The following is a 144179-nucleotide window of genomic DNA, read 5'->3' on the forward strand; positions in this document are numbered from 1 at the left end:
AGAAACTGGTACAGCTGATTGACATTAACTGCTGGGTGGGTGGGGGGCTGTGAGCTTTAAGTCACTCACACATGTTCATTGGGATTCAGAGGAACAGGCCGGTCAGTCCATGGGGTTGACTTGCAGCTGCTGCAGGAAGTCATGACGACCCTGGCCCTGTGCAGTCTGGCGATGTCGTCCTGAAGAACGGCGCCTGGTCAAATGACCTGACAGTATCAGAGGCCGTAAAATGTTATCTCTGTACTCCACGCCGTCAGACTGCCTTGCACGAGGTAGAAGGGTTCTGAAGCCCGCCCCCATCCCACTCCACTCCATGATTGATCCACCACCATAGCGATCAGGCTCCACCACAGTGGGGTTGTGGTAACGCTCTTCTTATCGTCGCCAGACGCGAATTTGGCCATCGTGGGCAGACCTAGCGAGATTCATCAGTGAAGAGGACTGCTGCCCACTGTTGCCTTTGCCATGCCAGATGGGGTCGTGCCTATGCAAGTCGAGCAGCGCGTTGTGCAGGTGTCAAGACAGGGCGGACACCTTCACCGAAGATTGCTCTCCCTAAGCCAGTTGCGAACCGTCTCTGGCAGTTACATTGGCGGCTGCTTGCAGCTGTCCCTGAGTTTGTTGGCAGTGGCTGCTCTGTCTTAGAGCAGACAAAACAATTAGTAACCTGTCCTGCTCTGGTAGTTGACCGCAAGCGTCCGGAGTGTCTTCGTTCTGCAACGCTTCCTGTTGCATTGTAGCGGTCTCGTAGAGTTTGAACGACAGAGTGAGCAACTCCCAATCGGCGGCCAATTTTTTGCACGTACTGCGTGTTTTCTACTGTTCAATTGTGCCTTGCTAGATGAATATGTTTCAATTGCACATATTTTTTTGCAGGTTCAATGACTTTTTTTGTTTGACCAGCGCTGAGCACGCACAAGACCAAACTGGATTGTCATCAAACTCACGTTGACTGTTCACCCACACAACAAATTCATTTAAAAATAAGTTTGAAGGAATTACTGTTGGTACAATAACGATTAACAAAAATGCAGAAAATATGAAGGTGGCCTTTCCATTGTTTTGAGCAGTATATTAACACAGCTATTATAATGACATTTAGAATGTGTGTGTGTGTGAGAGAGAGAGAGAGTGATTGTGAGAATGTGCATTACCAGAGAAAAGGGGTTCTTACGTAGTTTTCAAAGTATAAAAATGTTTTCCAAACCTGGACAAGGTAAAGACAACAACGTAGAGGCTTATTTCTTACGTGGTACAGAATCAACTCATCATCAGCTGGGGTTTCACCTAGACGTGAAGGAGCATAAACATGAAGGACAATGCGTAGACCAAATGGATTAAAATAACTTCGCTGATGCTGTGCTTGTATAACAGCTTGGTTGGTTTTGGGTGACTAAGCAAAGCAAACTTACAAATTAAGACATGGGGGAGAAAGATTTTGATTTTGCAAGGCATGCTTTGAGCTAGGTGACAGCAAGGTTTGTGTAGCAGCATACAAGATACCTGTTGCAGCATCGAGCATTGATTCCAAAATAAGTTGGCAGAGAGAGAGAGCCTGAAAATTAGCGCTGTTGCAAGATGCACTTTAGCAATTATCCACAAAGCTGTCGCAAAATAACTATTTGTATTGCAGAAGAGATAGAAATGTGCAGATGGATCTTTGACCTTTAAATTTCATCGTGATGTGATGGATAAATGATCCTAAATATATAAATCAAGAAATAATACTTCAATTACATGTTTTTCACGACCAGCTCCACCTCTCTTGATCAAAACACACACAAAGAGGGGAAACATAATTTTTCTAGCATTAAGAGGAGTCTATCCGTATAAAAAAAGTAAGCATGCAAGGGTGACGAGTATTGCAAGATTGATTTTTGAGCATACTATATATGTGTAGTACAGGGGTGGGCAATTAATTTTCCCAAGGGGCCGCATGAGAAATTGGGATGGTTTTAGAGGGCCGGACTAATATAGTTAACTCAGTTTTACCCAATACTGTATATATAGTATATATACTGGCGGGCGGGCCGGTCAGAGACAGGAGGCGGGCCGCGAGCAGCCCCTTGCCCAGGTCTGGTCTAGTAGATGGCGTATTTTGAAGTGTCTGTTCTCGTTAGAATTAGCAACGTTTTGACGGCTGATTATTTTGCGAATTATTCATTCTTTTGTATCTTGTGAAGTCCTGAACCCACAACTACAGAAAAATAACCCGATCTGGGCAGCCTCGGAAATCGTTATTTGTTGAAATAACGCGCATTTGTCAGGTGTGTTGGTCGAAACATTCGTGGTGTGACACACTGTTAAAGATGGTAAAGACAGACACAAAAAACCGAGCTGGTCTCTGTTGGGGATGAAGCAGGCTGTCATCCTTCCAATTGCTTTTTGTTGACTGCATTGCTACAGCTGCCTATCTTTATCAGAGTTTTGCGATGCACTTTCCAACAACGTGGACACGTGGATACCTTACCCCCATCAATCTTTTTGAAGTTGTTTGATGTTATTTAACTAGGTTTTTGCGAACCATTTATTTAACAATGCAAAGAGATTATTGATAATGAATTGATTAGATTACCTATAAGTATTATAAAATTGCTTTGAAAGGAGCGAATGAAGCGATTTATGTTTTATTATTTTGTCTTTAATTGGGGTGATTGTTCTATTCGAACAGCCACAGGTATTTGTGTGGGACACAGAGAGCTACTACACAAACGGTATATACCAAATTTTCAGAAAATTTTTAATCATTTAATCTCTAAGAAATATACAAAGTATAAAATTACAAAATAAGCAGTTGGTTACAAAATGGTATCAACATTTCAATTTAAACTGACAAAGTACCTTAGTACCCTAACGTACACTACAAGAAGTTCGCTTTGACATTCATTAACATTGTTTTATTATTTAATCTGATTTGCACTTGCAGATGAAAAGTGGACACATTGCTCGAGCACAATTGTTTTGACACCAATCGTCGTAACCATCTAGAGTGGCATATCTCCCAATCGCATGACATACAGTGTTCAGTTTTCGCTCCCATCTGTCAACACTCAACTTTTTCTGAGTAGGTTCAGAGTGAGGTTTCTTCATATCTAACAACACCACAGGATCAGGTTTTTTATTTTGCAATAAGTGTTTATATGTTTGTCTCGTCTGAGAACCTGATTGTGATTTTCTTAAGGATTCTTTGTCTCCCGAAAAGGAAAGCTCTGCTCGTGGAGTATTTTTTTGGCTCCTTTGAGGGTAAACGCTCTTCATCCATTGAGTACTTCGCTGATCAACAAATGGTTCTGATGAGAGTTCATTATATGATTCCTCAACTGGGCGACACAAGCAGATATCATGCGGACAGAAGTTGGCATTACAGTTTGTTGTACACCACTCATCCATACCAGACCCATGGTGAAACACTGCGCGACATTGAAGGTTTCCCATGAACGACATGGACAACCGTGGTCTCAACACTAAGTCGTATATACGAACATAATCACGCCACCATCTAGTGGCATCTGGGTAAATCCAGTTTTGATTCTCCAGTAGTTCATCGTCTGCTGATGTTTCATCTTCAGACTTGACTGTGAGACACGTTGGTGTCATTTTCAATGGTCGCGTACTTTGCGAAGGATTTTTATTCTCGTACCTGAAAAATATTATCATCCTTGAGCAGACGATAAAGATCATTCTAATAGTTTTTATTCATGCCCACAATATAACATAGCAATGTGATGTCGACATTGTTAAATTACAGGGCTTCTGCTTACTCAAAAAATTGCGTACAGTACGCATTAAAAGTTCGGAGGACCCCTCCAATTTTCGTCAATGGGGTCCCCTTCAAATTTGGGCAAAGAACAGGGACCCCTTAAAAATCTGAAGAAGGGGTCCCTGGGACCCCAAAGAATTTAGCCTTAGCAGAAGCCCTGAATTAAATGTAAGTAGTTAAGCAAATTTAGTTTATCTTGTAAAATGCACAAGCGCTGAGACTGATACAATTTTTTGGCAGCATTTGATGAACCTTCAGTGAAAATGTGCATTGTTCGATTCTTGTTAACCGTTGTCTTATGCGCTTACCACAGGTAGCAGACATGTCTAAATTACTATTTTCAAAGGTAATGTGTCATGATAAATTTACAAAGTACAGAAAACACTTTTATATTAGTTTGCTTTCAGAAGGACGGTTTCTGTTATAATCAATTTTATAAAAATTCTGTATACTAGCAAGAAGATAACATGTTTTATTCTTCTCTCGTAAAAGCGTACTACATGTATGTCTCGGCCAGCTTCGCCAAATAACTAATAGTAAAACATGGCTAAACTATGTACTAGCGGACATCAAAAAGCGCGCTGAGTTTTTGTTCAGTCAACAGAACTGCTAGAGCAGGGATGGAGAATCTTTTTTTTTTTTTTCCTCCAAGGGCTGTTTTGATATTTATAACATCACCATACAAAATTATCTACTTAAAAATGATCCTGCTCTATTTGGTCAAGCTGTAGTTTCGCAGCGACTTTGTGTTTAAAATGTTTTTCTCTCTGTGTCTTTCTTACGCACGCACACAAATCCAACCGACTGCAATGGACCATGACATAAATTTTAGGTAAGAAAATAATCAACATACCTTGTTTTCACAGAACTATCATCACTATAGTCTGATATCGCCTTTACATCCTGGCGGTCGCGTGATTCTGCATGTTTGCGCAGATGCCGCCAAAGCTGTGGTCGGACTCTTTCGTTATCGAGGTCGCTGATGTGGTCTTCATGATTCACCTCTTCACCGATAACCCTTTCACTTTCCTTATATTGTTGCTTGGCATCGACGATTTTCTTAAGCCAAGTTGGTGTTGAAGTGGTAGATTCATCTGTAAGTCTAAAATGTTGGTCAGTTTCTTGTCTACCATAGGTTGATACCGTGTGTCCCGTGCTCGTGGTCAGGTAGGTACCCGGAGTAGAAACAAACGACTCTCGCGGGGGTTTGAAGGGCCGAAGGACAGGCGACGCTGCTCGCCAGCTGTATATTTCCCCAGATGGCCGAGGTTGTAAGTCTGATTGTTCTACCTTCGAACCCTTCTTGAAATGGGCACTGAATGATATTTTGTCTTTTATTCTCTGAGTCATTTTAACCGGAGATGTTGGTGTAGGCTCAAATGCGGTATATTCAGAACGGGTTTTTGCCGTTGGTTGTGTGGTCATTTCCTTTAAATAATCTTTAGATTCATTTGGAAGAATCCTGATGTCGGCACAATTGTAGAATTCTTCTTGTGGCCCGCAACCCAGACAAAAAACACCAGAATTGTTGTCTTTGTCCCAAGTATTTCCTGTGACAGACATTTGACATTTTGAGAAATCACGTAAAACGAGATTTCCTATTCTAGAAAGACAGTATACCACTTACTATTTCATGGTGTTCATTATTTATAACTACGAAGAAAAACAATCACTTAATTAAACATTTGCTTTGAGATATGCCTTCCAGAGAATCTGGTGGTTGGTATACTCCTGTGTGGGTCAAAAGGCTGTGGATTCGAGGCTTACCACGGCCTTTCGCGGGAAAACTCCTCCCCGTTCACCCAAATCTGTCCAGCAAAAGCGGGTACATGTACCTGATTTAGCAGGGAAGGTAAAGGGCGGCAGAGGAGGCTAGGCTCCGTACACCTGCTTTCTGTAAATACTGTAAACTACTGGCGTTCTGTACGGCCAGCAACCTCTGGGACTTGATACTTTGACCACAACATACGATTTTATGCGTCAACTACATAAGTTAGGAATTTATTTTTTTTATCACAGTTCTAATTTTATCTTACAGCATGCGGTGGGCCTCAAAGAGAGGTGGACAAGTTATTTAAAGACATTAGAGCTCCAGGAAGTTATTGTACAAACGCAGGTGCGGTGTCGAAAAAGAAACCAGATTTATTTTATTGAAATTGTAAGATACTGAATATTTCTCTTAAACTCTTTTGTGGGTGAAGCCGAAAATCTCCTCGGCACCCAAATATAAACTTTGGGTAGGGAATTTTTAAATATCCATATAAAGACGCAATAGCTTAACTAGTAAAAACATAATAAATAGGTAAAATACTCCATTTAAAATCCAGTTACACAAGGAAATATTTTGCTAAAAACTCCCCTTGAAAGTCAGTATTTTTTTACCTGTTCTGTATTTCCACTGCACTACACACTGGTCGCAGTGCAGATCTGGTGGGAGTTGAACGCTGTAGTTAAAGAAAGCATTATACTTCCCTTTAGGTACCGGGTACTGAATACTGTCACCATCTGTGCGCTTTAACACGTGTTTATCCAGACATTCCTGCGTAACTGGTTGCTTAGGATCTTCGACTGGACAAATGCGTATTTCAAACCATCCCTGTAATAAACAAATGATGCAGTAGGTTGATTAATAACCCTCCACGTCTGGAAATTCTTCCTACAGGGTAGCGTCAGAATTTTTTTTTTACCTTTGCCGAGCGGTAGGTGGCGCAGCGATTAAAGCACCTGTCGCCACAACAGTGTGAATCAGCGGTTGAGGGTTCGGATCCCAGCTCCGAAACAACACGTTCACGGGGCTGAAAGTGGGTGGGGTTTTTTGTTGTTGTTGTTTTTTTTTTTTTCGTTATGTCAGTTTGCTCTATCCTGTGTGTGTGTGGTGGACCAGGCTTACCTACTTTACGGGATCTTGATACTTAGTGATCTGAGCTAACCTACTTAACATGTTTTTCAATCCCATTGAATAGAGAGGGAGCGAGTTTGGGTAGGATCCAGTTGATCAGAGGGGAGTGCCTATTGGGGTAAGGAGTTGTGTGCCGTTGGTGAACAGACTTTAATTAACAGGATAATAGGCTTTTGTTTGTTTGTTTGTTTGTTTTGCATGGGTTAAAATGTGTCGGAGTAACATCATAATATCTGCATAACTTCGGGCACTGGTAAGCAATTTTTGTAATGACTGTCGACTGTTATTCTATGTCGAAGCTGTACCCATGATACTAATGTTTCAGAATTTTATTTCTGAAGGGAATAATTGAAATCAGTGTTTAGCCCGAAGTCGAAGGCCGCGCCTGAACATTTCCTAAGCTGCTCCCTTCACTGGGCCGTTAAGAAAACAAAAACAACAAAATCAGCCAGTTCAGTACTCTTCGATATGACAACTGTGTGTTGAAAATGTAATCACAAAATGACTACAAAAATGATGAAGAATAGAGAAATGTTAGATATTTTCCTAGAAACCTTAACTAAATATTGAACTAAAGTCAGTAGTGAAGCTAGTGAAATCTCCTCAATCCGTTCTAAAAGTACAGCAAGTAAGTATAAGTTGCTGACAAAACTGTCATTGTAACACAAAGACTATTGCAATATCACACTCACACTTCCAGGCATCTGACTCATCATCTACTCAGCGCTACTCAACTACTCAGCTCTACTCTGCCCGCTCTCAGTGTTTGTGGTCCTTTCTCTGTCATCTCTACTACAGTTTGATCGACGATCAGCATATGTACTGATTTTTAAAAGATTATTTAAAAAGTTTGTAATTCTGTGTGTACTAATCTAGATTTTTGTTATTTATGAAACTGAAGAGGAATCACTAAACTTTATGAGTACAGCTGGTTATTCACGCACCAATGTACATAGAGACATACATACCTGATGGTTTGCTGTTAGATGAACTGTTATAGACATATTTTCACCTTGGCGGTATGTTCGTGCAATAATTCCATTAGCATATCTCCCACCAGCTTCATGTTCTCGGACTCCGTGAAAGGCATCACCACAGACGCCACACTTTCCACCATTTCTTATCCATTGTACCTGAAAATGGCAATTATAAATTCTTTATTTCCTATCCAGACTGGTAAGATTTTGCCAGATGTATGAATAGTTTAACTCATAAGCTTCATCCGTACTCTCTCATCTACGTTTCTAGTTTTCGATCTCAGTTGTCAACTCTTTCAGTCCAGAATTGTAGCTTGCAACTTTTCACAGGCCCAGGCGATTGTAAAAACCTCCTTTTCAATTTGGGCAAAATGTTGCTCCGTTGCTGAAAGCGATCTGGAGATGTAGAAGACAGGCTTCACAGTGCTGTTGCATGAGAACTGCTCCCAACCTAAATAATGACTCGTCGGTCTTTCATCAGGACTTTACTGGGAGAGGATGTTGTGGACACTTAGTGATGCCTTTGAACGCCTTGAGCTGTCTCGTCAGTGCCCTAGCTCCTCATACAAGGGACTGATTATGACATTGCATATCATTAGTGGTAACATTGGTGCAAGCAATCCCTAATTCTAGATTCAAACAAATAAAGAAAAAATGGATAACATTTTAAGACGATGAAAATCAAAACAAAAACCTAAACTTTGCCATAGATGAATTAATATGACTGTTAACCGAGCATAACCATATAATTTGAAATATCTTTGAAACAAACTAAACCATAGAAAACATGGGATTCATTCGCAACCAGAACTGAAACCAAACATAAAGTAGCTGACTTAATGAAGTAAAACTCTAAACCTATTAAAAGAACTAATCAAAAACTGTAAAACAGACCCTACAAATAACAGGTGTAAAAAGACAAAACAATATTAAAGAAAACTAAAACAAGATGAAGATCCTTAAACAGTAGAAACTAATATAGTACCTAACACTAAATAGAAGTCTAGAATAGGGCAACAAGGGATTTGGCAAGCACTACAGTACACCACCACTGGGGACTTGGCAGACCTCCTAGACACTAAGAGCAAGTGACAACAAAAGGAAAGGAGGGCACCAGTAACAGTCAACAACACCTGCAGCGTCACGGAGCAGCAACCTTCCACCCACACCTCCCCAAACCTCTCCCGTCCTTGCCCCGCCCCCCTCAACTCCCCATATTCCCTCAGCTCCCCCTTCCCGACAGTTCGAAAATGCCTTTAGGTGGAAGCACTTTTCCCTCCTATAACAACCACCACCACAAACAACAACTTGGATATATGATCCCCCATTCCAGTCAAACGTCTTTAGTCACTGACGGTTGCTGGTTTGGGAAAATTCGGTATTTCACTGACTTTGGCAGGTTCTATCTTGATACCCTGTCTGGAGACTCCATGGCCAAGAAACTTCACAGACGCTTTGAAATACTCACATCACATCAGTCCCGTCTCTCTGAAAGAAGCTCGTCTGGGTGTGCTGTCGAGTTCACTCTGAGACTTGCCAGGCACAAGAGTGCTATATATGTCACACTACTCCAGGAATATCCAATAGTAACTGCTTGTGACATTCTCTGGGAGACTTCAGTATCAGTCTCCTTATTCTCCATCAACCACTCGCACGGTTGCTGAGCAGCAGCAGACAGCAAATAGTCCAATTTTGCAGAACTTGCTAGGCATTGGTCTCTGTTATGTAGATCTCTCCCACAACGGGTGCTTTTAAAAAGATGGACAATACAGTTGACCTCACCATGGCCGTACTTGTCCTGACATCTCAGATCCTGGACTAGCTGTGGTAGGCTTCTTCTTGATAACTTGGCGATCTTTCTAAGAATTGTCACACAAGTTTCAATCGTTTCATCATCTTGTTGTCTGCTGTGAAACTTAAATGATTTAGAAACTCCATGAGTGGAACCTATAAAATAATTCCGATTCTTCCACCTTCTACAGTTATGCTCAACATGAACACGAACATCTGTAATTGGTGCAGCTATTTTTACAATAACATATGGTTTGTGATTGTTGTTGTTCCACGACTGCTAGGAGTCAAACACCAATATGCTGAAATCACTTGACTACAAATCGTCAATAACAAACTGTATAACATTCTGTATTTCCTTGTGCGATCCACTAAGCGTTGCCAACGTTGTCAAGGAAAATTGATGACGCAGTCTGAGTCTGCTTGATGACAATGAGCTAAGTAACGGATGTTGTCTCAGTACCAATAAATATTTAGCAACATTAGCTGGAAATAAGAACAAATTTATGCAAGACGATGGGTTGTAGGGCGAGTACTACTATTCAAACTCTGCGGACTCATGTCTGATGCCATGTGTAATGTGCCTTGGTGATGTCGTGTTTATCGGTGTGAGCGTATACAAAGACACAAGCACCCAAAGTCCCACCAAGCTGAATACTCTGTTGGTAAACCAAAGTTTACTATTCAAAACAAATGTGAATGTTGTGCGATAACTCCACACTATTATTTATACTATCACTACGGTTGCTTTGTGTAATATATATATATAGAGAGGACGTATATATACTACTTTATAAATGCTTTATGTTTGAGGATTGGTGCCCGCCTTAGCATTTAGCAAATACTGAGCAAACTATTCATACTCAGTATATGCTTTATTTACGATTACAGTAAATAAATGAAGAAGTTTAAAAAAACCCACAAAACCAAATTTGACAAAAATATAAGTCTATGTATAAATGTCACGACGTGAATACGATACTCTTGTCAGCCAGTGACACGGACAAAGGATGGATGGGACAGGTTCAGTTGGCGAAAGGGACGCTGCCTTGCCCTGAACAAAGCCAATGTTTGGTTTGTAAATAGAACTCGACAAATATTTACATTCCGAGAAGTTTCCTAATTCTGAGAGTCTGCAGCAAAGAAAGTTGTAAGGTCGTACAACTTTACCATAAACTCGGGTTCTTCGTGTTTCTCTGTAGCTGGTAAATATCCAAGTCTCTGATAGCTAGCAATAGCTTTTCTTGTATATTGAACTATCTAAGTTCAATAGTTTGTGTTAATTAACCTGTACTCTGCCTCCAAATTCTTTAAAACAATTTTATAGTTTACTCTGTCGTGTTTTGGTGCGTGCTTTACTCTATGAGAGTCTCCAAGAAGCAACTGTAGCCCCATGGTCTGTGCGCTCGATTGTGGAGCAGAAAGTCGCTTGTTCGAGGTTTACTCGACAGCACTCCCTCTTTACCTACTAGATATCTTGCAGAAATTGGTATCTAATGTATCAGGGAAGGTAAAAGCATTGGAATAAGAGAACTGAGGTCTGCCCTCCCACATGTCCTGCCCTAAATATTGCCAACCACCTGCGTTCAGTGCTAGAGCCATTAGGCTACAAAGCTGTTTTAAAACACATTAAATCCCAGGAACAAAAACTGCATAAATAAAACTTTTTAATTATTAATAAATTAGTTAAATTGTGTAGAAAGCTGTATATCCGCCAAAGCTGATATTAATTCCATGAACTATGTGCTGATGCTTACAAAGATCAGTGACGAGTTTTCTATAACCATTGTCGATCCATCAAGATATAGGAAGACCCTGACAAGGTACCATGTGTTGAACCCGTCACACTCCACCCACTACCCGGCTTCTGGTTCTCAGCTGCTGTTATATAGGCAGACTACAAAATGTTCTCTACTACTGTCATACAGGAAGGCTATAAAATGTTCTCACCAGACGTTCTCGTCAGACAGTCGATTCTTCATAAAAGACAGATAAGACAGTAAAGGCCTTTCTCTGCGTGTGTACCTACCATGCGACCACCGCAGTACAGTTCGTTGTCGTTGTAGTTGACTGGGTTGTTAAAGCCGAGTCGCCACATGCTGTTTCGCGCGGGTGGATCCATCAGGCGCCCATGGCCGTCTACGCAGGAAGAAATTCCCATTAGCGCCAGGAGCACCGCCACTGCGTGCATGGTACCTACATGCAAATAAAAGGGTCGAAATAAAAAATTCCACATGAGTGAAGGTAAAAATATTATCAAAGTTAGTATTAAGTGATCATGGAGGGTTTAGTGGTATATTTAAGCCCCTACTTTTGCAAACATGTACTCAGTATATTATACAGGGTGGGCCACTTAAAAGTAGCACGGTGTAATATTAAAAATGCAATACGCGCGGGCGAGGCACACTACTTTTAAGTGGACCAGCCTGTATAACAAACGTTTTATTATCTGGTAAATGTAAGCACAAAGTTTATTCAAAATTAATTTCAGTCCGCTAAACGATAGCACAAACGAAAACATTCTTAAAAAGCGGTAACCAGGATAGTCAACATCGAGATCAGCTGGGGGACATATGAGTTGAGAAAGAATAGCTGAAACGACGAAAGGATTCAATGCTTTGTTTTATAATGGTGACTATATCCATTGTAGTCAAATTAAAATGGATGCATTCACAAAATTATGTGTCTCAGAAAAAAAAAGAGTTGTGATACTAGATGAGTTATACGGGAGTTCAGTTTGAGCTCTAATTATTCAGTTTACCTCACTCCCACCTACACATTTTCACAAGCTTGCTTTAAAAATCCAAAGAAAATTGATGTGACATTTACACATTTAAAAAATTATTTTGACGATTACAACGCGAAAATATGTTATCTCTGACCCATTTGCAGCGCTGTAGTTCAGCACATACATGCATGTACATATCATTATTATCACTACCTTGAATCATAGACATATACATGTGCACAAGCTTTATAATTTTCCTTTGAAGAGAGATAATTATAAATGAAGACATACAGATTCGTTCATTAAACCGTATAGTTTTTTTTTTAATCTCCCCAGAATTCATCATGATATAGACAGCTAACTACAAACTACCATATCGATGTATGAAAATTAACCGTATCTAACAGTACAGGCAGGACGTTGAGAAAATGATAAGTAAGAAGATTGATAAGAGAGGAATGCAGTAAAAAATCTTAATAAATTCATTGATGTGGAAGATGAGGACATTAGGAAAATCCATTGAATAAACGTTTAACAGTTTCTAGACAGAGGAATAAGACCAGCCTAGCGAGTTGTATAACTAGTTTTAGTCAGGCAGAGAGCTGCTGAATGAATGTTTCATATCCATAGATGGCAAAGCGTCACTAACTACTAAGTTCCCATGTTTTACCCACTTAATGATTGGGTATAACGTTTGTTAAAATTTAGAGATAGTCAGACCTACTACATAAATTGTGCTCAGACCAGCTAGTTACAAAAATATATCAGCATGTGTATTTTTTGGTATACTTAAGTTTGAATCACAAACATAAACGTGGAATAATTTAAAAGCAAATAATGTCTTAAGAAAAGGGAACCAGCAAAGCCCCTACCGCACCTGGCTGAAAATTTCCAACTTTGAGGTTTCTGCACAAAAAGTTCACAAACTGTTTCTAGGTCACAGCCACTGGGCGGCTGCTATTGATGCACGAGTTCACTCTTAGGCTAAATCTCCTCCCCCTTTATAAACCAGGGTTTGCTGTGTATGGGAGCCTATCGAAACAAAAGTTGTCATTTAGCTCGCAAAAACGAATGTAATCCAGAGATCATACATCAAGTAGGACCGAATATCTCTGGTCAGACTGCTAAAAATACAGAGGCAATATCTTTCTCATCTAAGCACAGCCATTTATTTCTGTAACCAGATAATTTAAACTAAATTGTTCATAAGACTTAAGGATTTTCAATAAAATATTTGGCAAACGTTCTAAACAATATCCTCGAGTTGCACGTGCTTTAACAAATCAAATGACCTACTATCTAAATTGACATAGTCATCGTGATACTACAAACTTACCTCTCAGCTCCTACAAAAAGAATATTTACAATTTATATGACTAGCAGATACCCAGCAAGTAGTGTCAAAGACTATCGTAATGATCTGTGAACTGTTCGACGTCAGACTGGTGTCAGTGGGATAACCATGCCATCAATGACAGTCACAACAGTTTATAGAAACCAATCTTGGGTCAGTGGAGAGAAAACGACATCGACCGCAGGATTCATAGATCAGATATAGACGATATCGACGATGCATTTAGACATACATAGAGGATAAATTCAGGTCGTAACTACCGTCACGAAAATAGTTTAAGATGTGAACATTTCTCGCAGAAATGGCATTAACTGCTTTGTCCTCCGTAAATAGATGTTTGTTTATTGAAGATCTTGTTCTACGCTAGATATTCTGTATGACCCGGCTTTGTAATACTATTTTGTGTAAATTCTTGTCTCAGTCGTAAGGAATTATGCGGTATAAACTAAATCGGTTTTAAAAACAAAAACATTTTTGTTGAACGACCTGCCAAGCTTCGAGGCACACACACACAAACTGTCGGAATGGTTTCAACACATCAAAAGAAAGATGGTGAGGGTAAGAAGGGAGAGAGAGGGAAAGGAAGCAAAAGTGTGTGCGTTTGTGTGAGTGTGTGTGTGTGGAGAGAGAGAGGAGAAGTATGTCGGAATGGCTTGTCGACCGTCAGCTCAGACTTTGCTCTGCATTGCTGCCATGTCTAGAGAGTTAGCCAGTCCTGCCTCCGACAACTGACGATCACCAAAGCAGCCGTTGTCTTCCGCACTTCAAACTGGGGTGGTTCCTTAAAGCCAACATCCCCACCACGCCTACAGCACGCACTACAAGCAGTGTCTTACAAGAAACATGGTGTCCTCTCACCAGTGTTGACGTCAGGAAGTGCTGTTGTCAACTGCCTGGCATTTGTAATGCGCCGGCTTGTCTCTGTGTCGGCAACCCAGTGGCCATCATAAAGCCCGCATTGTCCTTCAGTCCATTGTTGTAATACGTCCCAAATCGCAGGGCGGAGAGCAATGCATGTAGTTTTATGAGGAGGGATAGTTAACGCGATGTAGTTGTCTCCTAGTCAGCTTACATCACACCCAGTGTTGCCGGCAAGCTGGTATGTTTGTCGGTATCGACTGTTAAGCCAGTGACATGAAGTACGTCGATGCGCTCATGACGATAACATTACGTGAAAACAACGTGACAGCCAAGAAATATCTTCACCAAATGTAATGTATGCGAGGTCTTAAATTACTCTCAATATTTCTGCAGCCCATCATGGGCCCTTGTATGAAATGTAGCTGCTGGTGGCTGATTTTTATAGACAGACTTTGAAGGCGGTCGACTCCGTGGCAAATAGAAGAAAAGCTGGGTGACGGACATGAAGGAGTGGACAGACTTCACTGGGGGCCTTCTCAGACGGGCGGAAGACCGGCCCTGCTGGCATGAGTTCACCTCTCCTGCGCTTCATCAGATCCCCCCTACGACTGGTACATAAACATAAACGCCGGTCTCGGGATGCAATGAATTAGGAAATAACCGCTGTATTGCTTTAAGCACTAATTCACTTCGTTTCATCAGTCGAATCGACCACTGGGACATATCGATCTCAATTTTTATATGATCCTAAATAAAAGCCACGGTTCATTGTAGATTTAGAGCAAATTTGAAAGTAGATGATAGAATTAATGGCCATTTCTGAAAAATACTAATATAAATAGTAACATTAATTATATTGTACATGCTTTCATCCTTGCAGTCATACACATAAAAAAGTATTCAGAAATATGTAACAGCTATTGTTTATTGTCACAGTCTGGGCCACCTAAAGCCTCTAAATCAGTGGTTCTTAACCTTGTTTGAGGTACCTAACCCACAAGTTTCATATGCACAGTCACCGAACCCTTCTTTAGTGTCATTACGAATTGCGGGTGTGGTTTGACCTCCGTAGTGGAGACTCCGCCGAACCCCTGAGACCAACTCACCGAACCCCTAGGGTTCGATTGAACCCCGGTTAAGAACCACTGCTCTAAATGCATTTCCTGAACTTGGAAATGTGTGATCAGTCAGTATATAAAAAAGAGTAAAGCATGTCATACACCTCTTGTGTTGTGTTCAAGTCTCCATGCTCCTGTTTAAACTTGAGATAAGCAGTTTCTAACACAAATGGGTTAAGGAAATAAAAAGCCATGTGCACTTTCTTTCCCTTTTTCTTAAAAAAAATTTAAATAGTGATTCAAATTTTAACCAAAATGCCTGTCATAAAATGTGATTCAATTTAATGTGTTTTTATTTTATAGTCATCTCTCCCCACCCATCCATTCACAAAAACGATCCTGCATGTTAAACCAAGTGTATGTAGAAAGCTTTTGAAACTGTTACTTGAGAGGTTTATAGTTAAAAAAAACAACTCATGGTTTTGTTTCCAATGATGAAACAATGACAAAACATATATAACTACAAAATTCACACGCATGAATAAACACACGCATGAATTCGGCGCTGAGATGTGAGAAGCGTCTGAAATACCTATGTCTAGCGAGCAAAGGAGCTTTGGAGCGATCTACACAGTGGGTCCCTGCCACGTTCCCAGTGGCTAGAGAACCGGTACCAGATATATCCGAAAGACTGCTCGCTGCTAACCAATGCAAGGCCCATGAGATAATCATGATACCAATAACATGCTTCTTATATATTGTATTTTATTGTCTTCTGTATTTGAAGTGTAAGTGCTTCTATATACAATATTTTTTTTAATGATCAGTCAGATGGTTTGACCCACAGAGGTGAAGAGCACACGTGGTGCTAGTGACCTAGTCTAATCACTTTCATAGTTGTTGCTGTATGGATTGTCTTGCACATTTTTGAAATTGTGATAGTAGCCATAAGGCAGAAATTGCTATGAAATTAATTAAAAAAAAACACACACAGTGATGGTCATCAGAGCTAGGGACTCTTTATGGACTTAGTGATTGGTTATTCCAGAGTTAGCAGATCTGGCTACAGTAGCTATCTCTTTTTAGCTGTCAATTTGTAAGGAAGGGAGGAAACTTCAGCAGATGAATATTGGTAGTAAAACTCTTTCAGCCATGTCATATGATACAGGCAAAAAGCTGAGTGCATATTCAACTGTTTGCAGGAAAACGTATCTGAGACAGGCCAGCATGTGACCAAGATGTGCAAGTTGAGTGAAAACTCTACATCATCACATTTGGTAAACCCTTAAACATCCACGAAGGTAGGTGGCTGTTAAGATAATGCAAATGACAGATATGTTTATACCCATCTGTATCATGCAGGTTCCAAGCAAGCTGAAAGCAAGCTGTTCAACATTCTTCATTCTTCTCTCTGCCTTTTTGTACATGTGTGAGCATGCACACAGTGGCCTGTGGTTTTTTAAAGTACTTTTTTCATTCCCTTTTTAGGTAAAAGCAAATAACTGCAGGCAACAAATGCTGCTCAATGAGGCAATCAGGACATTGCACCACCAGTCTTCTATAAGCTGCATGGCCTCTCTTTGTGTGCATGTGTAATGCACAATTATTAGTACACGACATGAAACATAAAGTAAAATAGGGGTAAAAGGCCAACGAGTTAGTTGTCTGGGCAAGCATTAAACTTGCTTTTAAAGCAAGTGATCTATGATGTCTCGCTGTACACCATAATGAATGATATTCCCAGATAGACTAGTCTATATATGAACAATGCTACATTGTCCTTTGGAAAGCTTATGCATGTGAAAGAATTTACACCACCTACTGGTCCCGAATAAGCTGAAGAGGTTGACAAGATGCTGTAAGATAGGCATGAGTCTTCAAACTCTCTTTGTATTTCAGTACAATTTTGGAACATTTTCTCAAGTTCAATAAAATCATGTGCTTTGATGCCAATCTACACTTAATGAAATCTTACTGATTTAAACTTAAGTTCTTCATTGAAAAGTTCTCAAAAGAATGTTGGTAAATTTTAATGACACCAGTAGCAAATCCAGAAATTGCATTTAAAATTTAAAAGACTAAAGCACAAATTGCTTTTTTTGGACACCTCAGTGCAAAAATTACATTCATACGCATATGATACAGATTTGAAAACTAAAACTAGAAAGATTCTCAATTTTTCAATTTCCCTTAGAGCTCCCTAGTCATGGACAGAATTTGTATGCTTTAGACTACAATTGTTTTAACTGGAAAAAAGTGGCATTCAAACTTGTTGGGATTTTCAATCCACTACATTTCTGGGGCATGTATTAGGCTGAAACACATTTCACCAACTTACAAAGCAAGTAAACACTTCAGATGCCAAAAAAGCACATAATTTATAAGTGTCAGCAAATGATGAGACTAGAAACTTGTTAGGTCACAAGTCCTGAATATTCCTGAGTTTCCATCCCTGACAGAAAGGAGTCCAAATAAAGTTTGTCAAGTAGAAGTCATGATGCTTTTGAACAAGTACCATTCTCAATACAGCCTGTGATTAACTGATTTCACTTCGGTTGTTATGAAAATGACACTGTCAGAAAAAGGCATAGATATCTGTTATTAGTAAGGCTGCCAGTAGTGCCCTGCCAAAACAGTATCTGTAACAGCATGGCTGACATTATTTTCTTGGTTAGCTCTTGTATCTTGTCAACTAATTTCTCACTGAATGTTAAATCAGCTTGCAAGGCTAGATTCTTTAAAGCACTTCAAATTATTAGTACTTTGCTTAACTCTGCTTTAATCTTCTTCAAGAACAGACTAGTCTCTTTAGTTCATTAACTAATGCCCATGTAACAATATAGATATACCATTCAACTATGATATCAATCTCTAAAACTGCTTACATGTATTTAGGAGTCAATGTCAAATGCTAATTTGTAAGTCATATGGAGGACAATAAGATGTCATTTAAGTGTTTATAAACCAATTTTGAAATCTTTATGCAACATATATTTCAGGCTCAACCTTGTGAGATTCTACTTGTAGCACTTATCATCAGTCTTTGTGACTCTAATCATCAATCTTTTTTAGATGGAAGAAGAGACTTCAGTATCAGTCATGAAAAGAAAATGTGCAGCATAATGAACAGCATGGGACTTCAGTCATACACTGTTATCAACCAATGGGCATAAACTATTATTAGAAAAATTGCACTCTGGCTAAATGCTGTATTGAAAATTGACATATCACAGTATAGGTGAAAGTGGACTGCCAAAGAGGACTAGCTGATTACACAAATCATGGGTTGTGCAATGAACTAGAAGCAAAGACTGCCATAATAGACACACTGTCTGAAAGTCTCTCAGACATGTGTACCATTTTCCTGTCTAAAAGCTTTCATCTATCACTTCTTTTCTAATGTGCACAAATCACTTAATTTTTTTTAAACAAACATCATCTACATAACTGCAATGTAACACTATGAATGAGTAACTGAGGTAGAATGAAATTCTGAGAGAACTATTTTTAGTGTTTTGTTTCAAAAATAGATGAATGTGGTAATGCTTATTGCAAGGGTGTAGAGGAGGATGATCAAGATGTGTCTATTAGTATTTTGCCAATTTTAGATAGTAGAAGGTGCTATCAAAGAGAAATAATGGAGACAAGTGCAGCCACGCTAGTCACCATGTAAAGAGACAAGCTATATCACAATATAGATGGCACATAGGAGCCTCCAACATATCACAATACAAATGGCATGCAAGAGCCCCATTTTTTGCACAAGTATATTAACTACACATGACTCTAGCTAGCAGTGTGTGAATTCACAGACTGACTAAAGTGACCTATTCAGCTGACATAAAACAATGCCTGGCACATATCTGTATGTCTGCAAGTGCATTTGTTTGTGTGTGTGTCAGGTTGTGGTGGTGGTTGGGGGGATATACATGCAGTGAAATGAGTAATCGGAATTATTTCAATATGTTGATGCAGTGATTAAAATTACAAACCTGATATAGAAAAATAGTCTAATAATTAATACAAATAAAAACTAGTTATACATATCACTCTTGTGCCTGCGAAAAAAAGGATGAGTGTGAATGGTGAGGATTTAAAAGCCCAGCATGCATGATATCAAGCAATGCCTGTTTATGATCCAGTATGTTCAGCCATCTACATGGACAACAGTGGTAACATGCACACATCTGTAAGCAGTTGATCACATCTCCTGCTGTAGTCACCAACACCAGATGTTTGATATGTTAGGACTTGATGGAAAAAGATTAGTTTCATTTGCATGTGGTAGGTCCACTGTTAATGGTTTGCAACCTTTTACTTTCTGTAATAAGTCGTGGTACCATGGCGAATGGGATTGGGAAATTGTCTAGTTAGACCAAGGCAAGTCTTGAAATGGCTGCCTTCTGCTTCATAGCCAAACGCCACTTATCACCACTGTCTCCCCTTAGTATAAACAGGAGACATCAACATTTTCTGACACATATGATGCTTTCTCCACTCATGGCAACTAATAATCATAAATTAGCACTTTAAATATATCTTACTGTACAACATACATATGCATGGCTGTTTACATGCTGCTATCTAAAGGAATGCTGACATCATGCTCATGTGCTTCTGATGAGCATATATATATATCCTTTTCTTGAAAGGTTGACATTAAAATGTCATTCAGTTGAATCATGACAAAATTTATGGCACAATTTACTTTGAGAATTAAAAAAATTATGGAAGTGGAGTGATATTCACTATATTTATCATGTATGACAATATTCCAGAGCACTAGGGTGTCTATAGACCACTCAGGAAAGTCTGTTCACTCTCTGCTATTTTTCTGACATGATTGAAACCAGAAAAATCAATCAATATGATTGACTTGATGGCTCTACTTTCCTGCCAGTCTGTAGTCAAAATGATGTTGTATAATCATAAGAGAAAGAATGAAACTGATGTTTCTGCCAACTGTGTAGCATGGAAAATTTACTAACAATTATGACTGCAATACAATGTACATTACTATCAGTAAATTTCTAGTAATAAATGGTATAATCTGGTGACAGAGTATGCAAAATTAAAATGTGTATCAGCATCAGGTCTATAAGCTGTAGCTTGTAAGAAATTTACAGTAAAACCTGCCATGTGCAGCCCCTCTGACCAGCAGACACCTCACGTTGGGACACTTTTTGTACTTATGAATCCGTTTTCAACTCAAAACAACTTTTGATCAACAGACATCTGATGAACTCTGATTTGGATAGAGATTCCAGGGACAAAATTCCTCATTTTATGCCATGAGTAGCACTTTTTGCTTAGTTTCACAGCAATGTTGTCCATTTTCAAATAGTGCAATGCCACTGGTTTATGTTGGTGGGTGTAGACTGGAGGTACATGTATTTGTCAGTTCTTGAACAGTTTGTTGTGTCTGTTTGCAGTGACTTCCTGTTAAGAAAGTAGAAAGCGTGGTCATTTTATTTTAAAAAAGCAAAGTATTGAGACTCTTTTATTCAAATGAGAAAACTTTATATCTCAGAATTGTGTCAGAGTTATTAAGCACTTAGATCAGGCAAAGTCCAGATGAAGCAATGTATTAAAGCTACAGATTAACATACTTTGTTGCATTAAGCATTCTGTGGTTGAGGCCAGCTTTGATACCAGCTCTATTCAACTGAATGAATGTGAATGGCATCCACTTCATTGTCTGAATGGCTGTGAATGATGCAAACAAGAAGTGTGATACAAAAGGGAGATGCTCACTGGGAGAGATGGGTTTGTTGGAAGAGAGAGGTTAGTTGAGAAGTGAGCTAGAACTGTTCAGAACAAAGAGAGCAAATTGGAAGTTGAGTTCTATCAGTATTAACTATCAGATAAACTTCAGAGGCAGATTTGTTTTGAGTTTTCCCTGGTTGGCAGTGGTTGCAGGCAGCTAGCAAGACAGTTGACAGAAGTAAAATAGTAACAGTAATAAATAAAAAATTCCCTTTGAACATATTTTTAATTTTAGCATTTGTTATATTTTTGTAAAGATGTGCTGGGGCATATTTTGCACTGTAATAAAGCTGCTTTTATACCATCTTATTTTGAGAAAGCCTATGCTATTTCTGGCTTTGAAAATGTGGAAACCTCTGAGAGAGAATCTGTCATGTAGGGACAGTTTTTCACTGAGCAAAGAGTGTCCCCACATTGCAGGTTTTACAGTACATGAATTAATATGTATGACCTATTATTAATTATAGCTTGGTCTCACCTTCTCCCCTGCTCTTGCTGTTAACTGGTTATGTTTATAGATATATACACACACTCTTGAAATTGTGTAAAAAACAGCTTTAAAACAAGAAGTTGTAGAGATTCCTGTCTGATAACAACTTACACCTGGTTTGTTGCCTTTATACTTTCATTTTATCGCTTTTTCTGGCACCCAACAGCTGTTAATCTTTAAAGAAAAAAAATCATATTAATTCATTTTTTGTATCTTGTGACACTTTAGCACCCCTCTCTAAAATATACTTCAGCACAGGCCACAAATAAAGATCAGCAAGATGTTATGGTAAGGAAGCATTAACTCGCACTGTTCAGGTGTTGAGACAGAAAAGAGTTCATCAAAATCCATGAATGTGTAAAACTCCAACTTGGCAGAGTCATCATTATTTGAAATGTGGCAGTAATTATTATACTGTTTAAAAACAATTTAATTTAAAATTTGGCAAAAAAACTGTTTTGCAATTTAATACTTTAAATGGAACACATTTCTTTATTGTTCTGTGGCCGTAAGACTTTGATTACAATATACTGTAAGCTGTGTGCAGACAAATCACTATGATATCCATGTGACAACGACAGCTTACATTCTATAAAGCAATCACTGTTTATCCATGCACTGTCAGTGCCAACACAATTCCTTTTCACTACTAGACAAAAAAAGAAAGTTCTTAACCTTTGGCACCAAACAGGTGTGAAGACCAAGCTAGCATACAGTGGAATTATCATCAACATAACTTCCTGTTTCACTTTCAGGAATGTAGTGCTAAGACAAGCCATTAAAAGGCATTCTTAGGATTCATATTTAAAATTTTTTCACAAGAACTGCTAAATTATTAGTTATGAATTCTAAGGAACTATGCAAATGTTGATAAACTAAATAATAAAATGCTATGGGGGGAACAAACAGTATGGATTTCTCCTGTTTTTCTTGTCCTTGAAAACTCAAAGGGCTCGGTGATACAAATCCTGCTAGAGATGCTGATGAAAACTCTAAAGCTAGTGTGAAGCATTATGCTTCAGATATGACTGTCAACAGCTAAGTTGTCCTTACAATTATCATGCCCACATCACTGAACCTAGAGAGGGGCGACTGACATTGAATACGTTGCAGCTGCTGCACAAATTAGAATAACATTATCACAGAGCTGGGAGACAGGCTGCAGACTTCTGGAAACATGGTGCAGTGCAGATTCTCTTGGTTATTGGCAGCCAAGCTATAAATGAGTCTGCAAAAAATAAATATATAAAATATAAATTTTTAAAAATCAAACAAAAATTATCGTAACAATTGTGACTTATGTTTCTACAGGATTTTGTGTTTTGTTATTTTTTTTTATTATGTGAACCTCTATATATACATATATGGACAAACAGAGTTATTAATCCACGGTTTTGTAGGCATGGAGGAAACAAGATGTTCATTTCTTAATTTACAGTTTGTCATTAACTCCTTAGCCTGGTGGTTAGTGTGCCTGTGGAGCAGAAAGCATGATTAGATTTCCTAGACCCCTGAGCAGCTGTTCAGTAGAAGTGGGTAGCTAACACATCAGGGGATATAGGTGGTGGAAGGAGAAATTTGTACTCTGCCTTCTGCATATCTCAATATCCTGAATTTTTCTTTTTACTTAAGGATAGGCTTTACTTTCATCATAAGCAAAAAGGTCTTACCCCAAAAGAGAAAGTACCAAATAAGGGTCCTGGATAATGCTGATATATCAAAGCAGACCACTCCCAATCAATACCTAAATTCTGATGGTACACGGCATGTACCAGAGTAAGATCAAATGATACCTACCACTTCTTCTTTTTCTGAACCTTGTTCCAAATTTTCTGTGTGTATGTTTGAGGTCATGTCCAAGTTCCCATCGCTCAGTGACGCAGTATCCATCACATGATATCGACTAGGGGACATTCGATGAGGGCTTAATGATGGTGAAAGACCACAATCGGAACTGGGATTAACATCTGCACAAAAAAATTTGTCATTCAAGCTAAGAGGATCACACTTTTTTAAAAAACACATATCAACAAGGCCAAAGTCAGATATGAAATGCAGAATACACCTATTTTTTTATTTAAAGGTTTACCCCACTACAAAAGCAGCTCACATTGCTGGCATGGGTCACTTTCCATGGGTACCATCAATATCCACATTAAGTTTAAGCAACTTTCATCTTCGACAACATAAACCTCAATAAATATATTTTATTTCCTACCGCCTCTTGTTAAATATCTAAAGACATCAAACAGAAGATATTTTCAAAAATGTCTGCACAAACATTGAAACTCAACCACTTTTTTAATTCCAAAAGCAATCAGTCATATTTGTTCTCTCTAGGACCTATAAATATTGAAATCTTTACTGATCTAAAAGGCAGCTGTTCCTGGGCTTTTGAATGATGCTGAAATATGTAGCCATAGTCTCATAGTCAGAATTCTTTTGTCATAAACAATCAACAAAATGGTAATGATATTGTGGTATACCATGATAATGAATGATTGTATGGCATAACATTATGGAGTTACACCTAATTCAATTACACCCCTATTTGGACCACCACTTTGCTGTGATCAGGGGGTTTGAATATCTCGATGACCCTTAAAACTATACTGAGAGGAGTACTGGTACCTGGTCAAGTCACCCATGTTGGACAGATCAAGGGGATGAGTGGTCCTCCAGGTTACAAGGCGTTGGACAATGGACTAACAATTCATTCAAAAAGATACAGTTACAGAAACAAACTAGAGACAGCCCATCAAACAGTGACAGTGGAGAGGCAGGTAAATGGAGTTATGATGGTTGGTGACCAAAGTCACAAGAATCCAAGAAATGCATCTATCCAGGGATTTCGTGACTTCATGACCACAAATAATTAATGAGGTTAAAGTGAAGGCCATCGCCTACAATTAACAAGCCAGGTTTTGGTCATCTACCTTGCTTGTAATTTCATTTATAGCATTTTGAAAACATTCTAGTTCTTTACAATGAATATAGTTTCTCAGGAACATTCGGATGACAGGCTTGTTCAAATAAGTGATGAAGGATCTGCAATTCTTGTTTCTGAAGTGGGATAATGATATGAATCAGTAGCCGAATGATATTCACAATTACTATGTCCTTTTGAAGGGTGTCGACAGCCAACAAATGAAAAATTAAAAGAGTTTAAAAAGTTTTAAATATATTGTTGGTGGGAAGAGTTTATATATATTGTCCGATGGATGATTTGGATTTTTTATCATTTGAAGTAACATTTCAACAGCTCAAAACATCACGCTTGAGTGTTAGTCACTAAAAATGGTACTGTGGAAACAGCAGGCTGCATGTGCATTGCAGGAAAAGACAAGGCTTGCAGCCAAGCTACTGTAATATTAAGGAAGCCAAGTAATTTTTAAAATTCTGATTAGCAGGCATTACGACAGTGCATGTTGCACAAATGTATAAACACATCAAATCAGTGGAAAAAACACAAACACATTCATAAAAATAGAACATAAAATATGTAATATCATGAAAGTAGAAGATTATATCTATTTCAAGAAACCTATAAAAATTCTTCATGTATCCCTTTAGTAGAATATGTCTGCAAAATGTCTTGCATAAAAATTTCCTACACTGATAGGTGAAATGAAATGGTAGGATAAAAAGGAATCTGAAATTTAGGCACCTGGCTTGTGTTTCCTTTAAAGGACATTTGCCCTCAGCAGCACATGGTAAAGACTGTGACGATGAGATAGTGTTGAATGAGTACGTTCTCAGAAAGCAGCAATGCTTGACAAAGGAGAAATGTTTGCTTGTTCAACTATAAGCAACTTGTTTCACACTAAAAACTATATAATTTCTATGTACGTCATTGCTGACTTATCTACACCAATGTTTGAAGCTTCTTGAAGCATGCCTAAGGTGCTTCAGAATCTATTGTGAATTTCTTAACCTAAGACCTTATGTTGTGTCAAACCTTGAGCATGTGACAATATTACAAAGTGCATGGCAAATGTGGCATGATTCCCGGAAGATTAACCTAACAGCCAGTGCTGCCAAAAAGGTGATACCAAAACCTGTTGCAATCACATAAATAATGAGTTCATGTCATTTTATGTATTTTATCTTGCTTTTTATGTTTAGATACTGTTAAAAATGGATACTGAATAAACAACAGATTAATGGAAAAAAGGCATAATCTTCAAACTGCCAAATAAAAGTGACATAGGTGACATAGTGACAACAACTGATGAGGTATAACCCTATTACCACAAACAAGCAAAATCTTCAGTAGAATAACACTATGGCACGAGAGGGCAGCCAAGATGCTTGTTTGGTATGCCTATCTGAATCTTCTCTCTAAAGACAGCTTGCATGACTTTGTAAGTTTTTAATTTGTGAAATAATTTCTTATTAGTGTTATATAATAGCTATTAGAAGTAGGTAGGTACCAGCTTCTCAGAGCGTTCAGTAGATTTATCAATTAGACTATATGTGAGACAAAAATAGAAATATATACTTCCTTCTTTTAGATTTGTAAAAAAATTCTTTTGAAACTGCCTTTTTCTCTGGCAAAAAGATAAGGTTTTTTAAAAAAGTAAAAAGTTAGAACAGAGGTTTCAACAAGTACCAGATATGAATAGTTTATTATAACAACTCGCATCAACATGCACACTCACAGACATGTATAACAGGAGTAAATCAATGTTTGATTAGATGGTAGCGATTTATTTTGTGAAAATAGATACATTTCATGTAACACACATCAAAGTTAAATGAGAAAAGAAACAAACACATTTAAAGCAATCTTAAGCATCAATATAATGTTATAGGAGTGAGATATAAAAACCATTTTAATGGTTAAGGTACAGTGTATTATCAAATTAACATGCACAGAATATGGTACACAAACATATACCTCTTGTACCTCTTCTCAGTCCAATAGATTGGTAAGCAATGGCCATAATCATATATATTCTTTTCTCAGATTAAATCAAGTGAAAGATATAACTTTTTTTCAGACCTACTTTATACTAAAAGTAAGATTTCCAAATGCTGCTGCTGAAAAGCTTCCATGGTTTTAAAACATTCCCACAGATGTTCATCAAATCATAATGAGTGCTTCTTAATAATAATAAATGCAAAATTTGTAAAGCCCATATTCACAATCCTAAGGAGTATGCTCTTAGCGCCTAAGCACAAGAACAAAATATGGACAGCATACAAGGGACAGGAAAACAAACAAATAACATATGAACTCTAAAAGAATAAACAACAGTACTAATGAAGAATAAAATCAAATACAGAAAACACAAAGAGTACCCAAATAACAAGAACAAGTACTGAGAGTAATATGATATTGCAAAAGGAGGACAAGCAGGGAAGGGTGTGAAAAAGGACTAGCATGGTGGAAAAGGGTGTTAGGAGTAATGTTTACGGAAAAGGTGTATTTTCAGTGCACGTTTAAAGGATTCAGTAGTGGGTAGGTGGTGGATATGGAAAGGGGGAGAGTTCCATTGTTTCGCTGCACAATAACAAAAATCCTGTGGCCATATGTTGTTGTTTTGGTGACAGGAAGAATAAGATGATGATCATCAGATAAGGAGTTGTCTAGCTGGGATGTAAGGGAAGAGAAGTTAAGAGAAATAATCAGGGCAGGTGCCCGCAAAGAAATTAAAACACACCATAGACAGTTTGGACCGGATGCAAGAACGGATGGGAAGCCAGTGTAGAAAATGAAGGAGACTGGTGTGGTGTGGTCCTGTTTCCCTGCTCTAAACACCAGACATGCAGCAGACTTCTGTACTTTCTGGAGTTTGTGAAGAAGGTATTCAGGGCAGCCAGCAAGCAAGGAGTTGCACTAATCAAGCCTGGATAGAACATACGCACGTGTAGAGGGAATGTGAGGGATGGCGCTGATCTTGCATAGCTCATAACAGGCAGACTGACAGACAGCTGTAACTTGTTTATCAAGAGTCATGTCTGCAGTGACAATGAATCCCAGATTCCTACTGCAGTCTACAATACTAACAATTGAGCAAAATGCCAAGGTCACCATATATTCTTTATCATCCTGAGTATCCATCCCATAGTGATGGAACTGTCTCACCTCTTTCTGGATGTCTTTGAGTATAAAATATAAAACCTTGTCAGGCACTGGAGGTTTCTCATGGGTATGCTGTCAGAAAGACATTACATTAAGGTAGACGTGTGAGCATATCTGATACATATAAATATTAACTGTCCTTTTTCACAAAACACTATATTTATTTGGCATTTGATTTCATTAGGTGGGAAGGCATGCTTAAGTCTTTTTTTTTACTGCACTAGCAACAGTGTTACCTCTTAACAACACTATTTAAAGTCAACCATGGTATTAGTGGATGATGATTTTATGGAAGGGACGAAAGAGTGGTAACAGCTGTTAGTTGCTGGAATCTTACCCTATCAGCTGCAAGGGCCAACCCAGCACCTAAAGTTTTATCACAGTGATGAAGTCAGCTTTGTAAACAAGTGCTGCATTCTAAGAGAGAAAGTAGCACATCTGAGACATCATCTGAACTGAAACAATTGTGCACAAAAGACCCGCTGTGAGATTAAGATGAAGCTCAGAGACAAGAAGAATCTAAGGAGGAGGAGACAGAAGAGAAAGAGTATCTACCTTGTGAATATCCACTCTGGTGGCCTGAAAACAGGGTGGAACAAGGAAGGATAAAGTTTTTTTTAATCAGTGGCTTACAGGGAAAACCCTATACTAAGATGAAAGGTGAAACAGTCCACATGATTTCCAGGGTAAGCTTTTAAGCAGTAGACAAAACACAGCACTAGTTTTAGATGGTGAAAAGAGAGCAAAGGATCAGCAGCAGTTCTATGTGAATTCAGATTGCACACTGAAAGTAAAAGTTATATAAACTTTAAGAGTGTTAGAAATGTAATGTGTAAGTTTGTGATTCAAAAAGGCCAAGAAAATGGAACATGTCATAAGGCTAGTGTATAGTGAGCCTGAAGGAGACCACAGAATAAAGATCAGAGAGCAAGGAGGTCTGAAGGTAAAATGGACAGGGAAGTTGTCAGGTAAGCATGTACTGACATCAATGACAAAGATGATGATAGAAAAAGTTAAAATTGTATAACGTCAGAGAATGAATGCAAATAACCAGGAAAGGAGGCAGAGTGATGGTGGATACTGAACTATAATAAGGGCAATAAAAAGTATACAAATCATTATTGAGAAAAAGGAGAATGATTAACAAAAGCTGAGTACAGGAAGAACTTAAATGTGGAGAAATTTGACCTTAAATGAATATGGTTGAAAATACCAGAGGGGCTAAACTAAGAACATTAAGAGAAGCTATTACCAATTTTAAAATTGTGAAGGTATAGAATGCAGACAAGTAAATGCCTTAAGCATCTCCAGCTTGCAAAATTTAAAAAAGCATTATTTGCATTATTCTGTATTTAAAAACAATGCTTACAATGTAATATACTCACAGGTGGTTTTCTTGTTTGGGAGTTTCAAGAGCCTTTGATAGCATATTCAATGTAAGAATATTTCCAGGAATAAGCCTTGTTCGTGAAGTGAGCCCTATTATATAAACATTTCTTTTATTGCAAAACAGCCAACACACACCTTAACATCGGACAGCATTATCCACATGTTTTTTACAAGTACTGCTATAAGGTATCATTTCCAATAAATTCACACTTTTTTCCTGAGTCAATGACCTGCATTAACAGGAACAAATTGCTCCTAAGTCTAAAATAGTAAGTGATAGACAGCTAGTAAAATTCCTCCATTCGATTATATGAATAGGAATTATAATGAAAGTAGATGATTGTAACTTACCATCAATAAAATTGCCGCAAAAACTTCAGGAACGGATATGGGTATTCTGGGTCAAAAAATAGTTTGTATCTTGCTTCCGTTCATTGTTTATACCTTTCTTCAAAACTTTAGTGAAGAAAGTCCACGATTAACACCACCAGAGAAACTACAGAGCAATCTGCATCTTCTCTCACCATGTTAAATTACTCATTCTTTTATGTTCAGTAGTTGCCTGCTTCCGAGGATAACCAAGATATTGACAGTCATGACTGAGGCAAAACATGAACAATCTTAAGGAGAACAAAACGAAAGGTCATCACAATAGCCACTAACTCAAACATTTGCTTTCGACGCGTATCTCTCACTTTCTCTTGTAATACACTCCTCCATTTGTCAAGAGCCTAGCAATTATCATCAACTCATTGCTGTTGATCAAGAATCACATAGTAAATGCATCTTTTAAAATTTATGTAGGATTGGCTACACCAGATCCCTCTATTAGTCATCATCACTAACTCTTGCATTGTCTAGGCTTGATTACTGCAACTCTCTATTTGTTAGCCTCCTTTGTTAGAGAAATTTCAACTAGCTCAGAACAATACCACCTGAACTGTATTTCATCATGGCAAACTACTTCTCTGTAATCTGCATGTTGCTAGATCATCCTCAAATTAAAGTCTGTTAATGTATTTGTCAATTTTTTTCTTCGTTAGAAGATATACTACGAGAAACATAGCAAGAAAAATATGAAGTCAACTATATTAATAATAAATATAATGAAAAATTTCCTTCCCTTTAATAATAATTTATCAGTTATTATTAGTTAAGATAATTTTTATACTTTTTTAATCCCAGTTCTTGCTTTAGAAATTAGATCACTTGCCCCTGTTCAGAGAAATTTGCTTAAAGAAAAGATTTTTTTTTTATAGTTACAGAAATAAATTCTCATAATTTAAAATTTTAAATATGAAGTCTGTTGGTCTTTGTTATAGTCATTTAGACATGTGTTTCTGAAAATCACACACAACTGTTGATTTCCATACACATATATCAACTTTTGTTTGGCAGCAACACCAGTTTGGATAACTTGTGATGTAATGTTTCAGGTCCTCATTGAATTAAGGTAAAAAAACAGGTCAATCTCAAATTACTGAAGCATGAATTCCTGTAGATGGCTCAGCATCTAGGTATTTTCTATACTTCAGAAACATGCATTAAAGTCTCTCTCATACAGGCACACATGGATGCACACACACACACACAATTCCCCCTTCTCCATACACTCATGCACAGAGTTAAGCAGAGCAGCATACTACAGGATTTTGCAGGAATTGCTGAAACAAAACTTACATCTCATAGTCCTCATATAAGATATGCTACAAGTAAAAATTAAATGGAATAGCATGTCAAGTACCAAGCACATCACTTGAACAACTGGGACTTGATGCTGTGAAGCTGGGAGTGCCCTCCGTATGATCTGTGTGAGTTGGTGTTGATTCTGACAGACTCAGTGGTGGTGAGCTACGATGACTGCTACCTGTGTACCGCAGGCTTGGGCCTACCATCTCCTCAGACGGGTATTTAGATGAAGACATCATCTCAGATCTGAGATAAAATAAGCTAAACCTGTTAGTATAAAAATTGTGTAGCTACATTCTCTCCCCTCCCCCACCTCTAACACACACACACTCGCTTTAAGACACCGAAAAGACTGAAATTCACTACAACAACAACATCCTTTGCAGGCATGCACACGCACAATCTCAGTTCAAGGTGAAATGTATCTATTAAAGTGTAAAAATGATATTTTATGGAAATAAATACATCCACTGAATGAATACCAAATAAAAGGAAGGGATTCCCTACAGCCAAAGTAAAGTTTACAAGATGTGAATGACAGATTATCTAGTAGAGTGAGTCTCTGAGTAATCTTTTAGAGGAACAGTCAACTGATTCGACACAAGACTTCACTCTATGAATCAATCTTACTAGTTTACCAGTGAAAAAATAACTGATACTCTGCCATCACCTCACTGAATCAGTGTTCACTCACTTGCGTAAATGGTAGCTAAAAGTGTTTTTCTTGAGCAAAAGCTTCAGCTTCCCAAGTAGTAAGTAGCTCTCATACCAAAATATGAAAGTAAAAACTACCTTTCAAAAACAAGAGATTCTTGTGATATTTTTCACAAAACAAACTCTTGTAATAATGTCAGTGGCAATACTTTATTAATCCCTTAGAAAATTACACACCACCAAATGCTCCAGTCTCAAAGAGATACAACATAATCATATACAAAAGTAGCATGCCCATAGTACTTCCACATACGGTAGGTATTAATATTGTCAAGACAAACACGTTAGGGATATTAACTTGGCTTGAACAAGCCAAATGCCACGAACATACAGAATATTGCACAATGCCATTAACAACTTTAAAAGTTCACACCCCAGCGATGGTAGGGGCAGTGAAAGTAAGTGGTTCATCCGAGGCATGGCATGTGAATCTGGTATGTGCAGGGAAAAATTTTCTAACCACAGATTTGAGCAGACCTCAAGCCAGTGACCTACTCCATAGTTGTACATACTAATCACCAGTCTTTTCACAATAACACTTATAGACTAAAAATAGGTACAAATAAAACCAATACAATTCCAATAATACCTATAAAACTCCTCTTGTTGATGGTCTTAGTCACTAAGGTATCAAACTGCTGCAGGGATAAAGAAAGTCCTACATATAAGTAAAATAAATGTTACTTCATGAAATTTGCTGAAATGTTTGAAAGGCGGTCCTCTGGATTTAGCATAATACTCTGAACTTTTCAGATAGCCTTTGTCAACAATTGCTTCAACATGTCCAGGCTCTATTTGTCAGTTCAGTAATGCTGGCTTAATTAACATTATGAGCTTTTACATTCATCTCTCATTATAGGGATGTACATTTTAGCACAATGCAAACAAGCCTCATGGGGTGGTTGGTGGTTTAGTGGTTAAAGCACCTGTCACCTGAACAGTGAGAATCGGGTATTGGGGTTTGGTAGCTCAACTCCCACATACCTCTCTGGGAAAGTGATACCTGTTTAAAGAGCTGACTATAGGTGATTTGCTCTGGGCACTCCAGTTTCCTTCACTATATGTGTGAGAGAAAGACAGAGAAACTGAGTAGTTATGAATTGAATGATGGTGAATGAATTTTCAGACGCATCTGATACCTACTGATAAGCATGTGCTTGTGTGAGTTCATGTCTGTAGGTGACTTTGTTGGTGGGGCAAGGTGCCCTATAGAAAAAAAATTAGTAAATATGCACATCTTATTGGGTGGGAACTAGCTTGTAGCACATATATTACTTTGCATCCATAAACAAAATTTCTTGGTAGGACATATACCTGCATTAGTTTACCTTTTGTTTTCCCCATCATTAAAAGTATTTGAACGATGTTGTGACAGACCTGTGTGTATGTGTGAGAGAGTGTGCATACAAGTATTTTAACAGCCATTTAGATTACATCACCAACACACTAATATTCAGGCTACAACTGTTATGTTTCTGGAAACTTTCTTTATGTTGAGACTGGGGTGGGTGGGTTAATCTATAATTTACCCCATTAAAAGGTATGTACATCATTTTACCTAAAGATGTTAAAGTCTTCAAGGAACCATGACACACATTTACTTCTAAGTGATCTTTGATGATCATATATGTAAAAAGTGCTAGATAATCTCATCTGTCTTGGTAATAAGGTTTAAAAAAAAACCCTGATAAGACACCACAGATATGTGTAAAATAAATTGTTTGATTTTGGAGGGTCTTGTTCTCTGGATTATTCAAGTCCAAAAAGCAGGCAATTACTGGCTGCTTTTTTTTAACAGGTTTGAAAAAGCAGATCCTTCTTCTGATTACATCTGAAGACAGAGCGGGTTGTTGAAGCAGATTTAGTTCAGATCACCATAGATGTCTGTAAGCAAGAGTGAATTCAAGGTCCCTGGTCTCAATTACCTCTGTCCACAACTGTGTTCAGTCACTTGCAGCAACAGGTAATGATGGGATTTTTTAAGATCAAGTGCTCACAGCGTGCTCTTGCTCATGTCTTCATATGGAAGTTTAGAGCAACCAGTGATTCTCCTCTCAGATGCCAGTTCACCATTAAGAATGTCTTTTGGGATGCAGCCATTGTCATGTGGTAGCTATGTTCTAGCCATTGTAGCCTGCATTATCTAAGCAAACACGCTGGGAAGGTCAGCACATGATAGGGCCTTGGCATTATTCCTCCCTGCCAGGAAGTGGCTACTATTCCAAAGATGTTTTGCAGGTGAAAAAAAAGTTGTCTTCTCTCTTGTCTGGCATGTGTAGTCCATGATTTACTTTCATACAACAGTGTGCTGAAGACACAGGCATTGTACACTACCATCTTTGTCTTGATTCCCAGCTTGGGATCGATTCACACACCTGGTACAACAAACAGCCTGAGCTGGGTACCCAAAATTAAATTTGCTAACCTATTGAGTCTTGTTCCATTCTCTTCTTTGGCCACCAAAGCACATTTCCAAACCAATTTACTCTATGTTTTGACTTTCAGTGACCACTGATCAGCATGTGGTGTGTTGTCTCAGTTATATCCACAATATCACATGACATTTCTGTGCTGCCCCTTTAAGATGCAGTTCTTCCATTATTCTATTTTTACTGGAGACATCTGACATTTTGGATATAGTAAAAATCTTTCCATGAAATAAATTTACTTTAATTAGATGAACCATTCTTCTCTCACATGACTTGTATTTCAAACATTTCATGAACTGCTCTTTTTCTAACTCTGGCAATAGTACTTTCTGTAACCTGATGCCCCCAATTGGATATTGTTAGAATCAGCCTTAACTCCTCCACATTGTAAGCACAGTAGTTTCATAAAACTGCATTCACTGCTCCTGGAAATTATGCAGTGAACAGGATCTAGTGTTACTATGGATACTTATACAGAAATATGAAGCCTTGACACTGCCTTGATCAGGCAGCTGTTTTCTACAAATTCGAGTGGCTGGAATTCACAATCATTTACCATCTGCTGAGATGCACTGGTTTTTTTTTTTTTTTGTTTTTTTTTAACACTCATTTGATGTTGGTCTCACCTACACAAGTGAACACCCGCTTTACACTGGGGTTTCTAACTCTCAGTCTCTCTTCCAATGGCAAACCAGTCACTTAAGCACGCTGCAATCTTAGAGTTGTTAGAAATAACAATTTAGATCTCTTCCTCATAACCAAGACATGGCATTCTTGCTAACACCAATGGGCTATTACCTGAAGTCATTTCCTTGCTCTAAACCTGCTGGAAGCATAGCTGTCATCCAAAGATCATCACTTAATTTTTCTATAACTCTAGCATTACCACATCTTGTAATGCAAGTATTACTTGTGGCTGTTCATAGTTTAGTCCACTTGCCATGCATCTACAGACCCCCTCCCAGTATAAGGAATGGGCTTACAGCCTCAATATATCTTTTCGGAATTTTATGATCTACTGGACTACAGCGACACACTAAACAGCCCTTTTGTACATTTTAGAGATATGTGATTTGATACCACAAAACATGAAATTGTTGGTGTGATAAGTGTGTGTGGCTAATGACTAGACGACATTCACAGAAACATCTGCAAAGATTTTGCTAAGCATATTCCCAGAGTCAAAGTCACATACCTTTAGAATAATAATAACCAAGTGCACCTCTTCCAGGAAACTGTTCAACAAATGTCGAATGGCTGTAGCAAGGTGACACCACTTAATATAGTCTACTGCTTCACACCTACCAAAGGTCTTTCACAACTACTTCACAAGATCTCTGACATTCACACTTAACTAGCATTCAATACAAGTGATTGTTATACGCTGCTTCAAAAACTCCTCGGTCTCTAAGATATTTCTGGCATGTCACTGGCATGGCTGGATTCCTATCTGACAGACTGGACTAAGAGTGTGTTTGATGTCACCTGTCACTTATCTTGATGGTGTTCCCCAAAGCCCTGTCCTTGGACCCATTCTGTTTATTCTGTACACAAAACCACTGTCATCTTGCATTTAGTATAATTCTGTTATCAGATCTATCCTGATGACACAGCTGTACTGCCTCAGTTTGCTGTGTGCATCTCACTCTGCTGTCAGCACTCTAGAGGAGAGTATATGTAATGCAAAACAACTGGACAAAACGAAACAAACTAAAACTTAATGATGATGAAACAGAAACTCTCCTGCATGAAACAACAAAACTGACCTACAACTATTACCCAAAACTATCAATATGGGAGAGGCCAACGTTCCCTCTGTGTTTGTTGTCAGTCGGTAATCTTGGCTTCATTGTCACTGCTGACATGACTCTTGACTCTTGACAAACAAGTTGCAGCTAGTCTGTTTAATATGAGTTCCATAACAAAAGCCCCATCTGACATGTTCCCTCTCAACAAACTGCTAACACTCATGCCTATGTGTTTGTTCTATTAAGGCTTGATTACTGTAATTCCTTGCTGTGGAGCTGCCCTGCACATCTCATTTACAAACTTCAGAAAGCACAGAACTGTTCTGCAGGTCTGGTCCGGTCCTCAAAAAAAAAAAAAAAGAAAAAAAAAAGAAAAAAAGAAGGCGGGGGGCCATTGGACTCCTCTCCCTTGTTCTTTGGACTGGCTGCCTGTTTGTTCTTGCATTCAGCAGGAGTTGCCTGTGTTCTGCTTTAATTTCTTTAAAGATACTTGGCCTATTTCTCCCAGCTTCTCTTTTCCCACATCCCTTAAGTCTTTTAATTCATTTTCCATGAGTACTAAACACAATCCACTCACTGCCGTTAATATGTCCTCTCTTTCTTTTATATCTCTTGATTAGTCTGTCCTGGCAATATCCCCTACTTGATTATATTTTTTTCTTACCATTACCTCTGTCTTTTGTACTTCATCCTAATGATTGCCTATCTTTCTGTTCTTTCATGGACTACACATTAACCTGGCTTTTGTATCAAGTTTCTAGTGCACACTTCCATATGATTCTGAGATAAATAAATTGCCCATTTATTATTATTAAAAAAGCAAGCCACCATCCAAGAATCATGAAAATGTAAAAATTACTGAAGAAAGCAACTTGCAAAAGAGTGGTGGTAAATTTGCTAAATGCACTCAGAATGTACTGTAAAGATCACCCTTGGACGTGAGTGAAAATATGAAAACAACAACAACAACAAAAAAAAACCCAACAAAAAGCAGTTCCAGATAGCTTTTTAAGGTGGTCCTGCATATATTTAAAGCAGTTTTTCACTTAAGTGTTTAGAAGTTAGTTGCCCCTGATTGTTCTTATGTTTACAGCAGCAGACAAGAAAAACAGGGTCATATCTGCTACATAATTCATAGCATGGCAGGCTAAGACTATTAAAATGTTGTGCTTACACTTTTGTGATGTTTCTTTAGTCTTTTTGACATCTTATGTGATAACTACTTTATACTATCTACACTATAAAGTCAATACCTACTACACTTTGCTCAAGAACATATAAAATGCTTGAATGCACTGCCAGAACAAGCAGTGTAAGTTAAATATGGCAAGGAATTAGTTTATTTTTTTACTAAAAATATGTAAGACGTTATGTGGTTTTATCAGTCTATATGTATGTTAAAAAGCTTAAATACATGCATATTTATATTCATCTGCATATTTCAGTACAGAAACAACAGTTAAAAGGTTAGTTTTGATGATATGAGAGAAATACATTTTTCTTCTTCTTATATACTAGTTTTTGGACATTTTTACCTCGATCTCTATCCTCTCCAAATATGACCAAATTATGTATTTTATCCCAACTTGAAATTTCGAGTTGCTGACAAAGTCAACAACTGAACAGTTCAGTTCTCTCTCTAGATCAACAGCCAAAATCAGTCCAGTCACATTGGCTGTTACTTTATTTCCTTCTGCCTATAAAGCTATAAAGTTAATCGTTATTTGGCACTACAGTAAGATGTTTCAAATTGTTATTACCCTAGAGTGTCAGGCTAAAAAAAAGTCACACAAAAAAGACAAACTGAGAGTAGATTAAATACAGTTGAGAGTAAGTGGAATAAATACTTTGAATTAGCCAACTGGTTACACAGAGGCTGAGGTCTGCACAGAACGACAATGCAGACAAAACAAGAGGAAAAAATAGTTTCTGCCCTATACCCCTGCCTCCCAATATTTTTTTTACCTGCTCAGAGTTCTTCCTCCTACTCCCTCCCAATTGTCTTGGTCCCCAGTTCATCACTGGGCCATCACTTCGGTCCAAATTTCTTTGTTTTTGCCTAGAAGAACACAGATGCTGTCTCAGTAGAACTTCAAAATGTTAAAAGATTTAGCTTAATAACAACTTTTTTCCTTTTAAATCTTTGAAAAGTAAGATTATTTGGCACTGCTGTAAGTTTTATTACTCCGCCATTTGTGAACAAGCAAACCCTGTACTTGCAGTAATGCTTTAAATGATCTTTTGGAAAGTGACTTTTTTTAAAATATAAAGAATGAAAAGGCACATGACTATTTTTAAACAAAATTTACAATTTAAATTAGAGTTTCCAATTGGTAGAACTTGCTAAGACTCTGATGGAAATTAATGAATTTGACTACATAATACTTTGTGATTCTGCACAATATAAGAAAACAAAATGCTATATTTTGATGAAAAAAATCCAGGACATCTTTCTAGGATCTACATGGCAGATGCCTCATTTAAAAAATGTTGCAATAATTGTGTCACAGAAAATCTGCAGGTTATCTAATTTGGTTTTTATGTTTTAAAATTTTGAATACCATATTGGACTGACTATACTGAGAAAAGATATCCGTTAACATACAAACTCTGGCTATCAAATATTGTCAACATGCAATCTTTGGTCACCATCTATGGGTGCAATAAAAGTCAGCATTAAGCAGTGAAAAGCCTGGGTTCAGTTATTAAAAATATTGCTGGTAGTGAAGCTATGGAAGTTCGTCCCTTCTGACCACTTTTCTGCATTGTAATGTGCTGTTTTAGTTATTTGGAAAAGTTCTGTAACTTTATGGTAAATAAACAAAGCTTCTGAGCAGAAAGTCACTGGTCTGAGGCTTGCTTGGGAAATGTCCACAAATGCAAATCCCATAACATGGATGAGTTAAAATGTAATGACGAATGCTCAAAAGCCATTTTAATGTCAAAAAGAGCAAAGAATAAGGCTCCAACAATATTACATTTAATGTAGTACATCATGGACAATAAAAATACTTTTAAATGTTTCTTGTGGAAAACTTTCTAAAGATGGGTTGTAACTGTTATATTTCAAAACTACCTATTTTATTTCCTATTTTCTGTTGTTCTCGTGAGGGTCATATTAAGCCTGTTTTTCAGAGGAAAACTATGCTTCATAAGTGATAGTAGTAGTATTTATATCCCTTAACATGCAGTACATTATAGGTCATCTGCTTTAAAATCCATTCCAAACATATCTTTCATAGACTTTTTCAAAGATTATCCTACAATTTTTACTCAAAAACACAATGACCTTGAATTTTACTGCATTGATAAGCTTGTTCCCTTTACTTTGCTTCCCTTATCAGTTTCTAATTTTTTTATTATGACAAATGTTATTTTCTGTCAGCCATGCAGTAAGTGCTCATTTAAAGGTTTATAAAAGAACTATTATCATTAGACAATTAGACAATGACATATTCATCATGACTTTACACATTTTTTTCTTTTTTTTGCCAAGAACATGAACACTTTCACCCAAAAAATTCTGGAAAAGGATTCTTAGTACTTTTATTCCTAGGAAACAGAATTCCTCATGATCATGGAATAATGATCGTTTAAATCTTATTTCTGATGATGTATAAGACAAACTATGTCTGTAATTATCTTTGAGGCCTTTGTTGTTGTTAATCTGCACGTGTTTACAGTCTCTGTAATGTTTGAGTCCAATTAGGCAGTCATCAAATGTATTAATGTCTCTGTATTGCTTCTCTTTGCAAAATTTCACAAAAGTTGTGGTCTTATTTTAAAGAACTTATGGAATGCAATGGTTTTTTTTTGGTAATGAATGAATAAAGCTCAATGCAAGATACTGTTTCCTCAAGTCTGGGTGAATACACTCTTTCCATTCTCAAGCTACACACCTACAGACATCACCATACAAAGAATGTGGCTGAAATAATGATGTCATAATATGCCTAATTAACACTCAACTCTCCCATAATCAAATCCATGCACTATCCTGGTGTTTTTAATTTTGATCTTTCAATGATGATGTTTGTAGGCATGTATCTCATGAACAAAAGTGAGGTATTTATTCAGATTTAGGGAAACGGTATCTTGCACCCAGCACTGCCTAATCATTAAAAAAAAAAATTGCATCCCTCTAGCTCTTTAAGCATCACTTGCCGCATAGACATAAGCAAACATAAACCAAATATCTGTCATATTTTAACTAGCATGTACAAGATAAATTGTCAACTTACAGGCAAGAAGAAAACTAAGACTAAAAACAATAAAGGCTTGAACAAATGAAACAAATAAAATAGCAACTATTAACACATTTCTTGTAAAACCATTGAAAATCTTTGATACCAGAAAAAACATACATAAGGAACAAAAGGATGGAATAATCTTTGGTAACATAATGTATGACAGAATGTAGTGACATTCTTAAAAGCAATTCCAATACACAGCACATAGGCCACCACTTTGCAAGATGTGTATTAATTTTAAACATTATTCTATCAGAGATTGTAAAACAGAATGATAGATCATGACATTCACTTCCGCAAGTTTTGTGCCACAAGCACCCCAAAGTGGAGTCTGCATGGTTAGGTGAAAAAAATAGCAATACCAAATAAAAATTCTCAACACTGCAACACAATTTTATACAATTGCAGATATGTGCAGATATGCTTTTTGGGAAAGTCTTTTGATACAAATATGTTTCTCAAGTGACACACATAATGCCATATTATGGTGCTTGACTAGATGCATCAGGTATGATTCCACCGGACAGACGGAAGCGCAGATTGAACAAAGGGAAATGGGGTATAGAGTTGTGTGCTGCTAATGAACTGCCTTCAACAAGAAACAATTTAAAGAAGTTGGGTTAGGGTTATCAAATGCTTTATTTCCAACATATATGCAAGTGTGTGTGTGTGTGTGCGGGCCTGCACGTGCATGCTAAACCAAATTTGCCAGCACATGATCCTCAGTATGCCTCAGTGGCTAGTGATGTTTATTTTGCCAAAGGGGAGTGGTCCTGTGCACCATGACCATCACCTGACTTCAAGGTCTTAAATAACAGTGAGACTGTTGTTGACACTTTTTGATTGCAGGTTCATGACACCATAATGAACTCTATCTGTTGTTTGTTTCAAACTTAATGATGCAAAGTGATATTCTTCAGTGAGATGAATGTGTGTTTCCTCAATTACAGTATGCTGACAAAGTATGAGGCACAATGCTTTATACTTTTTAGTGATGTGCTATGCCTAAACTGTAATTTGTATTTTCTGGGATGTACGTAATCAAAGCTGCACTTAAAATGTATTATTTTCTGAAGCTGAATTTTTTTGTCCCATCATGAAAATGTAAACAGTGATTGTGAATTGAAGCATGGGGTGTTGTTCTTGTGGTCTTAGGTTTAGGTACAAGTAACTTTTTTATTTTGATCTTGTGTCATCTTTTTCATACTTATTTCAGTGTAAAACTGAAAATGTCGTCAGTCTGTTGGTGTTCATTGGTGTGGGTGCATGTGTGCGTGTGCGCTTTCTAGCATAAATCTTATGTTCTAAGTGTGTTTTATAAATCTATTATTAGTTATTCTGTGTTATGGTGATATGGGATTAAATATGTTGGTTGTGTTATTTCTTTTGCAAACCACACAATTTGTCAGTTATAATTCTCTTTTCCTCTCTGCATTTGTGTACCAGGCCTCACAGGCTTAAGAGCAACAAGTGGGTGGGGAAAGAACAAAAAAGTTTCATCTTTTAAAAAAAACCAAACAAAATCCAACACAGATAACCACAATTAATATACTTCAGGAAATTCTTTGTAAAACTCACAGAAATAACCAATTTTTATATTATTCCTACGCAACTACTAAAAGGTTATACATTCCTAGATCAAAAACAAGTGTAAATATGGGCAACTGTCCTAGCATTGGGCACTGTTTATAAGCAGTGTGTGTTCTATCCAGCCTTGTTTGCGCTTTTTGATGTCTTGGCTAGTGGCATTCTGGTTGGCTCTTTTCGACAGGCTGGAGGTCTTTTCAGGCCATCTTATTTCCAGAATATGGCGTAAGCATCGGTTGGTAAAAGTCTGCAGCTTGTTGTTGATGGTGTTTGTCACTCACCAGGTTTCAGAACCATACTGTAGGACTGCTTTCACATTGGTGTTGAAGATGCAGGTTTTACTGCTGAAGGATAATGCTTGAGAGTTCCAGATAGGGGCTTAGGCTGTTGAAAGCATGCCTGGCCTTGTTGTTGCGGCTTTTGATGTCATTGTCCGTTCCAAAGTCCTTGTTGACAATGCTCCACAGATACGTGAAGCGGTCTGTTTCTAGGATGTTCTCTCCTTGAAGCTGGATTGGGAGTTCCTGCTTGTTGTTGATTCTCATCACTTTGGTCTTCTATCTGTTGACCTTTAAGCCAGTCTTCTCTGCTTCCTCGGCTAGCTTACTCAGTTTGGTTTGTGCATATTGCTGCCAATGAGATAGAAGACTGATGTCATCTGCAAAGTCCAGGTCCTCTAGCTGTTTGTTGAAGGTCCACTGGATACCGCTGTTGTTGTCTTGGGTTGTCTAGCGCATAATCCAGTCTATGACCATCAGGAAGATTGTTGGTGATAATATGCAACCGTGTCTTACGCTGGTCTTTGCTACAAAAGGTTTAGTGAGCTTGCCATTGTGACTAACTTGGCAGGACGAATTTTCGTACAACCCTTGGATGATGTTTATGAGCTTAGGTGGAATGCAGTAGTGGATCATCAGCCTCCAGATGACGTCCCTGTCTACACTGTCGAATGCCTTCTCGAAGTCCACAAAAGTTATATAGAGGGAGGACTGCCACTCAAAAGATTGCTCAATGAGGATATGGAGGGTGGCAATGTGGTCAGTGCATGATCTTTCCTGGCAAAACCCTGCCTGTTCTGGTCTGTCTCTTGTCTAGTGCATTCTTCAGTCTCTCTAGAATTATCCTTGATAGGACTTTACTGGGGATGGACAGCAGCATGATCCCTCGCCAATTGTTGCACTGAGAGAGGTCTACTTTCTTTGGTAACTTGACCAGGTGGCCTAGTTTCCTGTCTGTTGGTACTAACTCTTGTTCCCAGATCTTGTGTAGAAAGGGCTGTAAAATTGTCGCTGTTGTTTCCGGGTCTGTCTTTAATGCTTCTGGGAGTACTATAGCAATTTATAAACCAGAAATGAAAGCTAAACCTAAAGTGGAATCATGTCTTTCAAAGTCTTTTGTGAGAAAAAAATAAAATAGCAAGTACTTTTTTTTTGTTTTATAGCTGGCATTGCAATTATGGCACTTTAATCCTATGATGAAATTATGGCATCATATGAAGGCAATAATAATTATTTTTCATGTGAAAGAGCTCAAGACTGATGGTGTACTTGGCCATGTGCACAGGTATACTGTAGGGAAAAATAAAGGTTTTGTGTGTGTGTGAGAGAGACCTTTCTCCTTTCTGATTATAGACTGCACAAAAAAATTTCTGGAGTTTAAAGACCAACTGATATTTTAATTTTTTTAAACATACTGTCATGGACCAGTCTGTGTCTGTGTTTTTCACAATATTTTAACCCTTTTGAACTGTATGCATTTGATGGAAATAACGTTTAGGCTCTCTGCATTTAGCATTAGCATAGAGATTTATCGAATAATTGCATTTTTAACAACTTTCTGACATGCTTTGCTCAGCCATACTGTAACTGTAAAGAGCAGGTGTTTGGTTGGACACTAGCTTATGTGTACATTAAAAGTATGCTTTGTGGTTTCTGATCAGGTGAAGCAAGGCATTGGTTTTAAATTTATCAAAAATATTAAATTTACCATTTTCCTTTTGCAATTAAAAGCTAATAACAGTTAAAACATGAACTGCTGAAATTTGGCATTGGCATTGTTGTTAGCTTATTAAAAAAATGAGTTGCAAATTTAAAAACGGTTATTTAAAAACTAACATGTCAATGCCAATAAATTTTTATTTTTGACATATATGAAGGCTGCTGTCAATGTGACAGCTTCAAGCTTGTGTTGATAAGGCACTGTCCAATCAGTAAGCCTCAGGCAAAACCCAGGCAAAAACTGCTGACCCTAATTTTGCACTTAAGTTAGTCTTTATTTAATTACTGCTATGTAAGAAAGTTATATATATATATGCTGCTGAATGCCAGTTGATCCTTAAAGTAAGAACTATGTATGCTTAAATACTAATTTAAAAGCCTCTTTATTTAATGATTGATATATTATTGATTACATTTTTGAAAGTGTCCAAAATGCACCATCTTTTAGGAATAGTTAATCCATTAAGGAAAGTGCCTGGACTGAGTTAATATGTAACCAATATGAGCTAGCTTTTTATCATGCAAGCTAACTTAAAATATACAGCAACTAAGCAATCATTCATAGAGTTCATATAGCATTTATAATATGGATAAGTACTCAAAGCGCTGCTGACTAGTGAGCTAGCATGCCAAGCAAAAAAAAGAACATCAGTTTTCTATATGGTCCAAACCCATATCCCTGTGTTCATTAATAAATAATACATCTATTTACAAAAATAACTGTTTGTTAGTGTTTTATGCCGTGCCAGCAAGTAAATCTATATTACGGCGAGATCTACAAAAATAAAAATAAAGCAATCAATGCATTTATTTCCTAACCATTGCACTGTCAGAATGATATGGTAATGACTTTACAAACAATGACAGCTAATGCTAGACTGAAATTTAGTGTAAACATGCTTTCATGAAAATTTAAGAATTTGCTAAATTTTGATCATAGTTAAGAGCAAACAATGTAAAACCATATTCCTTGTATCATATGATGAATACAGTTTCTAAAAGTAGACAGCACAAACAAAACAAATGGCACATGTTCTACAAATCCCAAACCGATTCACCTAATATGTGGACTCCCATGGTATACAATGATCTTTGCTTCTTTGATACACTAGACCATAAATTTCTCTAATATATGTTATTAATGGTGCACATAAGCAACGGTGAATATCAGTAAACATGCAAGAAAATTAATGATTGGTGAGGCAAGTCAGTACCACTGGGGCATCACAGAATGTACTGTGCACTGTTGTTTGTATCAAGTTTGTGTCTTACATGATGAAAGGATAGTGTAATATGCCAATGCCTTCAAACAATGAAAGTGTATTAAAATTTTTACCAAAAAAAAAATTCATCTCTAAGAATCCAGTCTTTAACTTTCTTAACAGCTGTAATTAAATAGTATAAAATAGTAAATAATTACATTAATGAATGTCATTCAGAATAAAGAAAATACAGTCTATAAAGAAAACGAAAAGAAAGCAAAAACTGAACAACGAAAAAAAATTAAATACATTCAATATCTACACTTGAAAGTTGCAAAATACAATGTATAACAAACTTACCTCATCTTATTATATGTACTTTGTTGAAAATAAGACAACTGTGGATATGACTGCTGCCTGTGCACAGGTTTGCAAACATGCACATGTATCCACACCTCTATGCTCAAGTATATTGTAAATTTCAGTGTGTACTTTTATGGCTATGATTTAATGACCCTAAAATGGGATAAATATGCAATGATATGCGACAGTTTTGAGAACATCCAAAGCATAAGCACAGATAAAAGAAAAAAAAAATTATAACTTTGTAACTCAGTCATCAAAAGCAAAATTTATTGAGGTAGTAAAAATTAGTTGTAAATAGTATGTCAAAATCTTTGTGAAGACAAACTTAGGAAGTACATAAAATTTAACTCTAAGACTGCCCTACCTAATCATTACTAAATGAGGCTACTTGATCTTCCAGCATTGATCTTCCAGCAGACTGACTTGATCACAATATGCCAATTAATGATGGTTTCTGCTATGATTTTATAATTCTACTCTATTCCCATTCTGTGATAGTCTTTTCAACTGCAAAATCCCTGGTTTCCCATAAGATTTAAATCTGCAGGGTTTATTAAATTTCTTTTCTTTCTTTTGTGCTCCTGAGAGCATGACTGTCAAACTTCTAGGTTTTCAGTGATTATGAAGTGGACCGTTTTCTCAATGTCTGCTTTGAAGCCCCAGTTCTTTTCTGCTAGTCTGGCTCCCTGAGGCCCCAGCTCTGTCTGTGTAGTGAGCAGACCTGCAGATGATCTAAGGGCCCGTCTTGAACTTAAAAAGTTGTCAGTGTGTGACAGCCCCAAGCAGTACATCTGTGTGTGCGTGGTTGGCAGTGTTCAGCGAATTAACTTAAAAACATCTTGAGTGATAAGCCATGCTAAGAGCTAAAATATGTTACAGTCTTTTTCAGAGCAGGCGCATGACAATTTAATGCATTTTAATGTAATGTATGGCATAAGAGGTATTTTTTCAAATAAAAGACTTTCTGAAAAAAAATGTAATATAGACCATGGATGTATGTTTTTCTAGTATTTTTATTTAATGAAACATTCCCTAAAAACAATGGAGTATGCACAGTGGTGAAGCCCAACCCTCTCCCCAGTGCCTTTTGCCTTTCCTGGGTTCATACTTAAAAAGCAAGAGCAAGTAGTTGCCATAGGGGGAAGTCAAAATCAAGGGAAGTATCCTTTTTTCCCTAAAGTAATGAAGCTGTTTAAAAGCCAAATCCTGGGCAAAACATGGAGGCAAGTTGCTCCAATGAATTAGCTGGGGCAAATGAACTGCCTCCAGATAAGAGCTCAGAGAAAACGGTGACAAAAAGTAATGTAGAGCAAACTCAGACAAATAATAAAATGAAACTATAATATCTGAGACAGATATATCCTAGTTTTTAAATGACAAGATCATAAGGATGTTTCAGTTTACAAAATGAACCCTGTAGAATGGATATAAAAGGTTGCTAGAAAAATTGAAAAACATCTTTCCAGGGTTCTTTTCTTCCTGTTCTACTAATTTCTTGCCCTGTGGCCTAAATACTACAAAAGTGCAAAAAAAAGAAAAAAAAAAAAAAAAGAAAAAAAAAAAGAAAGAAAAAAGGACTATGGGAGGATGAAGGTTCCTGTGATTGCATCTCCATTGGAATTATGCAAGTATTACCTGCTCTTTTCTGTTTCATGTTTTACTTGTCATATATTCTCTGGTTCCATTATAAATGAGATAATATATATTTCTTATGATCTACTACAGACATTCTTAACTGCAGTATCCAGCATTTTATTTCACTTCTTTGTCTTTAATGGTGTGCTTTTCCATGACATTCCACTTGAAGATAATGGTACCTATGGTAGACTATAAAAATCATGCTCTAAAACACAACTTTCAGGTTAAATTGCATTTGCCATATTCTGAATAAAACTTTGTCGTTGCCTGGAGAAATAATTGTGTTTTTGTTCTGATGATTCTACCTGGGTTCTTATGTTTTTACAGCTGTACACAAACTCATGTGACTGTTATTTACACAATATGGCTCATCTTTCAAGAGTTACCTCTCCCCATTCTGTTTCCAGGAAAAAACATATATAGGCTGACTTGGAAAATAAAGGACAACGCTCTAACTAAAATAGCATGAATGGCATGAAAAAAAGAAGCAAGAATGGTGTGTGTGGTGCAGGACATCAGCTATGCACTCTTGCACTCGTTCAAGTGCTTATTCTCACATTCATTTAAAATCTATTTACATAAGTTTATTAAGTCCAAAAACCCTGTTTTCTTGTAAACTCTGTAGTCTTTTTACCAAACAGCAATGCTGCGAGTACTATAAAAATTACAATCCCAGTGCCAGAAAAGTAAACAGATCAAACAAAAACAAAAGAAAACTTTCCATGAAAACAGTGGTCTGGAATACACTATAATTACTTGGAAAATTATATATATGTTTTTAAATGACAAGGGTACTAGAAATCCTTTCAGTTCAGTTCAAGCACTGGTGAAAGGGAATATTTCATCAGTAATTTGAAGCCATGCCCATATATTTTCAATTCCATTCATTAACATGAAAGAGTCAAGCTTTGCTTGTCTAGATGAATGAATTAAGCTATAATTCAATGATCATATGCACATTTTTGTAAATGTGAGAGAAAGAATAAGTGAAATTACATTTACACATCTATGTATATAAAAATCACAATTTCTATTTATCACTTTTAAGTAGTTAACTTTGGGTTGTTTGGACTTAATAGGAAATCATCCTACCTTGCAGAGAAAGAGTATTAATAAATGATTCAAAGAAAGGCATAAAGCAAAGGGAAAATGGAATGTGAAAGGGGGAAAAAAAACAGTGGGAAAAAGAATGCTTGCTGTTTCACACTGTCAGTCTTACACCCATACATTGTATTTCATTATACTTTATGCACTTAGCACCTGAATACAGAAAATATTAAATGAAATTACTGACCATCAATAGCCAAGCCAGCAATCTGCCTGTGGTAGGCATCTATACATGCTTACATGTACACATGCTGAGAAGACAGTAACCAGAGGTTGGGGGGCAATATTAGAACTGCTTCATTCTTCTTAAGGGGCTGCTTTTGGAAATATTACTCCTGCTATATGTTATTAGTCATTTACAAAAACAAATAACAACTAGCATTTCTAAAAAAAAAATAAAAAAAAAGGGTGAACCAACCTAAAGCAAAAATAGGTTTGTACTTCAAGGGATTGTGCTACCAGGCATGTTTGGAAATATCAGAGCAAAAGACTGAAAGGTTAAACAGAGTTATGGTTTTATAAAGATATTTTTACATCTATTACAGGCTAAAAATCTACCTAGATCCAAACCCGGAAATACATCTGGGAACTAAAGAATAGTGAACAATACTGCAAATGACTTGTCAGATTCATGTATACATCCAAGAGTTAGACCTCACACTCCAGTCTTCTCACACTTCACATATGGTATCCCAAACTTGAACCTATTCCTGCTAAAATAATAATTTAAAAGACATTTCAATCATTTTCTGCATTGTAGCTTCTTTTTCCAAAAATTTTCACAGATTTTCACAGATGAAAGCTCAATTCCCACAGCCTCACCTCCGACTGTCCATGTTTCCATTGATTGAAGACTGGGACTGATAAAGTCGATCGGCTGACAAACGGCCCGAAACTGGTGAGGCAGCTGTAAGTCTGGTAGCTTGAGTATCTGGTAAAAGGTCAGGCTTTCCACCAACAGCACCAGTTGCTGCTGCAGACAAAGAATAAAACTCTTTATCTGTTAGTTTCATATATCTTAGAATATCTACACTAATTAAGCTATACAGAAATATGTTTTTAACTCAGGGAGTTCCTTTAAATGTGCTTGTTATAAAAGCAAGTGCATGTACCAAAACTGCTTTGAAAGAAAGTTTGACAAAGGAAGTAACAGCAAATTTCACTTACTGAATATTTTTTTTCTAATTAGCATTCTTGACATTGTTTAACTGGTTGTTTCTAGCCATTGATTTTTAATTTTCTAGACCTAGTAAGTTCCTTTTGAAAAAAGCAAGTTAGTGATCAGATGTGTCTCATGTATTGTGTCTCAATGCACTTTAATTCAAGATGCTTTCCAATGATGAAGTCTTTGGTTGGTGGTGTTCAATGCCATACCAGCAACAAAAACTATATCACAGTGAGAGATTGTCAGATTTATGGAAACAGTATAAACACTATTTGCTGATGATATAGCAATAAAGCACTAAATAAACAATATAAATATAAACCAACCAAAAAATGGGTAACATAAATCATACAAAAAGGAAAGTAGAAACTTGAATAAGGGAAAAAATCCTGCTGGGACACTCTTTATGTCAGGATAAGTAATTAAAGATTAAAATTTATGACAGTAAAGCTACTTAGACACGAAGGACAAACTCAAGAAATCAGCCTCATTGAAGGCCAGAATGCAAGGCATTGGTCTGGCCTATCTGAAATCTACATACAACTTTCTCAAACTAATGCAACAACCAAGAAGGTGGTGATAAAGACAGGGAAAGATGGCATGCAGTGTATTCTGGTCCACTGTATCCCTGTGGCACTTCCAGGACTGAAAATAAGGTGTCAAGGAAAGACTTAAATTGTGATGACTTCAAAGAATCGGGTGATAAACTGGCATATGTTTTTAAAAATTCTTTTTTTCTCTAGACCACTTTTGCAGCCTACCTGTTGTAAAGTGGTGTGGCACTGCAGAGACTCCTGGGTTATATATCCTTGTTTTTATTTGCTGACATACAGTATTCTATGCAATTTTGTAGTCATCTTTCAGCTAACAGTAAAATGCAGAGCAAGTTTGGTGTCTGGATTATAGTGTTATATTTATGTACTTGCATACTGAATATGGTACTTTAGTAACAGGAAACATGTAGCCAGTCACTGTAGCTCACATGCTGCAGGCCTACTCTTCTCTTGCTGTTCTCACCTATGCTACCTTAATCCTCTCTACCTGACTGGCTTCCTTTTTCAGCAGGTCAAGAGTGTGATACTCTTGCTGGTGACCTCAACAGTGTATACAAAAAAAGGAAATGTAGCAGATGAGAAGGTATTTGTAGCAGATTCAAACAATGTGGCAGATGAGGAGGTATTTGTAGCAGATGAGGAGGTATCTGTAGCAGATTCAGACAATGTGGTGCCAAATCCTCCTTCCCTCCATCATTCTCAGTCTATCATGAAGAAATAAGTTTAATAAGCTCAAAGCAGTCTATCACTAAGAAATAAGATAAATAAGCTTAAAGCAGTCCAAGTTTCCAGAGACATGCCTGATCATTGCTTGATGATGCAAGATGACTGTGGCTGGAGGTTTTATTAGCCCTCTCTGACTTGACAGAAATCCAAATAAGGCTGGAAAACCTTGAGGTGGTGGTGCTTGTATCTGTATGTTAGATCCCTGGTGCAACAACATTACCATTCGCCAAAGTGTGTACTAAAGACATTGAACTTCTCTTGTCTCATTGTGGCTCATTTTTTTTTATCTCCCTTGAGAAAATTTTTATAAACTTGTGGCATTACACCAAGCAGAGATTACAATAAAGCTGCTAAGACTGTTGGCGATACTGTACATCAAAAAGAGACTATCCTCTAACAATCAACATGCAGCAATATACATAATGCTTGGCAATGATTGAAGAAACTGAAGCCCCAGCACACTGCCACCTCTTCATAGAATGTTTCAGCAGTTTGACCAGCTTACTACATTCTCTTTGAAGATGATGACTATACAGTTCTGCACCATGTGTCCTGTTTATCTTCAACTGACCCTGTCCTCTAGATCTCTAAACAGATGTAGTGACTTGTTAGTATGTGTTTGCGCATATATGTATATTCTGGTTTTTTATTTTGTATGTATTTTTAAGGTGGGTGGGTGTAGGTGTGTTTATAGGAGAAATGTAAGTGCTGCAAGTGTGCATGAGCATGAACAAGTGTGTGTTTGAACAATGAGCTGTTGCTTTATGTGTGACTGCAAGATGGTCATAGCTTTTTTTTGTGTGATTGTATGATAGTCATGAGATTTTTTTTTTTTTGTTGCTTTGTGTGTGACTGCATGATGGTCATTTGTTTTTGTGGTCTTTTCTTTTAGAGCATAAAGAGCTACTCTGTAAAAGAATTTGTCTGCATACATTTCTGTACACAGAATTTCCCTGGCTCCTGGGTGATCAGCACACACTTGCTAACTCCAACCTTGTACTCATTGACGACTTGAATTTTTAATTTAACTATTGTTCAAATCATTTTATAATGTGTCTAAAATCACTGATACAAGTTTACAACTTTTTACACCTGACCCAATAGCCTACACACATACACCATCACATCACTGGTTGAAAAGGCCTGTTCCATCTGTGATCTTTCAGTGTCCAACATGTACTGATTGGACCATTTCCCAGTGTCTTTCCTGCTGTATCGCAGATTGTCTACCTGCCACATGGCTGATTATAAAGTGCTTGATTATTTCTGCAAAAACCTAACAAGCCAATAAACAATGTTTGTCAAGTAGGGATTTGTTTCAGACTGTGGGCCAGATGTTAGGCAAGCACAATGATAACTCCACTCTACCTACTACCATTTCTTTAGAACAGATACCTGACATGTTCTGCAAATATTTTCTTGGAAAAACCCAACACTATCAGGGCAGGACGGAACTAATAGTCATATAACCCTAGTTTAGATGCGCTCTTGACCAAGTCCTGCTCTCGTGATCTTTTGTATGAGTGTCTGGAGTCAATGGTTTCAGTTATCATGTGCATTATCCTTGAGGGTGGTGCTTTCCCCTCACTGCTTCAGCATGCTGTTGTTATCCTATTTTTCACAAAACCCCCTATTTGTATCTAAAGTACTTGAAAATATTGTGCTGTCCAACTCCTTTGCTTAACTGCAATCTACTTGAACCATTTCATACAGCCTATTGTAAGAATCCTTCAAATGCTATTGGCAAATGACTTACTATCTGGTTGCAACATGGATCCCATCCTATTGTCAGTGCAAGATCTGTTGACTGCAATTAATACACTCAATTGCGACATCCTACTCCAGTGCCTTTCTGCTTCTATCTGATGGATTACATCCAGGCTGTGCTAGTTGTGAGCAACACATCTTTGCTTGCTTGTTTGAAGTAGGAGCTATGTTCCTAAGCCTCTTTTATTCACACACAACCCCTTGGTTTCACCATTTGCCATTTGAGCCAGCAGTATCACATGTATGCTGATGATGCACAGCAGCTAGCATCTGGTCTCACTTCTAAGCACCAGCACAAAGCAGACTTCGTGAGTCTGGATTTCCATCAACTGAAAATTAATAACGACAAAATTGACAAAAACCTCTGCAAACATGCCATACTCTGTAACTTATACTGGGATGAACATCTCTCTTTCCATCCAGAGCACTGGTATCATCATCGATGCTTCATTATCTTTAGAATCCCTACAGTTACACATCAATACAGTTCACTTTCCTTGAGCTAAAAAAGGATCATCATCATCATCATTCCTTGTTACTCCTCAAGGAGCATAGGGCCGCAACAACACCTCGCCAGCGAACCCGGTTTTGAGCAGCCCCCCTCAGTTGGGCCCATGTGGTTCCGGCAGCCTTTGCCTCGCTCTCTACTGATCTTCTCCAAGTCTGTTTTGGCCTCCAACTTTTCTCTTCCCTGCGGGTTCCAGTCAAGTGCCTGCCTGGCAATGGTGTCGGCCGGTTTGCGCAGGGTGTGTCCTATCCAGCCCCACTTGCGCTTTTTGATGTCTTGACTAGTGGCATTCTGGTTAGTTCTTTCCCACAGGCTGCTGTTTGAGATCCTCTCAGGCCATCTTATTCTCAAAATATGGCGAAGGCATCGGTTGGTGAAGGTCTGGAGCTTGTTGTTGATGGTGTTTGTCACTCTCCAAGTTTCAGAGCCATACAGTAGGACTGCCTTCACATTGGTGTTAAATATGCGGGTCTTGTTGCGTAGGGATAATGCTCGGGAGTTTCAGATGGGGCGCAGACTGTTGAAAGCATGCCTGGCCTTGTTTATGCGGCTTCTGATGTCTTCGTCCGCTCCACCATCCTTGCTGACGATGCTCCCAGATATGTGAGCGGTCTGTTTCTAGGATGTTCTCTCCTTGAAGTTGAATTGGAAGTTCCTGCTTGTTGTTGAATTTCATCACTTCGGTCTTCTTTTTGTTGATCTTTAAGCCGGTCTTTTCTGCTTCCTCTGCTAGCTTGCTCAGTTTGGTTTGTGCATGCTGCTGCCGATGAGATAGGAGACTAATGTCATCTGCAAAGTCAGGTCTTCTAGCTGTTTAGTGAAGGTCCACTGGATACCGGTGTTGTTGTCTTGGGTCGTCTGACGCATAACCCAGTCTATGACCATCAGGAAGATTGTCGGTGATAGTATGCAACCCTGTCTTACACCAGTCTTCATTACAAAAGGTTTAGTGAGTTTGCCATTATGGATAACTTGGCAGGATGAGTCTTCATACAATCCCTGGACGATGTTTATGAATTTAGGCGGAATACCATAGTGGTTCATCAGTCTCCAGATGACGTCCCTGTCTACACTGTCGAAGGCCTTCTCAAAGTCCACAAAGGTTATATAAAGGGAGGATTGCCATTCGATGGACTGTTCTAATGATGATACGAAGGGTTGCAATATGGTCAGTGCATGATTTGTCTTGGCGAAACCCTGCTTGTTCTGGTCTCATTCTCATGTCTAGTGCCTTCTTCAGTCTCTCTAGTATTTATCCTTGTCAGGACTTTGCTGGGGATGGACAGCAGCATGATTCCCCGCCAGTTGTTGCACTGGGACAGGTCTCCTTTCTTTGGAAGTTTGACCAGGTGGCCTAATTTCCAGTCTGCTGGGATTAGCTCTTGTTCCCAGATCTTGTGTAGGAGGGGCTGTAAAATTGTTGCTGTTGTTTCTGGGTCTGCCTTTAATGCTTCTGGAGGTATGCCGTCCGGGCCTGCTGCTTTGCCATTTTTCATGCTTTTGATAGCTTTGATGATTTCTGTCTTAGTGGGAGGGCTGGTGTTGACGTGAAGTTGTTCAGTTGCTGGTGGTATGTCACCACCACCAACTGGTGCCACCACCAACTGGTGCACCACCACCAACTGGTGCAACTTACCTTGTAGTGGTGTGGTGGCTTGTGTGCCTCAACGACCCACAGAGCTATGTCGGCGGGAGCCTTGTGCTCCTGGCAGGTCCAACCAAGCCGAACAGGTCTGTCAGGGTAGAGGCCGGACTAAAATGTTGCACCCTGGCCCTCCAGGTTGGGGGTTTTGCTATGGGTTAACAACCCATTCAAGTAAAACATCAACTGTTACAGAAACTGCAACAATATCGCAACAGGGGCCTGGTCAGGAAGATTCCTCTCCAGAAGAGCTCATGACGCAGGCTGGTGAAAGCCCTAGGGAAGCCAGCATGCCGACTCATCTTCTGACGACAAGGCAAAAAACCAGGATAGGGACTGGAATATCAGAACCCTTTATGAAAGTGGCAAATCAGCTCAAGTAGCGAGGGAAATGAGAAGATACAATATCACGGTCCTCGGGTTATGTGAAACCAGATGGAATGGAAGTGGGCAGGCCAGACTAACATCAGGGGAAACCATCATTTACTCTGGCCACAAAGACCTGGACCACGGACCATTCCCAGGGAGTAGCACTGTTGATGTCAACAGAGGCAAACAAAAGGCGCTGAGGGCCTGGGAGCCAGTTTCACCACGGCTCATGTCTGCAAGATTCAATGCTAAGGAAGGAAGACTACCATCATCCAGTGCTATGCACCAACGAATGCCGCAGAACGAAGAGGAAAAAGAAGATTCTATAACTCCCTGCAGTCTCTTCTTGACCGCACACCAAGAAAGAGATCTGAAGATTATCATGGGAGACCTAAATGCCAAAGTGGAGATGACAACACCAACAGAGAGCTCATCATGGGAAGACATGGCGTCGGCACCTGCAATGAAAACGGGGAGCTCTTCATAGACTTCTGCGCTTTCAACGACCATGTCATTGGTGGCACTGTATTCCCACACAAGAATATTACACAAAACAACGTGGACTTCCCCAGATGGCCAAACGGAAAACCAGATTGACCATATAACAGTTGGTCGAAGGTGGAGAAGGAGTCTCCAAGATGTCAGAGTGAGAAGAGGAGCAGATGCTGCTTCAGACCACCACTTCTAATAGCAGTCTTCAAGATCAAGCTGAAGTCCTTCATTGATACAGCAGGCAGACCACATCTCAAGTTCAATACCCAGTACTTCAAGAACAAGGAGACACGGGAAATTTATAACTGTGAAATTAAGAATAAGTACGAGGCCCTTTCAGGATTGGCGAAGAATCTGTGGAAGAACACTGGTCAACACTCAAAAGAATTTGGAAGTCAACCCTGTACAGATGTTCTAGGAAAGAGGGAAAGAAAAACATAAGGAATGGATAACCCAAGAGACCTGGGCAAAAGATTGAATCAAGAAAGGACTGAAAACAGAAGCTCAACCAGTGCCAAGACCAGCAAGAGAAAGAAGGTCTCAGAGCGAAATACTGGGAAGCCAATCGCCAAGTGAAGAGGTCGGCAAGGGAGGACAGAAGACGCTTCACCCATGAACTAACAGAGGAAGCAGAGACAGCAGCCACACAGGGAAACATGAAGAGATTATATGAAATAACACGAACTCTGTCAGGCAAGAGCGTAAACTCAAACAAGCCAGTGAAAGACAAAAACGGCAAGACCATAACAAATGATGCAGAGCAAAGAGACCGCTGGATGGAGTACTTCGAAGAGATGCTGAATAGACCTCATCCAAAAAAGGATCAGTCATGTCCAATCCTTTCTGTCAGTTTCTGCCAACAAGAAGCTCATGTGTTGTCCCAGCTGAATTACTGCATTCTTTGCTCATTGGTCTCCCTGACTGCCTCAAGGACAAAATTCAAAGGGCTCTGAAATAAAGCCACTCATATTATCTTCTAGAGGTGAAGTGCAGATGATGTTACACTCCTTCAAACTTCAGAGGCTGCCACTTTAAGCTTGCATTGTTTATAAAATTACAGAATTCTAGTTCTACCACTGTCTTCACAGCAAAACATACTCATGCCTCACAACCTGAGTTGGTCTCTTTGATCTGCTTGTGCTGCTCTCCTCTCTCTGCCACACGTCAAATAGGAAACATGGCAAAACTCTCTTTTTCCTTCTCAGGCCCCACTGTTTAGAATTTTGAGCTTGCATTCACAAGGGGATAACAGTGGCTGAACATAACATGATAAACAATTACTGAGTGCCAAATTAGTAATAACAGCTGACACAAGACTCTCTTTACATTTGAAGCCTTGCAACTGTCTGGCAAATACTGTTCTTTCACTTTTTTGCTGATGAACTTCTTTTATTGCACTCTTCTCATTTTCCTTTGCTACAAGCTTGATTGGAGTTATGTGTGTTTATGCAAGAACCAGTTTCTTTCTTGAAGTGGAGGGGGCATATTCATGTCTCCTAAAATCATTTCACTCCCCTCCCCTATTCTCCCAGTTGCAAACACTGTTAAATGAAAGCACCCATTAGTCTCATAAACTTCCCACTTGTTCTTATTTATTTTTGATAGAATCTTACAATTTTAAAAAGAATCTTACCACACAATTTTGGGTAAGAACTTTTTTTTTTACTGTTAGGTAGTAATGAAATGGGCTGTTTTTTGTTTTGTTTTGTTTTTTTATTTTAGGAAAGAAATGAAGACAGAGAAAAAAAAAGTTGGGATATCACCTTGCTCATCCGAAAAACTTATTGTGCGTAAAGTCTTTTCCTTATCAGGAATCTTTGTTAGCTGCATACCACCATCATCTGTCAAGGTCTGTGTTCTTGTTCGTGCAGATGCTCCCTTTTTCTTTGAAGGAGAATGCTTCAAGGCTGTAAATAGAAAAGATTGTTTTAATTTTAGTTGAGAATTACATAGTCAAATACTCATAAAGTTTTTTTTAAAACTATCCTTAGATAGTTAAGATACTTTACTTAATTATTTTACATAATTTTGAGATGTACACAAGTCACACAGGAAGCAACTGACAAAAGACTTCATTAAGGTAAAAACAGTTAAATACGCACTCAACACGAAAACAAACTGTACTTCGCTATCAGTTGTCCTTAATACCATGGAGACGATGGAGAGTCCTCTACTATAAGAAAGGTGTTCACAGAATATATATATACCTAGTTAATCTACCTCCTTTCATCAATCTAGATGGCAGGGAAAGATGGTAAGGTAGGAATGGCAGAATACCATTTATTGGTCTAGCTAGTAAATGAAATCTTCACATCAAACAAGACATTCAAAAGACAGGCAGTCAGAAAGACACAGAAAGATGGCATTAAATTATTCCTGCTCGGCAAGTCTCTGTGCTTCTACCAAAGGGAATAAACACAGATTGTAAGGACAGACTTACAGCCTAAGACATCTGCATCAGCAAAGAACCAGGTGATAGACCAGAAGATTGGTTGTCTGCTCTGCTTAAACATTGCCTAGGATGAATGACAAAAGCTTATAAAACAGTACATATGTTAAGCATTGTACCTGTGGGAACTTTTTTGAAGACCTGTGTTGCCATGAAACTCATGAAGCGCTGAGCATAGAAACTTGGTCGATGAACTGAAATTGTATCCTGCAAGCATATAAATTAAATCAGATTTTTAGCATGTAAGTTTAATAATAAGGATTTGTACAGTGCCTTTCACAAAATTTGCTCGGAGCGCTTTACATAAATCATATGTAGACTAAATCATCAACAACCATGCACCCATATTCACATATAACAGACTTGTGCACTTCTACAATATACAATCACTCATACACAAAAGATTTACAGAAACATGCATGCTTAAGGTCAGGACAGCGTCACAGTGAAGCCATTGTTCTGAAAAGATGCCCCTTAAGTTTGGACTTGAAGGTGGTAAAATAATCAGAGTGTCGAAGGCTGATGGGTAATCCATTACAAGCTGATGGGGGCTTGGTAGAAGAAAGATCTCTGTCCATATGTCTTTGTCTTAGTTGGTGGGATTTGCAGAAGCCTAGTGTCAGAAGATGAGCGAAGAAGTCATGCAGGCATAAAGATGGGAGTGAGTTCGAAGAGGTGCTGAGGACAAGTGTCATAAATAGCAGAGCAAGTCAAAGTTGGAAGTTAATAGGCTATACAGTCCATAACTGACAGCCAGCAAAGACAGCGAATGATAGGTGAAATATGTTCATATCTAGATGGTCTGCAGATAAGACGAGCAGCCCTATTCTGGATCCTTTGAAGTCAATCAAGAAGATACTTAGGAATTCCAGCTAAAAGAGAAATTAAAATAGTCCATCTTTGATAGCGCAAAGACAAAGATTAAAGCTTTAGTTGCATCAGTGGTGAGGTAATGACGAATGGTACTGATCCTACAAAGTTCAAGCTAAGCAATTCAGGATGCCATGCAATTTATTCTGGCCTAGAGTATCTTAGAAGTGTTGCCACAGGGGCTTAATTAAGGCCATGAGAATAGATTTATAGCCAGATGCCACTAGTGATTACAACTGACCACAAGGTTGGCAAGCGATCTTGGAAGCCCAGTTTGATTAAACATTGCCTGGGATGCCAGCATGTTGCAACAAAGATTGTTATGGAGCTGAACCATGAGTGGTCAAAAGAACAGGAACGAAGAGCTTGGAGAGCAGATACAGAACCTGAAATGATTAATAAGATCAGTAAACATGTCATGGTACAAGGTAGTAAAGTCAAATGAAGTTGGGACAAGAGAAGATGGGCATCCATCTGCAAGATGGGTTGAAGATGCTTGTTGCTGCAAACAGGACAGAACTGCTGTCACAGCTACAGGTCCACAATGTGGAACTTTGGAGCTGTCCTTAAAAAGAGAAAACAGAAACCAGGATAGAAATAACTTTCTGGAGGTGTTGGAGAAAGATATCACTGGTGTCACATTTTTTTTTTTAAAGTTGTAAGGTTAAGATGAGTCTCAGGAACAGAAAGAATCCAAGGTGGAGCTGGCAGGAGAGTGGGAGGCTCTACCTGTTGGATATCCAGTTGATGAGGCACAACCTGAAAGGATAATTGTTATGGCTCTGTGGCATGAATGGCATACAGGGCAGCATGCCAAGGATGAAAAAGAGCACAGTGGACAAGATTTCCAGGGTCAGCTTTTAAATGACAGACATGGGATAGCATAAAGTTTTGACAACAAAGAGAAAGTTGTGGTTTATCTGTATACAGTGGTACCTCGACATACGAGTTTAATTCGTTCCGTAACCTTGCTCGTATGTCAAATTGCTCGTATCTCAAAGCAATTTTCCCCATTGAAATTCATTGAAATGCCATTAATCCGTTCCAGCTTCCAAAGCACCACCTCAGTTGTTTTTGTTAAGTGTTTTTGAATAAGAAAAAGTGTATTTACAAGAAGAAACATTTATTTATGAATAACAAATACATATTCTATAAAAACATATTAAATTCTTCGTTTGTGGAAGTGTGTGGGATCTGCTTCAGCAAATCACCGTAAATCGCTCGTGCCTTCTCACACATGATGCTTTGTGTTAAGGTTCCTCCTTGAAGCTGCTTCTCTGTCACCCACACAGTCAATAGTTTCTCCATCTTTTCATGGAGAGAAGTCCGGAGCTTAGAAATTATTGTAACGCCCTTAGCTGGCGTTGTACCCTTTATCAACTCCTGTTTAAGCTCAGAACATATCATTGATGTGCTACACCCGTAATCATCGCCAAGTCAATTACTCGCACACCTTGCTCATGTTTTTTCTACGATTTCGCGCTTTAATTCAATAGACATCATCTTCTTCTTCGGACCCATCGTTATAAAAATAAATGTGATAATGTTTTGTAAATGTACAAAAAGCAAAAAAACGCGAATCCAACTTATCAAAAATGCTTCGAAAACGAGGGAAACAAGCACACAGACTGACGTCTAGTCTGAGGTGGGAGAAACTGTTAGACGCTGCACACGACCCCAACATCCGCCCCGCATGTTGGGGTCGTGTGCAGCGGTGTAGTGTGCGATTCCTCGTATCTCAAATCTTGCTCTTATCTCGAAGCAAAATATCGCTCACTCGGCGGCTCGTTTCTCAAAACACTCGTATGTCAGGGCACTCGTATGTCGAGGTACCACTGTATTAATTTTATAGAGGAGTGGTGCAAAAGGCACAAAGACAGATGTAAAACCCATGAAGGTAAATGGGATCAAGAAGTTTGAGATAGGAATCTCAAGCAGAGCCAGAAACGATGGAACCATAGTCTGGCTTGCAGCAGACCAGTATATGATAAAGTGAGACCATGTAGTAAGCTTGTCAGCTATCGTGGCCGAGTACCTGAAGAACATCCAAAGCATTGAGATAAGAAAGGCAGAGGGGACTAGATGCATGGAAGGATATTTTACAGCAAAAGATGCCCCCTAGAAATGTCCTTTTCTGGACCACTTTCAGTATCATGCCTTGGACATAGCTTTTGGAAACATCCAGTTTACATAAGTGGATGCCTACTGACTTTGTTGTAGCTATTTTTTCACCCACTTTTGCACCCTGTTAATGCACACTGAAGATGGCGTTCAAGACATGGTAGAGATCTGTCCTAGATGCAGAGAACAAAATCATCTTCATATAGCAAGACATCTAACCTTAACTGTCAGATTTCAAGTCTGAATCAGTTTTGACATAATTAGGATACAGTAAAACCTCCACTTTAAGACCTTCCATATTGTGACCCCCTCTTTGATACAGCCCACAAATTTTTCACAGACATATTTCATCATAAAACCATCATCTTTTTTATGACTAACTCTCCAATGTGACTTATTGACAAGGTAGTTTTCTATTATGACTTTTTTGCATAAGTAATTTGTTGAATAAAGAAGTATATTTTAAAATATGGCTGTGATGATGTGATTTGGGGCCACCTCCATGCCTTTTCTGCATTCAACCACTGAAAAAAAGTGACTCACCCCATCTATCACCATTGCCTTCATGGTGTGTTCTAGTCTCTTCTTCAGACGATAAGACTGCAATATATCAATGATACCAAGATACAGTAGTAGCCTCTCTCCTCTGATATTTTTAGCTGGGATTCCACCTGGTCTGAAAATAACCAATTATGAACATAAAAAAGACTGGAAAAAATCATCTGTGGGCACTGATAGGATTCACTTTTTTCCTTGTAATAAAAAAATTCTATGGTTACTATTTTGTACTTTCATTTCCTCAAATAACATAAAATATCATTCCTAAGATGTTAATGGTCAGTGTGTACACTGAAGCTTGTGAAGTAAACCACAGCAAGTTTTCTATTTTTTTTTTTAAGGGAAATGGAAGACTGAGGAGATTTTATGCTAACACTGTTATTCTCAAACAAATGAAAGCAAATAATAGCCTTTTTTAAGTTCTGCCACAGTAGGCATGCTAAAAAATAAAACACCTCTATAAGTAAAGCAAACCTTAGTTTAAATATGAATCGTAAACTTATGGCCTTGGAAAACGCCCCTGCTATCATTTGCTAGAATTTCAAAGCATTTAGGGGATCTTATCCTTCATTTTAATATTTTGAGGGCACTAAAAAAAGAAAAAAAAAATCAAGGAAACCTTTGTGCCACAGTAGCTTAATTATCAGGATAATAAGCCATGGATAATCTTCAGCTTCCTCATGATCATCAGTTAGGAATTGCTAACAAAGAACTTCTAGCAAAACAGAAGACTGCTGCCCCAGCCAACAGACTTTTAAAAGGCACTAGACAGAATGAAAGAAGGGCTGTGGTATGGTATGAAAAGATTCAATACAGAAGATGGTCTGATCGAAACCATCATGGTGCTGTACAAGAACAAAAGAAAACAAAGGTGCTCCTCATTATCCACCATGGATAGTAATTTCAGACCATAGTGGATCTTTGTCAAGGGTCTCTGGACTATTTAATATCTTTAACAAACATAAGATGCCCTCTTTGACCACCACACTTCACTCCACTGCTGGAAGACCATTATGCAACTTGGGTTTTGGTGACCTCATCGAGGTGCAGCAACAATAAAGCTGTTTTCTATTGTCCAAGTCAGAACAGTTACATGATTTCTTAAGAATGATGGCAATTCACCACCGTCTTGTGCTTGCACTTCATATACTTTTTCAGCTCCTTTTTCTTGTCAGATTTAGTTTATCAGCTGGATTTCACTTTCAGGGCTGATTAAAGGGTGAATCTGTCTGTGTTGACTATGGCACCAAGCATGGTAAGTGGTTCAATCATTAACCCCAATCAATATCTAGATGTCTTTCATTTATTTATGAATCTCTAGCTGCTTCAGACTGAATTTAAGCCCTGTAAATGTTAGCTAGCTTTTTTCAAACAGAAGTGGAAGGTCATCCACAGATAGCTGGTTGTATCCAATGTCTGCTCCTGGAAAAAGTCATGTTTTACCAATGCATTAGATAGAGAGAAGCATGCCTGTACCATGACATAATCAATCTGGTTATGGTGTCTTTTATAGAGGTGTCCAGCATCAGATTGTTATAGCTGGCCAATTCCAGGAGTGTTACTCCTCTCTAATTTTCCTATAATTTGTAGACTGTACCACAGGTACCTTTCTGGCTTGAGGGGACTGCTTTTTTGCCTCACTGGAAGTGGTGTTCTTTCACTGCCACTGTGCATGTGGTGCCCCAAGTGCTATGGATTCTGGCATGTATTTTGATTCTGAGGTCAACAACAACATACCTTACCTCTGCCATGGAGGACACGGGATGGAATGATCTCTGTTTATCCAGGTGAAAACCAACGTAATATGGCAACAGAAGTTAGTATTATCAGGCAAAATAAGACATACTAGTGTCTATCATGTCTTTCTGACCACAACCAATAAACTTCAAATAGAGGACTCACTTTGGTCATGAACATGTGGGTATTAGGCTCTGGCTGATGTCTTTCAACATGGAATGCCTTTATTAACCTGGGGATGGTGCACATTAGAGATGGAACCTCTTTTACCTCCCCCATAGGAATGCTGGCAAGTGAAGGGTTGGTTGGTGGTTTAAAGTTTGCATTGTCAATGTGTTCTATTTATGTGTAATGGTCAGAAATGCAGTTATTTGCATCAATGACAGAAGTGGACAAAAATTAAGTAATTTAAGACTCACGGAACATCTTCGTCATCCAGTTTGTCTGCTATGTCTGAATTGGCTTGTATGGATTCCATAGGTGTTGAATACTGTCCAATTCTTGTTTTAAAAGACTTTCCTCTTGATAACGACATTCCTGTAGGAAAAAAGTTCATCTTTTTTCTTATCTTTATTAGCATATGTAAAATTGGTATTAAACAATAAAACTCAAAAAATGGTTTGCCAAGTTAAATGACTAGATTTCAATTTTTTTTTATTTTGCTCACCAATTTTTGGAGTGAAAATTAATGAATATAATGTGCACACTTGTACGAACTGCTGTGTTTAGTTGTTAAGATACTGTGCACATTAGTCTTCAATGGGGGAAAAAAATTTAGTCAAATGAAAGAAAACAAATGACCAGCTAAAAAGGATAGCTGACAAACCAGCTGGAGGGTCGGACATAGAGAAAAATATGTATTATAGTAAAATGTCCTTAGTACCAAAGACAAACTGGAAGGGGTTCAGCCTTAAAATGGACATACAGGAATATTTATATATATATATAATTTTGTTACTAATATAGATGATAAAGAAGTCAACAGACTGAGAACACTTTCAACTCTTACCTCTAACGGGCTTTGCATCACTTGAATTGAATGTTGGATCTGGACCACCTGTACTTGTTTCACTGCTTGCAGACTGAGCTTGTGATTTGCTCTGTAAACAAGAAACCCATATACCTATAAAAAGTAGTTGTAAGAAAGAGTCTATCTGTAGCCCAGAAAGTCTTGGAAAACTTCTATAAACATCAGTGAACATATCTCTTAATACCCACAACCATGCAAAATCAAATCAATCATTCTGAGAAATGCATGATAAATTTTTAATGGGCTGCTATCATGAAAGTTTTACTAACAACTGCACTGTATTTTTATGGTTTTTAATCACCGAGACATTTCTTGAGAATGCTGAAAGTGAAGAACTTTAAAATTAAACAATTTAAATTATGTTCTGGCCCAGACAGGCAGTAAGTCTACCAGCCTTTGTCAAGGCAAGAACCCCAATATAAAATGGTAGTGGTGTTACTGATCTGTCTTGCCCCCCAATGTGGACATTGCATGTAGCTTTCCTGCAGTCAGAGATCATTCAAAAATCTAAATAAAAATTTTTACAAATTGCTTCCTATGCAGGAAGGCAATAAAAACCCTACTACATAGGTGGGCACTTTCCCCAAATTTCTGGGCTCAGCTTAGCATGTGTTTTGTTGCATATTTATAATGTCAATTTTATGAAGCTTGTTGATTCTTGTTTAGATTATGTGATGTCGTTGTGTTAATTATGTCTTAAATCTAAAATGCAAGATTGAGGGTTGCAAGGGAGATTACTGGTGTCTTGAATATTAAGAGCTAACTTCTCATTTTGCTTAGATATGTTTTGTTGTTATTGTTAACTTAAACTGAGAAAGAGGTAACAAAGACAAATTTGGGGGGGGGGGGCTCAGCACAAAGGTTCAACAAGCTCACAAGCAGATCTCTGTGTTTTACTTTCTAAAAGAAAATTTTTGGACATAGTTGTATCTGTGCTACTTGTGTCTCTGACAAGATCTGGGTAGTGCTGTAGATTGCTCTGAAACCTGTTCTTCTAACATAATCTTTCAAGTTGGTGGTTTCAGGCTGTTCAGTACGATTTTCAACAGAGGTTTTCTGTTACTCATAAGGCTAATAGTGTGAGAGTTTTGACGCAGTTTTAGAGGATTTTTTTGAGGGGGGTAGGTCTGAGGGGAGAAGGGAGGGAGCATTAAGACAATATCAATTGTGTAGGCAAATACCTGTTTTTCTTACTTTGTTGCAGATCTACGTCAGGATGCAGCGCAATGCATCACACTAAGATTTTATCATTTCCTGGTGACTTCTGGAATCTTTAGTGACCTAACTGCTGCTGCTGTTTTTACATGAAGGTTGGATAATGAAAAGCATCCAAATCTCCAGTGGCAGTCTACATCATAGCTCTGAGAAAATTCTGTCAATAGATGAAATTTTCTTCCAAGAGCAAGTTGCCTCTTTTCTCCCAAATTTTGGTGACTCACCCCTGCCAGACATCAATATTTTTGTTTGCCATTTTCTCTTATTCGGGGAACATATTTGAAAGAAAATATAAAGAATTCGTTCAACTCTTGTATGTAGCAAAAATGTTCTGTCTCTTGTTCAACTGGCATTAAGTGAAAAAATAATTCCAAATCATAATCTATACCTCCAACCATATCAAACACAAGTGCATGAATCATTGGCAAATGCTGTGCACCCTCTTTGATGCAAAACTCTGCCTAAAGAACTAATCAGACTGGTGGTCACATATTCTGTGTAATCCTCTGCACAAAACACTTCTTGTAAAGTTCGTTTTATATACCTTTAGTGTGTGTGCATGTGCTGTGTCAGGATCAATTCACTTAGAAAAAACTGATTTCTGGAAATTTTATAAAATTACAATAATCATTATTTTGAAGAGCTAGAAAATTTCATTTTAATTTTTCTGCTTTATCATTAGTTTATTGTTCATATGCCTTGAAAAGAAGTAAATTTTATGACATCCCAATGAGCTGAAAGTCTGTTTTTCCTTGCCTTTTCCTTGGCTGCTTGATCAAGATTGTAGACCCCAACAAGAAGGCTGAAGTCCATGATTTTGAAACTCTCCAACACCTATACACAAAATCATATGCTACAGTTCACAGTTGAAAAAAAAAAAAAACAAACTAAATGCAATAGTTTCTGTATAAACAACATAAGTGCAACAATTCTTTATTTTAGTAATCTATTTTAAAAATCTAAAAAGCATTAGTCACATAAAATGTCTAACTCTTTAATACACATAAACAGAAGCCTGTATTCTTAACTGGGTACAATCATTTAAAATCAAAACTAGCCATACAACAGTATTTCAAAGTTCATTCTTCGCTTGATTTCAGATTTTAAAAAAACAGCAAGTGATTGATAACTATAATAATGCATGAAAATAATGAATATCATGCCTTTAAGGAAATATCTTTCAAATATTTTTATTCTGTGTGTGTGTATATATATCCACATCTGTGCATCACACAAAAGAAATCAAAAACTATGTAGCAATAAAAATAGTAAGAAAAAAAATTAAATGCATATATTAGAAAAGGTATCACTGACCCTGCAGTCACGTTGAAGTGTCTTGATAAGAGCTTCATATGTATCACGCTCAAGCATAAGTCCCTCAGAATGAAGTTCCAAAAAGTCTAGGTCCTTCCGTGTGGGAACAGACTTAGCTCTTTCATGTTTAGAAGCCTTTCTCTTATATGTTGAGCCCTTTAGATCATACTTTTCATGTAGCTTTACTGTTGAGGGCAGCAGATTGTTCATCACAACAAATCGTATATTTTTTCCACCACACTGAAACATACATACAACAGTTAAAATAATCACAATCTCACAATCATGAAAGCGTTTAAGGTTGTTATCTATACCACTCACCCTTTTCAAAAAATAAAAAAAAAAATATATTATAAAACCGCAACAAAGAAATGGAGATGATGATATCTAATCAATAATATATTAAAATATTTTAAACTGAAATAAATATTGTCCATATGTACATGGACCTTAAAAAAAAATCCAGATGATCTACTATAACAACTGATCTGACATGCTTTATTGAAAAAGCTGAGAGTCTAACAACAATTTTGTTTTTCTTATCTTATGTGCAGCTCCTTAAACAATCGAGATTTTTTTCCTAACAGCAGAAGAAAGTCTAAAAATATTTAAATAATCTTAAACAGAAAGATAGTCTACAGTTTGACAGCGGTATTTTTCCTTTTTGCACTGTATTCTACCAGCAATCAAAGTGAATTCAATCAGTTAAAAAGCATAGCAATCTCTAGCGTCTGTGTACCACATACATGTTTAAAAGTAACTTGATGTGGAACTGAAAGAAAACAACTAACTTCAACTGTATCAAGACACATTTTCTCAATGTGAGTTATGTGTAACACCAGTTAAAGATAAAAACAAATGAACAAAAGAATCTAGTCAACTATATATGAAGTCAAACAACAATCTAGGCAACTGTACCAAATTCATTTTCTCCACTGGAGGAATAGACTTGGTCAAAGCCACGAATTTCTGGAAATAATCACATCCAATTCTAGTAACCTTTTAATTTTTTTTTTTAAATACTGCACTGTACTCTGCATTAAAATAGTTTAAGACTATTCAGCCTTCATGGAAATATAACACATCTAAGACCAAGCGATTTTTGCTGTCTACAAAAAGTTCTCAAGAACTTTTACCTCCCTTAAAAGACCAAGCATTTAAATGCTTCCCATCTGTTATATACATAGCATTGATCAGAATCCCCTTCCTTAAACTAAATAATCCTTCCATAAAATAGTACATACAAGAGTAGATCTCTAGCAGATTTAACTGGTTATCAACATAGTGTAAACATAAGATACAAGGAAATATATTGTAGTAAAATACACTGCAGCAGCAATGTGTACATTTTGGTAGAAAAGTGTACAATATTTTAAAACAACATGAAATCTATAAAGTTGCTAATGCTAACCCATTACTTGTAAAGCAATGCCTTCTATTCCTAAAGGGGGAAGGGAATTGTGTTTTACGCTGAGCCAGCAGCTAAGGCTATACCATAGCAAGGCCAGCTCTGTAAACAGATATCACATGCAGAGAAAGAACAGCATGCCCAAGAGAGCTGAACCCAGGACAGCCATCCTTCACTGTATTGGTGACAGGCAATAACAGTTGTTACACCGGACTACTCTATTCCTAAAGGGGAGATAAAAATGAAATAGACATTATTTTCCAGTTAACCTGTTTTAATAATATTAAAATATTATCATAAAAATCAGATGATATGAAGTTATACAATAACAGTCAAATAATAACACGCCCCCCTTAGCCAACAATGTAAGCTAATTTCACTAATACCGGTATAAGAAACTTAAAAAATGACCACCTTCGTTCCCCCCTTGGCACACCCCACCGTTTGAGAACCGCGGAAGTAGATAATGTCTGCTCTTCACTGATGGCAGCCACTGTCAGTCTAATGTCATCAAAATTCTCTCATTTTAACCCTCATGAAGCCCCTGGACCTGATAACATGAGAGGCATGGTATCCAAAGAGTGTGCTAGTCAAGCTAGGTAGTGTCTTAACCAGACTTCTCCAGCTTTATCTTGACTCTCACAGTGACCCTCGTTTACGGCACATCAACAATCTGATGTCACTCTTTTAGATGCTATCCTACAGTACATGGATGCCTCTGGCACCTATGTTTGCGTCCTGTTCATGGATTTTCCCAGCACCTTTAACACGGTCCAGCCAAACCTTCTTGTAAAGCACCTACTAGACCTGGATGTAAACACCAATCTAGTTCTATGGATAAGATCATTCTTGAAGGGCCAACCACAGAGGGTGTGTCTCAGCATTCCACCAACAGGTACTGTAAGGTCAGGCTTGTCTGAAGAGATGAATATGTCAACGAATGGAATGATTCTGTCAACAAGCAGATTCTCAACATGAGTACTCCTCAGGGATGTGTGCTTTCCCCAATCCTATTCTCTGTATACAGAAATGAGATCACCATTAACAGTGCTATTCTCAAACTTGTTAAGTAGACAGATGACACTGCTCTTGTATCATGTCTTAAAGTCCCTGTCACAGTACCTGCTCTTTGTGCGGGAACTGGAGGACTGGTTTGACCGCAGTTTTCTGGAGCTGAATGTTGCAAAAACGGAGGAGAATGCCTTTGGGAGAGCACATAATGGAAAAGATGGCACTACTCCATCTTTCCCCACCAATCCAAATCAAAGGACAGCAGGTACAGAGGGCTGCTACGTTTAAGTACTTTGGTACAGTGATAGAAGGCTCTCCTTTAATGATTACACACACAAAGTGTACAAAAGGCCCAGCAAAGGCTACACCTTTTGAGGAAACTCCGCAGCTTCAACGTCAGCTCTGGGGTACTGGAAAATGTTTACAGGTCCCTTGTTGAAAGCATCCTCATATTTAACATCACCACCTGGTATGCTCAATTCCATGTCAAAGACAAAACAAGGCTGGCTAGAGTCATCCACCAGGCAAATAAAGTTATTGGTACACCACAGCTGCCACTTTCTGACTTGTAACTTCATGCAATCAGAAAGAGAGCATATAACATCATTTCAGACCGAACAAGCCCTCCCAACTTTCAGCTGTTGCCCTTGGGCAGGCGCTACAGAGTGCCATGTGCGCAGAAAACTCTCTACTAGAGGTCCTTTGTGTCAGTAGCAATCACCATCCTGAATAAAAGGCACAAGGACTCATAGGCTGCCATATGACCTTTTTTGGAAAATTACATCATCTAGTTCAGGAACATTTCTTTGCAATGAAGCCACAAATGTTCATGGTTCGCTTTCATCACCAATCATGTTTGAAAGATAAATGGTGCCTCATTGATCCTCGATAGGATGTTTTCCGGAGATGACAGACACTGAGGCATTGGATGAAGTTCAAGTGTATGTGTGAGAGGGGAATAGGTGTGTGTGTGTGCGTATTAAATGTCGTTATGTGGATGTGTATGTTTATATATATATACATTATGTTCACATGTACAAATTATTTTGTGAGCAAAAGAAAAATGTATCCTGGATTATGCCTGGTACAGACAATAAAAACTGATTGATCGATATAAGATTATTTCTTATTTTACAAATGGAAAGATTATCAAATGTAGTTATATTCAACAGATGTTGACTTTTCTGTTTTTCTTAAGTGAAATGTACTAGGACTCCACTGATATGTATGGTACCTGCAGAGACAAACTTTAGTCAATTCAAGAAAACTACAGTGTACTGTTATTTAAATGCAATGTGCAAATTCCACAACTGACTAAAACTAATGACTTTTTCCTGGCTAAACTCATGAGCTATATACTGCTAGCAGTAATGGATCAGATCCACAACTGATTAAAACATTGAAATTTACCAAGAGTATTTCCCTGTCAATTCATTAGCTGCCTTGTCCCAACAGCTGTTGCAGCATAGAACGGTAAAATCTGTTATGTGCAGAACCTCTAATAAGTGTTGGTCTGCTTTGATTGATCTGAACATAGATGTAAATAGGGGTTTTCAAGGCAAAGTCTGTTCTTCTGCCTACCAACAGCAGACGTGCTTGCTTTTTTGGGAGATCTATTTTCAAGTAGTGAAATATGACTGCTTTTTACTGAGTGGTGAGTTTCCATTTTCTTTCAGTTCTCTCAAGTGTCTACATAAAACAATTCCTTTTTTTCATAATGAAAAATGAAAATTGACAATGACAGTTTTAGTCATTTCATTAAAGAAAGCGAAGTCTTAAGAGTAATCTGAAGGAATCGGGAATATTTTTAATAGCATGTCGAAGTTATTAAGCAACTGGGGAAAGCTGCGATCAAAGGATTATGGCTGTGTTCAGACATCTGTCTGCATCTGTTTACTTCTTGTTTGGTAACACCTGTTATATTTTGTATTATGACCAGTGGTGTTTGTTTTTTTTTTGCATCTTGTGACCTGTTGGGGGAAGGATAGTTTTGGGAAAAAGGAACAAAGCAGGAAGGGACACATGAGAATAAAAAGTAAACAAAAGAGAAGCCCACTGACAGGTCTTGTTACTGAATAAATGTGTGTGGACAACGTGAGTGTATTGGTGTGATTGTCTCATCTTTGACAAGTTCTTTTCTGCTGCATCCTTACCAGCATCCATGTATCACTAGTAACAGGGTCTTTCATAATTCAATAAAGGGAAGCAGACTTTTTATTTAGAAAATGATGGCAAAGTAATGCTTTGTCATTATGGGCTATCTTTTTCTGTAACATGGAATCTATAACCTTGTCAGTTTATACAACATTCCTTGACCCAGACCCTTGACCCTACATAGGTCATCAGATCTTGTTATCTAAAAACCAGGAACCATGACATTATTTTTTTCCTTTGCTGGAAAGAAATTAAAGAAAAATACCTTTAGCATCAGTTATTCACTTCTAAAATAAGCACTACACACACAGCAATAATGCACAATTTTTTTGATTCCTTCTCAAGCATTTTGTGACAGTAACTTCAACTATATACTTTGCTTACCTAATACCACTAAAAACAGTACTATCTGAGGTACAGTAAGTCCCAGTTTGTTAAAATCATGTGTTGATCATACTGAGCTGAAATCTTCAACAACCACAAGTCAATTACTTTGGAAAAGTGTGCCTCTTCTTGGTTTCCTATTGTTAGAAGAGTACCACCTGCATTCATTCAAGTAGCCATCGTAAGATAAGTGGTATCAAGCAGAGGGATTTTCTTTCTTTTTGTGATCAATAGAAAAGCTTCCCATATTTTGTCAATACCTGAATGTGTACTAGCAGATGAATTTGTTTAGTTTGGTAAATATTATGCTAGGCCCATATGTAGAAGCAATAGACATCTGAAACACCTTTGCTATCTGCAGTCCAGCTGCTCACAGATAAACTGTCTGTTGTGTGTGGTGCTGCATGCACAAGAATGGTCTAGATGTAGTTGCTTTTTAAAAAAAAAATATTGTGTCACTTGCTCATATTGTTTATCTTGTAACTAGAACTTATTTTGTAGCTAGAATTTTTCATTCACAGCAAATAAGCACATTTTCCATGTTTAAATGGCCCTCTGGGATTAAAATAAAGATGGTCACCACCATTTTTGAAACCCCCATTAAAGTGTAGGTTGCCAAGATTTTTCCCGAACATGTAATTACCTTTGATAAACAAATCACAACATGAACATTAATATAAGCATACTTCTTTTGCTGCAATGGAGTTGAATCAGTAAGCTTTTACCTCCGAATCAGCCAAGCAGAACTTCATATTATTTTTTGCTGCTATAGCAAAATAAATTAAGATTTTCCAAAGAATCTGATGCCTTCCAAACACAGAGTTTAACAAAACATGCTCATTGTGAGACAGCATGGAACAGACGGACATAATGTGATGCAGCAAGCTATTTATCCTAAGGAATAAGATTTTGCAAGATTTGCTGATTACAAGTGAAAGTTGCCAATTTTGAAACTAATTAATCAATAAATAGTTGGATTTCATGTTTTGTAATGCACAGAATATATTGTCTCTATCTACCAGAATCTGTGTACACTATTCGAACTGATCTTTAATGGAAAATAAATTGATACAATTTTTCTTAACGTTCTATGAGGCAAAAAGATAGAAAACCTCATTAAAATGCTTCCAGATATTTGACTAAATATTTCTGAGCTAGACTATATAATTAAAGCTTATCACCCTTTTATCTCTAGAGATTTTCTTCTGCTAGTTATGCTAGTTTTTGTTTAAGAGACACTGATAAAGAGGAATATAAACCTGTACTGCATTGCTGATGCTGCAAGAAATGAATGTGATATGTTATTTTAAGCACAATAGTAAAACTTACCTGGTAGCAGTAGAGGCCATAAAATTTTGGTAGAAGTGTTCTTTTGTTCTGGCTGATGTTCTGGAAGATAAAAATTCCAAATGATATATCAGATTCAAGTTAAACAGGATAGACAGCTATTTAAAGGATAGATAGCTGTCTAGCAATGTCACATCCAAAATATGGCTTATTTTTTAAAAAATGCACAAAAACCACTTCTAGTGTGGAAAGTAAATGTACACAATTATCAGGCTTGTGTGAACTTAAGTTAGCAGTCTGCCTTTTCTGGTTTCCCTTACGTCAAAAGAGGAGCACTAATCATTCACTAATGCTGAATGGCCATTCTGGCAGACCTTATTGTGGTAAAATGCTTTGTTTACTTTTTAACTGAATGCAGTCATGTCCTTTTCGAGTAAGGTGTCTGCTTTAGGTTGCCACATTTTCTAAAAACTATAGAAAGATAATTGTATGTCACAAAACATAGTTTAAAATGAGCTTCATTGTAGATCATTTGCAATTATACATAAGACACTACTACTCGCCCTATTACTTATACGCCCCCAAAATTCTCTTGCACATACATTACCCGCTCATTTCAGAGTCACCACAGATGCCAAAAATAAATGCGAACAAGCATATATAGATGTTCGCTTGCACACAGCATCGGCAAAGAAACTGTTTCTTAGCCAGGAAGTTCTGGCCTGGATGTGTCTATGCCTGACTCCAAAGGGTAAGGCCAGGGTTAGTCATTACCTAGAATGCATCAGTCAATCTTGAGCTCCCTGCACATAATGCACTGGGTGTAGGTTGTGCTTAATGGGGGTAAGTCACAACCAATAATTCTGCAGCTGCATGCACCACCTGAGTAGGACTTTCTAGATGGTGACTGAGAATGTATGCTCTCAATCATCCTCCGCATTAATCTGGACCAGAATACCCTTTCTTAGGCCAAAATTTTTCAGCTGGCACAGAAAAGGCATTGCTGGGCCTTCTTAATAACCATCACATTATTTTCCCAGCTGAGATGGATCCCAGAAACATGAAACAGTTGACCTGCTCAATGGTCTCACCATTGATAGTGAGAGGCTCAACAGGAGTTCTTTTTCTGTAGAAGTCAACTATCATTTCCTTGGTTTTTAGAAACATTGATCTGTAGACCATTTTCACTGCACCAAGCCACCAGGTGATCCACTTCCTGGTAGTACACAGTCAACTGTTTGCGATGAGACCTGCCACCATAGTGTCATCGGCAAACTTCACTATCTGAATTGATCCATGAGAAGAAAAAAAAACATAGAAAAGGAATGGAAAGGAAACAATCTTGTGGTGTGTCCATACTGAGCACCAGGATGTTAGTGATGTGATCACTGACTCTTGGTCTTTGTGGTAGTTTAAAGAGGACAGCAAGGATTCAAAAGCAGACTGGGAGAGAAAAAATGCTGAGAGCTTATCAAAGGGTTATGTAAAAAAAAATCAGTTGTTAAGTCACTTTAGTAAGCTTATATGATCCTAAATTTAAACTATCCATAAAAATTATCCAAAATGAGTGAAATAACTGTCACAAAACTTTCAGGAAACACATGGAACCTTACCACACAAAGAGAAACACCTGCTGTATCTGAATCGGTGGTCTTCATCTACTATCATTTCATTAAAGCCTGGTCATCTGACCTCTGTCAATCCCACAATGTTTCATTAGCATTGTTCTGGCTCAAGAGTGAATTCTTTACCTCTACTGCACTGATGCCATATCATTGTGATTTACTATAGAAGCTTGTTCCCTTAGCCTTCATTCTTCCCAAGATTACTACAAGGCAGTAGGGCCATTTACCCTTGGTTTCAGGGGTTTCATATTCACTAAATACCCTCAACAGACTCCTGTAACCAATGAAAATAGCAGATGGAAGTAATGATGATGGACAAATTCCCATGGAAACCTATAAATACCAAGACAATCTGGAGGTGTCATCGCTAATTATGAAATAAGTGTTGTAGAAGATATTTCTTACTTTGCAGATAGTACATACTTATGAGAGTTCCCAATTTCTATCTCTGTTGTGAACAGAAGCAGACGGTAAAGAGGTACATGTATTGTAATTTTCACACTGACTGGTGTAGAAATCTTCAGCATTTTACATCTCTGCTACATTTCATCACTGCACCAAAGACTTTTTCCTCTAATGGTTAAATTTCGTTTTGTGTGAAAACCACCAGCAATGGACTGTAAAAGTGTCAGCCCTCTGTTTTTGTGGTTGGATACAGTGTGGTCTTTCTTCTCTGCATGGTGGCAACGGAACCAGCTATCTGATTTACAATCAAAAATCTCCACAATATTAATCTATTCTTGCACATGAAATAATGGACTGTCTGTACTGTATATCTACAGTTATAAACAACTTGCACTGTGAAAACAGTGACCTCCTGAAAACAACAATTCTGGTTTTTCTATTAATTGAACAATCCATAGGATTCTTAGTGCTGTAATGTGCTGCTTGCTATTTGGTATGTTTATATATGTATCCATGCAAGAGACAACAATGATTTTTATTTTATATACAGCGCATGATGCGCTTTAATGTCATCGTCTATTTGCAGACGTTTGAATCTGTATGGTGCTTTGAGGTCGTTTTGATGGTAGGGTAAAGTGCTTCATAAATAATCATTATTATCCTTACTTTTGTCAGTACTTTGACCCTGGCTTTGATGCTAAGGAAAGACATTATATAGATATGCTGAATCATTTTTAATTTAAACATCACTTAATAACAGCCTCCGGTAAGTGAAAATAAGTTTAAGTCTATTTAACTCTTTAACATCCAAATTATGACAAAAAGATTTATTGATTTTACTATTTTTTTTATAATAAAATACATTTCATATTGATCTTATAAAAGACTGCTTAACTTATTTTTTCATGAAGAACAATATAATTTGCAAGTAGCATTAAATGTTGACAGTAGCACATGCTGAAGTTACATCTGAATAGTATCTCAACACGCAATAGCTGTAAACAAACAACATGCCGACAAAATTGACAGATCATAATATATTGATGATCCCAAAAATAAAATGATACATGATAGTGAATACTGCTTACAGTAATATAGAAGAAATATGGAAAACAGATTGTACACACAGCTTAGAAATCAGTCACTCCATGGCTTACTCTGTTTAGTTCTAATTAAAATTTAGTACCAACATCGAAGTGAAACTCTATGCAGCTGGTAAGCCTTTAGTCTGCTTTGCTCTTAAATTGTACAGAAACTACAGTTCTAAAAATTCTGTTATGTTTAGTTTAATGGCATCAAGGCCATAACAGACTTCACTACTACATGAGACTTCAAATTTTGCTTTTCTGAATGTCCATTCTGGCTGATGAAAAGTGAAAAATATCTGATGAAATCATATGACTTACACCAATCAACATAATTTTCAATTGTTGTGATTATAGTCTACTGACTTGTCTGCCTGCCCATCTTCCTCTGCAGATTTATGGCACTCTGCTTTTTAAAAAAAAATAATTTAGTTTATTCCTCGTTACTCCTCGAGGAGCATAGGGCCACAACAACACCTCGCCAACAGACCTGGTTTGAACAGCCCTCCTCAGTTGGGCCCATGTGGTTCTGACATCATTTTGCCTTGCTCTACCAACTCTCCTCTTCCCCTAAGGTTTCCAGTCAAGTGCCTGCTTGGCAATGGTGTCAGCTGGTTTGTGCAGGGTGTGTCCTATCCACCCCCATTTGCACTTTTTGATGACTTGGCTAGTGGCATTGTGCTTGGTTCTTTTCCACAGGCCGCTGTTGGAGATTTTTTCAGGCCATCTTATTCCTAGAATGTAGTGTAGGCATAGTTGGTAAAGGTCTGGAGCTTGTTGTTGTTGATGGTGTTTGTCACTCTCCAGGTTTCAGAACCATACACTAGGACAGTTTTCACATTTGTGTTGAAGATGCGGATCTCGCTGCAGAAGGATAATGCTCAGGAGTTCCAGATGGGCATGCCTGGCCTTGCTGATGCGGCTTTTGATGTCAGCAGTTGCTGCACCATCCTTGTTGACAATACTCCCCAGATATACAAAGCGATCTGCTTCTAGGATGTTCTCTCTTTGAAGATGGATTGGGAGTTCTGCATGTTGTTGATTCTTATCACTTCAATATTCTTTTTGTTGACCTTTAATCCAGTCTTCACTGCTTCCTCAGTTTGGTTTGTGCATATTGATAATGATGATGATGATGTCAATTTGTAATGCGCAGGTATCCATTCAGAAGAATGCTCATTGCGCAGAAAAAACAAAAGAAGAAAAAATAAAGTGAACAAATATATAAAACACCAGAAAAGTAAAAAATATAGACAGAAGTGTTTCTTGGTTGTTTAAGACTGGTTTGAAAGAAACAGATGGGTCTTCAGTCTTTTGCGAAACGTGGTTGGTGAGGTGATGGTGGAGAGTGACGATGGCAGAGCATTCCACAGCTTAGGTGCCGCGTTTTTGAAGGCCCTGGCTCCAGTGCGCTTCTTGTTGGTGTCTTCCACTGCAGGGAGACAGAAGCGTGACTGGGAGCCTGAGAGCAGGCTACGTGACGGCTGGTAAAGAGGAACTATCTCTTGCAAATAGTCAGGAGCAGTTTTAGACATGCAGGACTGAGGAATGGAAAGTACTTTGTGGTCAATATGCTTGTTCACTGGGAGCCAGTGAAGGCTCTGTAGGATAGTTGTGATGTGCTCAGTGGACGACTTTGCACGGGTGACAATCCTGGCGGCTGTGTTTTGAACTCTTTGGAGTCGATCCAGCTGAGTAGCAGGTATACCCCACAATGCACTGTTACAGTAGTCCAATCGTGATGTGATGGTAGCCACAGCAAGTGAGTTGGCAGCAGCTTGAGTCAGCATGGGCCGTAGTCTACCTAAAGTCCTCATATTGCTGCTGATGAGACAGGAGACTAATGGCATCTGCAAAGTCCAGGTCATCTAGCTGTTTGCTGAAGGTCCACTGGATTTCAGCGTCGTCATCTTGCACATAATCCAGTCTGTGACCATCAGGAAGATTGTTGGTGATAGTTTGCAACCCTGTCTTATGCCAGTCTTCATTAAAAGATTTAATGAGTTTGCCGATGTGGATAACTTGGCAGGACAAGTCTTTGTACAACCACTGGATAATGTTTGAGCTTAACTGCTCAATGAAATTTTTAACGAATTATGGTGGTGCAAGTTTTTTATGATTAGATAAAGCTCAGTGGAAGATACTACTTTATATGAAGTAATATTATATATATATGTTACACTTTCATCTTTTGCATGAAAGAAAAATTATTCTTCAGAATGACTACTTCTGTACCAGGTATTGTGTTCTCAAATGTTAATTAATATATAATACACAATATCTTATGACGATTTCTTCTGTAGTTTTATGTATTCAATGGTAAACTAGCCCAATATAGTTCTTGTGTCTCCAAAGATTTAACGAAACCATTTACTAACAGTATCTTCACTAACCAGAAAGTATCCTGGAAGAAGTTTCTGCAAAAAATCTGCTTCTTTGTGCTGAACAGTTTTAATGATGAACTCATCATCATGAGTTGTGTAGAAGATAGATCCACTTGCTCCAGGATTTGACAGCTCAGACAGTGGTTCATCACACAATGAAAGCTAGAAACAGAGTAACATTCAACCATTATTCTTACTGTGATATGTACATTAGCATCATTAAAAAACTGCAATCACAGTATTTTATGAAACATTATTTGTAGCTTTAACAGGTAAATTTAATATTCCATCTACATGTACAAACAAACTCCTGATAATAAGAAATTTATGAGCTTGCGTTCTGCTAGAATCATGAATCTCCTCTCAGAGAACTTATGCAGTACTTGTGGCTGGGGCCTGAGGATTTCTAGTTTCTATGGCTTAATATGTCCCAAAGGCTGTTCAAAAGAGTGCAGATTGGGAAAGCTTGTTGATGTGGTTAGGTTGCTTTAATTGACAGCACAAAAGGCTGGATGATGACAATGTACTGTTGAGGCCATGCTACATCACACCAGTACTCGCCCATATAGAAAACTAGTTAACCAGGTTGGTATAAACAGATCTCTGCCTCAGCCAGTTATCTGTCCCGTGATGTTATTGTTGTAGTTACATCGAGGACCTGTATAGGTGGACTGCAGTCTGTCTGACAAGACCAATGCTTAGCCTCTTGCAAAGTTCTCTGCTCTTAGTATTGGCAAGACTAAACAATAAGCGTGACCTAGAAGCTTTGTATACACCAACCTCGTTCTAGTAGTAGAGCTGAAATGTGACTAAACCAGAAGCTTTGTATAAACCAGCTTCAGTTTAGTAGTTAACTGGGAAAAAATTCGTCTGCAAGCACTCCAGTAATACAAGTTCGTGGTTACATGAATGCTGGGCCCAAAAATTTCAAGAGGCAGCCCTCAGCAGACTGAATGCAAACAGGATCCTTTTCTTTGGACCAGGGGAGAATGGAACAGACCCACCAATCAACAGCTACACATCAGGCATTTGGAACGATGGCAACACAAGTGTACATACGAAGTCGGCTAGTAATTACTCATCATTCGAGTATACATTAGGACATAAAAGCTACTTTCTAATTTGAGCTGATTTTGCAACATGTAACAAACCCTTATCAGAAATAGTCACACATTTTTTTTATTATTCTGAATATTATTAAAATTATACATGGCACTTCCATTTTTTACAAGAATGAAATTAAGCTCCATGTTTCTGGCAGGTGAACTGAACTCAGTACAGTTATAAGTTTGTCAAAATAGTGCATGTCTTGTTTTGTGTTTTTGGAGGGGAGGGAGTAAGTGGATTGGGGCATGTTTATTGTGACATTTGTCATAATAGCTGCAAGCAGTGGTGTCATTTTCAAGCTGAGTCATTACCATAACTTGAGGAAAATTTCAAAGCTCTAAAGAATTGTAACTCACTCATTACCTGAAAATATCTGAGAAATTAGCAAACTAAACCCAGTTATATAAATTATGTGCTTGGGCCAGCCTTTAATAGTTTCTTTTCATGCTTACCATGAAATCTTCCGGCTGAATTCCAAATAAATCTCGGAAATAACGAAATGCAATTGGAGCGTATGTCTTGAAGCGAAAATCACTACAATGGTGTGCAGGTGTCAAGTTGCTCCCCTCGCTGAAAAACAACCAATCATTCAATAGACTTTTTAGACTAATAATAGCTTAGCATAATGAAATCTTTTTCTATCCAAAAGTTCCCATCTAACATCTGTTTTTTTCAGTCAACAAAGATGTAATTGTATCTCTTGACTTATTTTAAAGTACAGTAAATCAACAACATAGACTTCAGGATTGTACATTGATATGTTTATGTTGTCAAGGCTACAGTCAATAACAGAGAAAAAAAGAAAACTATGAACGTGCATAAACATGATGATGCAAGTGTAACCTCTTTCTGTGCATAGTGATGTTTGCTGTATTTCAAGAATGGAAAAACCGCCAAAACAAAACCCAACTATATAACGATTATAGGAAAGCATGCGGTTGTTGAAACACCTTTTCATTTCCAAATGACAGAACTTACCTTGGGAAAAATACAACTTCAACAACTGCAAAATCCTGCATTAGAACATCTCTTTCTGGCTTTGATGAAAGACCTCCTATACTCTGTCCGATGCCAAGCTGGATTGCTTGCATCAACTCCGAAGTAGGTTTCTATTAAAGAAAACAACTAATAAATTCAAAGTTTCAATTTAAAATAGTTTACACATTACAAACAATAAAATATCTTTATATATACAGGGCTTCTGCCTACGCAAAAAATTGCGTACAGTACGCATTAAAAGTTCAGAGGACCCCTTCAATTTTCGTCAATGGGGTCCCCTTCAAATTTGGGCAAAGAACAGGGACCCCTTAAAAATCTGAAGGGGTCACTGGGACCCCAAAGAATTTAGCCTTAGCAGAAGCCCTGTATATAATCTATGTCTATTGCATCTTATTTTGCCTGTATTTCACCACTCATCTGTGTGCACTCCACAGTACATTATACCAGACGTGGTGACTATAATGTCCTTGTTCAAATAGGCAGTACAACACAAAGACAGCAGGTAAAAAGATAGAACTGATTACCAAGCAATTATTCTTTTCCCTTGATCACTAACCAGCATTTATACTATCTCTGCTAATTACTGTTAACTTGTTGCTTGCAGGCTGCCCCAAATATCTTCTTCACAAACTCCAGAAAGTACAGAATTCCACTGCACGTCAGATGCTAAAAGCTAGGAATCTGGACCATATCACTCCTCTTCTTTGCTTTCTGAACTGGCTACCAATTCATTCTTGCATTTAGTACAAACTGTCTGCGCTATTTTAATTTCTTTGCAGGCTCCTGCCCTATTTCTCTGAATTTCTCTAGCCTTCAATCCCAGCCAGACTACTCTTTGTCTGATGACTCTACGCTCTCTATCCCTGACACCAAACAACCAAATACATTCACTGGACTTTTACCATACTGCAAAACAGTGGAACTCTCTTCCCTTCCATATCCGCCATCCACCCACCATTTAACTGTGTGCTAAACACACATCTGTTCCATGAACATTACTCCTTAAACCAATCAACAAATTTGTCAATAGTTGAAATTATAGTACTTTGCAGATTTATGAGTCTCTATCCTTGCCGTTTGTTCCATGATTCCTCTTTGTGTCTTTTATTACCTATCTGCATAGCTGCTTCTCCTTCTGTCCTTTATATGCTGTCCATGTTTCCTACCTGTCATAAGCGCTTAGAGCATGCTTCTTGGTGAGCGTGATTATGCACTTTACAAATCAATTTTATTATCTTTATTATTGTGAAAGCATAATCCCTTCCTTTCATGTCATGAAGTTCCTCACTTAATAAAACTAAGAACTCACAAATTATAACCCTTTATATGTCTTTTACAAACTTTATTTGCACTCTGCAAACATCTGAAAACTAATTTTTCTTGATCTCTTGTTGGACTGGTAGATATGCTGCCATTCACGCTTATCTTCTGACTGGAAAATGCTAGCAACTGTCTTCAGCTGACAGTTGTAGGAGTCTTTGCTGTTTTCAGTTGACTGATTTTGCTCCCTGGACACTTGTGATTTACTTCATAATTTTAATGCTATTGCAATGACAGGAGTCACATAAAGTGTGCAATGTGCTAACACAGCAGTGCTTTCTGCAAGAAGACATTGAAAAAAATTTGTCGTCTCTGTCTCCTTGAAACTCTTCTAAATTTTATTGAAGTTTTGGTTTCAGGCTAGTAAGAACAGCGGTAGGATAACTGCTTATAGCAACACCTCGATATGATTTTGCTTTTGCCTTGATGGTGCCAGTCTTGAAGCACAATGGCAGCAAGATGCAAGGGATTTGATTAAAGGTGTTTTGAACTGTTAATTATTAATATGTGCAGAAAAGAAAAGACATACCTTCACAAAAAACAAGATTTGCATTTCAGGGCATGAATTCAACAGAATGGTGAACTGTATGCTAAAAACCTTTTAAACTTCGAAAAATTTACCTTTTTGTATGTGACTACACCTGCATCATCCACACGCCGATGGCCAATTTTACGGTCTCGCTCACGGAGAGACACCATAGGCCCACCTGCAGATCCACCGCTCTGAAATAAATTAAAAGCAATTGCTTTAACTCTGCAAATTCTTACAGAAATGATTATTTAAAAAGACAAAAAAAAAAAAAAAAAAAAAAAAAAAAAAAAAAAGCTCAATAGGAAGCACTGTGTGCATGCTTTTTTTTTGCCATAGGTATTGATCATGGTTTTAATATTTTATGCTATATCAGCAATGATGAAAAATTTTACAGTGAGGAAAGAGTATAATAATATTAGTATAGCATTAACATGGCTTAAGCCAGTTTATTAATTATAAAACTATCACAAATAATGTTAATGGATTGGATATCAACATTTAGTCAGAACAACACACTGTGATAGTGTATTTAACACAAAATTAAAAACGGAAGACCACAATGAAAGCTGGAAAAAAACTTAAATAACTCTTCCTTATGGTAATATGATGAAACATGTCGGAAAAAATAATAAAATCCTCTTTCACATGTGAATGTAAAGACTACAGGGAACAAAGAGCATCACGGGAAAACCCAATGCATGATGTATATTCTTGACATCAAGTGCAAAAACTGATCACAATGTCCCATATTTTTTCACAAACAGAAAATCTGCGGTATGCTCTACCAGTTAGGTGTTCAAGCATTTCCTATTCCTGATAATCTGATAAAACATGACTCACCCGATCTTTTAAAAATTATGAGATAAAAAGCAGAATAAAGTCCTAAAAGATAGCATCTTGAGAATCTACCAAAATACTCTTCTACACATGCCACATGCCTTTGCCAAATTAAAGAAAAACATATCTTAGGAGATCACTTTTACCAGCTTACCATCTGAAACTGAACTCAGAATTGAGAAAAAAAAAAGTCTAAAAAGAACAATCCAGGTAAATAAAGTGTGGATGCAAGAAGCAAAACTGTCCATGACCAGATTTTGTGCTGAATCAGCTCTGACGGCAACTATGGGATCAACTAATTATTTTACATTGCTAGTTAGTTAACTTACACCACTGACATAACAAGACATGGTGAACTGTACATCATTCAAAAGGCAGACTGAGCATACTGAAGCATGTTACTTACCAAAGGTTTGGATGTTTCCCCATCTTGACCATGCCCTGAAAACAACGAAAAAAAATTAAACATTTCTAAAATTCTGAATCAATGATGCTTCATAATATCTTTAATATAAAAATATGAAAAGTGAAATTTGAAGCACATCGATCAAAATAATTCCAGGTGTTCAAAGTTCTTGGGTGAGGAAAAGAATGCTCCTGTCTATAGGCACAAACTCTGGAAGATGACGCTTTTGTGGTACCTCAAAACTCTCGTTTCTTCAGCGATTATGTTACTGGGTAACATTCTGGAGCAAAGTGGGATTCACATATGACAGAGTACTGTGTAGCCACAGTGAAGTCAGGTTTCATGGTTTCAGGCCCAAATGGAGAATGGAGCAGGTGAAGAAATAATTTTTATTTAATTTCTTGAGATTCATATTTCTCTTGCAATTTAATATGTGATCTGAAAGGAGTCTTTTAAGCATGACATATGTCAACAATCAGGTGGCTCTTTAATATGGTGTAGTTTAATGCCATTTATTTTTTCAAAGTCCAATTTGACAAGTTACAAGATTTCCATCACTGTGAATCAGTTTTTACTAACTTTGGTCTTACAATAGGAAATAAACTACTAACTAAAATACTAACGGTGAAAAATTGACATAGTCACAGACTAGTTTTTATGAAATAAGGGTGTGGTTGTAACACAAATTTTAAATGACAACCATGTAAACTAAATTCCTTGCTGAGTGCCTCCTGTCATGAAGCAGGCAAGTAAACTTCAGCAACTGATTGCTGAAATTAATTTAAGTGGTAGTATAGAGCTGTAGTTGTGAAACATGAGCAAGCCGCTTCACCAGGACAAAGCAGGAAAAGCATCTTGTTTCTGTAGTTACAATGCGATACCCAGACCCTGCAGACACTACTTTATGTTTCTTTATCCCCATGCATGTTTGCCACACCTTTATAACTCAGAACAGTGAGCTTATTGAGCTTAACTTTTTTTTTGTTTGGGTGTGTGTATGCTACACACTAGCATGAATACAGTACAAACATGCAATCTTTGTCACAAATGTCACACAAATGTGAACACCCATAAGCTTACGTTTCGCATTATTATACAGATGACATTTTAGTTTAACAGTACATTCAGATGAATTTTTTGTTTTTTTCACGTTTACTTTACATTCTTTTACTAGTAAGCACAGAACTGCCCTCAACTAGGACCTGATAAAAGCAAATGCCCGTCTAATTTTAGTTTTGATTTTTTTTTCCTTCCTAGGGCTTTTAGTTTATTCCAATTAAATGCATTTGATTGCAAGCTGACATAGATCTGCAACTAATTGGGTGATACATGCCCCTAGAAGACATGACTGAAAAAACTTTGAAAGGAAACATAGATTTTCCCTAAAGGTGAAAAAATTTTCCCCATCATTATTATTTCCCTGACTTAACCAGTTTTTCCTGACCCCCCACAAAAATCTGGTCATTAATTATCCTGGTTCAATTGTTACACCCTAGATTTTGTAGGTTCCAATGTCTTACAATTTTGATTTGAGATAATTCATGATTAAAAACATATCTTACTTAAAAAACTTACTGACAGCTCAAATTTTTTGACAGCTAAATGAGCTTTGCTCTATGTATTAAAGGTTTATGATAAGTGATAGCCATTGGTGGTCATCTTTGAAAAAAAGAATGAACCCACCCATTTTTCATGACTTATTTTGGAATCTATGCATGGTCACACAATGTAAAATTTTATTGATGGTGTTATATATCTGCATTTTGTCCAGTCTCGATTATCATTTCAGCTCAGATTAAAGGTGGAGAACTCTAACCTATGATGTAGAAGAATGCCAATAATATTGCTGATTTGTATATATGAGTATAATGTGCACTACGTATGTGGTAGCAAAAGACACTAATGATGATTGACTACACAATACACACAATCAAGCAACTTATGATGAAAAATACCTTCGTGCTCCTCCTCAAGTTCCTCTTGAGAGCGTCCGTCAAGACTTGCCATAACATTGGAGCCTGCGATGGTATTTCGGCCCTCGACAGCAGCCATTTTGAAATTAATGATGAACTATGGACAATACCAAGAAAAGTTCGTCTTGTCCAAACTATGCCATTCATATAAAAATAGTTAACAAATCATCTCATTAACACATCTCAAAGAATGTCGATTACGAGTTCTTTGCAAATGAGGTGATGCCATTACTACTATAAACACAGCCCACGATATACAGAGCAGTCACTTCCGCTTATCACGTATAACTTTGCGCATGCGTAGTTCAATGCGGAAACTCAAGATGCGAAATTTATACTAAGATGTAGAAGAGGTGGGAGGAGATCAGTAATTTCAAATTCCAATGCTCGTTTAGATCAAGACAAATGAAAAATTTATTTACATCACCGAGTCACTTTACTACGTTTGAATGAGTAAAGAGGTAAACATTTGCTGATTTTCTTTAGACTACTTTAACGAAATTAACAATAAAGATCAAACATTTTTAAAAAACTTCAAAAGAAAACAATAAAAAAAGAAACAACATTAGGCAAGGATCTAGCTATAGTTTCAAATGTGATACCATGCATGTTTTTTAATAAGCGTCCATGATTCGGTCGTCATAGGAGGTTTGAACAATTATCGAACGCGCGTGCTAAGAAAATAACAAAAGTACTTGTGATTTACGTAATTCTCTCAGCACAAAGTATGAAGGACGGAAGGAGAAACAGCTATGCAGACAAGTAATAAAAGACAAACAGAAGACACAATAAGAGGAATCAGGAAACAAACAATGAGGATAGACAGCGTTATAAATCTGCAGAGGAAGGCGAACAGTTGGACTATAGTCAACTGGCTATAATCACAACCATTGACATCTATATAATGTTGATTGGTTTAAGAAGTAATGCTCGCGGAACAGATGTACGTGTTTTTAGTACACGTTTAAACTATTCTATGGTGGGTAGAGATGGCGAATTTGGAAGGGCATTAGAATTAAAGTGCTACTGTTTTACAGCACAGTAACTAAAAATCCTGTAACCATCATATACCGTGGTACGTTGCTCTGGTGACGGGGAAGTATAGAGCGTACGGTCATCCGACTAAGAGCGGAGAAGTCTGGCTGGGATGTAAAGGGGAAGAGAAATTAAACAAGTTTAAATGGCAAAACGTACAGGCCTGAAAACGATCGGTATTCTGCACGTGATTTCAAAGTATTTTATACTTAGAGCAGACATTAACTGATTTTGTAAACATGAACCTATTTGCACATACTTGCGGTTAAGGTTGGCGTTTTTTTCCCACCTCTGTCAGGACGATATATCTAGCTCTCACATGTAAGCACTTCGTAAGAGGTTCGCAGTTGCATTATCTGAGTAGAGAAGGGCTTAATAGTATAAAATGAGCCATTTTCTTGGTTATTTGAAGATTAATTGTTCTGTGTGAAATCATAAATGAAAGAGATATACCCCGTTGCAGAGGCGGTTTTGGGATCCTGGCGGCCCTGAGCAGAGAAAGAATTGGTGGTCCCTTTACCCGCCAATGTCAATAAAACCAGGGGCGGCCCGTGATGTCACCATTAGGGCAGAACGTTTTAATACTATAATACATATAGCTTACTGCTCAGACTCAAACAACGTAAGTAAATGCAGCATACTAATTAGTAATAACAATGTTTTTCGGCCACATTGCCGTCACCAGTGTCGTTATTTTCTCTTTCTGTTTTATATTCAATATATTGGCGTGGCAGGCCTGTTTGCACGTGCCCAAGGCCGCCCCTGCCCGTTGTATGATTCTGCTTATGGCAAACTTCTGACGATTTGCTCTCACCACGAAATTGTATTACTGGACTGCTGGCAGACGATTTTTTTCCTGTTAACTACTAAAACGAGGCATGAGACTATAAAGCTTCCGGTTTAGTCACATTTCAGATTAACTACTAAAACGAGGCATGAGACTATAAAGCTTCCGGTTTAGTCACATTCTTTGTTTAGGCTCGCCCAGGCTGTCAGCGAAGAACTTCGCGTTGGTCTTTGCAGACAGACAGCAATCCACCTATACACGCCCATGCTCTCACCAGCTCTGCTTCAAGACCCACTCTTTGCACATGGTATTGTTTTGCTGATTATCGACACATAATCCATGCACCTTTTGCTTGCATGCACTCATACTGACGGAAGTGCAAAAGTAAGCTAGTAGGTCTACATTCATTCGCATGTGAAGAACATTGAAATGTAGTTGTTCCGGCACCCACCATGCAATAGCTTTATAATCTTTGTTATTCCTATTATTTTATAATATATCATACGTTAAAATAGGTTATCTCAAATATGCTTAATTCAAAAATATAATTTAACTATCACATGCTTTAAAAGCCTCTAATGTTTCAAAATTGTCATTATCGTCAACTTCACTATTTCATACTGGTTGGATAATTCAGACGTACATCTATTTCATAATGTAATTGTTCTTATTTTTTCCTCTTTTCTTCACTTTCACTAGGTGCCCCATGATGACCGTATGGTAAACGTGTGTGTGTGTGTGTTTTATTTTTTTTTAAAAAAAGAGAGATCGTGAACACAGCGTCAGAACAGGTCTTTACTGCTTGATCGATGCGCGAAGTATGACACGGGTAAGCGTGTCGTCTTATGCAGCTTTTAGCACGATGGTCGAGCACTGAAAATTCAAAAATATTAGGCAAGCACTAAGCAGTTCTAGTGGGGATGTTCTACTGTAATTTGAGGAGCACTTTGTTCCCGTTGGAGGTGAGCTCAATGCGCTGTTCGACAATTAAGGCTGCTATAACAAGCCGACAATTAATCGACCTAACGAACACACACACACACAAACTGCGGCAGCAAACGGTTGACACCACGGCAAGCATAAAAGAAATGTATGAATGAAGAAGAAGAGCTGAGGATTAAACCAGAGGAATAAGGAAGTGTTTACTTAATGATGAAAAACGTAGAGACAGTTTAAAAAGAAAGGGAAAAAGAATTTCAAACGGTGAGAACCAAGAAGAAGAAGAAATGCATCTCAGATTTCTCTCGCCTGACACCTAGAAGGAAGAGGAGGGCAGACCAAGGAGACCGATGGATGGTAAAACGTCAGTAGCTCAGATTTTGCTGGGGTAAAGCTGTGAAGACAACGGCAGCCCAGTGTGGCGATTTTGTAATCAATGCCAGCTCGAACTGGCAGCCAGTGAAGCTCGTAACGGAGAGATGAGGCATGGTTTGCTTTTCGCTTATGGACGACAATGCGAGCAGGATAATTCTTAGATTTTTTTAAAGTTTTCCAGTAGGAGGTTACAGAGAGCAGATAGTACAGATCGAACTGCAGTTCCCTCCCCCCCCCCCCCCCCCCAAAAAAAAAAAAAAAAAAACTTTCTTAGTGGCGGAAACTAATAGGAAGGGTCGGAAATGACTGATCCTTAATTTAAGCTCAAGGAAGATGGACTTGTAGACTGCATTGGTGAGATTCACGAGACAACGATGCATCGATGATAACATAAAGATTCCCGAAGGTCTGAGATGTTCAGCCCATAGAAAACAAAAGAAGTAGAAGATGGCACACATTGTAGAGTATTTGCAGAGGATATTGGAATGATCTCAGTTTCGTCGTCATTCACTTTCAGTTCGCTGAACATCCAAGCATTCATGGCGTCTACTGTTTGCTGTGTAATGATGCAGACCTGCTGGAGCAGAAAAGCGAGAGTGAACTCTAGTAGCTCTGTGTCATCAGCTTAATGTGATACGGATGAATGCCCATATGGTGTATGGCGGGACTATAATTGGATGGATGTACACAGCGAGTAAAAGAAGCCAAAGGAGAAAGCCTTAGAGCACACGTACAGTATAATCGGTTATTATTATTAAAGCAGATTTGTATGGCGCAGTTTTCACCTGCAGAGTTGACTCAATGCGTTTTACAAAACAAAAAACTTCAAAACAGATTGATAAAGAAAACAAAACAAAGTTCAAACAAAGATCAAACTTATTAACAAGCAGTTATACAGAGACATTGCAACTAATAACAGATACAAGGTAGAAAAAGAAAAAGCTCCATAGAACTTCTAAAGGATAACAGTAAGAGCCATTATCGTTATAACATACTGAGATTCTTGTAGAAAACCAGTGAGAGCAGAAGCATAAGTTGTATTTATGGATTTAGTTATATTGCTGTATGCACGTTATTAATATCTTTGTCTCTTTAATTTCACTATATCTTTTTTTGTTTCGTATACAGCCATTGCAGATTGTGCGGATGCAAACGTTTGTTAATTTGTGTTGTAACTTTTCCTTACATACTAATATCAGTTACACAACAGGTCTGTTACAATCCTTAATTGTTACTGACGAGCATCTCTCGAAACACTCATCTCAGGCGGTATAATTTCGAACCTTTTTTTACACTCAATCTTTTGCCATCTCCTCATCTTTTTTTTTTTCTTTTTTTTTTTGTGAGGATAATGATGGATAACACTCGTAAATGTTGAAGTGTTACGCAGACCGTTTGAGAATTGCACTACAACATTTTTACGAGTTATTCAGCAAGTCCTCATTTTTACTAGTTCAGATCCACAGCATGCTTTTTCGCTGCTTAATCTTTTCTTTCAGCCTGCTTTTGTTTTGTGTATTCCCGTCATTGAGGTATGAATAATCGTAGGTCTGAATATAGAAAATGAACATTTTGTTTACGCGAGCGTATATATTTATAGTTCCATAGTCGGCTGTCGAGCTGGTACTGAGAATACGTAGCCGCTGGCAATTCTATACGTTTCTCGTTCGCAGTGCGATGTGGTACATTGCTCACTTTCACGATCCCCAAATGCTGGCCCTCCTTAACCAATTTTATTTTTCAGTTAAGTCCTAGATTTTTTTTCCTCAAGTTGGAAATCCTTCCCGAAAACGGACAACACCTTATGCATCTACTTTTGAAGAACTGATCGAATGGCAAATCATCTCAGCCGTAGCACATCTATTGTTCCCATAACCTCTGACGACCATGCAGTACCGGCAGACCGACATAACCATTCCTCAAATGGTAAAAGTGAATTAATGAATGAACAAATAATGAGTTTGGCTCACACTCAACTACAATGCCGTCGGTATACCAAGGACGATTTATGTGGCTATTCGCTACCGTATTAAGTTGTACCCTAACAATGCGTCCATAGCCCCATTTCACAAAGCAACCGAAATTTTAGTTTACCAAAAAGAAGCTATTTTAAAACAAAAAAAAAATAATACAATACAAAAGATGTAAATAGGCAAAATTTTAAAACTTTCTTCTCTGCAGTTTTCAATATGGATTTGTCTTGGCTCCAATTTCCTAATCTGATCAGTAAAATGGGGACTGAACTGCCTGTAATAATGTGAAACATTCGTATCGCGCAGTAACATCCCATGTCGTCAGCTGTGAAAACGGTTTCGGTGTTTCTCCTTCGTTGTTATAATGTGGATTTGTCTTGTAAAGCCTAAACCCGAAAAACGCATGGCTCACTCCTCAATTCGTCCATATATTTCATTCGTCGTTCTCCCACGGAAACATCCTTTCGCTATTTTGTAACTTCGTCACTTTCGTCACAAGTCTTTCGTTCACGGCGTGAGCTTGCCTCCTCATGGGGAAATCGCTCTCCAAATTCTTTCATTATCGTCGTCGTCGTTAATAGTAACTTATTGTCATCTCTGTATAGTGGTCGATTTGTCTATAGGCAGTGGTTAATTCGTCTTCTTAAGGCAGTGGTCGAGTTATCTTAAGTCGTAGTTGATTGGGTACTTTCAACGTGGTCCTGTGATAAAAATCGACACTGGTCAAAAGTTGACAACCACGGGAAAAAAAAAAAAAAAAAAAAGGACGACGAAAGGGTAAGGAAACTGTGGTGCCTGGGGAAAGTTACTCTCCACCCCACTCCCCTTAACCACATTGATGACAGTGAATACAGTATTAAGTGTTTTACCTACTGCGCTACCGGCGGCTCCAAACTTCGAGAGTGCCGCTCTCCTACAATGGACGCGGAGCAAGGATTTTGAAACTGATATATATATAAAGGAAGAAGAAGACAAGCAGTGTCCAAACTTTTCAACAGTTTTACAGTGATAGAAAGATCATCCCGTTAAAAGCAAAATGACTTGTCTGGCTGGTAGGGAGGCAGTTATTCAGAAGGATATATGCAGGAGGAAGGATTTGAAGGCAACTTAATTGTCCCTTAGTATGTAATGGAATGATTGTGGTCTTTGGTGTGGTCGAAACTTTACACACAACTATCATCCTATTATACTACTTCGGCTGCCAGTTGCGGATCATATAGCCTATTAACTTTTCACTCTGACTTACTCTGCCGTTTCTGGCACTGGTCCTCGGTTCCTGTCTGAACTCACTCCCTTCTATACGCCCACACGATTTCTTCGCTCATCTTCTGACAATATAAGCTTCTGCGAGTCCCACTGAGACAAAGACCAATAGACAGAGGTCTTTCTTCTACTTAGCCCCATCAACTTTGAATAGATTACCTTTGATCAGCATTCGTCCCTCTGATAATCATTACTTTAAGTCCAAACTGGACGCATCTTTTCAGAACAGCGACTTTACTGTAACTCTGTTCTGACCACAAACGTCCAAAACTCGTGTATGTATTTATTTGAGTAGGTGTGTCTGCTGTAGAAGTGAGCATGACTTTTATGTGAGAATATGAATGCGTGGTTTTTAGTGATTCAGTTGGTATATCGTTTCTGTAAAGCTCTTTAAAGTCATTGGAAAAGTGCTATACAAATAAAAATAATAACCCAGCAAACACGCAAGATTCGGCCAAGCTTGAATCTTGCGTGTTTGCTGGGACTACTACTACTAATAATAGTAATAGGTATTTGTAATGCACAGCACCACGACCAAGATAGATCGCACTCACTGCGCAGACCAGTAATGGAACAGAGATCGAACCTTTGAGTACGTGGGGCAGTTTAAGACGGTCAAAGACAGACAAAAATGTGAGACCTTTATTGTTGCAGCCCTACACGTCAGGCGTAATAAGAAAGAACGAATGGATGTGTTTATTAGGGGTATAAATGATGGTGCAAAATTTAATTATGTTATTTCTGTCTATATATATCATAGGATTGTTATTTCCGTATTTGTTATTTGTATTCCAGTGAATGCTGTTTGGCAATGGATCAGTGCATCTCCATCAACTGCATGCAAAAATCTTTGTTGTGACATTACAATTGAACCGAAAGTTCCATACAGTGGAACCTCGGTTAACGAACTTAATCCGTTCTGGAAAGCTGTTCGTTAACCGAAATGTTCGTTATCCGAAACAATTTTTTCCATAAGAAATAAAGGAAATAGATTTAATTGGTTCCCAGCCCCTGTTGACTCGCTATTTGAAAGTTACAGGCTATATATATATAGGTATTTGTTTTAATGAGAACAGTTATAATGCAATATAAACGGAGTTAAATAAACATAAAAACATTAACGAAAGCATTTAAACATCAGAAAACTTGCCGTTTTGACGGCGTGGTTGGAAACAGGTGTGGGGAGGAAGGAGTGGAATTACTGCTTTGAATCCCTCTCCATGAGCACACGTGACATTATAAAATCGGGGGAGACTTCCCTTTTCTGTAGCTTTGAGGTTGAAGAAAAAAACTTGTCCAGTGTCTGCTTCTTCTGCCTTTTTTGTAAACTCTTCGGTAATACGACATCACATTTCCGACAGACGCATGCCACCTTCATACTTTGAAATCATTTCCTTTTTCAATTCATTTGTTGGCCGCGTCCTTGTCATTACCTCACTACTATTAATTGCTCTTAATCTTCTTTGGAGCCATGATTGAGGATTATCTTATTAAAATAAAGCACAACAATCACTAAATAAGAAGGATGCGCACAGGTAAGGAACGACTGATCGTAACTGTCTCGAGCGCGAATGATGACATGCTGGTCGGTCATGTGTGGTTCACGTGGCTGTTCGTTATCCGAAATTTTGTTCGCTATCGGAGACAAATTTTTAACGAAATTTTTGTTCGTTATCCGAAATTTTGTTCGCTATCCGAGACAAATTTTTAGCGAAATTTTTGTTCGTTAACCGAAAAATTCGCTATCCGAGGCGTTCGCTAACCGAGGTTCCACTGTATTACCAATGAGCTGGTTAGAATGCACTGATAGAATGTTTATTAAATCAGTCGTGGAACGGTGAAACTGGATACAGATCGTGTATATATTCTCTGGACATAGTCCTTCGACATGTTTTACTCACTCTCACACTGCAGTTGAACTGATAACCCGAAAGGATAAACATCATCAAATACATTAAATGTAAGAATCTGTAAGTGGATAGAGGTCGAAATGCGTATGTGTGTGTGTTTGTAAACGATTGAAAAGTTTTGGTCCATTCATACCAACAAATACTTGCTTCTGTTCCACGTCTAATTTTGTTGTTGTTTACTGCTGCTCACACTGCGACCATGATTCAAGGTGTTTACCTTTCTGCATTCAGTCCTCGGAGGATATGCATGTTCAGACGACTTTTTGGTGGATTACTGGCGTGGCACAGTATGGCCTTTGGTAATGATCGAGCTACTTGTGGTTGCACATTAATATATGTGATAGGAATACAAATTTCTATATACCGAACATTTAGAACTTCTTTTGTAGATGTCATATTCTTTGTAGAAATAGTACATACGCCCATTCATATATTGCAGTTGCGTGTCTATGGCATACGCGATACGGCTGGCAAGGGAAGCAACCTTGTTTCTGTTTCACTGGTAGGCTCGGGCTAATAGATGCTCCCTGATCGCTGCGCCATCTTTAGTTAAAATGTCAAGAGACAGAAGAATGTTTGCAGATCTTGCAAGAAACTCGACGCGGCACAGGCGGCCTTCGCCTAATGTCGTCAGTTTGCCAGAGAGGGCTCACGATTAACGGTAAGGAATGGTTTACCAACATTTTTCTAGTAAGTGTTTCGTTGTTTTGTTAGGCTACTCTTTCTTTGATGCCGGTCGGCAACAGTTACCGCGAAAATGACACATGTCAAAAACGCCTCGGAGAACAAAGCGAGTCCTTTGTTTACATTTGCACATCCGCTCCACCGCGGCCATATGCAGATATAAATCGCAAGATGAAGATGGTGGGTACTGTGATAAGTTATATAATACTATATTTGTAAAGAACAGCAGAGAGGCGAAGCTTACGTAACTTTGCTAAGAACTCGCACGCAACGCGAAGATGCCGTGCATGCAGGTGTGGTAAGCAGACGTCCTGACCAGGTCACGATGACATTAGTACTCGGTGCAGACAGACATGACGCGGCAGAGGCGAACTCAGTGGTGAGGCGTCTGTTTAAGTGTCTCATTACTCTTAATTTACGTGTTTAACTTAAGTTCTCGTCGCACATAAGTCTTATTAGATACATTTATGGTATTATCTTAACTCGTTACTGTAATCGTTATCCTAAAGCTTCAGCTACAGACGGCACACGTTTGAGGAGATGCGTTTTGTAATAGGTATGCAACTAAGCATGATAATGGCGTAATATTCACAGCCTACTTTCCCCTAACGCATTAAAAAAAAAAAAGTGTTCGCTGTATGAACTGACAACTGAACGAGGCTACTGCTAAACATAGCTCAGTCACCCACACAGTCGCGTGCGGTTACTGGCTGCGAAGTGGCTGGCTTGGTGTGGCTGCAGTGTTGACTGTGTCAGCTTTAGGAGGCAAGAGCGCCCTGACATGCAGAGGCCAGTGACACAGGCGCAGTGCAAGTCTGGCAGCATGTCAGGCGGGGATGGGTGCTCCCGTGGTGAACGGTAGTAGGGAGATCGATCGACTACGAGCGGTAGTCTTGATATGGTCGCCCTTTGTGCCCTAGCGCCTGGTTGCTGGGCATGTCCTGTACATTACAATCAACACGAAAGGAGAAAGTGCAGCTGAGGTTTTGGTGTGCATATTGTTTATGTAAACACACCATCTCAGCATCTATGGTATCCTGTTCCATCAAATTTGAAGCTGCACCAGGATGCAGCGCTACTTTCCTGTTGTTAAATTTAGCTCATCAGGTTGCCTTGGGGAAAGGTACTCTTTATGCATCTGTTGTTTCACAGTCTGTTCAGTGTTGAAGAAAATGTGAGTGTTGTTTTATTTTAAGCAAAATGTTGGTGCAATTTTTTGTAATTAAAGCAAGATGCATCTTAAATGTATTGCATAAGGTGTTTAATTACTGAAGTAGCAAAAGAAAAATAATGCATTATGTAGCCCTTTTTCTATTAAGTAAAAGTATTTTTTGTTGTTAAAAAAGTTTTTGCTCTTTTTAGAGATAAGCTAAGCTATATTGATCTGTGTTATATTTGTTATAACATCTATAACAAATTATTTTCAAACATGAGAAAATACTGCCCTTTATTGCTAATATAATTAATAACTAATATACAAGAAATAAGAAAAAAGGCATCGTTTACAATAGCATTGCAGTATTGGCTTATACTACAATATTGCAATAAAGGAAGAGGCATGCATTATATTACAATTATCCATTTTACCAGAAAATATAATGTTAAAAATTGTTTAAATGGTATTATTGGAAAGCACCAGAGCACTTTGCAGTCTCTTTGTATTTTTATCATATACAAAAGTGGTCTTATGATATGGTGGCTGATGGGTTCCAGTTTTGCCTTCTTTTTGTGTATAGTTTCTCTCTGGATATGATGCCTCTTTACAGGGCAGAACTAGCTTGCATTGATACATCTTTAGTTTCTAACTTGATATAAAATATCACTAGCGTACCTTGTCAGTTATTTTATTGATCACTGTTTAAATAAAAAAAAATTATTCTGGTGCTGTAAACATGCAATTAACTTCTAGAAATATGTATTTTATATGCATAAAAGTGCATATGGAAAAAATAGATAAACCCAATGATTTTGTTAAAGTAGTTCATCTAGATAAGTTTTTTTGCCTGCTGCTTATTTAGTCATTTTAGAAAGGAATGCTTTTTTTCCTTAAAAAAAATCATGACACTAGTTTAAAGTTTGAATTGTAATGACAAATTCATCTTGGTTTATTTCATATTCTAGCAGAGTAAAGTCACTGCAAAATGTGTTTCAGTATCCCAGACTGTCAGAAATAGTGTCAACAGCATAATTTTTACACATATTCATTTGCTTAAGAAGGTAGACATCATACTTTGTGGTTCACCAGTCATCTTTGTTGTGACTAGTAATGATAGCACCAACATTCGATAGAAAAGAGCATATAAGAATTCTGTTGTTAGCAGAACTATGAATGTGTATTGGTCTTAAACAAGTAACATAGAAAGTGATTTTGTTTTCTTGAATTCATGAAAGAACATGAGTGTGTACTTAAATGTGCATGCAGGCTCATATATTTGTATTCTGCTATGAATCATTCTGTGAACACCTACTATGCACACACAAATCAACCCTTTTAAAGACCCAGCTCAGTGATTCGAATTATTCACAGATTCAGGCATATAAAGACAATATTTAAACTTTTAGCACAGTTTTCATTGTGAAAGTTGCCTGATTTTGGTATCAAGCCAAAGTTTATTTTCACCTCAGACTAATGAAATTACTGTTTTTAGATATTTTACTGTCATGCATGAAAATTAAATGCAAAAGTAATGCCTGATTAATTCTATGTCTATTTTCTGATTCCATAAACTGATACATTATACAGCAGGGTAGTTAAAAGCTATTTTTTAATAATTATTTTGCATTCAGTTATAAAACAAACTGTCCCATTTCATAGAAGAAAGAACAAATATTGTATTTTCATTAATGTTAAAAGTGCAGCAGTAAAAGTGTGGTGTGGTGGAAAGTGAAGGAATTGTCTCTAAAAGAGGACACAGTCACATCATTTGGGACTGTCTAGTGTCTTTTGGTGTTTCATTCTACATTTACAGGGGTTTAACAAATGTTTAGATCATTTGGAGCTATTGTTGTATCTTTACTGGTTATGCTTCTAGTAGAATTTAGATATCAAGATTTCCAAGTTTTCCTAATTGTGTAAGTCAAAAATAAATTACATAATTGTTGCTGGAGCTTTTCTGGTTCTAGGTTTCCTTTAGATGCTTTGGGTTTTTGCTGAATCCAGGTTTTCCTGTTTTGGTTATGATTTTTTGTTTTGTTTGGTTAGAATGCTTTATCTGTACTTGATGACTGCATTGATCACTGCTAATGCAGTAATAAAGAACAACAAAAGGTAATGTAGGATGTTAAAGCAATTTGTCAGAAAACTTAAACAGTGCTAGCAATATTGTCATTACTTTTTTGTTTGCTATTGAATAATTAGTAGCAAAGATTGTGCCATCATTTGTTATTTCACATTTTATGACATAGTATTCAGTTTTTGATGATTGAATAAACAAATACAGTATGTAAGCTACATGCTACGCTTTACATAGTTAACCCATTGCTAGCAGTTTCTGATTTTTTTAAAGCATATCTTGGACTATCATCTGCATAGTGCAGTCGATACTGGCAGCTGCATCAAGGCTAGGTTAATAGGAGTGAAAGTGGCATTGTCAGGAATTAGAATGAGTATTGAGAGGGGTGGAGTGGAATGGGAATCATACTTTGATTGATGTCATAGTTAAAATGATGGAGAACTCTAAAATTAGTATGAAGACATGGCAACATAGTTGTTGTGCTTTGGTTATGCACTAATAAGTGAAGTTGACAATGTTTATTGTCGCATAGGAGTTTCTGGGTTTTTTTTCACAGCTAATGATTTGAGAGTATCAAAGGTGCACAACATAAATTTACAGTTTATACATATAAAGATATTACATACTGATCTAATAAAAAATTTTGTACTCATAAAACAGTATGTGCAGCAGTATTTGTCCTCCTTTTGCACCCATGGTCACTTTGCTAGGACTAAGGTCACATCTTGGCATTGGCACTTGCTGTGCACATCATGCCACACACTTGTACTGTATCCAGCATTGATAGTTCTATTCTACTTCCTAAGTTAGCTACCTACCTACCGACCAACTATGTGATTTTATACACGATACTCGTTACTCGCTGTCTTTTCTAAACTGAGTCATTCTGTATTATAGACCAAGCAGTGGCTGACTCTCACAGGTCGCAATGGTATTGATGCCAGGGTTTACGTTGGCAGTGCTGTCATTTGTTCTGCATTCTAGAACCCAGCTATTCTTTGTGTGACTCCATCTTCCTCATCTCCTCATTGTCATTGCTGTTTGATGACCCTTCTACCCAGAACAAACCCCTACAATTGTGACTTCAGTTTTCCATATACGCTTACAGATATCTCCAAACAGTACACATATTTAGTCATCATGATTGTTCTTCAGCATAGAACATTAGAGACATGGGAATTTAAAGTTTTGACACTAGATAGAGAATGACCCTTGTTCACGTCACACAAGCCAGCATTTTTCCTAACATCCTTAGTTATATCTGGCCAGAAGAAAGAGGCAGTTTTTCTTTTGAAAGTTCTGTCTTCAGCCCATTGACTATAAAATGATCAACAAAGATGAGAACAGATTTCGTGAGCAAAGTAGGTACAAATAACTGATCTATAGTTTGCTTAGAAGACTTGTGACAACAATGTTGGTGTAGCAGATCTCTTCATTAAAAAAATGTCATCTCAGAATGAGGGGTCTCCCGAACTTTTCCAGCTCTTGCAAAATCAAAACAGAGAATTGTCCTTGCATTATAGTGACCTTTGAATGTTCTGTCTTAAGGAGCCTTTGGAGTGAAAAGAGTCATGAAACACTTGGTATTTGATCATCAGTGATACATGCATTTAGATTGTACAATGCCAGAGAAGCAGGGACAATCCAGTTCAGTCTTTACTATTGGGAAAGTTGCAACTTGACCGCAAAACATTTTACAGTACCATACTTCATCTTGTCTATGTTTACTGTATGCCCACTGTGATAATTGTATGCTGATACCTTGTGTCCCTTTCGATTACATCAAAAACACGTGATGCTAATATCTCTTATCCTTTCCTGATGAACTCTGAGATTTGGAACAAGGAACAGAGATAGTTCTAGCTTCCTCATAAAGAATCTACTCTCATTTAACTCCTGTATTTGTAAAGGAAACCAAAGGTTTGCTTCTTACTGATTGTGCTATACATTCTCATGTGGATCCTGGTTACCGATGACCAAGCTAATGTTTAGTGACATGTTCAGTCTATTGTTTAGGGTAGGTCTCCTAATAAAACTCTTCTGCCAGGACTCTCTTGCCTCCTTCATAGATTTCAGTAGCTGTTCCTGCAGAATTAGATCTTTCAACCTGTCAGTCCTGTCAAGCCTTCACTATCCTCCTTCATCAGTTTTAGCCATCTGTCATATAGATGTTTTTGCCCTTGAAGAGACTTGTCATGGATTCAAATGTAATAAAGTAGCAGCCTTCAGTTTATATTAAAAAAATACTTAAAAAAACATGTGTCTGATATTGTGACTTTCTTGACCCAGCTGTACCTACTGAGATATTCACATCTGTGGGTGTGAACTATATAGGAAGAGTTAAACCAAAATGAACAGTTAGACATGTTTTCTTATCTTTTTTTTCTTTTTAGGTTTTATATACATCAGGCCCTACGCTCACACTGCAACCAGCACCACTAGTCCCATTCTGCTCCTCAAGATGGTCCAGGCGATTTAATACATTGTGACTGCTGTCTTTAACAAACAAAGCTCCAAGCTACTCAGGTGTTTCCATGACCTTCCACTGCCCTAACCCCTTGCTGGCCGTTTTGCTCTGAACAAAGAAAATATCCTTATAAACACCTAGCTCCATATTAGTGGACTTAAAGGCTGATACTTATATGGCATAGGTTAATACCAATGGAGATAACACACTGTACCCAACTTGTGGCTAGGGCGGCCCAGTGGTGCAACAATTATAGCCTTTCACCAATACAGTGAAGGTTGGCTGTCCTGAGTTCAGCTCTTGTATCGGGCATGCTGTGATTTCTATGAACGTAGCATCTGTTTTCAGGTCTGGCTGCCTTGCCATGATATAGCCTTAGCTGAGGCTCAGAGTAAAACACCAGTTCCTACTCCCACACCCCAAAGCATGTACAACTGTCATGTGACCTTTAGTCACTCCATTTAAGGCAGTAGTGGTCAGAATTATGCAGAAAATAGTTTGAGTCCAATGAGTTATAATGGTATGCTTATCAGGTACGCTTGGGACAGTCTTTTATCCCTTTAAGTTTATCATTGATTCATGAAGTGATTTTCCATGGCACTAATATTATTAATAAGGCATACATAATGTATTATTACACTGTACAGTAATAAGGCATTCTCAACCTCATAGTGCTATTCTCATTTGAGGCTCAAATCAGATGATAAATTAAACCTAAATGCAGATAGATTCAAAATGCTTACAACATTCATTCAAACACAGACCAAACATAGCAGCAAATATATCAATAGATATGTTGATATATATAGACATATCAATAGATAGAAATATAAGGCCAAAAAAAGGTACACATTTTCCTGGAAGAGTGCACATCAGCACATTCATGTGTCCATTAATTCATGATGCATAGTTTATTATATGTGTTTGACATTGGTATAGAAGCATAGTTAAGGCTTTATCATTTCAAAATGTATGATATGTAACTAGTAGTTAGTAGTACAATAAACACTTCACTGAAGATAAAGGAAAATAAACCAACATTATAAAGAATGTATGTCACATTTTTCAAACTTTCACAGTGTATACACTCTTAAAAGTTCATAATTTAAAAGTAACTTGCAGAAAGACTCGTTATTCTCAATAAAGAAGTAAGCTGATCGAATAAGTACAATAACTGAAACATTTCACTGCGTTTGAGCATTTTCATATGCTTATCTTAAGGAAGCAAAATGGAGAACTATAAGTATTCACCATTTGATGACAGCGATGATACACTTTTAAAGTGCACTTCTGCCTATAAAGGAGAGTATAATATACCTAGAGACTGGGCACTATTCAAACAGGAAGAGAAGAAAATGAAAAAGATTAAGAAGCATCTCAAAGGACTAAACCTTACTTGAGATGATACCAGTATCAGGGCTTCTGCTAAGGCTAAATTCTTTGGGGTCCCAGGGACCCCTTCAGATTTTTAAGGGGTCCCTGTTCTTCGCCCAAATTTCAAGGGGACCCCATTGACGAAAATTGAAGGGGTCCTCCGAACTTTTAATGCATACTGTATGCAATTTTTTGTGTAAGCAGAAGCCCTGAGTATTAATAATAGCATCATTGTATTTTATCATAAGAATGGGACATTTTTTGGTAAGGCAAGAGAAATACAGAAGTGAAGGTAAAGGAACTAGGAGACTGTTAGATGACCGACAAGTATTACTAATACTCTGCTTCAACTCAGATAGGCCCCACCAAACCAGAGTAGCTAGAATGAGGCTAAATAGAGAATACCTAATTAGACGTAAACCCTCCTACATGCACATATGGTGACAGACTTAACACTTCACATGTACTATTGAAGTGTAATGAAACCAAGAAAGAGAACTCAGACAGGTCTGTCTGATAAATATACATATAGGCTGACAATAAACACTAATAGCTGCCTTAATCCATCCGAAGACCTATGGTATGCAACACTAGCCATAGTGATAATAATGCTGGCAAGCCATCCAAATTCACAATTCATATAAACATGCCAAAAATACAAACTGAATAACATTCTCCTGTTGGTGGAAAGCATCCATTGACTTTCTACAACAGGGACACTGTAATTGGCCTGGTGTGTCGACATTGCAGGCCTGATCATTCACAGATGTAGTAATTTTATAGTTCAGCTATGTGAACCATGTTTATAACCAGCAACTGCTGGGTAGACATTGCCACTGTCAGATAGCTTTGGACTCTCAGTCATGACCACCTTGGTCCAACTGAAGCGGGCTGCCCAAAACCGGGTCCGAAGGCGAGGTGGTGTTGCAGCCCTATGCTCCTCAAAGGAGCAACAAGGAATAAATTAACTAAACTAACTCTCAGTCATGACAGTTGCAATGCTGCCTCCCTCCAGTCACATAGTCTTCTGCTGTTGCTTTACAGTTAGACATCAACAGCATTGCTAGAAACATTCATAAATATTTTATCAAAGTACATCATGGTAAAGCTCTCTCTAAGAAATAGTAAGTTGACGTGGAACGCAGACAGTTATAACTTGCATGGAATTATACTTTGGCTGTGGCTATAATGTAACTACTGATAACTTTTTTCAGTAGCTAAGACTTCTCCATGAAACTTCAGGAGATATGTACTTCAATTTTTGGAAGCTTGCAGTGGAATAGGAAGTTCCCAAATCACTAGCGATAACAACCTATAAATTTATATGTTACAACAGGGGCTTAATGAATTTCTGTAAATAAGTCAAGCCATATAAAACTACAGTTTCACTGTTGCTGTTGCACAAAGGTACTGTTTGCCAAACAGAAGATAAGAAGAAACCTGAATGAATTTTTTATTACAATAAATGTGTAGTCACCATGCTTGATGCCATTTCTAGACAGATGTAGACAATGTGGTCTTGTGGTCTTTTTCAACATTCTTGATCTAACAGACATCAGCGTGTAGATAATTTTTTGTCAAATCGCTGAATTCCAGTTTTTTGCTGTGAGTTTATTATTAGTAGCAACATCAGCCAATACTCTACCAACTGCTGTGCCATTCACAAACACAAAACAATTAGAAGAGTGAACTGCCAGATAAAAGCTACTTTCTGTTACAATCTAACTGTTCTGTGTGGTCTGTGCATCATCTTGCTTGTGGCAAATATTTTAGAATCTGCATGGCTTGCAAAGGAAGAATACAAATGAGTGAAACTGCATTACATGCTGTAACTACATTGTGTAGTAAACTTAGCTGTGTGTGGTGCTATAATTCCATGACGCTTTCTTTAATGCAGAGTATTGGCAGCTTTCTCATACAGACATCAAATGGAAATCTGCATTTACTTACATTCTTCAACTACTACACAGGTGAAATAAATAAAAGATTTTTGTTCTTCAAATACTAAGTTATTGGGTTTAATCATTCCAACTTAGTTGACATGCTTCTGCTCTAGTATTAGAACTTGCTTAAACAACTTTTTCAAAGCATTGACTTGAATCCAAAAGAAATTAATATTCTGTGGCTCTACCCAAAATATATTTTTGGCTACAGGGTTACACAAGATGTGTGCTAGTGCTTACAGCTAGAAAGTCAGACCATGTCACTCCTCTTCATTTTCATCACTGGCTACCCATCGATTGTGGCATTCAATACAAACTGTCCTGTGCTGTCTCCTGCCCTATTTCTCTGCACTTATTTTCCCCTAAATCCCAGCCAGACTACTCTTCTCATTGTCTGATGACAGTACACCATCTTTGTCACCAGAATAACCACATATGGTCAGCAGACATGCACTAAAAACACACCATTTTTATTGTTTGTTCCCAGATTGATCTTTGTGTCTTCTTTGTCTTTTACTACTTGTATTCATAGTGATTCTCCTTCCATCCTTCATAGAGCGGTCCGGTGGCGCAACGGTTAGCGCTGTTAGCGCCTGTCACCAATACAGTGAAGGTTGGCTGCCCTGAGTTCATTTCTCGTCTCGGGCACGCTGATCTTTCTCTGCACGTGGCATCTGTTTGCAGGGCTGGCTGCTTGCCGTAATATAGCCTTAGCTGCTGACACGGCGTAAAACACCAATCCCCCCCCCCCCTCCATCCTTCATATTTTGCCCATGTCTTTAAGTGCAGAGAATGTGCTCCTTCATGAGTATGATTATACGCTGTATAAATCATATGTTTATTATTTATTAAGACGTGATCGCTGGGTTCTCTAGAATCTAGATTTGTAGGCAGTGGATTCTTCTGGTCTTTCTTACACGCACATACACAAATGGTCTAATGGTCATGTAGAACTACTGCTTAAGAGAACTTCTACAGAAATCACCTTACCAGCATCGAAATGTTACAGCATCTAGAGTTGTTCTTTTTTTTTAGACCTTCTTAGCCATACTACTGTACTTGACATCTAAAAGGCAAATTTTTGTGTAATATCCTTTGGCTCTTCAAGATACTATGCTGTGATTTTATATCATGTTATGTGTCCAGTTTTTAGTTTGTTGTTTGTTTTTGTTGTTTTCTAGAAGCATTGCACTCAAAGGTTTAATCCACACTTTTTTTCATAACATGATCAGCAGAAATGCATTATAGAAGATAAAGTGAGCCAAATTTTATAAACATAGTGTATCAACCATGTTGATGAAAAAAAGGATGTAATTACCACCAGCAAATCACATTAAGGTAGTGTACTGTTTCTGGTTTCCCTGGTGTCAGAAGAGTAGGCATTCACGCTAAACAGCCATTACAGGGGTGGAAAATGAGTCCCTAAATTAAATCTGCACTTAATGTTAGATTTGAAAGTGGCTCCGATGTTTTGGTGGGAAGGAATTATGCAGTAACTTTCTGCACCCTTATATGTTAATGTACTGGGCATGAAAGATTTACAGCATAATTTTGACAGCTATTGAGTTAACTCATTCTGTCAGTAGGTTTGCCACCAGGATGTACAAGTTTGACTATGACAGATTTATTCACAAAAATTATGAATTTTTCTGAGCACCTCCAGCGCTTCACAAATTTATTGCAGTGTATGTGTTCATGTGTTGCAAAGTGTATAGAGCACGCTTGTAAAGTTGGGTGGTACGTTCAGTAACTCCTCTGTCCTCATTTTTTTTTGGTTTGTTTCTATCACATCTCTGTGACTTTGATCACTACAGATACAGTGTTTTTGCTGCTGCAAAGTATCCAATGTGGCATAACTACTTTTTTGAGAATGACAATTTTTAGACCTTATTTTCTGATTGATTAAAAATCAATGTTCAGAGAGTGTGGCCATATGCATATCGTACCAATATAAGACCACATTGTCCCAACACCGAAGGCTGAATCATCCCAAGCCCAAAAGACAAAATAAGTAGCTATTAATGTCAAATATTACCCATAGAGCCATGCATCTTGGGGCAAAATGACCGGTGACCTGAAAATGTAATATGAAATAATTATTTTATAATAATAGCATCTATTGTAGTGGAATGAATGCACTTGAATGGTCAGTTTAACGGCCGTATGAATGGGGTAAAAGAGAATTTTGACGTTGGAAAACGTGGGGGAGAACTTTAAAGAAAGTTGGAAAGAAAAAACATTTTGTTTATAAAGTGAAAGATAAGTTAATTCAGTGAAAGTGTCACAGAGTCGATGCCATCAAAAGTAGAGAAAAAAATGCACACTTTTTCAGGAGAAGGAAGTAAGCTACTTCCCAGGATCAATGTGATGGTGTCGCCGAGCCGGCATATTACACCAAAAAATTGAGGAATAGTGCAGTCGCTGTGAGAGGGGAGTACATACTTTAGATATTTGTGCGAAAGTACTCTTTCGCTGGATTGTGTTTTAAGTGACCAGGGATCATACGTTATGTACTTGAAAGGCAGCGTAATGATGATATCGGACTGAGATAAACATTATTGGAACTGACAGGAGAAAAGGGGAGATAATAACAGCATCCCAAGCATGATATTCTGAGACTTGATGAGAGAGTTTGATCACAGATGTGTATAGGTGGACTGCTGTCTGTCTGCTGAGACCAGCGCTTAGCCTCTTGCAAAGTTCTCCGCTGTTATTCATAAACAATGAATATGATTAAACCCGAAGCTTTGTATACACCAATCTCGTTTTAGTAGTTAACTGGAATAATACAAGTTTGTGGTTCGATGTTGCAAGGAATTATTTTTTTGAGAGTGATAATCATCCTTGATGGCCTTCCCTGAGATTGGGTTGATAAAAGAGATTTATTTAAAATGTCTTAATAATATTTTAAAGAAACTCACTGGCAGATCATTTGTTTAGCGTTGAAAAAAAGAATGCGTAACTGTCGTAATCCTGAGTGGTGACAGATGCATACAATGAAAAGAAGTATAGCCTGTCATTTCTTTTGATTTGTTAACGAAAGAATCTGAATCTCAGATGGGAACAGGCCTTTGTCTGTGCAGTGAATCAAGGACGTTAAATCAGATGGTCTAGCAACACTTTGCGCATGTGGTGGAACAGTTCTGACAGGTAGCGCATCATCTGCTGTGTAGATGACAGGCAGTTTTCGTTTGCTTTTTTAGCATCAGCCTTAACAAGAACTCTGGGGTCTAGCGTATTAAGCAGGAATATCTCTGAAATAAGCATTATTGTGTACTGGCATTTAGACGAGTGATTTCATGGGAATAAAATGTATATTAAGATTTTTCAGAAAGAAGAACCGCAGTCATGAAGTGTTAGATGGCAAAGTTACTGGGTTTATGTGCAGTATATGGACCTGGATAGTCTTTGCTCATAACACCACCAGATAAAACAGTTTATCTGTCAGAAAGGAAGAGTGTGATCAGATAGCACCAGTTTGTACTACAAGTATTTACTAATTTAAATATTTTAGGCAACAAATGCATTTCAGAGTGCTATGACAGTGTAGTGCTAGGACCAAGTTGCTTCTTGTCTGATTTAACATCCTTGAGAGAATAGATGTGATGACAGCTTCAGCGTTGAAAGGGCCATAATATGATCTCTGCACTTTGGCCCACAATGCTTCATGACCTCAGGTATGTGTGTGTTTTAGTTTTGAAATAACATATTCCCATAGTAATTGCTCAAACAAATGTTGCAAATAACTCAACTGTTGACTGGGACATACTGTTTGTGCTTTGGCTGTGTTGTGTAAAATTGTCCTTAGCCATCACCCACTCCTTTACAGTCAGTGTGTTATGTTTGATTTAGTGGATAAATATGCATAATTTAGAAAAGCTTGGTTGAGCTTAATTTTCTGTGTAGCATTCTGATATTTCCAGAACATTTTCAGTGGTAGTCATTGGAATAAAATGTAAGCATGTAATCAGTCAAATGTGTTGATAACAACAATGTTGGGACATAAGCTCTAAACTGTTTTACCCTGTCAATATTACTACTGCCACTACTAAGACATTATTTTGACCTATGATGGATCCGTTTGAGTTTAGGTGTGAGTATGCATGTGATGTGCATGGTGAATTTTTCTTTATTTGGGCAGCTACACTCCTTCAGTGAGGCTTTCCTAATTTCAGGACAGATAAATATGTAGTTTTCATAATAAATTTCACTTTATTTTTGTTATTTTCTCTGTTGTATTCAGCTAGTGGACAATGTTCATTGGTACCAAGCAGCTTGCCAACTCTTCTGAAGCCTCCATGAAGTGTAGAAACTCCAAAGCCTGCACCCAGGAAACCTTCAGTCAGTAGCAGTCAGGATTTAGAATGAGAAGTTTTAGGTGTGGGGATGGAGAAGAGGGAGAATGTGTTTCAGGTGTCTCTGCTCTCACCCAACCCAGTTTTATTAACCTGTTTGTATAATGGAATAGACAGACTCAGCTTACAATATTCTAATAACCACACGTTCCACACACACACATACTTATTTGGAGTGTGTGTAACATGCCTTATGTTAAGTAAGGACTGCCTATAGCTTGCTTTGTAACAGTTGTCTATTCCTCTCTCTGTTGATAACTGTGATATGTAAATAGTACACATTATGTTTTTCCAGTTCTCATTACAAACATGTTGGCAGTGGAATCATTACTGCCTGAACATGAATGTTATGAAAATACTGTTCTTCAACAGTTCGTGGAGATATAATATTTGCTATAAATTGTGGTAATGAGTTATTGGTACACCACAGTTGCCACTTTCAGACTTATACCTTCATGCAGTCAGAGAGATAGCATATAACATTTCAGACCAAACATACCCTCTCCATCCCTAATTTCAGCTGTTGCCCTCAGGCAGGTGTTACAAAGTGCCACGTGCCCCTTGTGCCAGCAGAAATCATCATCCTAAATAAAAGGCACAAGGACTTGTAGGTCTACCATATTTGCATCCTTGGAGGTTCATGCGTATGTGTAAGAAGGTGTAGGTGTGCATGTGTGTTGAATGTCGTGTATGGGTGTGTGTATGTCTGCCCGTTATGCTGTGTGTATATATATACTTATGTTTGTTTGTGTGGGTGATTGTGGGCAAAAGAAAAATTTCTGTCTTGGCCTTCCTGAGACAGACAGTAAAGTTTGATTTGATGATTTGTGGTCAGACAGTGTACATGCAGTATTTATATATATTACAACATTGTTGCTCCATACTTTTCGAGATCATTTTGCCCCTCTTCTTTGTGAGAACAGTGATTAAAGTCATCCATAAATGTCTTGCACTTGTCTCGTGCTTAATCTTGAAATAAAGGAATACCATATCCTTAAGGAGTTTCTTTTGTTGTCTTCTTGTTTGCACACTGAGTACAGACAGTCATGAAATTTTGTCAAGACTTCATCCAAAGCAGAACAATCCTGGAAGACAGAGAACACTGAAATCCACTGAACATGACTTGTTTTGAGATCTACGAACAGAAGTGTTGTGTTTAGATACAGTTTGACAAGTTCTTTGTCCAGCAAAGATGTGAGACTACTTTCAGTTCAACAGTCAGCTGAAAGTGACTCTAATGGTTTCAGATTCTTCCGTTTTCATGTTTTTCATTTAGACTGTTAGGAAAGTTTTGCACTCTGCTCCACAAATGTGATTAGTGATGTCTTTTTCTGTTTCCATAGGTGTTGGATTCTTGTGTTTTGGATTTTTTCAAAATCTTTCTTGTGTTTTGGATTTTTGTCTTACAGAATTTATCAAAAGCAGTGGTAATCGTGACATAAAAACTTCAAAACATAGGAAAGGAAAACCAGTTAAAGCAATTATTTCATCAACCAGCCTGATGTTGTCTTGGTCTGTTATTGTAAAATTTGCCCAAGCCTTTTCCTTGTTGCTGCTCATGAATCAGGTTCCAGGTAGTTCAGGCATCATTTGAGGAAATGTATTTTGATACAAGTTCTTGTTTGAAGAAAATATACTGAGAAAAATTTTGTAAACACAAATGCAGAGGTGTCATAATGAAAGATAATATACAACAGCATAAGCCAACTGTCTGTAAAATTCAAAGAAAATTGTAATTGAAGTTGCAACATTATTCACCCCACTCACGATCAGCATACATTTTTGCCACTGTAAGGTATATTTTTTATCACACAAAACTATAAACACAATAATAACCATGGCAGCTTGTCAGCAGGCCTGCAAGCTTCATTGAGTTGCAAAATTCATTTTCTTGCAGAAGTCAATGTTCATCTAAAATAAAATTTAAATGTACAGGACTGTGTTCTTTTAACTGAATATTTTATTCAACATAAAACTTCCACAAAAATGCGGATTGCTGGATCAATATCTGAAATGTGAGAATCCGTTTGTTTTGCTCCCGAAGAAGCAAAGGGCTTGACAAGCATAACAACCATTTCGCTTACTGTGTTGGAAATCGGGCAGTGCCTCAAAAATTTTATGCTTGCTAAAATAAGAAGGGAAGAAACTGTTAGCTCCTTAATGGATTGTTTTATATGAATTTCTTCCCTTGAAGAGCTGAACTAGACAAGCAATCAAGTATTTTGTTACCCTGTTATATTTTTTTTTCTTGCTGTATTGCAGTTTACTTATTGCAACATCACTGTAGCACATTAAAAAAAACCCCCAAAAAATCTAATTCTGTATCGCAGAATTTTAGCTATATCGCGAGATTTTGCGTACTCATGTAAAGTTAAAATTTTGTTAAGATTACATAGGTTTAAGAGTGTAGAAAGTGTTTAGTGAGGAATTACTGTATTTGAGAAATGAAAAAGTAAATAAAAAAAAATCTTTTTAATGACCATTGGTTGTAGGATTTGATATACAATTCATCACTCGCAGAAACAACTAAAGACATGAATATAAACTTTCAACTTCAGGCTAAGAATCTGATATCTTTTAAGTTAATCGCAAAACAGAGATGCTCAAAACCCACATGCATGCACAGTATTGGCAAAAGGGCATTGTGTCGTGCGATCCTTTCTCTTGTTTTACGCAACTTTTTTCTTGAGTATGATTATATGAAGTTTTAAGCACACATTAAGTAATGAAAAAACTTAATATAAAGTGTTAAATAATTTCAGTGGAATTTTATAATGAATAGGAGTTTCCAAAAAAGTTCACATCAAACCCCCCCAAAAAAACCAATTTATAATTGAGAAGCTTAATTTATTTTTTTTTAAAATTCCATATATGTATATGTATTTTCCATGAGAATATAAAATGTTTTATATAAGGTACTATAGTTCTGAACATTTTGCCATTTACTGTGTGCAGAAGGATTTGTGAATGTGGCAAGCTGATGGTGGCAAGATTCTGCAGCAATACTCAAGCCACCAACAAATCCCATCAGCTGCTGCATCATGTCTGATGCTGACATCATGGCAGAGGCTTATGCCAGTCCAGCTGAGAATACCACTGGACAGCATCCCAGCGTTTCTCCAGCATCTAAACCACCTACACCTGTGGGCGCTCGTCGTTTATCTGGCATTGTGGACTTGTCTTCAAGTGGCTCTGAATCCCAGAGTGCAGAAAATGGGATCCATGGCCCATCATACCCAAATTTAGTGGGGCTTAGTGGGGCCAACATGGGAAATGGTGGTGGGCCATCTGCCAGTAAATTAGCATGCCGTTACTGTGGTAAGACATTTTCACAGGCTGGATATATCAAGGCACATGAGCGTTTGCATACAGGAGAAAAGCCATTTTCATGCTCTGTGTGTGGCAAAAGGTTCAGCGATCCATCAAACTGGAAGAAGCATGAGCGTGTACATGCCAACCAGTCACGGAAAGCCCCAGGCCCCCCTTCATCTTCGGATGTAGCTCACAAGGTAAAAAACTTGTTTCTGAAGTCAGTCAATTCCATAGTTTCATCCTCCCTTCAACAGCGTCTGGCAGCACGCAGCAGTGGTGCAGAAGGTGGTTGGGTTGGGGGAAGCAACGGTCCTATAGTGTGCAAAGTGTGTGGAAAAATCTTTTCTAGCCAAAGCAGCTTGTCCACTCATAGGCGTATTCACACAGGAGAACGCCCTTACAGATGCAGAGTGTGTGGCAAGAGTTTCACACAAGTTGGCACACTTCGCACACATGAGCGTGTGCATACAGGTGAGAAACCTTATGTGTGCCGAGTCTGTGGCAGAACCTTCGCTCAGTCAGGTTCATACCGCATGCATGAACGACGTCATGCCACGGATGCCACACAACGCTGCCATGTATGTTATACTACTTTTCCAACATGGAGGGAGCTTCAGCTGCACATGGCATCTCATCCACAGGTGAGGCACCCTGAGTGTTTATTCCCAATCCCTTCCCAAGCTTGCCTGATGTAGATGCTCTTGCAATGCATTGGAATACTGTTAATTCACTTTTTCGCAAGGAGATTTGTGCGGTTCAGATAAACATAAAAAAGAAACTAATGAACAGATTGGCTTGTCCTTTTTTTTTTTTTTTTAAATATAAGTAAGGCGAATGATAGTGAATTTCAGTACTCCATGTAGCTCTCTTTTTCTTTGCAGGTCTTCCTCAGCTTATGCTACATTGCATCCTAGGCTGCTTTGGCGGGTTAGGGTCTCAGCACCATCAGTAGACGCAGGCTTGATTCTTTCAATAAAGGATTATTTCCAATTGTTTGCATGCATGCTTTTCTGATTTGCGTGGAAAGTAATGTTTGAGAACGACAAATTTGACCTAGCAAATTATACATTTCTTTTTAATCTTCTCATGTTAGTCACTTTGCTTTGAATGAGACAACAAGAAATGTTTGGAAGCTTAAATTATATTGGCTGCATGTAAATATGTTTGATGCTTATTGTGCAGAAGTTCCTTGAATAGTTACAGTGATTCTCATTTAATAAGATTCCTCAAATGATTGAATAGGATTTGTAAAAAAATTTGATTAGTTTCCTGAAGCCCTTTTTCAGAAATTAATAAAGTATAGAAGTTGACATCACATCTACTGTTCGCTAGTTTAGGCAGAAATAAAAATGTTTACAATGTGAAGTTTTATTTTGAACTATGCATCTGTTAAAGATGGGGGTTATTTTTAAATTGAACTTTTTGGATCTTTTAATCTTACAAATGCATCTAAAAATTAATAAAAAATAAACAAAGCTTTAACACTGTCACATTGCGCCAATCAGTTCCGTGGCCTAATTCATTCCAGCTAAGTACTGTGGATAGCATTCAGAAATACATTAAAAAAAATTATTCCTAAAACCCTCTGTGTATAGGATCACTAGTTTAGTAAACCTTTTATGCAGCTTGATCCATGTCTGCCTAGAACCAAGGATATTCAACTATTCGACTTATTTGTTAAATTTACAGTTCTCTTGATCTTGAGGAGCCTGATTTTGTCATAACTGTATACTTAAAGGACTATCTGATAGGATATTTGACAACGTCTATAAAATAAAATTTAAAGATTATAATAGTGAATCTTAAAAAATAAGACTCAAAATAATAATTTCCACTCAAAAGAATGTGCTTTGTTTTATTTTTAATTACTTCCCATGCAAAAATGTTGCACTTTCAAGAGAGTGTAAAGTTGGAGGGAAATATTTCAACACATTTAATTTAACATCTTGTGTTGGTGTGTCACATTACTTTTAAAAACAGTATTTCTGAAGCACTGAGCTCACCTGGCGCACTTTATATATAAATGCAATTATTATAACCATACTGCCAATCTGTTGGCTGTCGTGAGTGCAGATCTCATCTAGGGCATGAGTTCTTTATATGTGGCACCTCTTTACAGGGCCAGCTGCTTTGCCATGATGTATCCTTCATTGCTGACTCTTAAAATACCTTATTACACCTTATATTACTTTTAACATTGAAATGTGAACAGATTATCCTTTACAGCATTAATTTTGACCTGCTTGTTTATAGATAAAAAAATAGTTACAATTGTCAGCTTAAAATGATGTTATTTCATAGTCAAACTACAGGTCTGCTGAAGCATTTGAGTCTCATCTGAGAACCAGAAATGCATTTTAATTTTTTTAAAAATTATTTAAAGGTTTCAAGTTTTGATACTTTATAAGAACAATTTTTTTCTTTTTCTTGTTAGAAAAATAATTTTCAAAAGCTTCCTTTAAGTATAGGCACAGAATGGCAAAAAAAACTGGGTGTGGCCTGTTGGAAGTCTTCTTTCTTCTTCCCTTAACTGGTACTGGTCAGACTGGGAGAAAACCAGCCCATCTGTGGGGCTGACTTGCGAGTATCACTCACTGGGGAACAAGGTAAGACATATAAGAGGCTGCCATCGGGATTGGTCTTGTACTACCACTCTGAGAAGGTCTCCTAGTGGATGTCCAGTCTACTTCTTCACATTCACAAGCCAGTTTTTCTTTTGCTTGCCCTGGTGGCAACCACGACCACATTCCATGTACCCTTGAAGTACCATCTTGAGCAGACCTGGGCAAAGGCCGGCCCGCAGGCCGGATCCGGCCCGCCTCCTGTCTCTGACCAGCCCGCCCGCTGGCCTGCCCGCCAGTATATATACTACATATACAGTATTGGGTACAACTGAGTTAACTATATTAGTCCGGCCTTCTAAAACCATCCCAATTTCTCATGCGGCCCCTTGGGGAAAATTAATTGCCCACCCCTGATCTTGAGCAATGTGTCATGTCAGGCAGTATGCCCAATGTTTTATGATTTTCAGGTGTTCCTGGGTGTTCAGGTGTTCCTGTAACTAAGGTAGCAACTTTTTGCAGCAGAAGAAGTCATTTGTCTTGTTCTCTTTGTAAGAATTCCAGAGGCATCTTCTGAGGCACTTTAACTCAAATTCCTGGATCTATTGTTCTGACATTAGTGAGCTGGGTCCATATTTCACAGCCATAGAGCATGATGAGGGACTGTTATATCTTGAACTTAGTGCTTAAGATGATATGCTTTTTGTCCCATATCTTGTTGAGCCTTGCCATTGCTGCTGTTGCGGCTGCAATTTTTAGACAAATGGCTGACACACAGCTACTGTCTTTGGAGATGGTCTTGCCCAGGCTTTTAAAGCTCTTTACTTCCTACAGCTGAATAGTATTTGTGCACATCTCTGCCTTGGCAGATTCAGTGGTGACTTGTCCATGCTAATTTCTATATTGCAAGTGCTTGCATTGGTGGCAAGCTTGTCTGCTAGCTTCTGGCTGTTGCTGCCTGTCATTTGATTGATATCATCTGCAAACCATAGGTTGCAGAGCACCCTCCCTCCAATTGACATCGCATCCTACATGATGCACTGTAAGTAAATGTTAAACAGCACTGTAGACAGAGGGCAACCCTGGTGAATGCCTGCCATGGGAAAGAAGCTCTTTGATGGTTCAGACAAGACTATCCCCAATGTGGAATTTCCACGTGGTTTACAGCCCCTCATACTCTATTGAAAATCTACTTAAATAAAGTTGATGAAATTATGATAGAGATCCTTACTGTACTGGGGGAGCTTTTCAATCAAAATATGACGCTGAATGTGTGTGAACATCAACTGGTCCATTCCTACAAATATAGCCTGTTTTTCAGCTAGTGGTTTCTCAGCTGCTGACGTGAGGTTGTTTTGGATCATCCTCAGCATAACTGCTTGGATGACTAATCAGGCTTATCAGTTGGTAGTTTTGGCACTGTTTGCTGTTTCTTTGGGAGGGATATGACCATTGATTGCATCCATTCCTACAGGTAATGTTGTCTTCCCCAAATTTCTGACAAAGGGTAGTGAGTGCCTTCACTATCTCTATCTCTTCCCCACCACCTTTGAGCAACTCCACTGGGACATTAGCCACCCTCAGAGCAGGTGACCTTGCTGGCGTCAGTGGCATTATCTGCTACCCCTTGTTGGTGAGGACCTGAGTAAGTAGTAAGCCTTACACTTAAACCATTTCTTCATCTGTCCCATGACATATGTACTCAGTTCCTTTCTTGTTCTCATGGTTGACCTTTTGATACTTAACAGCTGCAGTTGCATTGTACTTTATTCTCACTTTTCAGAGACCTTTTGTGGTCATAGAGGGAGTTTGAAAACCTCTTCCATGACCCATGGCTTCTCTTTTGAGTGACCTGAAACTTTCATGGCTATGGACAGCATTCTTTTGATGTGATCCATGAGGGTGTCCTATCTATCTATTCCTCTTTGTGTATCAGGTTGCATATAAAGCCTCAACCAGAGTCCACCAATGTCGATCTGCTGAAACCTGCAGGTGACCCCATGTCCAGCCCTTTCCTTTCATCTCCCTTTCCACTGTTCTTCTTCATGAGGGTGTCCACATCATGTTAATGATTTGCCTTCAACTTATACCATGAGATTTCATTCGAGTTAGGGTCTCACAACTTATTGAGGAGCAGTGTTTCATCATCAGCTTTAACCTTAGGCATGTTAAGATGTGATTATGATCACTATTGATATCTCGACCTCCATATGCCCCTATATTTACCTTGTTCATACTTGATTGAAAGCATCTCAGCTGCAAGATGGTCAATTTGGTTATGGATTGATTCATCTTGGTTTAATCAGTTTGTAAGCCTCGACCATTTGTGATGATGAAGGATATTGCCATTGGTTAATGTGACTTTGAGCAAATTAAAAATTCCTCAGATCACTTTCATTTGTTTCACTTTGTCTGAAGCAGCCAACTGTACCAGCCCATTGCTGACATGCAGCTGGGCCAATTTTTGTGTTAAATAATAATAAAGTTGATTTATAGAGCGCTGTATTCCACAATCAAATATTCACTCGAAGTGCTTGAGGGAAAAAAAATTTAAAAACACAGAATAACAATAAAAATGCATACACTGATACATGCAACAGGCCATGCAAACGTTGTCTATAGAATGTCTTATGGCAGGATGAAAGATATGTTTGTATTTGCTCCCAGCTTGCTCAGTCAAGTTGAAGAACTGGATTAAATTAAAATTAAAATCCCTGATCACAGCAAGGATGTCCTTTCTCAGTACCGCCTGTATTGCATAAAAGTATGAGTGTACATTTGAAGTGTGTCATTTTGTGGGGTCTTGCAGTAATGCCTATGGAGATCAGCCTGCAGGAGATGGGGAGCACCTTGTATACAAGAAAGCCTTGTCGAACATATGCTTTGTTTCCTCAGTTTGTGTCTTTCCTTCATTACTGTATCTCCAGATTCAGTCAATCATACCTGTACAAGTTCTGCAATATCCTGACTAGTGTGTGAGCTTAATTTTTTTCGTGGGCTTATTCGCCCATCCCCTCTAAGCCATCCTTTGCTTCTTTTGACTATTTTTTTTTTTCTAGTACAAAAAGGCACTTTTAGAAGCTTTTTTTAAAGTATGGGCACTGAATGGCAACAAACTTTATGCACCCTTTTGGAATGGGGTTAGAGAAAGACATGATTGTGTTAACAACTGAAATGATGCAGCAGTGCATATAATTAATATTTTTTGGTAGTTGTTTGAATTAATACTTTTCAAAATAATACACTGACACCTAACCCATGAATACCGGCTAATTTTGTTACCTTATAAAAGATAATTCCCTTGAATTTAAAAAAGTATACTGAAACAGTTTTTTAAAGCTTTTTTTGTTAATGGTAACATCAGTGCACAATTGTTCTTAAAGAAATTGATTCAAAAGTAATAATTTTTTAAAAATCGATGAAAAAATTTTGTATTTGGGTAACCTCTTACATCACACATTCTCGTGGACACTTTATGAAGATAACGCTTAACGTGTGACTGTAGGTTTCTGATATTTTTTTGATTGCAACTGCTTGCCGTGCTTCTCCCTCCCCTTTTATAGCCACCGGGGAGACTAATGTAACATAGGTTCCTAGCTGTGTTGGAAGACAGCACTGATTGTGCTGCCGGTGTCTGCCTTACCAGAGTTTGGGTGCTTCTCCTTTTCCATTGGACAAACAAAAACTTGGCACACCAATCAGTGCTGCCAAACAATTGGCCTTCCAAAAGCCAGCCTCTACTTTATGTACCCCACATCTTGAAGAAGAGAAATCCTCTGCATTTTACCTCTTGGTCTAGCAATTAGAAAAATACAATATACTTCCTATATCCATATGTAGCACACGACCCCTTTTTTTCCCCCAGTGATGAATAACACATGCACCATTTCTATACAGTATACATTATTTTTAATACACTTTTATTTAATTCACTATGTGTGTTTGCAAATTCTAATGATTTTTCACCCACTTTCAATATTCCTAGAGGTCTGACATTTTCTCCTGTTACTCATTTTCTTTGACAGTGCATTATTAAATCATTTTAATTTAAATTTTATATGACAACTTTGAGGCTGAATTAGGGGAGATAGAGATAATTGTTGCTCTAGTCTAGGACTAGTAAGCTAAGGTTATCTCCCATAAATTAGCCTATAAGAAAGGAATAAAGTTAAAAAGTAAAACGAAAAAAATTGATAACAGAATTTTAACATTTTATTTTTATTTGAAATGCACAAAAAAGGGTGAAATAATTTGTTTGTGATTTACTTTAATACATATAACTTAAAATATAAAAGTGTGAAGGAAACTTTTGGAACATCCCAGGCTGCAGTCATCAGTGACGTCAATAGTTAAAGTTTAGACCAATCCACATAGAAAAAAAATTGCTTTACATTTTTGTATCAAAGCTAATGGCAACTTTTTGTTCTGTCTACTTGCCAGTATCTTTGGCTTAATTTCGTGTTTAGCTTGGGTTTGCTTTTAATCTCTAAATAAAGGAAAGATTGTTTCACTTATATTTAAATAAAATCCTTCAAAGGACTTCTATGTAAGACCTGATAAATTACAGTTCAAACAATGTGGCCATCATTATAGTGTATTATAAAAAGATAAACTGCCTTGTGCGTCAAGAAGAGGATATTCAAAATTTTAACTTCTCCATCTTCAGACTGAGCATTTTCAAAGAAACATCATTCCTCTTCTATACTGATAATTGTAGATTTTCACCTTTTCACCTACACCCTGGGCTAGTTGCACAAGGTTTCTTAACTTTAGAAGTGTTTTAAGAGACTGAATTTAAAAACTTCTTCAAAAATTGCTACTGTGTCATTTAGAAGGAAGCATTGCACAAGGCTATATGAAATATTGTGTTGAGGGGAATGAAAGTCTATTTAAACAGTTTTAACTTTTTAAAAATAGTTTAAGTGAAAAAAAGTTTTGAAGTTGTTTTTCGTACTGTGCTTCTATAAAACTGATTAAATAGATTTAATATCTAAACGTGTTTAAAATTAGAAATGTATTTTGCCCCGAAAGAGATTGCAGATTCAACAATGGCTATATGCTAACACTGGAAATGGCCAGCCTCACTAGCTGTTGGTGATACTATACCTTTACATAAATCAAGTGTCTCTTTTCAGGTTATAATATATTGTCATGAGGACACTTCTGGATAAGATACCTTCTATATATAATTGTTTTTGCTAGTTAAAGAATTAGTTCTTAGATTTTTCTGAATACTGATAAAATAGCAAAGGTAGTTTCTATGCATAAACATGCTATTGCTGCTCACAATGGCAGATAAATGTGATTTTTTCTTAAATCAATTTTCAAAAGCCTTTGTCATCATTATTCTTTGGTTTGGGGGTTCTTATTATATGCCTGTATATGCAGACATTTGGTGTCACTGTTGGACATTCATTTAGCTCATTGGACTTTTGGTGTTAGGTTGATGTAGTACAGTACAGTGTACAGGAAAAATGAGAAAAGCATTACAGTATGGTTTTTAAAAGCTTTATTTCAACAATGAATGAAATAACTGAACTTAATTTACAGTCGTGGTTTCTAGAATAAAAGCAGACTAGTTGATCTTATAACCCCTCTCAGTTACAGCCTGATTTTGGTGGATTTTAATGAATCTTAATGAGGTTTGCTGTTCTAAGGTAACAGAGGTAAAACAAAACAAACAAAAACCAACAAAGCTGAAAGGGTTAAGAAAGTTACTCATTTATTATTTTATCCCAAGGCACAATTTTTTTCCACCATCAACTGATAGTTGTAAACAGCAATTAAGTCTAAAACTGCTTTGCAGCATTTGTAGGAGCAGTTTTGGCTTTGTTTTAAAACTAGCATCTTTTTATAAACTAGATGGTCAAGTGGGTAGAAGAAGAATGATCTTTGTAGCTAGGTGGTTCCTTATTTTCTGCCCAAGATTTTTGATAAAAGCATCAGTTGTCTGGCTCTCTGGGACTCTGATGATGGTGGTCTGTAGACACCAATTTTTTTCTGGTTAGGGATAGTAACAATGATTGCCAGTCTGTAAAAGTTATCTAATTTGTCACATTTGGCTTCAGCAAGCCAACTCCAGCCATTCACACTTCGCATTTGTTCTTTAGACAGTTTGTGTAGAGCTGTGGCTGTGTGCATGTTTGAGACAATCTAGTTTTTGGGTTTGAATTACATGCTATTGCCTATGGCAGTGGTTCTCAAAGTATTTCGGACCGCAGACCACTTTAGTTAAGTAAAAAATATGGCAGGACCACCAAGGCCTAAAAATCACTCTGTGCTATGAATTTTAAATTTTAAACTTTGAGAACCACTGGCCTATGGCAGCACCATCAGAAAGCATTTCTATATATATTAATCCAAATTTTGGCTTCTTCTGATTCCAAAGTGGAACCGCATTTTAAGGACTGAGATTATCATGATTTTTTAAAGTAGAAAGTAGCAACAAATGGAAAGGGTGTGAAAAAGGACCAGCATTGTGTGGACAGTTGTTAGGAATAATGATTAATGAAGAGGTGCATTTTCATTGCACATTTAAAGGATTCAATTGTGGGTAGGTGGCGGATATGGAAAGGGAGAGAGTTTCATTGTTTTGTTGCACAGTAACTTAAAATCATGTGACCATATGTGGTTGTTCTGGTTCCTGAAAAAAACCCCAGCACAAACAGTTTGTACTAGATGCCAGAATGGATGGGTTGCCTCTGCAGAAAAGGAAGAAGAGTAGTGACATGGTCTGGCTTTACATTTCTTTTATGTTTACATTTACATTTAAGTTTTTCATTTACATTTCTTTACATTCTGAACAAAAGGCATTGATCAAAAACCATGTAAGTTTCATTCGCCTTTGTAAACATTCACACCTGGTCCTGACATTTACTGAAAATGCAGCAGAATCTAAATCTTCTCATTTTTTTTCTCAAGGCACTCGCAACAAGATGAATGGTGATTTGAGACAGCAGAATTAGTTGTGCTAAATTATTTACTTTTAAAATTTTTGCCACAACAACAGCTTTAGAATGCAGTCACAGTTTTTCTGCTTTCATTGGTGGATTTTTTAGAAGAAATGAGCATCGGATAAGCACAGTAAATGTTTACAACACAATACAATATGACACAGTAAATGTTTAATATGTAGAAAGTTCCTCCAACTCACTTTGAATTTCAGTCATCATTTGTTTACATCTGAAAACTATGCAAAACTGGATTGTGGGACACTCAAAAACTTCCAAAGTGCGTTTGTGTGACCTGCAACCAGGCAAAAGTCAGTAGTAGCAGATTCTGACTGGTTATACTTATTTTTAAAGTGTAGTATGCATTGTTTTTTCTAGCTCTTTGTCTTGTCTAGAAAAGAGCGGGAGCCTGCATGTACTACTGGCCCTGAAAGAACTTTCATTTGAAAGATGAATGTTCTTTCTGCTGCTAATATGACGCAATTTTTCAAAAGGCTTGTTGCTATGTCCCAAACATGTTCTATTTTCACTAATTCTGAGCACAATGAGAAAAATGAAATCAGTTTTCAGTGACAAAATGTAAATATTTTTACATGGTTTTATTAAAAATCACTCGGGGAATGGGTAGAGAACATGATAAACATAATATGCCATATTTTGAAATGACTAAAATTAAGATTTTCGTTGATTTTCAGGGTCCTGTCTTGCTTTAAGGCATTGTTGAGTGGTTTTATTAATTTGTCTTCATGCAAGCAGTGCTATCTCTTTGCTCAGGCTCATGCTTGAAAAATTAAGCATTAGCAAAAAAGTAATTTTAAAAAACATTTCCTTCAAAAATAGATTTGGCAATGATGAGATTTTTTATTGCTTTTTTTATTGTGACATGTAACAAATTGTATTATTGGCTTACAGCTATGCTTCTTTATTATATTTATAACTGTAAAATCATAGGTCTTTAGTAAACTCCAGCACAAAAACACGGTTCAGGATGTACATTTTTACAATTAATCAAAGATCAGCACTAGTAAAATAAACGTACATTCCTTTTACAAATATTTATACATGCGTAAATTTTAGTCATGCATTTTCTTAAAATTCTCTACAGAACTTAGCAAATTGTTCGCATGAATTACGAGAGGCTTCAATATTTTTTATTTTTTTTTTAAAAGGCAGATCTCTAAAAAGCAATTTCCACAACATTCTTTGCTGTAGATTCTTTTGCATCTGTACATGAGCTGTCTATGTTATGAAATAGGTAATCTGCTCCATGTGCAGCATCCATGTTCTCATGAACTGAAAAGAAGAGCAGACAATCACTCTCTATTTCAGCATTTCCATACTTACAGCTAGCAGAGAATAGAAAACAAATTATGCATTGATAAAAATTTTTATGATTACTTTGGATGATACATACTTTTCAGTTGATTTTTACATTTATTTGTAAAAGTGTTATCTAATTCTAAATGAAAATTTTAACAAACACTTCTTTTAGACTTCATTCTTGATGTTCTGTTGTATAATGGCGTGAATGGAGAGTAAGTTTTGGACTAAGCTGGCCAATATTAAGATATTAATAAATATTTTACTGCATAGTTTGGAGGTTAAATTGCTTTTTGTGCAGGTTTCCAGAACATTAATGGACTCAATGGATGAAGGTCCATCTATGCTTCCACCACATATGGAAAATGGAGATGGTCCTCCTCGACCCCCTTTGCTAGCTGATCATATGATGTTGGATAGTGATAGTCCTTTTCCTGGCCCAGCTCACCGCCACCATCACCACACACCAGTCTTCCACCATGCCAGTCAGCTGCCTCCGTTCTCATCCATTGTGCCATTTCGCACCCCACCATTCCCTACTCCTCTCAACATTTTTACATCACAAGCCCTGTCACTATCTCAACCTGGAGATTTTATCACTTCCAGTCCTCTCTTTCAGCCTGCTCCAGCACTTGCACTGCCAGCACCCCTCAAAGTTCTGGAAATGCCATCTTCACCTGGTCCTGGAGATTCTGATGTTGTATCCACAACTTCCCAGCTTAGGAAATATGGCTCAGACTCGCATATGTCAACTACAGTTTCTACACCAGAGGTGCAGCCTGAGATAATAGCAGCACAAATGGATGCTGAAACAGGGGATGCTCTTCCTCCAAGTCAACCTCAGTCAAGTGAATCGAGTGATGCAGGCTCCCAGTCACCTGAAGAAGGGGGCGATGTAAATGGGGATGATTTTTCCCTTCCAAAACGCTGCATTGAACGCCAAAACCTGAATACCCGCATGATGGGGTCATCATCACGTAAACAACGCCATCCAATGCGTCGATACAGCAGTGCTAGTAGTGAGCATGAGGTGCCACAGTCCACATCTTCTGCAGCCTCTTCTTCACTTCCTATCAGTTCAACTACTCGTGATCCTCGTGAAATGGAAGACCAGGGTCTTGTATCATATCTCATCAACAAGGGCAGAGTATACAAATGCGAACATTGTCGCATAATCTTTGATGATTGTACACTGTATTTGCTGCACAATGGTTTTCACTCCCATGATGCACAGCCCTTTCGTTGTGGCATTTGTCGAGCAACTTGCAATGATCGCATTGATTTCAACTGCCACCTGACTAGTCACATCAAGTGAGTTTTTCTCTTGGTATGTATTACTAGATAATATCTACAAGAAATAACTAATTTCTAAGATACCTGTTTTGTTACTGGGGCTGTTAAGGAAGAGCATGTAAATGTTAAAAGATTAAATTGTCAGAAGTATTGGTTTAATGATTCCCCAGAAGTAGTGAATAGCAGCTTCATACACCATCTTCAAGTTGAAAATTGTACATGCTTTAAAAAAGTGTGATGTTACATTTGTTTAGTCTATTACAGTTCTACCCTGCTGTCAAAACTCCTAAACTCGCTGTCAAAAGTTCCCACCATTCATTCATTCATTTCCTTGAGTGATACTAGCTGGGGACTGGATAGAGGCAGCAGCTGACAAGGCTCGCCACCGAAGCCTGTTTGGGCAGCAGTAAGCAAGTCTTGTATGGTATGGTTAAGCCCAATCCTTTATGTTTACCAGCCAGGTTTTTATCTGTTTACCTTCAATTTGGTCTCCCTCAAAAGTACCCCGAAAGATGGTCTTAGAGTGCTGTTCCAGGTCACATTTTATTGCCTGAAGGGATTCTTGAAGACCAGATGGCAACCGTGCTCAATACATATTTGTTGGTCTTGTGTTCCATGTAGGAATTTCCTTAGGCACTTGGTCTTGGATACCTGGATTCTTTTTCTGTATGAGCATGCAGACTCTATGTCTTGCATCCACAGAGCAGGATAGAAAGTATGAGAAACTAGCATAGTACTTGGTGGCAAACCTGATTTGGATCTCTGTAACAAATGGAGGGTTTTTTCCCCCATCCTTTTATACTCGTTCTTAGTGGTTTGTAAAAATAATTTTGCACAAGGATTACATGAATTTCAACAATTTGTTTCTGCATCACTTCAGCTGACACAAAACTGATCCATATTCATTATAAAAATTGCTCCAGATTTATTTATGTCAGAATATTGGTTCTCAGTTACCCAGTTCCAGCAAATAAAATGGCAGAAAACGGTGGGAGCTTTTACCTAGCAACACCAGCACTGAAAACTTTAGGACTCATTCATACCTTAAGAACTGACTTTGATATGTGTGAGTTGGTGTGCATGCATACAATAATGCACACAAATGCATATATATATGTGTGTGTGTTTAGCCCAGGACAATTTTTTTTGGGGGGACAGGTGGTGTTATACAGATACTATTAACACAGTAAGGATGTAGTTTTGATATTGTATTTGCTAACTAGATATGCATGAAATTCACTTGAGCTGTGTTGTAAAAGGTAGACAGGTTTACTTAGATCTGTTTGTACCTACATAGAGCATTCACTTGAGATTTCCATGCTTGTCAGTCAACAGCATATTTATTTATGCTATGTCAGTTACTTTCTCAACCAATCTGATCTTTCGTTAGTCATCAACATTTCATCTTAATATGAGCTGTCCACTGAAGGGTGATTTGGGGCAGTTCATCTGTTTTATGCCCCACACGTCCTCGCCATCTCTGTCTTCTTTTTTGAATTATGGTTGCCGTATTGGTTCAACTGGTTCTTACTGCAATTTCTTTGTCGGTGATTATGCTTGACCAGAATATCTTAAGGATGTTTCTCAGACATTAAGTTAGGAAGATCTCTGCCTCAGTTTTGCAAATATCTTCCAGCATTCAGTCCCATAGAGTAAGACTAAAAGGACATTGTTTCTCTAGATTTTTAGTTTTGTATTCTTCCTTATAATTTTGGACTTTTTATTTGGCAGTTGCTTTTATAAGTCTATTTTTCGCATCCTTTTCCATTTGTTGTTAGACTGCCATTCATGGACATTCACCACTTTGTTATCAGTTGTGATGAGTTCTGGGATTTTCTGTTTCATTTCTGTTGCTTTGCTGATGTTAAAGTCCTATTTTTGATGCAGCTTCATTTCTTGATATTTTCCTGTGTATGCTTGCATTGGATAGCATAAGAATTTCATTAGCATAATTGAGGTCTTTTAGAACTGACGCGTCAGGTGGACTCCTCTTTTTGTGTCTTTTGTTGGTTTTGCTTTGTAAGTCAGTCCTTGGGCAGCATCCCCATTTGGTAGCAAGAATAAAGAAAGAAAAATAACCAAAGGAAAGGAAAGTATAGGAGATATTAGACACATTGGTATCAGGTTGTGTTCTTTTTGTCAAGGACTTTGTAAAAGAAGGTATGAAACAGCACTTTCTATGCCATGTTGAATGACTTTGTGAAAGCATTTGACACCATACGTCATAAATCATTGTGGAAAATCATGTTTCATTATGAAATACCAAAGAAAACTGTAAATGTAACAATAGCACTATATACAAATTTTCATTGTCCAGTGGTCTGTAGCAACAGCAAGCTAACAGACAACTTCAATATTACCACTGGTGTCAAATTGGTGTTGACCATACTTCCTACAAAGTAACTGATTTTATCCTCCTGTACAAGATCAAGAGCATCCTTTTCAGGCACTTGTTCTTGAATACCTGTATTCTCCTGAACATGTCAGCAACAAAAGTCCACTGCTGATGTTGACATCTGTACAGCAGGACTGGAATAAAGTCCACTGTTGACATCTGTACAGTAGGACTGGAATACAGAGGAGCTTGTACTTGGCAGCTAGACCATTAACCTTAGTGAGAGTGATAGTGGATGTCAAATGGCAGTAAGACCATTGCCCTAGTGGGTATACCAGTGGGTATCAAATGGGGAAAAGGGGTCTGTGCCTCATCGTTCAACTACACAGGGCTTCCATTTGCAGGACACAGATCCCTATTGACCAGGCACATCACATGGTGAGTGAGCTCTGTTGCCTTTGTTATTCATAGAGGAATGAGCATTGGAGCAGCTTTGTTTCACAGTTTAGTGGGTGCTGGTGTCCAGATTTTCTCTCCACATCTACAGGACTGACTTAGCGCTTTCCCCTAATAAGCACCACTGGTTTTCTACCTCAGCTGGGTGTGAGAGCAAAGGTCGCTGAGGGTTAGTCAGTCAGGCAATCAGCCACCCATTATGCTTTGGGTATTCTTGTACCAGGCTGCTTGTGGTTTCAGTACATTTTTTGAATGCATTTTCACATGTATTTCACAAAAATGGAAGGTCTTCTGTTACTTGGCTTTAGTAAACAAATCATAATTCGAACATTAGTGTAAGTGATTTTTATTCTGCAGGTTGACAAATCATTAAGCCATTAGTAAAAGACAAACCCAGAGTAAACCACTTCATAATTTGAATTTTGAGTACTAAAAATTACATCATGTCACATTAGTATTAATAATACAATTAAAAAAACCTCCAGATTAAGAAAGCAGAACCACTTGTGGCATGAGTCTTCACCAAGATTCTTGTTAAATGCTGATTTAAATGGCAATTTGAAACATCTGTTTTACCATATTAGATTGTCTAAAATAAAAGCTTAATATAGCATTGAATAGCTAATATATTTAAAACATGAACTAGTCATTCAGTCTGTGTTGAGTGTCTCATTTACTTTTGTTGGCCCACTGGCCAAGCATTGTTACCATTCTAAATGAAACTGGTATTTGAAGAAGAAATGTGGAACATATATTTGCACACATAAATTGCTCACAATTTTTCAGAACACACCTGATTTTTTATATTCAGAAAGTATTGATGCTTTCAAAGTTATAAGAAAATTAACCTTTCAAAATATTGAACAATTTAACTACTACAGTTGGTAATCACTGTTTAAAAAATAATTATGCAGTGGTTTAATCAATGTAGATTTATTTTATAGTTTATTACTTATTTTGTGAAAACATCTGTAATCAAAAACTGGTTTGGTAAGTCACCGCTAGAGTCACTGTAATAGTAATAATTTGCCTTCCAACAAAAAGCTATAACGCAAAATTGCAATAATACTTACATCATTATAGTGTAAGATTAATGATTAAGACACATATAAGATGGCATACAAACCAGCTGAAATAAAAGTAGTGATCTGTTTGTCTTGTTGCACATACATATTTTTTCCTAATAGAAAAATTTCCACTATTTTTATATTTATTTATCTTATTTGTGCATTGTTTTATCAAAGCAGACTGACATATGACTGTGATTCTAGGTACACCTAATCCTTTTGTTAATTTTTAAACAAAAACCACATGAATTTTGCCCCTGAACCCCCGCCCCCTCAAAAAAATGTCTCAGTGTATTCTGTTCTTACACACTCCAGTTTACTTATGAATATCTATTGCCAGGGGGCAATTTTTGTTTAGTAAAATGGTGGCTGTGCTTAATTGAACAATCCATAGCTCTGTTGGTAATATTTGACGTAAATACATGTACCTACTCCTGAGATGGGGAATCCATTCATCTTTTGGGCCTGGATTGATTCGACTTGGTGTTAGGATGATTAGTGGATTGTTTTGACGTAAACATGTGGCAGATATGACTGAAGTGATCTATGGTTTGGGTTGAAATGACCAGTAACACGATGAATAGGCAGTCTCTTTCAAAATATATTTATTTTTTGTGATTTCTGCAGAAAACCGTGATATAGGGTTAGCAGTTGGCCAGAAGCAGTCTATTTTAAAATGTACTTAATTTTTTTCAACAGGCAACTTCTGCAGTGAAAGTTGTAAAAGAACTGTCAGCTGTAAGTAGCTTGGGGAGGCAGTTGTAATAGAGATGATGTTTATGTAGTGAACTACAGCCGTGAAAAATTTTGGAGTCATAACTAAGAGGGAGTCATAAAATGAAAGATCTTAATAAGGTGGTTTTACTGTATTGCCATATTTTATGTAACCACTGTACCTTTAATGCAGAGTGCTGTGCTGAACCGTTACAGGTAATTCCAAGTAATCAAAAGTATTTTGTCAAGTAGTTGAGCCTTTTTTTTTTTTAAGTATTTGATTAAAGAACTTTTCCTTATATTGCCATATTCTAAATCAGAAAGCATTGTGTCATTGGTGCAGCTCTGCCAACCAGAATGGGGCTGTGTCTGAAGGAACATCATGAGGCGTCAAGGATCAGTATTGACCATGCTGGGTAGTACTGCTGCAACTGCTGCCACTTCCACCTGCACCTTATTTACCTGCTCATGAGACACCACTCCACATCCTTAGGTAGATTCCAGGTCAGCCAGAAGGCAGCAGTCCCATTTTGTGGGCACATGGCAGGCATCGGGTCGGCAGCTCAAGCCACAGTGGAAATATTGTTACCACTGTATGGTACATACAGGACATAACATGAGTGGCAGTAGTGCAGATGAAATGCTGCTGTTGCATCTATCTGCCTGTACCATCTCATGCTGAATTAAATCACCAGGACCAAACAGATCTGCTAGTGTATTGCCTAGCAAACACAGCTTGGTATTGGTTATCATGAAGGTCATTTGTTGTTTCTTGCAGTGCTTTTTACTTATTGTCTTCAAGACAATGTTTTAAAATGTGTGTAATTTTATAAAGAGAAATTCAAATAAAAAATATAGTGTTTGATCACACCATTGCATGCATTAACATGCATATACAAAATACCCATGCATGCATTTATTCACAGATGCATGCACATAAGCATATTTTGAAACATTACCTGCTAGTCTTGATTTAAATCGTTCAGATTTTTGACTTTCAAAACTCTCATTGGTATCATATTCACTGTCTCGCTATGTACAGGGCAGACTACATTTATCTGATCATAGAAATGTTAGTGAGCAATTTAATTGCTTCACAAGTGTTTTGTGTTTATCATAATTTTGCACCCTGACTCAAAACCTTTTCCTTCATTCATAAGCTCAAAGAGCTTATGAAAAAAAATGTTCCATTTTGGGATTTTGTTTTTTGCTGTTTGTTTTTTGTTTATGTTTTTTTTGTTTGTTTTTTTTTTTTTTTTTTGGTTTTGTTTTTAAAAGACTCAGTGTTATTCCCAAAGGGAGATTTTGTAAAGGGTCCATATGCACAATTGACCAAGTGTTGTCTGATAAAGGAGACACCATAATTGCAATTCTGTTTTCAGTGTTTTAAAGGCATGTTGTCAGCAGTGCTGATTTGCAGAATGTTGCTGCTGGCAGCAAAGGGACAAGTGCGGTTGCCTTTGACAATGTCAACAATCTTTCTAATTTGCACATCTATTAGATTTACCCCCCAAAAGTGAGAAACCCATATACCACAAATTTGTTTTACATTTCATTGCCCACTTAATAAGGGAATTTAGTAATAATAAATAAAATGCTTGTTATGCTTTGTGTCACCATTCTCTTGCTCTCAATTTTTCTGATACAGCCCTTTCTCCCTCATTTGCATTCTCACACATAGTGCATGCATTCATATGCACATAACCAACCATATATATATTCACACCCAATATAGAAAGGAAAACGAGTGTGTGTGTGTGCTGTTTGTAAGAGAGAATATATTAATGACTGCACATGCAAATGAGGGGAAGAGCAAGGGTGGTCAGGATGGTGGAAAGGGGTTGGGGTGTGTTTAAATAGAGGAAAGGGAAAAACCTTCACATAGATTTTGGCAGTTGAATGAAAAATACTTATTTGATAATGCAAAGTAGCTTTTAGAAACCTATAATTTTAAACTCATTTTCTGATGAATTTAATGGTGTGTTGATACTTAAATATATCCAGTCTTCTAAAACCATTAAAGTGAGCCTGTAAATCTAGTGTGCATTAATGTATTTTAATATGCTTCTGTTATAGTTTTTTTTAAAAGCATTTCATGAAATCTTTAGATGAGGTTGGTTAGAAGTGCATTAATTTTAAAACTGGTCTTTGCTCATGTTGACATATTGGCTCAGCATGTAAATAGGATGTGATGCTGTCAGTTTTAAATCATTATCACTGATTTTAATTGTGCACACTTGAAAAAATGCCACTGGGCATAAATGAAATTCAGATACAAATGCTTAGTTTTTCAATTTATTTTTTTCATTGAATAGATCATTAATAGTCATTGGATTACTTTAGAATACATAGAATGTCTTTTATTTGTATTATATTATCATTCATATTATTATTGTTAGAAATTGCTGTTGTTCTGGGATTGATCATACCAGTCTTCTTTTGATGAAGGTGTTTAACATTTTCCCCTTTAAGAAGACTGGTAAAACAAATGTACTAGGGGCTAGGAAATATTAAACAATTGACATATCCACTAGGAGGTTGTGAACATAATTTTCCAGGTTTCTTTTACAGTTTCTGTCTGTTTAATTTTGTTTGCACAAAAACCATTGATGGCCTAGAGAAGTCTAGAAAAGGTTTATGTTCTGTAGAAAGCAACAAATTAGTGCATTTGTATGGAAGACAATCACAGATGGGATCTGTACGGGGGAAAAAAACCTAAAGGTCTACCAGAGGGCAATTTTATTTTTGCAAATGACTGGTGACTTCAGTGCAACATACTTTATCTCAAATATGAGTGAACAAATCACTTCCATTATCTAGTTGCACATGCAGAGTCAAAAATCAAGAATGTACATGAAAATGCATTCATTTTAAGGTTATTGGCAATAAAAGAGCTGGCATACCCATGGACATTTGTGACACCATAGTGTAACTTCCTCCTGTGCATGGTTCTGGCTTATACTGCTATGAGTCTCTGTATAGTTTTAGATGTATGTATTTGAACACAAGGTGCTATTGTACAGCATGGATGCGCTGCACTGGAGAGAACTTCATGTCATCACATTTGTGTTCTGTTTATATGTTAAGGGTGGTGGGGGTGGGAAGATAAAGCATGTTTTGCACTATATGGGACAAAGAAAAAAATTCTTCTGGGCTGGGTTACAGTCTGCAATATGCCTGCATTTGCAAGTGTGCTGACTGCATCGTCAGACGTATCACTAATGTGAAAATAGAGCAACCCATAAAACCTGATGAGTAACCCTATATGTTTATTAGAGATGAAAGGCTGTTTATTACCTAATCATTAGCAAATTTTTTAAATCTTTGTTTTTATTTAGTTTTCTTCACCCCATTTTTCTTTTTCTTCTCTCACTACAGTCATTAGCTTTGTAGTCTGAGAAATAGAGTGGGCTTCTGTTGCCTTAGTTTTACTGTGGCCTTTTCAATTCATCTGGCCTTTCCTGTTTTCCTATAGCTGATGCTATAAATGTGCACAGGGTGACTTCTGTCTCTAAATACTAATTTTTTTTTCATATAGTTTTATTTAATAGGCCATAGAATATCTGATTTTCTCAAAGTACTTTTTCTTCAGTTTAATGGTTCACTGCAATTATCTCAGTTTAGACTTCCATTTTGACAACTGTCTTTTAGATGTGTGTGGATTTGATCAGTGGGTATATTATAGTAGGAAAAAAGGTCAGATGCATGCTGGTAATCAGTAGTGGAGAAATGCCTATCCTTAAATCAGCAAAAGTGAATGGATGGCATTGACTTTTCCACATTGTTTCCAGTCTGTAGCTATGAACCACTTTTCTCAAAGTTTAACAATAATTATTGCTTCTTTACTGGCTTGTCTTTTTTTTTAACCCCTAGTTTCCAGTTTTGCAGCAACCTCACTAGCAACAAACTCATTTGCACATTATTTCTACCCCCTTTCTTGCTCATATGTGGAAATATTTCATGCAGTTCCCCACTGAAGAAAAAATTATATCTAAAATATCAGTCAAAAGTAAAACATTAAATAAATTTATGTGAAACAGATTTGAAGTGTGACAAGTTCAAGCAAAGGTAGGTTATGATGCACTAAACTAAAAACAATAGTCCATTCAATAGCAACAACCAGTGTAGTCCGAAATTAAATATTATGTAATATAAAAGCATAGAATTCAAATTGTTTACACTTGAATTTTCTGCTTTTTTTAAAATGTTGAATGTGTGAATCTGTAATGTGGCTGCATACTGTTTGGTAAAACATGACCAGCCACCATGAAGCTATTGTCAAAATTCATGGACTGAATTAAGGGATTACAGTAGATTGTACTGGAACTCAATGGGCATCTTAAGCTTGAAAAGTTTTTCCTTTTGTTGTTATCTTTTAAGCTTATCCTCAAAAGCTTGCAAACACATAAATACATGCTAATGGTATATGAATTTGTGAGTGTGGGATGTATGCATGAACAGTAGGCACATGCATGCATACATAAATTGTTTTTCTCTCACTGCCATGCCACCCCCATCCCCAATACCCCACCCCCAAAAAATATTCATGTCATGCATTATATTTTTAAAATTTATATATTGAAAAGACAAATCTGTGTTGTGCAGGTTAGAAAGTTCTGTTGCCAAAACAAAGATGATGGTAAAAAGCACAAAGTACTTGGATTGTTTATTTGAGTAATGGTGAAGTTAGCAGATAATGCTTGCAATTATTTTTTGAGTGTTTGTTGTATTCTCTTGTGCCTTGGCAAAAGAAAAAACAACAAATCAGACGGAAGCTGATAAATATGCTATTTTATGAAGTGTTGATATGAAATTGTTGATTTATCCCTTGATAAATTTCTTTTTATCATCTTGTCAGGATCACTTTTTATTTTCTTGTGTACTTTCTTTTGACAATACTCGAAACCTTTTTGCAATGTTTCTCCATGACATTGTCTCCTTAAATGAATGCAAAATTTTAAAAAAAGTAATCTTAGATGCTTTCTTCACAGATATCTTGGAAACACATGTTGCAGCTTGATTGGCTTATAAAGTTATTTTAAAATGTTTCTCAAATATTAAAGACAGTAGTTTCAGGAGCACTAAAATGATGGTAATCATCAACTGTTCTATGAATACTTCTTAGAAGGTAATTTTGTTGGTCAAAATGAAAAAATATGATAAAAGACTTGCTTTTTTGTTGACATATCAATTGTTTCTTTTAAATGCAATCACTGGCTGTGAAGAAATGCCATTGTTTTGTAATTTTTTAAAAACGTTTTCTGTGTTCCTTTCAAACCTGAAGTTTTTCAGTCTAGTAGTCATCACATTTAGTTCCAGCAGGATTTTTAAAGTAAGTGCAATTTCTGTATTTATGCTGAAATGTAGGCAGTGCTTTATGAAGGTATAGTAATGCTTATAAAGTTAGACATATCATATAGCACAAAGTTTAGGTTAGTGCCAATATATATTTCATATTTCAAAGGATGTTTGCAGAAATAGATATTGAAGCATGAGGATTGTATTTTTGTAGCAATGTGACAAATGTAATTCATAGAATAAAAATGCATAAACAGATCTGCATAAACAATGTTCTTAGATCTGGCTTAAAAAAAAATTGTTTTGGAATTTGTCTAGATTTGTTAGGAATATTGGGATGAGATTGGTTTAGTGAGTGTTATGCACTTGTATGACAGTTTCATGATGTTTATAAAAGAAGAAATGCTTTTTTTTTTTTTTTAGGAGACTTGAAAAGTTTATTCTACTTCAGAGTAGATTCATAATTTTGAATTATATTAGCTATGAGAAATGAATTGGAGGGGAAGGGGTTTTTTGGGCGTACATGTAGGGCTGCACTTATTATTCTTATGTGAATCTTTGTAGGCACACAGCTATACCGCCTGCAGAATTTAGTTCATTTTATAACATCTTTGCATATCAACAGCTTAGTTGTATCTATTTTGTGTTCATGTTCAATGAAGCAGTATTTTAATGTGAATGTTAAAGCACATTATACAATTTTAGATTTGATAGAAATAATATTTCTTGCTTATCTTTGCATGGTTAGTGATGATGCAATTTGCAGCAGAAAGCACCAAGATGTGTCATATAGTCCTGATGTCTTTTTTTTCTGATATTTTATCAAATATTTTGACAGTTTGTGTTACTGCTTTCTTGTATTTCAGTGCACACAGTGTGTGCAGTCATTGAGAACTAAATGAAACTTTATCACTTTGAAGGAAAGTAGTATTCATTACCAAGTGATGACACTAAATGAAGTTCTGCCTAGATTTTACAAGTACAGGGCAATTTTCCCTTTTCATTTATAGATTTTTTTTAAACATGTATCCATAAGCATGCATACACATATTTGATATACATCATGTACAAACTCTTTCTCTTCACCACCTTTCTCCCATTTTCACAGGTGAGACTTTAGATGTTTTTTTTTTTGTTTCATTATGTTTTACCTAAATAAGATTCTGTCAGCACAGAGCAAACATCAACTTCTTTGTACACACTTTGGTATATAAATATGTATGCACGCATGGGTGTGTCTCTATTAAAAGAGATTTGTTAAAAGAGTAGAAGACATAGCAGGTTAAAAATCAACATGTGAGCTCTATTAAATTTTTGCAAAACATTTAAAAGTAATTAAGAAGAGACTAATAACGATAGATAAGGAGAAAAGAAGGACAATAGGGAAAGATTAGGAAGTACATAATAAATATAGAGAATAACATGAAGATAGTAAGTGCACTGGAAATAATTGATATGTAGTGATTTACGAAGAGATTATTGTGTCAAATGCTTCAAAGATAAAAAACTTTACTAAAAAAAGATATACTGATGTGAATAGACAGCAGAGAGGACAGTTGTGATAAATCTGAGAATAAATGGTATACAAAATCACTAAGAAAGACAAAAGTAGGATGGACTGGAATTTTTTAAGTAAGGGTTGGTGATGAGAACAAGAATGATAGGAAATTATGTCAACATTTGGGAGTATCTGCCTGAATATTGAGATTATTATAGGGATCAGCTGTGAAAGTATGGGACTAGATGATAATGCCAGAAAAAAAGAGAGAGAGACCAAGATTACAGATCAAAATGTTTTCTTTGTCAGAATAAAGATTACTTACCAGAAGAGGATTTAGGATTTTTTTAGTGTATGCAGTGAGGATAATTTACTGAAATAAAAAGCTGATCTACTTTGTAGGTATGTGTATTCATGGGGGGAAGAATGTGATTTAGTATCTAATATTGTAGCTACCATCCACCCACCCAAAGAATAAAAATACATGTTGCCCGTTTCCTCCCTGTCATGACTGTTTATTTTCAGTTAGAATGCTTGCATTCAAAATCCACCTCATTTTACCAGAACAAATTCCATTTATATTGTTATGAGATCAGGTTGTGTCATATTATTCTTAAACTCTAATAAGAAGTTAATCTGTTCTAACCAGTGTGCATAAAACAGCATTTAAAATGGTAAGGAAAAAGGAATACTTGATTGCTATTTTGCTTGTCACACTAGTTGACAGTAAATCAGATTCTTGCTCTTGTGTAAAAATTAACTAGAGTTCAAAATGTATTAGAAGGAATTAAATACTGTACAATGCATTGCTATAACAAGAATAATGTATGCAACATGCTGTGACATTCACCTGTTGCCTTAGGGAGTCTGAATACTCTAATTTTGAGTGTTTAATTTCAAATCTGAACAAATTACCTTTCATTTTTTAGCTAGAAGTCTTTAAATAGCAACATTTGTAAACAGCTTTTTTGAAAAGTGTCAAACTTGCTCCTGTGATGTCACTAGTGTTGATTTGCTGTAGAGGCAAGGCCTCATTAATGTGCTATAAACCTCTAAACTTGACTGCAGCTTCACATAATACAACCGATCTCATAGAGATCAAAATGAAAGTCAAGGTTATGATTATGTTTTTGACTCCACATGCATATTTTGACAAACAAATGACAAAGAATGTTTTGTTAAGGGAATCTGGGGCTTGCTTTCACATTCAGCTTATCATTTCCCGTTTGTTTTTTTTTGGTTCAGAGGGCACGCATATGACCAGAGTGCACTGTAGTGTAAGCACATGAAAAAAAGGATTCACATAGCAGCAGATTGTTGGAACTACTGGAGATGGAGGAAATGAAGTAGAGATGTTGTGTTGTGGTAGACATAATATGAAAACAGAATAGATGTTAATATGGCAGTAAGAAAAGAAGAAACTGAGTAAACTAGACAGTAGAACAGGAACCATTTAAGTAAAAAAACTGAATGAGAATGAAAATTTTAGAAAATGCTAAGAATGAAGGATGATTGAAAATCATTTGCTATAAAGTGTGAGGAAGACAATATTTTGAAAATGTTTTTATGTCTGAAGGTTGTTCCTCAGATAAACCTGTAGCTTATTGGGTGGTAAAGTTTTATGAAACCAAATGTCAAAAATGATCCATGTATTTGCTTTTTATTGAAATTAATAAAATAATTTATCCCAGAAAGCAAAAATTTTAAAAAATAAACAAGTGTGAGGAATAAGTAGAAAAGTACACACAACTTTTTTTTAAAAATTAATGCACTTCAAATGCCTATGATGGAGAAACAGTTTTTGTGCCATATTTTTCACCACAGTTGCCCATCCTGCCCTTCAGCCTTGTTTCTGAAATGCTTTGTATAGCAATAAGAGACAGGGTTCTTTTGGAACGAATATGATCTGTTTACTGTTAGCCTTTTGGTGCTTTGTTTTGCTTTTTATAGACCGGTGCTGAAATTGTTTTGTTCTATTTTGCTGAGAAATACTTTATTGCACTGTTTTTTGTCATTTAATGTACTACTTGCTCTTTGCACAGTCGTGAGACAGTGGTCACAGTATTCCAATGTTAATATGCATCTTGATTGCTATGTACAGACAAAATGTTGTAGGTTGTGATAATTACAGTAAAGGCAAGTCTCTTGTAATCAAAAACAATGTTTGGTAAGTTTAATGTAACTTAGCTGTTGCTGAAACATCAGTGACAATTTGTTCTCAGTGATGTTTGCTGCATGCCACAGCAAAAGGTCAGTATCATTCCAGATCTTTCAGGTGGCTGGAAAGAAGTGGCTGAAGAAAAACACTTTCAGTTTAAAACTGTCAGCTACTTTGTGCTCATGATGTAGCATTAGTTTGTATACCGCACTGTGAACTAGCCCAGTGTATATGCCAAGAAACTTTAGAAGCCAGTACTGTAGTTTTGACTATGGCAACCATATGATCTAGTCCTCCAGACAACAGGGTCCATCTTTTCTATCTTGTCATCTGTTTTAACTCTGACAAACAAGCTGCTTTTGTCATTGTTTTTCTGCCCCTGTTGGTCTGGCCTGCAGCAAGATTTGTCAGAAGTCTGTAAACTTTCTGGATGTTGGTTTCTGGTATGCTTACCAATTGCTTTGCAGTTGGCTTTTGCCAAGAACTGCTGTATGTGTAGACTTTTTTCCTTAATGTAAAATTGTTGCAGAATACATGCATATGTACTTAATTTTGACTATCTTTTCTCAGACTATGTCCACACACTATATGACGTTTGGTTGTTTGACCAGCCTGTGTAATGCCTGTTAAGGCTTTCATTGGGTTTTATTTTTATTGGAAGGGGTGGGTTTTGCAGGGTAATACATTTTGTCACTTTGCTATATGATCACGCTGTCTTCAAGAAAATTCTTAAAATGTGGAGATAGTATGAAAACTAATTTTGTACAAATGGATGTGAAAACTATCTTTATTTTTTTGTGCTAATCATAAGGCATCACATCTTTTGTTCATATAAAATGACAAGTGATGAGGGTCTAATTAACGAAACAAAGGTCCGCTTTTTGGAAGTAATTTAAAAAGATATCAAAAAGGGGATCATGGTTTTTGTCATTTTGATGGTACAGATCTAAGCCACTTTGTTTGGTGTTAAGAGAATTAAAACAAAGAGAAAAACAGTTTGTTTTCACCTGATGTTGGCATGATTTTTTTTAGATCCATTTTATTTATAATTTAGACTCTGAGCTGCTTGAGAGGGAAAAAAAAGAGGGCTTTATTGTCTTTTCAAAATGCTGTCATTTGAAATAATGTGTTAACAGAGATCAATTATAACAAATTGAAAGTGTTATTTGCATGTTTGAAGAAGAAATTGTAAGATGTCTGTGCTTTACAAATGTAAAGTATAGACTCCTTGTAGTTTAAACACTGCCCTGAATTTCCTGATAAGCAAATGCATGAATTTTCCTGCCTTTGTATTTATAAATACTTTCTCTCTTGGATCTAAGTTGATTTTTTTTTTATAAGTTTCGATAAATGACTTTTCCTGTCTGACTTATTTCGAAAGTACCAGTTTTATTATTTTTTTATGGAGAGCAGAAGAACAGTGGCCTCATAAATAATGCTCAAACATTTTAAAGCCATTTTACCATAGTTGGTCTTGTACAGAGACACATGAGCACACGGCTGACTATTGATGTTTTGTGCACATGTGATTCAATTTTGTAGAATCTCCTATACTGTTGAAGACACATCTTTAGCTTTTTGTTTTTGAAACTAATGAAAATAATGTGTCCTTATGTATGTAGATTAAAATTCATTCAATTCATTCATTTATGTAGTGGGAAAGTGCTTCCACCTAGTGATGATTTTGCATTACAGGGAGATAGGCTTGAAAATTAAAAAAACAGGATATATTATGAATCACAACGGTCATTTCTCTATTTTTCAGTGTGTTATAGAATTTTGAACGAAATTATTGTATTTGTTTTAATTGTTGAAAGGTCAAGTTAAGTTCATTGATTTGTTATTACTGTAAACTGTGTCACTACAGATCTGGTGGTGTGTAAAGAGGCAAGGCCCAACAAAAGTAGGCCACATTCTAGTCATGTATGTATGCATCCCCCATTGTTCATCATGGTTGGTGCATTATAGTGCTCTCCTGTATTCTGCTGATGCTACCCTGAATGCAGCCACTGATGAGCAGTGATCGAAGGACGCTCTGTCTTCTTCAGTCTTTACAAAAGGACAAAATACACTTTTGCTGTCTTCAGAATTTAGAAATGTTGACAGTTAGTAATTGTGATTGTCCCTAATCTTTTTACATTTGCTATGATTGTCATGATATTACTGTATATATTCTTGTATTGTACCATTAGTTCATTCACAGTAGTGTTGTTGATTGGTCATTTCTTATTGTAGGGGATGAAGTGTGGTATGAGAATATATTTTAGATGCCTCTTGCAAGGTCAGGACATCAGGTCAGAAATATTAATGATACAAAACATTCTAGAAATATTGTTTTCCCTATCTCTTTATTTTCTGCTTCTCCCTGTCATGTTTGTCTTTCTCTCATATGTGCACATGTATGCAGAGTATTAAGCATTAATAAACAAAAAGATAAGAGCTTATAGATAACTCTTTACCATGCACCCATCCATTTCTTTCAGCTGAATGGAATTCAGTTTTTTAAAAACTGTTTGATAAACATGTATGACACATGATGATCATGACATTTAGAATGTGTTTGTACATTGCCACTTTTTGAGGGCCTCATACATTGTTGATACTCACATTTTTAAGTATTTGTTAGTGCAGATATGATGTTCTGATTGTTGTTTTGTTAGACTTTGTGAGCGTTTATGCTTGGTGCAGGGCTAGGAGTGTTGCTCAGCAAAGCTGATCTTAGCACTCTTTTATATGCCTCTTCAGTGTTCTCCCTGTCCGTCCTTAGATTCTTTGCTCTTACTACAATAAGTTTCTTTAAAAGGCATGCAGCATTTTTTGTTTAGGTTATGTGGACGGAGGTTGTCAATGAAAGATTGAAGTTTTAACTAATAATATGAAAAATACTGATTATATGTGAAGTATTGTAGGATATGTGTTAATATTTCCGTGATCTGACAACAACATGTACTGAGCCTTAGAAGGAACTCACTTTTTGGAGAATATCTAGTTTTCATGGCAGAACTATCTGCTGCATGCAGAACTGTCTCTTTTTGAATTACCCTGTTGCTGACCTAGTTAGCAGAAATATTGTTGGATGTAAGTGGCTTTGCTAATCCTTTGTGCAGATTGTGCTTGGAAATTACTTTGGGAATATCCCAAATAAACTTTTTCATTAATGTCACTTTGAAAATGTCTTCCCAATTTTTCATACTATCCGTCTTTCATTATAGATGACTGTTAGTTGAAGCTCTTATTAATTTGTGTGAACGAACTAACAATGAAGAGAATGAACACATAATGAAGATGTTTATGCTGTACTGTCCAAAAGAATACCTGCAGATGCAGTTGTATCCACATCATTGTCTCAAGTGTACTACTGAGGAAATGAAACCTACAGATTGGTACATAACAGTTTCTCCAAAATTGGATCAAGGATGAAAAAGCATGTAGAACATCATTTTAAAAGACTTGTGCCTAGTTTCATGGAATTATGGCTGCTGGTAATTAAGGATTCTTTTGGCTTGTATGTATGTCTGCCTTTACAGTCTGTGTATCAGCCTGTATAGCCTGGATCAAGTAATGTAATTTCTTTGGCTCGGTATGTGTCAATGTATGCATCAGTAGTTTACACAACGTTGTCATCTTGATGTTGTACATTGGTTAGTCTGCTCCATAACCCTGATGTTTTCATCAGGTCATTGATGAAAGCAGTTCATGATGTGAAATAAACTGCACTTGTATAGTCTCATTCCTTGTAGTTATTAGGCAGTGCTACTAGTGACAGACATGTTGAAGAGAGACTGAATTGTCCAACTGCAGCTGAAACAAGCATAGCTAATTCAGTCTTGTTGTTGCCAAAATGGTTGCAGAGATAGAACACATTTCCGGCTTCTTGTGGAAGTTGTTTTAGTCTGATTTAAAGTCCCAATCTGTGTTTCCAGTCATCATTCAAGAACTGGCCACTGATGTGCATATCAAATTGTCCATTTTTAAAATTGTGTTGTTGTTTTTGAATAGATGCTATCAGAATTTTGTCAGCACAAGAAATTCATGTGTTCTAAAGCTGTTTGTGTGTTCACATAGCAAATTGCTTTTTTTCTGATCAGCACATTCAGTGTCTTAAAATACTGTTACTGGTTTTCATCAAAGTTCATGATATTTATATGTTTCATTTTCATTCATTTACAGGGCTGGACCAGATGGTGACCTTCAAGAAGGGTATCAAGGAATTTTTTAATATTGTTTGTAGTTCCTCATCCCTTTCCACCCATAAATTGAATCATTTTAGGTGCTGGTCTGCAGGACATGAAAAATAAAGTGCTGGCTTAACAACATGGCCATTTATAGGCTACTTTTAAAAAGTGCTAGATTGCCACTCAGATGCAAGCAGAAGAAAATTGGTCCACCCCTTGTCCCTGAAATGATTGTTAATGGGAATAATTAATACACAACGACATTATGATTAGAAAAGCCTTTGGATAGTGATTGTCACTGTGACATCTAACCACTCTTCTCTTGTCAAAGCAGTGTAAAATTGATGCTTGCCTTGTTAATTCCAATATTTCACATAGCATCTCAGTATCTTTATTTTTAATGTGAATTCTGCAATACTACTTTTTCATACGTATAAATTACCCGGTTACCCAGGCTACTTCACATTAACACCAGAGTTAAATGGGCCAGCAGGTTCTGAACAGGACTGCACAAGATTGTTTAAATTCCAGATGCTTGCACAAAATGTGTGTTCACTGCAATAGACGTATTGCACTCAAAGAAGAAATGTGTCAGGTTTGTTTCATTTTTCTTTTTTAAAGCAACATGATGACTTTCAGGATATATATGGGCAAAGACACCTGGAAGAAGATGCAATTTAAATTTTGTTCTTCACACAAGCCTGGCATTAATTATACCTTGAAAAGATGGATGTGTTTCCTACTCTGTGATAAAAGAAAAAAACCAACAAGAGCAAGGAGGCTTTCATAAATGATAAATATTGTTTTGCACCAATAACTTTGTTTTTAAATGAACTTTGCTTGCTACTATGCCACAGCAGACAGCAAGAGTGAAAGGCTGCTTAAATTGGTGAAGTAGAAATGAGTGTGATGAAAGGGATTTTTTTTTTTTGGTGTGGTGGTGGGGGAAGGGAGGGGAGGTGACGGTACTTGAACATATGGAGAGGTAGTGGCACAGAAGGGTAAAGCCATATCTCTTGGCTGGATGCAGTTTGTCAGGTGAGGTCAGTCATTACCATATGCAGCTTTTTATAAAAAGAAAAAAGGACTGGCCTCCCAGCCTTGTTGAATACCTTCTTGATGACAGTTAAGTTACTGAATGAGTAAGAAGTGTAATGTGTATGACCAGTGCTCTCAGGAGTCTTGCAGCATCTCAAAATTCTTGCCTTTAACCATGGCGTAGGACAACAACAACTTTTTACTCAACTTTTAAGTTCAGCTAGTTTGTTTTTAAAGAGACTTGCCTTGTTGCTTGATTCCTGCAGTGTTGCTGGTTTTCAGCTTGAGTGTGTTTGCTGATTTGAAGTAGGGGTTACAGCTGCGTTAGATTTATGTGATCAAGAATATGAACAGACATCTTATTTAGGGAGCATGTGATCTACACTATGTACACAGCTCAACCACGTATAATATTGTTGCTCATCATGCGTGTACAATAGGTAAAGTAAAACCATTAAAGTTCTTCAATTTATTGTAGAATTGGAAGAGTTTAGATGTCTTGAGATCTGGAGAAGGAAACAAGATCCAGAGCTATTTACCTTACAATTTCTCAGTATTTTGCACAAAAAATGAGGGGAAATATGGACATAAAAGTTTTAATTTTTAATAAGATTTTTTGTAGAGTGCATTTCTGCCATAGCTCAAGTCACTGCTGATTTGCTGCTGTCAGCACTAAACATAAGCCAAAACAGAATAGCAGATGTTTCTGGATTCTGATATGGTGTAGTAAGTCAAACATGGGTAGAACAAGTGAACTTGCTTTTTCAAATAGCCATCATTTTTAAATACACTGGCTTGAACAAAGAGGAGACTATTTTTATCAATTTTCTAATCTTCTCTCCTCTGCTACCTATATTGAATTATATTTAACACAAAGTGTTGTTTTTTAACCTTACTTTCTAAAGTTTAGCTACTAAGCCCCCAAAACTGAGTTTCACTGCAAAATGCTGAAAATAAATTCACTGACCACTAACATCTTCAATGATGAGTAAACAACTTTGCAAGATGCATGTTCCTTATACATTGAGTTTGTACGCTTAACAGAGGTCTTCTGCTTGGGGCCCATTACACATTTCAACATGAAATGCATAATTAGAACATGGCCAGGAAAGGCTTCCAAATGTTGAGATAAGGTAGATTAACAGAAAAGCTCCAAATATAAACCTTCAGCACAAATGATGGTATTGCATGTAATTGATCCTGTAAAATGCTAACATGCAGGGTAGGATGTTTAAAGAATTCTAGAAGCTTCTAGTTCGTATTTATTTTTATGGTACCTGATGTTTTATTTTTGTATCACAGAATTTGATTCACATCACGCTTTCCAGTTTTTGAGTAAAACAACATCAAAAATTACTTCTGTTTTTCAAAATGCTCATTGCTTACATTTTTTAATACAATAATGAATTGACAGTCATGTTACCATTCATAGCTAACAGTTTGCTTGCATAATTGATGTGTGAATGTATGAAGACTGATATAAGCATCATCTTGAGCATTTTCTTTATGCATGATGTCATACTGTGCAATAGCTGACTACAAACTAGGTCACTCTATATTGCAACAAGTACATACTTCCTATGAAACATCTTGTAGATTAGATATTAACAAAATCAGACTGTCATCTGATTTTATCCCATACATTTATTGATATAAAGAGCAGCTTGAAAAAAATTCAGTAGCATAGGATCTCTGATTTATGCTACTGCACTAGACACTTTGCATTCTACTTTTGTGTCTTATCTTATCTTTCATTAGCAAGCTGCATGTTTTTCAAAAAACCCTCAGATCAAGCATTGAAATTGCCTATTTTTAAAAACTGTTCATTTGAATAGTAATATTTAGAACATACACCTTGTTCATACATTTTACCTATTAGTAAATTGTAGGGAACAAATTAGAGGTATTCCCTCAGAATCATTTCATCACTATGTGTCTTGTCTTTTTTGCACTGACTTCACTGTTTTGCTTCTTGTGTTAATACTCTAAGCTGGCTTCAATAACTATATTCAAGATATGTTAGTACAGTGGACTCTCAACACTTTGGGAATGGTCCTTTTGTTCTCACCAGTTTCCATTTAAACAATAAGTTACAGAAATTGGTGGCCTGCTGCCTTTCTAGGCTTTTTATTAGAAACTCAATTTTTTCATGAAAACACTGTAGCTGAAAGAATTAGTGACATATATTTTCCCAAGTAAAAATTGTTGTAGTAGTGAATAATGCAAGTGAAGTCATAGCAATTCTAAATATTTTCACAAATTATTGTTGCCTCATCTTGAAAACTGGTGATTATTTTAGGGGGAATATATCAATTGTGGCAAAAATATTTTGTTGTGGAAAGAC

At 37.3% G+C, this 144179-nt stretch overlaps 3 protein-coding genes across 20 annotated transcripts in view; 1 reads left to right on the forward strand and 2 right to left on the reverse strand.

Moving 5' to 3' along the window:
• Window positions 1–2601: 2601 nt before the first annotated feature.
• On the reverse strand, window positions 2602–13251 carry LOC112556928. Of its 2 annotated transcripts, none has more exons than XM_025226404.1 (6): window positions 13033–13251; window positions 11457–11566; window positions 7628–7792; window positions 6143–6356; window positions 4614–5310; window positions 2602–3640 (listed from the first exon to the last, which is right to left on the reverse strand). In XM_025226404.1, exons 2-6 carry the CDS (start codon window positions 11547–11549, stop codon window positions 2905–2907), a joined length of 1905 nt encoding a protein of 634 aa, XP_025082189.1. In that variant the 5' UTR covers window positions 11550–11566; window positions 13033–13251; the 3' UTR covers window positions 2602–2904. The 2 variants fall into 2 exon arrangements, with proteins under 2 accessions (XP_025082189.1, XP_025082188.1); XM_025226403.1 differs by having other exon boundaries at window positions 2603–3640; window positions 11457–11623.
• A 5938-nt stretch (window positions 13252–19189) lies between these two features.
• Window positions 19190–85613, reverse strand: LOC112556925 (phosphatidylinositol 4-phosphate 5-kinase type-1 alpha-like). Of its 9 annotated transcripts, none has more exons than XM_025226385.1 (19): window positions 85305–85613; window positions 83350–83384; window positions 82196–82297; window positions 80234–80364; window positions 79708–79825; window positions 78158–78310; window positions 72692–72751; window positions 66406–66645; window positions 65848–65925; window positions 63856–63946; window positions 63266–63383; window positions 61095–61227; window positions 57680–57767; window positions 56875–57018; window positions 48711–48858; window positions 45138–45194; window positions 30906–31096; window positions 23482–23651; window positions 19190–22912 (listed from the first exon to the last, which is right to left on the reverse strand). In XM_025226385.1, exons 1-19 carry the CDS (start codon window positions 85399–85401, stop codon window positions 22901–22903), a joined length of 2166 nt encoding a protein of 721 aa, XP_025082170.1. In that variant the 5' UTR covers window positions 85402–85613; the 3' UTR covers window positions 19190–22900. The 9 variants fall into 9 exon arrangements, with proteins under 9 accessions (XP_025082170.1, XP_025082169.1, XP_025082173.1 ...); XM_025226384.1 differs by having other exon boundaries at window positions 48711–48861; XM_025226387.1 differs by lacking the exons at window positions 19190–22912; window positions 23482–23651 and adding exons at window positions 27226–28189; window positions 29158–29251 and having other exon boundaries at window positions 48711–48861.
• Window positions 85614–94095: 8482 nt separating this feature from the next.
• LOC112556927 (ikaros family zinc finger protein-like) overlaps window positions 94096–144179 on the forward strand; it is a 51014-nt gene continuing 930 nt past the window's right edge. Inside the window, exons 1-6 of one of the 9 annotated variants that reach the window (XR_003097860.1) lie at window positions 94096–94265; window positions 110616–111613; window positions 113441–113578; window positions 122105–123130; window positions 127654–127692; window positions 128012–144179. The exon at window positions 128012–144179 is cut by the window's right edge and continues 930 nt beyond it. Coding sequence is in view for 8 of the 9 variants with exons in the window: in XM_025226394.1 (XP_025082179.1) it covers window positions 110702–111613; window positions 113441–113578; window positions 122105–123114; window positions 128012–128054 (2103 nt within the window). In the remaining variant the exon portion in view is untranslated. The other 8 variants (XM_025226397.1, XM_025226398.1, XM_025226394.1 and 5 more) reach the window with 8 other exon arrangements.

This window comes from Pomacea canaliculata, linkage group LG2, assembly GCF_003073045.1.
Source record: "Pomacea canaliculata isolate SZHN2017 linkage group LG2, ASM307304v1, whole genome shotgun sequence".
Lineage (NCBI taxonomy): Eukaryota > Metazoa > Mollusca > Gastropoda > Architaenioglossa > Ampullariidae > Pomacea > Pomacea canaliculata.

Excerpts from the sequence above, each read along its gene's own strand:
- LOC112556928 (XM_025226403.1), bottom strand. The coding sequence starts at position 11,618 with ATGCACGCAGTGGCGGTGCTCCTGGCGCTAATGGGAATTTCTTCCTGC. Across the intron at positions 6,357-7,627 it reads ATCTAACAGCAAACCATCAG|GGATGGTTTGAAATACGCAT; the intron begins GTATGTATGTCT and ends TGTTTATTACAG. Across the intron at positions 3,641-4,613 it reads GATAGTTCTGTGAAAACAAG|GTACGAGAATAAAAATCCTT; the intron begins GTATGTTGATTA and ends AATATTTTTCAG.
- LOC112556925 (XM_025226384.1), bottom strand. The coding sequence starts at position 85,401 with ATGGCTGCTGTCGAGGGCCGAAATACCATCGCAGGCTCCAATGTTATG. Across the intron at positions 66,646-72,691 it reads ATGGCCTCTACTGCTACCAG|TGTGGTGGAAAAAATATACG; the intron begins GTAAGTTTTACT and ends TGTATGTTTCAG. Across the intron at positions 57,019-57,679 it reads CTTCAAAAAAGTTCCCACAG|CCTTGAAGCATTCTCCTTCA; the intron begins GTACAATGCTTA and ends TTCTATTTACAG.